General features: G+C 28.3%; 10 protein-coding genes and 1 long non-coding RNA gene across 13 annotated transcripts; 7 read left to right on the top strand and 4 right to left on the bottom strand.

The window, feature by feature from the left end:
• Window positions 1–27,176: 27,176 nt before the first annotated feature.
• Window positions 27,177–29,501, bottom strand: LOC119668767. Its single transcript, XM_038078393.1, has 3 exons — window positions 29,298–29,501; window positions 27,587–28,222; window positions 27,177–27,513 (listed from the first exon to the last, which is right to left on the bottom strand). The coding sequence occupies exons 1-3, from the start codon at window positions 29,431–29,433 to the stop codon at window positions 27,497–27,499; spliced, it is 789 nt and encodes a 262-aa protein (XP_037934321.1). The 5' UTR covers window positions 29,434–29,501; the 3' UTR covers window positions 27,177–27,496.
• A 1,622-nt stretch (window positions 29,502–31,123) lies between these two features.
• On the top strand, window positions 31,124–36,095 carry LOC119665823 (corepressor interacting with RBPJ 1). 2 transcript variants are annotated; one of them, XM_038075078.1, is made up of 4 exons: window positions 31,124–31,143; window positions 33,132–33,255; window positions 33,324–34,352; window positions 34,425–36,095. In XM_038075078.1, exons 2-4 carry the CDS (start codon window positions 33,184–33,186, stop codon window positions 35,931–35,933), a joined length of 2,610 nt encoding a protein of 869 aa, XP_037931006.1. In that variant the 5' UTR covers window positions 31,124–31,143; window positions 33,132–33,183; the 3' UTR covers window positions 35,934–36,095. The 2 variants fall into 2 exon arrangements, with proteins under 2 accessions (XP_037931006.1, XP_037931001.1); XM_038075073.1 differs by having other exon boundaries at window positions 31,127–31,143; window positions 33,128–33,255.
• Window positions 36,096–36,148: 53 nt separating this feature from the next.
• On the bottom strand, window positions 36,149–38,179 carry LOC119665818 (COP9 signalosome complex subunit 1b). Its single transcript, XM_038075067.1, has 4 exons — window positions 37,883–38,179; window positions 37,095–37,832; window positions 36,360–37,031; window positions 36,149–36,299 (listed from the first exon to the last, which is right to left on the bottom strand). Exons 1-4 carry the CDS (start codon window positions 38,003–38,005, stop codon window positions 36,216–36,218), a joined length of 1,617 nt encoding a protein of 538 aa, XP_037930995.1. The 5' UTR covers window positions 38,006–38,179; the 3' UTR covers window positions 36,149–36,215.
• Window positions 38,180–41,082: 2,903 nt separating this feature from the next.
• Window positions 41,083–42,434, bottom strand: LOC119665807 (protein ALP1-like). The gene is made up of 2 exons (XM_038075059.1): window positions 42,158–42,434; window positions 41,083–42,103 (listed from the first exon to the last, which is right to left on the bottom strand). The coding sequence occupies exons 1-2, from the start codon at window positions 42,272–42,274 to the stop codon at window positions 41,102–41,104; spliced, it is 1,119 nt and encodes a 372-aa protein (XP_037930987.1). The 5' UTR covers window positions 42,275–42,434; the 3' UTR covers window positions 41,083–41,101.
• A 651-nt stretch (window positions 42,435–43,085) lies between these two features.
• LOC119671773 (tRNA (uracil-5-)-methyltransferase homolog A) lies at window positions 43,086–45,418 on the top strand. The gene is made up of 4 exons (XM_038082546.1): window positions 43,086–43,377; window positions 43,429–43,596; window positions 43,654–44,776; window positions 44,837–45,418. Exons 1-4 carry the CDS (start codon window positions 43,198–43,200, stop codon window positions 45,325–45,327), a joined length of 1,962 nt encoding a protein of 653 aa, XP_037938474.1. The 5' UTR covers window positions 43,086–43,197; the 3' UTR covers window positions 45,328–45,418.
• A 12,486-nt stretch (window positions 45,419–57,904) lies between these two features.
• Window positions 57,905–70,860, top strand: LOC119665725 (glycerophosphocholine phosphodiesterase GPCPD1). Its single transcript, XM_038074961.1, has 2 exons — window positions 57,905–58,677; window positions 68,871–70,860. The coding sequence occupies exons 1-2, from the start codon at window positions 58,564–58,566 to the stop codon at window positions 70,791–70,793; spliced, it is 2,037 nt and encodes a 678-aa protein (XP_037930889.1). The 5' UTR covers window positions 57,905–58,563; the 3' UTR covers window positions 70,794–70,860.
• Window positions 70,861–73,644: 2,784 nt separating this feature from the next.
• On the top strand, window positions 73,645–82,204 carry LOC119665717 (glycerophosphocholine phosphodiesterase GPCPD1-like). Of its 2 annotated transcripts, none has more exons than XM_038074958.1 (4): window positions 73,645–73,780; window positions 76,258–76,375; window positions 77,502–77,744; window positions 80,145–82,204. In XM_038074958.1, exons 3-4 carry the CDS (start codon window positions 77,541–77,543, stop codon window positions 82,047–82,049), a joined length of 2,109 nt encoding a protein of 702 aa, XP_037930886.1. In that variant the 5' UTR covers window positions 73,645–73,780; window positions 76,258–76,375; window positions 77,502–77,540; the 3' UTR covers window positions 82,050–82,204. The 2 variants fall into 2 exon arrangements, with proteins under 2 accessions (XP_037930886.1, XP_037930882.1); XM_038074954.1 differs by having other exon boundaries at window positions 76,258–76,382.
• A 6,371-nt stretch (window positions 82,205–88,575) lies between these two features.
• LOC119685041 (glycerophosphocholine phosphodiesterase GPCPD1) lies at window positions 88,576–90,489 on the top strand. Its single transcript, XM_038099231.1, has one exon. The coding sequence runs from the start codon at window positions 88,576–88,578 to the stop codon at window positions 90,487–90,489; it is 1,914 nt and encodes a 637-aa protein (XP_037955159.1).
• Window positions 90,490–93,030: 2,541 nt separating this feature from the next.
• On the top strand, window positions 93,031–93,558 carry LOC119672843. The gene is made up of 3 exons (XR_005251959.1): window positions 93,031–93,195; window positions 93,252–93,334; window positions 93,418–93,558. It is a non-coding gene; the product is annotated as an uncharacterized LOC119672843 (long non-coding RNA).
• Window positions 93,559–120,693: 27,135 nt separating this feature from the next.
• On the top strand, window positions 120,694–121,714 carry LOC119670405. The gene is made up of 2 exons (XM_038080651.1): window positions 120,694–121,180; window positions 121,241–121,714. Exons 1-2 carry the CDS (start codon window positions 120,763–120,765, stop codon window positions 121,351–121,353), a joined length of 531 nt encoding a protein of 176 aa, XP_037936579.1. The 5' UTR covers window positions 120,694–120,762; the 3' UTR covers window positions 121,354–121,714.
• Window positions 121,715–132,544: 10,830 nt separating this feature from the next.
• LOC119673495 lies at window positions 132,545–134,296 on the bottom strand. Its single transcript, XM_038084784.1, has 3 exons — window positions 134,190–134,296; window positions 132,864–134,041; window positions 132,545–132,808 (listed from the first exon to the last, which is right to left on the bottom strand). The coding sequence occupies exons 2-3, from the start codon at window positions 134,028–134,030 to the stop codon at window positions 132,671–132,673; spliced, it is 1,305 nt and encodes a 434-aa protein (XP_037940712.1). The 5' UTR covers window positions 134,031–134,041; window positions 134,190–134,296; the 3' UTR covers window positions 132,545–132,670.
• Between the last annotated feature and the right edge of the window lie 9,883 nt (window positions 134,297–144,179).

Below are 144,179 nucleotides of genomic sequence, written 5' to 3'. Positions count from 1 at the left end.
TATATAGAACATAACACAATGGGTCATTATTTGAATTGAAGTGAGCTTCAGACACAAGACTGCCACTCCTACATGTGGATTATTAAGGGTTAATACCCTTCCATACAGATTCTCTAAATCGGTTGTCAATAGAGCTCAGTCTTTTGTTCTGTCCAAGTTAAGGTTAGAATAGAGTTACGTGTTAAATAGAAAAACAAATCACTTCTTCTCATAGTATCATTTCCATTTCCTTCTTAACATACAAATATTTAGAACAACTTCATATATCCTTTTTTTACAGCAATAATAACAAAACACTAACAACAACAAGTGGAGAACAGCAAGAATATAAAAAAATATATCAAATATATATATACATAGTGTAAAATAACTGTGTAAGAACCGCTATTGTTATTATTATTATTGACATGTTCAAAAATATAAATTCATAAACTTTAGTCTAATCACAAACGATTTCCAATTATTTCTATAACGCGCTATAGTTCTTAGTTCACTGAAAGATTTGCCCAAGTCTCTGTCGATTTTCTTGTAAGAACAGTTGAAAGAATGTAAAGAAATTTAAGAAGTATTTATTAACGAGTATATATGATATATAGTTAACTATATAATAACAACTGAACTAAAAGTATAGATGAATTAGTTGATTTTTTTAAAATATTAACTAACAAAGATATTTAAAATGTGACATACTGCATTTTTTTGCCAAAGATTGGGTAATCAAACGAGTATGCATTTACTCAAAATGTATTTTCTTATTGCCGCTTTAAAGGAATCGGTTATATTGTATAAATATTATATGGATAGCTACCACAGTTACTCGGCTCTTCCTTCTCGATTTTAAATTTACAAAAACTCCCTTAAAACTCTACAAATAATTCTACCTACCGCAGAGAATTTATAGAAAACATTACATTTATATTACAAACATTACTTACATTTACAGAATGGATGAACTCCAATTTTCACTTATAAGTCTAAATCAAACTTTTATACTTTTTAAACTTTTCAATAAGACTTCGCAAGACATATTTTTCATAAGGCCATATCCCATTATTGTTCCCATTATTTTTCATAAGTCCTACTGTTCAATCCTCACAGCAGAAGCACCAGCTATATCCAAAGCTTTAACCTATTTCTCTACAGTCAATGGCAAAAATTATAATATTATTTGCTCAGTTAATCTCTTTTTCATAAATGCAATTAAAAATTGTTCAAACAATAGTACTTTAATAGCAGACAGACGCAGCTTTATTATTAGATATATTTACAAAATTAAGCTCATGCGGGTGCCCAGTCATGCTAATATCGTACGTAATGAGGAAGTTGATAGAATTGCCGGGTATCCTGAACAAAAATTTTTAATTCAAGAAAAACAGGTTATTCTCCACCTTATGAACATATTCTGTACGAAGAATCTGCTGATCTATGTCGAAACCATTATCCTTCATCTATTATTCATATTCTAGTTAATTTAGAACCAAGTGTTTCACGATGATAACTTTTAAAAAGTTCAATAAGTTACCAGTTCCCAATATCTCCAACACTGGTGACTTATCGTGCACTATAAAAACATTAAAACATTGTAAGTGTGATTTCTATTTACTACTATTCTAGTCTGCCAATTCTATTTAACGTATTCTAGTTTATTTTACGTTTACAATTTATTTTAGTTATATACTTTTTTATCGCTTATCATTTGATATATGTTTTGTTTATAGTCATTAAGCACAACAAGCTTCCCCTTTCAAATATAATGAAGTAGTAACTATCATTGGCGTTGCTTACATTTGCATTTGGTTCCGTTTGACCACTATACATTTTGTTCTAATAAACAAAATTTAGATAAAAATAACAAGAGATAAAAACTAATATATATTATTTAATATTTAATTAATGGAATAAGTAAGTGAAGCAAGACTACAGTATTAATGTGGTTAAATGATACGGCATACCTATCGTTCAAAAAATTTCAAACCATATTTTGAATGAAAAATAGTACCATTTAATCGAAAATCGGCAGAAATACTACCATAGGTCCTCCTTCTACTCTAACTTTATTGTGTTTTGAGTATTTAATGTAGGTTCTTCAACCGATTAAAAAAATCATTTTGAAATTTTTGAATTAAAATAAAAATAAAGAATATAGTATTAAAAAGTTGAGTAATATATCCAAATATTTCTAACTATAAATTCGATATAAATCAAACGACAGCTATTGTCTTCTCACTTGCCTGATGACTTATGTGCCAAATATATGTTAGCTTGTCATGGAAAGAAAAGAGAACAACCCCACAGGAGTTAAATAGATAGAGTGAAGGAGTGTATGATCTGCAGGACCTACAAGTAAAAGGAAAAAATGAGCAAGAATGGGAAGCAGTTAGGTCCGTTAAAGACTGTTAGATTATAGAAGAAGAATATATCATATGTAAGATCGGATCGTATAAGAAGCCTACGAATCATCCTTCTATATACATTAAGACTGAAAAGTTTTCGGAAATTCTCATTTAAAATTCGTGCGCTGTATATTTTTCGATATTTTAAGTTTATGTAGTTTGGCAGCACTGTCCTTAATTACTATGCCAAAAATGAGCGCGATCTGTCAGACAGTTCGTTTTCGGCAGCTGTTGAAACCAGTTCACCTCAGTAGTGCGTTGCGAAATGTCTTCGACGGTCGTACGACCGTCCTGAAGGCTTTGTACCACTCATAAACTTGAGTTTTCGATAAAACTGATTCCCCATAAGCCTTTTGTAGCATTCGCAACGATTCTGCACACGAAATTTCGTTCGAAACACAAAATTTGATGCAAACTCTTTGTTCAATATTTTTTCCATTGTTTTTTTCGCAACGCACTACTGAGGTGAACTGGTTTCAACAGCTGCCGTAAACGAACTGTCTGACAGATCGCGCTCATTTTTGGCATAGTAATTGTCCTTAATTGCTGCCAAACTACATAAACTTAAAATATCGAAAAATATACAGCGCGCGAATTTTAAATGAGAATTTCCGAAAACTTTTCGGTCTTAATGTATGGTGCTTTCTTGATTGTTTCATTAGAGATCTCTTTATGATTTGTTTTTATTGAAACAAATATAAATCAGTCATTATCTTACACATTTTCTGCATATTATAGTTATGCAAGACTAGAAATTTTTGAAATTTTCTAATAGTTTTAGTATTTTAACCGCCGATATTTGCTTATAACATATTATATTCACACCTAGCAAACACTGAAAAAGTAGCTTTACCCCGCTATACAAACACGGCAATATCAACAGTGCAAATAATCAATATTCTTGTGGCTATGAAATATCTAGCTGGAGTTTCAACAACTGTTATAAGGATGGACTAGCTGAAATATCCACTACAATTTTTAATATAGTATTTGATTTAATTAGTATTTAATTTAATTACTGAACCTTCTAGTGATAAAATCTAAGCTTCTAAAAATAAATGCCTACATTTCAATTACTATTATGGCTTTTAAGTCAATTACTATTAAGATTATATATGCGGTAAGTCAAACTTTTTTCAAAAAGCTATATTACGTCAATGTAAGCGTCACATGACTTACATAGATCAATCTACTAAGTGAGTATAAAGTATTCTTTTTTTTATGTTTTGTAAGTTATTCAAATTGCCCACAATATTCTAGGTTTGGAAGATATTAGTGTGCGTAATTATAATGTGTAATGATGAGGTTTATATACAGCTTATCATTACTGATTCCGATCAGTGGATTTATAAATGTGATATCGAAACAAAGTTGCTTATTCTAATTAATATTTATATTACTATAAATAGAAAGAGAATTTCTAAGATAATGTATATATTATATTTGATTTAATAATACTCTTCAACTTTAATGGATTTGTAATTTAATTAATTAAATTTAAATTTTAAAGTACAACTTAGAAGATTGTTTATATTGTGACGATATTATATTCATATATGCTAGACTGAATAAATAAAACGTGTAGACATTTAGAACTACATATTATATGCATATATTTAATAAGAATGCATAATCGGAACTCATGTAAGACTTATATACGAGTATATAAATAGTGGCGCATCACAAACCCGGAGAGAAACTATTTATATTTAATAAGAATGTATAATCCAAACTTATGTAAGACTTAATATGTAAAAATAGTGACCCATCAAAAACTCGGAGAACTATTGACCCCGAATTATTTCACACTTCGAACTGTATTTCGAATATATGCTCCACTAAACTCCACTAATCGAACGCTAAGCTCATAATGATAGAAGATATTGTATTATTAAATTATCAAGTTAGCACAGAATAAAATATGTGAGACAAAAATATACTTATTGAAGTAAAATTAGCAATAATTTATACATACTATATTATTGTCATTTTATAGGAGCAAGCAAATTTAAAATTTTTCTTCACGGAATCCCTAACTCAATGAATGGTAGACAAGCACTTAGTTTTTTTTTTTTAATACAGCGATTATGACAGAAAACTTAGTTGAGACTTAGATTATCTTATAAGATCATTTATAGTTTTTCATAAAATGTATTTTTTCTTTAGTCAATACAAAGAAGAATCGTAATAAAGACAATAGTAGCGACAAAGTACTAAAGAAATAACTGGTTTTTAATTTAATACAATAGCAGATATCAGATGGAGTATCATTAAGCGGAAATTAAATATGAAACGCTGTACTTTTCTATACGAGAACGCCGAGACGTTTTACTCTTGATGCCTCTGAGCTGCATTTAAATGAAAACATGTTTACTGACAGGTTTTTAATATTTAATATTAGAAACATGTGTACGATTATAAAAGTGCCGGCCTTTAAATATAAATTAATTAAGTGTATTTTTAGATAGTCATTGTTTTGAATTATTGTGGCAGCATAAATAAATTAATGTATGTAAATGTATTCAGAAAAAAAAAGATTTCAAAAAAATGTCAATCATGGTCTCTGGGAAACTTTTTATAGACTACACCAGCAATTATCGCTATTTATAGATAAAAAATTAGCCAGACAATATATTATGAAAATTTATTTACATAATAAAGTATTTATCTCATTAATCAGATGGGAACTGAAGCAAGCACTATCGTTTAGTTAATTGTTAAAATTTATTCATATTATTTAAAAAAAATGGAATGAATTAAATTAATTATTAAATAGATGATCTTTAAAATATTAAATATAAATATTACTTCATTTATGTGTACTTAATTGGTAATTTAATTTTAATAGCAATATTTTTTAGTTTAAATTTCCAATGATACAAATTAGTTTTTAACATACGTTATTCATGGAGAGAAATTAAGTCATCGCTCTATTTCCCCACAAAAATAGAAAAAATAACCAAAAACCATGACATAATAGTATCGAATATAACGTGAATTAAGTTAATAATTGTTTCTTAATAATTGTTCATTAATATTAATGTATTAATGTTCGAAACCTCTCTATTAACATTAATGTGAATAACTTTATCAACTTTTTCTATAGAAGTAATGAGACGTTAGATTCAGTATGTATGTATGTAGCAGCAGTACCAACAACTTGGCAACCTTGTACTTGATATATATTGGCAAATCTGAAGAGGTAGAACAAGACATCTGCTGTATGGAGAAATAAGAAAAACGTATTTGTACTGTTTTGCCATAAATAAATAAATAATATTTAAAATAGTTACATTAAATAACTAAATATATATTATTTATCGCCTAGGCCTCCAAAATTAATTTTCAATCTAACATACAGAGATAACATGCTTTTTGAGACCAAATGATTAGTATGAAATCGTGTTTGCAAGATGTTCACATAAATATTCATCAACCATCTGTGTACATGGCAGAAAAACCAATCAAAAAAACCATTTAAATGAGGGTATAACCACCACTTGTTAAATAAAATAGACTATTTAAGCATAACAGTTAATCGCTATACCGGGACCTACAATCAATATTTATTTACACCACATTTTTACTGATTTAATCAACAACCATCAGTTTTAGGAAAATATGGTAGTCAGGAACATATAGTTTTATAAGAAGATAATAGTGCCTCAAGATTATAAAAGTTTTGTTTAATCGCTTGTTACAAATTTTCATAAATCAGTTGAAAATAATAAAACATATAAAACAGAAACAACCCAGTCCAGATCAGAAGTTAATAAACAATTCATCATTGTGTGTGAATGAGTTATTACTTATCAAAAACTAATCCATTCATCATATATATTCAAACTGCAGCTCTTCATTGTATGACATCACTCATCTAATCAATTGTCTCATAACACGCACAAATCTAAACTCTATTTAAGTGTAACTTCGTCTGAAACCGTAAAACAGAAAAATTATGAAAAAAAAATATCTAATGACCTTCTCTTCAAAAAAATTTCAAGCTATTGACCTGAAGGCAACTGCCCTAAGTCCCACTTACCATATAGTGTGTAATATGGAATTTCTCAGTGTAGCTCTATATATTTCTGTTCGACTTTCAAAGTAACTTATTATATATCACTAAGATAATGCATTAGTCGATTAGTTTAGATTCGATAGCTTGGCATAACTATAATTCTCGAGAGATCGAGATAAAATGAGCTTCACTATTCTCACCAACTCATTCCACTACATTATATTATATAACAATATTGTCAGATTCTTTAAATACCGAACATTACTATAATAATTATATAGAATACAGAAAAATAGTCACAATATCTTGATTAGGTTAGGTTGGAGTGGCGGCCTTATATACCAGGAAAACCTTGAGGTCAAAATAATGGCCCATTGTGGTACCGCAGGAATAGCGTTGGTTCGTATATAGACAAGGTGGTCAGTATACGTCCAAAGCCGAAAACGGCAACGACGACCCCATTTAGGTGAAGAAAAACCAACCCGACAATTCTATGAATCTGGACAGGTCCCTAACATTGCAGGATGACAGCTCAGTCAGATCGATCAGAAAAGGGGCCCCCAAGATTTTTGATCTTCTCTTAGCTAAAGATGAGCACTGACACATGAGATGGGAAACAGTTTTCTCCTCGTCTTCAGAGCCACAACCGCGACAAAGGTCATTATAAGGAATACCTAGTCTCATAGCATGCCTCCCTATTAAGCAGTGACTCGTCAGCACCGATATCGTTGTGCTGAACAGATTCTGTTTTAGTTGGAGTAACTGACTCGTACGTTTTTTGACCAAATTAGACCAGATCGACCTAGAAATCTGATAACTTCGCTCATTGGCCCATTTTTGCTTGACAATGTTTAGATATCTAACGGAAACTGGCAACTAGAATATCAAATTTATCGATTTATCTATGTATACATTACACATACTTTTCATGTACAAATTTTGCAACTTTAAAGTCCGATATCTCGAAAATAACTAAAGAACTAGGTATATCGATATGTAGCCAGTGAAAAAACTCTCGATGCTTCGGCAGTCGTTATTATGGAAGAAGATTAAACTCTCTACCATATACACAGTAGTCTCTTATTTGTGTTTAAGCTACATCAAGTAATAAAGACGGTAAATAATGTGTGTGCAAATACAGTATTCTTTTTTTACTAATTTCTTGTTGATATATAAGTAAGAAATCCGATTTTATTTATCTGATACTATATCTTAAAAGAATTACATAAAAAATATTAAATAATATATGTATTTGTAAAATAACTCTCTATATGAAGGGTGTTTAAGTTTCAACAAAGCCCAATCTTATGATTTTCTGACTATTTACTTAAATATTCTATAGACAAAAATATGTACATACATTTACGCCGATTGGTACAGAAATAGATAAGAAACTTATTTACATTTTATAGACATTTAAATATGAGAACATCACCTATTTTTAGGGCATATTTTTATATATTTAAGAATGTAAATATTTTTGCAAGAGTCTGGTTGAATATTAGTTTCAGTCTTTGACATTATTTTTTTTTTTTTTTGGTAATCCGATTACTAAAATTTCCAAACTAAACTTCAACAGATTAAACATTATTTTTTTTTTACTTTGTTTCAAAGCAACAGAATTTGTATCATTAATTATTATTCAAACATTTTTTTAGTGTCATAATAATTACAAAATACATCTAATTAATAGATACACTGGGAAATCTGTATGTTGTATTTTAATTGCAAATTATTTTTATATACAAAGGCTATTAAATAATGAAAAAGTTAGCTTTGGCAGTGTCGGATGATAATTTTACGCATCAAATTTTATTCAGTAATGAGGCTTATTTTTTGTTTGATCCATCTGTCAACAATCAAAAACAGAATTGTCACATCTGAGGCAATGAAAATACACAAGGAACTGTTGAAGGATCAAATATTCACAAACAGTCGCTCTATGATGTAGTACTAAATCAGTAGATCTGATGTCCTAGTACTACTTTGAAAATAAATCAGATATTAGTAGTTTTAACAGAACAGTGGCAAAAGCCATACAAGAAGTCCTTCTTTGGCTTTGTTGTGGAAGAAAATTTGTAGGGCTTTAATTAAAACCATGCGATTTATCACCACTAAAAGATCCTGTTCATCCTAAATCTCTCAAATTTACCAGCAATGTGTTGACAAGTAATCCAATGTGCTTTAAAAGAATTCCGTACTGCAAGACGTAGTCCACGAAACATTCAGTATCTCAAATCATTAAACTATGATCGAAATCTCAATTGCTAGTTTGATTTATTTATATTTACTTTCGAAACCACAAAATGGATTACCCTGTATAAATATTTCTAATGTTACCACAATTTTTTAAGTTTATTTAAATAGATTGTATATTCCTTAAGAAATATTATGACTTATTTTTATTCCGTATTGAAATTAATTTAATCGATGTTAATTCAATGGGGAAACTAAACAGCTTGACATCTCATCAGACAATCATTAAATACTGTGTAATAATATAAGGAGTTAAGTGCAATGTAGGGTTACCCTGAAGATTAAGGGATAGATGAAGGAAAGAGTCAAAAGTAAATTTGTATGGTAATAAACAGTAATTTAAATTAAAGAGTAAAATAATTAAATATTGGTAATAAAAAAAATATTATTTTAATATTAATATTTTAAAATATATATAAAAAAAATACTTAATGCGTTCTTGAGTCTTAATTACTTCAGGAAATAATATTAAAAGTTTTGGGAAATAAACGAAATAATGGTATTGACAGCACAGTTAGCTAGCATAAAATATATTAAATACTAATATAACTGGATCGTAACATGTATAACGAGGTATATAAGTATTTATATTTAAAACTCATCAAAATAAACTTAAATGTACTTTGTAAGGGATCTATCTAAACAAATTTATAAAATTCTACAAAAATTTAATAAAAGATGGACGTAAAACTAGGTTACCATCGTTAGAATATTGATTCTAAATTTAATAGGAGTCGGATAACCAAAAAGTTATAAACTAAACAGACTAAACAAAACCTAGAATAGAAAAAAATTATCTAGGAAAATTTAGCTGCTATAATGTAATAGATTTCTTATTCGTTTTTAATAAAAATGCACATATGCTTAAAATAATCAAACTTAAAATATACTATATATGACTATAAATTATAATATCTATAAGTTTTAACATATTTAATAAGTTTTACTATTAAAATAATGAACTAACAGAGCATAATAATGCGGGAATGGAACACTATTTTAATTACTGACTACTATATAAGGAACTAAAATCCGTTTGCAAATTGAATTCAAGATGTAGTATATTAATATAAAATACTTTGTGAGATATAGCGTTGTATGTCGACTGTCCCAGCCATCTAAATAATCATGAACAATTACAACTTAGATTATGAAGTTATTCGATTTTATTTTGAATTGTTTATACTAACAATAATAATGATTTTATAATATTAATATAATAAAATAAAATTATTACAATAATATAATAATAATAATTAGTAATATTAATATAATAATAATAATTAGTAATATTAATATAATAATATAAGACTGTTTGTACTAGCAATAATAAATAAATATTTTATAATATTTATGTAATAATAATAAAATAAAATTATTAAATTAATAAAATAATAATAATAATATTAATTTAATACTATATATTATAAAATATTTTAATGAGGTTTTTCGAACAGTAGTGGGCTACAACGAAAATTGATTTAATATTAAATAATATTATTACTATTATTAATATTATTTTTATTATAATATTATTATAATATTTATATAATTATAATAATAATAATATTATTATAATATTTTTACAATCATAATATGATGTAAATAACAATAATATCCATTGTGTTGAATTTTAGCTTTCTTGATAACCCTTCTGGTTTAATGATAAGATATAAATATAACAATAAAATAATAAAATTAATTAAATAATAATAATAAAAATAATAAAATAATAATTATACAATATTAATAATAATAAAACAATAAAAACATAAGAAAAAATAATAATAACAATAAAAAAATAATAATTATAAAATTATATTAAAAATTAAATAATAAGAATACAACAATTATAATGACCATACACAATAATCATAAAGTAATAATAAAAAAGTAAATAAATAATAAGAATATTGTAAAATAAAAACAATCTAATATAAAAAAATAATAAAATTAGAATAGTAATAAGAAAAAAAGTAATAATAACATATTAAAATAATTACAGTGTAACGTTAATAATAATAATATACAATATAAAAGATTAGTTAGAATATAATATTAATAACAAAATAATAATAATAATATATAATAATAATAAAATATAATAATAATAACATATAATAATAATATTTTAATAATAATAATATTTTAATAATAAATAAATAATAATAATAAAAGTAAAATTAAAATAATATACAATAAAATAATAATAATAATAATAAAAATAAAATAATAATAAAATAAAAATAATAAAATAGTAGTGATATTGATAATAAAATAATAATAATAATAAAATAGTAATGATAATATTAATAAAATAATAATAGTAATAATAAAATAATAATAATAACAAGAAAATAATAATAACAAGAAAATAATAATAAAAATAAAATAATAATAATAATAAAATAGTAATAATAATAAAATAATAATAGTACGAAAATAATAATAATGTAATAAAAAAAATAATAAGATTTAAATTATGTATAATGAAGTAATAACAAAAATATCAATAGCAAAGTAATAACAATTATAAAACATAATATAATAATAAAGTCCTCATCGTCAACGAGGATTAAACACCTCCCAAAAGGACTTCACAAGAGGTATGTGTTTGTTGAAAACGGGTTACAACAACAACAACATAAAATAGTAATAATAATAAAACAATAAAGAGAAAATATTAGTAAGACAATAAAGAAAAAATAATAATAATAAAATATAATCAAAAAATGATAAAAAATTATTAATATTTAAATCATAATCTTAATTTTAAAAAAATTTAAAGAATAATAAACTAAAAACCACTGAACTTTCACAAAAGATATCCCGAATAGGGGGAAAAGAATTTCCTATTCTTAATGAATAGATTCGTAACCTTTAATCGATTTTCTTCTATAAAAATAGACTAGAAAAGTATATGTATCTCTCAACATGCATATAATAAATATCTTAATACGTTTTAGATATTTTATCGAATACCTCTATTTTAATTATCTTCAACGATTTAACCGAATTATTTTCTAATATCTTTATTTTCGGTGACTCCTCTCTCTCGCGCTTAAGACAAATATTTATTTTTATTTAATTTAATTTTTTATATCCAAAAGCTTTCTACATTTTCGCTGGAATCTTAAAGATCTCGCAATCTCAAATTAATTAATCTTTTTTTTCAATTTTATTTATGTTACAAATTTTTTGTTTATGAAATTCGTGCCTATTTGTGTCGTTTTTTTCTTCTGTTTGTAAATATTCTATTTAATTTTTTTAGAAACTTTTTAGTTCTAAAAGCAAAGGAACCCAGAAAACAATCATATGCAAATTGTATCTGTTATTTTGGTACTCATCTACACCAGCGGAATGTATTTATAAAATTTCGTATTTTTATGTTTTTCCTATGGCTTTCAGCTATTTTTGTGGTACCTTTCGGAGACTGGCGTTGCTCTGGTCTCTTCTAGGTATTTTTCTAACTTTACTTAATTTTTTTAAAATGTTTATTGAAATATGCTTTCATGCGATTAAAATTATGAAATACATAGAAACTCTGATAAGCGCAACTAATCTTTATTGTGCCCGCAGCGCTACAAGAAAATATTTGTAGATTTTACACAAATTTAAATGACAACAAATGTTTGTACTCATTTTCGACAATAATTTAATTTTACACAAAAAAAAATTTAAGAAAAAATTATTTGACAACATTTGAGCCTATTTTGAGAACCTTCGAAAATGATTTTAAATAAATTGTTTGGAATAATGAAGCTTTCTGGAATCATGATATTGTTTTGTTTTTAATTTGAAAATATTTGTGTGGAAAAATGTAAACATTCAAATAATTTCGGATATTATTTCTTCCATATTTGACATAAAAATGCAAATTTTAATACTGAGTATACTAGTACAAGATATTTATATTACAAGCAAAAATGTATAAACAAAAGAAGTAATTTAAAACAAAATTCACAAAACTACATAAGCAAATTAAAAAAATGGACTTGCTTTCTTGTTGATAATAACATTAACGTAAAAAATAATGATGATAATCGTTAACTAATATAATAAAAATTTCAATTTATTATACATTTGCAATGAATAATTTACTATTTTACACTATTTACTTAAATAAATTCATGTAGCACACAAGACAACATCGATGTTGTTGCAAAATTGTTGTTACTTTTTTCTTCATAGTTTTTATATTTGGATAGTTGCAAGAAGAAACTATACAATTCTTTTTTTTAATATCATTAGCTTTCAATTCAATTAGCTTTTAATTCAATCAACTTAAACAAATTCCATTAACACACAAGATAACATTGATGTTGTTGCAAAATTGCTGTGTCTTCTTTGTACATAATTTTTGCATTTGCATGGTTACTAGAAGGAACAACACGATTCTTTCTTTTCAATCTCATCAGCGCTTAATTCAAACGATACTCAGTTTTAATCTTATCTTAATATTTAGCAGTAAAATAAGAAAAGGAAAACAATGAAATAAAATAAGAAGGGAATAACACTAAACTTAATGAGGACAATGCTAGCAAAACAAAATAATCAACAAATCAAATTACTTACAAGACCGCCATGGTCTTATGACAATATATACCTTGAAAACATATTCAAATATATTTGTGATGGTTTAGATGACTGTCGTGACAGTCGGTAATCGGGAATTCTCTGTGAGAATTCTTGGACTATGGCATCGAAGTTTATACGAATATATACTTTGAGAACATATTGAAAAGTATTTTGAAATCACGGCCAACCGTTTTATTGAGATTATATACTCTTAACAAAGTAACCACCAAATAACAGTGGTTGAGAGGCGAAACTGCAGACTTCATTTCGAATGCGCAGTGGGCGGCCTCTCCTCTTACAGGTCACTTCTAAGAACAATTTGGGCTGATGTAGTCAAAAAAATCTTTCTTCGTGAAGTATTCCAGTAGTAGTCAATCGTGAACACCCCACTCGTTTCTCAACCAATTCAGAAATATTATATTTGCAACATTCATGACATCAAAAATTCAATTTTTTTTTGTTAGTTGGATAGAATTCGGTTTTAAATACAAAAGGTATAACGTTGTAAAAATTTGCAGTTCAATTGAACTAACTTCATAGGTGGTTATAGGTTATCAGTTTTATAAAGCATTCATACAATGTTAGTTAATCTAAAATTTATTATAAAAATAATAAAGATGTAAATAGAATAAGATCCTATAAAGTAGTAAGTATTTTTCTTCCCACTTAATGAATAATCCAGATCTCTTCAGTTCTGAATAAATGGAACGCAATAGCATATATTAGGTATGACACATTATTGACTCACTGACAAAAAAAAAATACCACTAATAATGTAGCGTTGCCATATTCCTGATAGTTATAATAGCATAATTATTTTTTTTTATACCAAACTTTATATTTAAAGTATCGGAAACCCATTACGGTATTGTAACAAAGAGTATTCGTAATATTTTTTTAAAAGAATAACAAAAAAAAACTTAAATTTTTGGCACAACAACACAAAAAAAACTAAAAATATTAGTTTGTTTTTATTTAATGTACAACGAAATCACGAATTCGGAAAAAAAGTATCACTGACTTTACATTTATAAATAATTTTGCATTATTAAAAGCAGAGAACGACAATCGAAGAAGAAGAAGTCCCCCACAAAGCGCCACAATATAAAAATCATTTTTAGTTCTTTTTTTGTTTGTTTTTGTTGTTGTTTTTAAAACAACATTCAAAGTCTAAAAATGACGGAATTTCCGTTTTGCGGTGCGCATAAAATTACGATGCGCCCAAAATAAAAAATGTGTAGAATTAAATTCTTTCCTACAATTTGTTCTATTATGAAAGTTAGGATGATTTTTTATGCCTACTTTTAAATATTGTATAAATAACAAACAGAGCAAAGCAAAACAAACAACACAAACAACACAAAATACATCAAAACAAAAATCAAAAAGTAAAAGCAACCAAAAGTGATGCAGAAAGCATGCAACAAGACAATAACAACATCAGCAGTCACCACCAAACAGTATCAACAACTTGTTGAATCATCATTAATAAAAAAAGAGGCATTAAATAAAAAAAGAACAGAACTGATAAAAAATTGTCAGGGAATAAGAAAGACGGGATTTGCACAATAACAAAAAAGTCAGCATACAATAATGAATAAAAAATAATCTAGAAAATTTACCTACGCAAAGCTATGTTGCTGGCAAAGCGCGTAAGTTTTAAAGAAGCAACTTATTAAATCTAAACAATAACAATAACAAAAACAAAGGCAAGAGCCAACAACAATGTGTAAAAGCATTTACAACCAATACAAGAAATAAAATAAAACACAAGGAGAAGAAACAAATGGCGTAAAAGGTGCACTCCATAAAAAATATTATCAGTAATGTTTTTGTATTTTCTACTTAAAAAGAGTAAAAGAGAATATACTGACTGGCACGCCACAACAGTGAGAGTGAGAGCGAGAGTGATCATAGGCATTACAGCACTGCCAGCAGTGAGAAAAATCACAACATAAATGTTGTATTCCGCTGTTAATAAATTTGTAAATGCACTGCATGTTCATATTCTGTGTACACAAACACAAAGAAAAGCTATGTTAATTATTTACGCGCGCAAATAGAGCAATTGAGCTAAAAATAAGTTTGAGTGCATTAGCTTTTGTGAAGCTTCCATGAAAGCAAAAATTCTAATATATCTGTGGAAGAATAAAAACATGAAGTAATAAAAAATAAATGTGTTTATTTAAACATATATTTGTTATTACATAAAAAATAGGACATAAAAAATATATTTATAGGACATAAAAAATATTATGAAATAAAAAATTAATTAAATTAATTATGAAATAATGATTAATAAAAAAATAAATGAATTATCATAAAATTATAACAAATAATTGATTTATGAAACAAATAAATAAAAAACATATTAATGTCATGGAATATATATATAAGAAAAAACGTATATAAAAACAATATTATAAAATATAAAAAAAAATATATGTTTACATCACTATGTTTTATATAATACATTAATAATTTTATGAATTGTTAAAAAATATATATTTACATATTTATGTTTTTGTATAAGACATTAAATATATTATAAAAATAATTTTAATTGCTTGGATATAATAAATTAAAGAAGAAATAAATATTTATATATAAAATAAAATTAATATAAAATGTGTAAATGAAAAATAAATATTAACATAATTATGTTTTTATAGCAGAGATTAAAAATATTATGAAAAAATAAATAAATTAACTCAATTTTAAAATAATGCATAATAAATAAAAAAATGAATTATCATGAAATATATATGAGAAAAAAATTATGAAATATATAAATAATAAATATATGTTCACTTATTGTTTTATTTACGAGATTAAAAATATTAAATAAAATATTTTATTAAAAAAATTTTAATATTAATTTAGATATTATGAGTTATTATGAAATAAATAAATAAAAAATATATTATTATGATATACTAAAAATGATTTTCTTATTAATATCTTATTAATAATGTTATAAAATAATAAAAAATAAATGTTCACGTATTTATATTTTTATGTCGAATGTTAAAAATATAATGAAAATAAAAACTAAATCAATTGTTATAAAATAATAAATAAAAAATAGAAATAATATTGAAATAAATATATAACAAATAAATTACTATAAAATATATAAATTACTTTAAAATATATAAATTACTATAAAATATATATGACTATAGATTATAGTCGAAATATTGGACAATAAAAATCTTATAAAACTAAATAATAAAAATTTTTTTTAAAAAAAGGATCATTATTTACTAACTGACCAATTAGCCCGTGAAATAATTATTTTTAAAAAATTTCTTTTGGTCATTAAAACATTTAATTATTATAAAATATGTATATAAAAAATAAATATGGGACAATAAAAATGTTATGTATCTTTATATATAAAATAAATAAATAATTTAAAATGAATTAGTAAAAAATAAATAAATTATAAGGCAACAAATAAATAAAAATAAAATAAATTATTATGAAATAAATAGATATAAAAATATGAAATATAAAAAAAAATTAATATGAATAATAAATAAATAACAAATACTTCCTTCAATAACTTTGAAAAAAATAGTGTTTGTAGTACAGTGAGTGCATCACTAAAATGATTTTTAAATTTCAATTCTATTAATTATATCTAGATTTTCTAGAAAAAAATAATACATTTATTAAAATATATTAAAAATTAAAATTAGCCTTTATGCTAGCAGTTCAATTAAATATATTGCCTAATATTACTAGATTTATAAATAAGTTTATTATAAAATGTGATGAGACAATGCAAACTTTAACAGGTTCTTAGAAAGGAAAGCTATATTAGACCACTATCATTTAAGTCTAACTTTATTATGGAAATAGGCAACGATGTCTTTTTATGTATATTCTGCATTTCTTAACTAATATTCTTTTGCACTCTTTTTGGTCATGGATAGTGTCGAGTATCTTGTGGGCCTATGTAGTAAATGAAAAGCACCTCACTTATTAAGTTAAATTTCAGTTCGTTATGAGTATAGCCAACAATACGGCACACTTTAAATTTCTTAGCTTCCGTTGTATTATCCTTTTCTAAATAATGAATCATGCACTAGAACGTCAAAACTACGTGTACCGATCGAGCATATGGAGAGCCTTCTTGCATATATTCAAGAACCTGGCGGGCCTATCGAGCATACAAACGCAGAATTCAGATATCATTCTCAGACAAAAATATGTTGGATATAAATTAATAGTATTTATTTTTGAGTTGTTTTAAAAATACGATCAATAGAGCTTAAGTTACAATAGTTATCAAACATCAACAGTTAACTTCAATTCATAAACTGATCCAATAGATATACTTCTTTAATAAAAAAGGGGATTTAAGACAAACCTAGATGGAGCACATTCATTTACATTTTCATTTTTTGCGTATCTTCAACAATTACATATATTACTGAATTATTTATTAATTAAATTTTTAAATCTACTTTAGTTTTTTTACTAAATATCAACAAAGCGAAGATTGTAGGTGGGTCCACCTTTAAAATGAATAATAAATAAAATTGTCAGGCAGCTAATTCTCAAAGTCAGCTGTGTTCGCACTACTATAAAAAAATATGCTGATTGCTCTTTGTCAATCTTATCTGGAAGTATTTGGAAATTAATTCCTATAGTTGCCATTAATTACAATTCCGACAAGGAATAGTAGAATAAAATCTATTAAAATAATAATTATGATAACTGACAAATAATTGTGATCGTAATTCTCTTTTCTAAAGTTGGATCTAACAGCTGATTCTAAAATTCTAAAGATCAAATATTAAAATTATTAAATTATTAAAATGCTTCAATTATTAAAAGTATTAAATTATTAAAATTATCAAGTTATCTATCAAATATCTTGATCAGTCCGCTAGTGAGAAGTATGAAACAGACTGCTTAATTCACAATCTTTTAAAATAAGAACAGTGTATATAAACGATCCAACTTAGCAAAAAATAAAGTGACAATTTTAATCCCAAACAAAAAACAGAAGATACCCACACTTTATGAAAACTTTCATTGTTAAAATATTATAGAATAAAAAACGTACCAAACACTCTCTATAACTATCAAAGAAATATTGAGGTTTTATTGTAGGTTTCCTTACACATCGCCATCTTTTATTCCGTTCATTTCTAAAGTCATCCAAAATATTTTTCTAAAAACTGCACATTTATTTAATCGAACACTAAGGTTAGCTTAAGTTATATATGGCAAATTTAACAGTGATATATTGAATGAACGTCATTGACTAAAGCAATCATTACGATAATATTTTAAAGAAATCGAATACTTCCAAGGATGGAATAATTCTTTTATAGTATTTGGCAATTTCAATAAGTTATAGAATTATTAGGATATTGTAATCAAATTCTGTCAGGTGTGGAAAACAGTGATTGACGAGTGACTATTGGATATATTTTGGTGATAACCAAGTTATACTTTTATTCAATATTATCTAATATCTCGTCAACCTCAAGGAATCATATCTCTCTAACTCTACTTTGAATTTTCATTAAAATATTAGACACCTATTAACTGGTAAAAAAATTCTTCTTATTTTAAAAATTTATTTATAAATTCTAATTTTTTTAATAACGTATAGATTGTGGTAAAGGTCTTTTTAAATGTTTCAGGAAGTGGTTGCGTGAATTCACAGTGTTTACTTGAAAATCTGATCTTTGACTGTAATGGCATTTTCGATTGATAAATCTGGATTGAATCCAAATTATAATTTAGTATATATTCATATTTTTCATAAATCAACAGCTTTCAATTTTAGGATAATCTGGCAAAATATTTAGAGTATTATAAATTAATCTCGAATGTTATAAATTTCGCTCGATATTTATGGCGCTTTCGATTAGTAAATCTGGATTCAATCTAAATTTAAACTCGATTTGTCAAATTATGTTACCCAATCTAGCATTTTAATAGTAGTGTTAGTAGATATTTATGTTTTTCATATATACATATATTGAATCAAATCATACTTTATCCGTAAAATCATCTAAAACAACTGTTGATTTCAAGACAATCTTGCTACTCTGGCAAAATATCTACAGTGTTATAAATTACTCTCAAGTGTAACACATTTTACTCAAGATTTACCAATCAAAAATGAAAATTGCACTAAAAATTCATAAAAAGAGCATTTCGATTTAAAAAATTACCCTAGATTTACCAATCAGAAACGGCATAAGTTTCAACAGTAAATATACTAAACGCATGGACTTGTAACCACAGAAATGATTGGTTATACGCCCATTAAGGTGAGAGAGCTACAGATCTGAACACAAAATTATAAATAATATGATAAAATGATTGGGTGAATATACAAGCTAAGTTCCAGTTAAGAGATATTATGTAATGGAGCATGATGATGACAAAGCTCCACTATCGGTACTACAGTTTGTTAAGTAGAATTAGTAACCATAGGTCTGGACACAATATTAAGATTGATGTAATATAATGATAGTGGTAAAGGTATTATCTTTTTAGATTTAATATATTCTAAGTTGTAGTCAATAGGTATTGTGTAATGAATCATGCTGATGTCAAAGCTCCAGTTGCGGAACTACAGTTTCTTCAGTTTAATTAATGACCATAGATCTGGACAGAATATTATGAATAATATATTATAATGATAGTGATGAATGTATTAGCTTTTTAGTTCTAATATTTTCTAAATTCTAATTAAAAGATATGTTGTAATGGAGCATGATGATGATACAGCTCTAGTTTCGGAGCTCCAGTTTGTTGAGTTTAATTAGTGACCAAAGGTCTGGACACAAAATTGAGTTTAATGTAATATAATTAGAGTGGTAAAGGTATTATCTTTTTAAATCTAATATATTCCAAGTTTCAGTCAATAGGTATTGCGTAATGGAGCAAGCTGATGTCAAAGCTTCAGTTTCGGAACTACAGTTTTTTAGTTTAATTAGTGACTAAAAGTTTGTACACAAAAGTACGATTAATATAATATACTTATAGTGTCTTTATCATTGTAATTATATTTATTATGTTTTTAGATCTAATATATTCCAAATTCCAGTCAATACGTATATTGTAATGATTTTTGAGTTTTTTGGTTGAACGTTTTATTTTTGGAACCATTGCTTTGACGGTTTTAAAAGAAGTGTGGCCAATTGTAGTGGCAACACTCCTTATTTCCATTATATTTTTCCAGATTTTTATTCTTTTATTTATTAAGAGAATTTAAATTTATTCACTTGAACTTGTACTTTTACTTGATTTTTTTTTTCTGTGTAGGTTATTAGGTTAAAAAAAAAATTTTCTGCACTTGACATGCGGCTTCGCGGCAAAAATTTTGGCGGCAAAGAATTTTTATTATTTTTTTCCGGCAAATTTTAATTAATTTTTTTTTTTTGATGACAAAATCTCGAAAGCACGTTCAACTGAAAATAAAATGGCGGGTGAAGGTCAGAAAAAAGCTTAGAATTGAAATAGAACCGTTTTTCATGTAAAAAATTCAAGTAGACTGCAATTTTATTTCGTTCCACAAATTCCACTGCATTTAATTTATAAAAATTTTAGGCATTAAAAAATTAATTTAAATTAAATATGATTATTTTATATTAAAAAAATAATAATAAATACTTTTACTTACATTTTTGTTGTAAAAATTGGCGAAAACTTTCTCACTTTGCTGGCACGAAAAACAGTTCCGGGAAGTTGACGGGAAAATGCAAATTTAATTATTTTTGCGACAAAAAATTATAATTTCCGAAATAATTTAAATAATTTCACTTCAAAACTTTATTTAGGATTTGGGCACGTTTTAATTTTAGGCTGGAGGATCGCAAAATGAAATTTTGATTGGAGACAAGTGCAGCAGACAAACGGTCTTCGTGAATGCAAGCGAATTTTATCACAAATGAAAAGAAAAACGTTAACGTTATTTTCTTACTTTTGCGCTCAACTGTTAATTTTATTCTTGCTCTTCTTTTTAGTTAAAATCGTAAAGCTCTTTACGCTCACATGTACTCTGTACGATATTCGCGCTCAGAGCGTTTAGAGCAAACAAACACGATCAAAAAAACAAAATAAAAAAAAAGGAAACACAAAAAGAGGAAAAACACTAGTAAATATAAAACAAAAACCAATTTTTTTTTGTTTTGTGTGAGAGGAAAACTTTACGTGCACTGCAATTTCTTGCTTTTTAATAAATTCAATAAATTCTTGTGCGACAATTTATTTTGCTTTGCTTTTTTTCTTTTGCTATTATTGTAGTGTGTTTTTTATTTATTTATTTTTTGTTTTTTTATTAATTAATTTCAATTTTGCAATTCATAAATAATTCACAATGCTAAAAATACTTCAAGCACGGTTTGTACTATTAACAGCAATAAATTATATCAAAAATAATTCTGCACAAACGTTTAGTTAAAAGTTAAAGGAAACGTAATATTTTTTTGAATTTAAATTGTATATTATTTTGCTTTAATTAAATTTTGGATTTTTGGTTTATATAAATTAATTTAATTTTTTTTTGTTTTGTTATAAAACACTTCTTTTCTTGTTTTGCATGAGTTTCTTTCCTTTTCAAAAGAACTACTAAGCAAAGCAATTTAAAAACAACACATTTTTAATTGAACCGTAAATTCTGTACGACTGAACGTCACACAACATCAATCAAACATAAGCTAAGCAACAAGTTTGACTACAACTTCAGCTTCCGACTCAACGTTCCACTACGTCCGAGCATCAAAATTCAACTGAATTCAATGAATTCAGAAAGCAACTCACAACAGCAAAAAGCCGCGGCAAAGAGCAACAGCAGAAAACACACTTCCAAGTTTATGCTCGTGTGCATATCACTCAAGTGTGCGCTACACTTGGGGCTGTGCGGCTCACAGCCAGCCAGAACATCAGAACATCGGAGCATGGCAAGACTTTTCAGACTTTTCTGGTAGACGCTGTTGCGTTCGTTAGGCGATAATAGCAAATAAACGCGTTGGTGTGCTCATGTCGTATTCGTATAACCAACCAATGTGAATAGAACAACGTTTAGGACAGATTGTGTGGGAAAACCACATCCTTTCATTTGTTTTTATTAATGGAGCACACAAATTGTGTGAGTGCAGCGCTGTGCACAGATGCAGCTGCACTTTACAAATTTTTTAATTGCAAGAAATGTACACATATATTGAAATTCGATTTTTTACTTTGTCAAAGGAAAAACAACTTTCCTTTCCTTTACTGCAGTAATAAATAATACATAACTAGACGAATAACACAATAATAAACATAATAAATTTTTTGTTTTAAAACAAAATTGTTGTTGTGGTCCATACCCAAAACCAAATAAACCATATAAGAATAGGTCTCAATAAGTCCTGGTGGTCTTTGAAATATATCAAAATTAAAAACTTTAAACAGAAATAATTAATTTTGTTTATTCTTTATGTTGAGGTTAGTTGAGTCAGTGCACTTGAGCACTTTTACTCTCTATTAACTGCGAGGTTTCTTCATAACCCCTCTCTAACTCAGATCTGCATACCTCCCCGAGGAACCTGTAACCATTCTGAGATTCAATAACGCTGTGTTGGTAAGTCTGTCAGTTTTCGCAAATAATTTCAAGGCTCTATACTTTATGTATTTTTTGATCGGATCAATCTTGAGGTCCCTGATGTCATTCGTCCTAATGTACCATGATACTTTACAAAGTCTTCTCAGAGCCTGGCTTTGTGCAATTTCTAGCTGGCGAATAGTAGTGTTTGAGGCTTTGCCAAATGCTACACATCCATATAGAAGTGACGAACGAATTATTTGGTTATATATCAGTTTCCTGTTCTTAGCATTGAGATTTTCATTTCTGAATAGCGGTTGGAGGTGATGAAGAATTTTGTCACAGCTAATTATTTTCAATTGAACATGTTTAAGCCATGTGAATCGTTTGTCCAACGTGATGCCGAGATATTTAACGCTATCCTCCCAGTTTATTACCATATCACCCACTCTCACTCTCGACGGATTCTGTCTCCACTTACGCGTTATAAACAGACTCTTAGTTTTTTCATTATTAATTTTTATTTTCCATTTCTGTAAAATACTCCAGAATGAGGTTTATATGCTCTTGAAGTGTGATGATTATGTTGAGAGCACATTTATCTGAGTATAGCATACACGTATCGTCAGCATATAACGCCAAAGTCGAGGGACCTATCATTGGAATATAACAATAATAATTTTGAGAATTTTTTACTTAAAATATTATAATATATGTATACATATTTGAGTTTGCAGTAGTTATCCAGAGTTCAATATCTCAATGCAAAGTTCTCAGTGTCACTCTTTTAATCCGTTCAAGCTTGCATTTTAGGCAAATAATAGAAGTGTAACTATTTCTCAAAATGGGTGTTCAAGCCGACCCTTTGAATAATTGCTATAAACGTGGACGTGAAACTTGTGTTTTTTTTTTATATATACAATATATTTACAGTATTTTTTTAACAAAAAAAAAATACAACCTTGACTTTTAATGGAGATAAATGCAGTATTAAAGTAAATCTGTAACAATACTTATTACATTATAGCACTTATTACCATTCGTAATTTAATTAATACCATTTATTGGAATAAATACCATTAATTGCAGTTCATAGTGCAACTTGAAAGATCTTGGCCTACAGATTGGTGAATCATATATTTCGATGAGAACGTAGAACCTTCCTAAAAATGTGGAACGTAGTTAATGAAATGGCACCAAGACCTTAAGCAATCCTTTAATACATAAACCATAAACCATAAATAAACCATTCTACGAAGTTGACAAAAATAACTTAATTCGGTAATGAGTAGGAAAATACCGTTACTGACAGTTAGAAAATCTTAAAAAGCATACGTCTCCTCAACAGAAAAGATATATGATATTTACACCGAGTTAAAGACAGATCTCAGTTATCTTAAATACTATATAAAAAAATAGATAAGAATGATTGCAACAAATTCGGCTACGGGGATCGGGAAACTGCTCGTACTATGGACATATATTGCTGCGACTAGAAACGGAACTAAATAGGTATCTAGGAGCTAGTATCATACAAATCGAAGGTTGTACAAAAGATCGTAGTGTAAACATAACCTAAATGATAATTTTTTTAAATATTGGCATCGATTTCAATCGTTTTATGTCGTAACAGTGTGATCAATTTGGGTCTATTATTGTAATTGAGACCGAAAGAAAACGAAGGTGTATTAGCCATCAGTGTCATTCCCAGATACTCGCCAAAGGGCGCAAATCCATTCTGGGGTCTTCCTTTCTAAAATATCTGCCGAATATCAGTAAACATTAAAGATATTGACTGCATAATTATAGTAAAGTGTATACATAATTATATTATATAATTTATTTATTATTTTTCTTATGATCATTGGAACTGTTAGGACTTATGTAGACGTGTGGACCGTTGTGTTGAGGAATAGTTCTTTTCTTTTCAACAATCTCTTATCAACTGTCCGATTTTATGATAAAACTAAATGTAAGTCAATATAAATAGTAATCATAAAATAATTATAATAATTTATTAATAATAATAATTATTAAATAAAATTTTTTAATAATAAAATAAATTAATAACAAAATGTTAACAAAAACTTAATAATAATAATAGAACAATATTTATAGAATAATAATAATTAAAAATAATAATATTTCATAATAATAATGAAATAAAAGAATATAATAATATATTAATAATAAAGAAATAATAAAATAAAATAAGAATAGAATATAATTAATAATAAAATATATTTATTGATAATAATAGTTTATTGATAATAATAAAATAATAATGTAACAATTATAATTACACGATAATAGTAAAAAAGGAAACAATGATGATAAAATAATAATGATAACAATAATAATAATAATAATAATAATACGAAATGTAATAAAATAAATATAATAATGAAATAATAATAATAATAATAATAACAATAGTGAAATAACAATAATAATGATTAAATAATAATAATTTATGACTAATAAAACAATATACTGAAGTTTTAATAATAACAAAATAATAAAATAAAAATAAAATAAAATTAAAATAGAATACAATTAATAATGAAATAGTAATAACAGTTTATTGATGATAATAACATAATAATAATGTTATAATAATTACACGATAGTAATAATAATAAAACAATAATGATAAAATAATAATAAAACAATAGCAGAAAAAAATACAATAATAATAATAATAGATTAATAATAATAACAAAATTAAAATAATAATTATAAAATAATAATATAAAAATAATAATTAATAAAAAATCAGTAAACTTTTTTAAAACATTTCCCGAGGTATAATCTTAGGATTAAATTCCTAACCTCTAATCGATTTTTTCCATAAAAGTAGATTGAAAGTATATCATATTCTAATAAACATATTCTAATAAATTTCTTAATACGTCTTAGATATTTTATCGAATTTCTCTACTCTATCTTCATCCATTTAACCAACGGTGATTTTTTTCTCTCGCGGTAAAAACACATTTTTTTTATTTAATTTTATTTTCATTTTGCAAACCCAAATTATTTAATAATTATTTGGAAAATTTTAATTATCTTAGAGTTTTTTAGTTTTTGGAATTCTTACTGAATTCGTTATAAAATTAAATTTCGGATGAATCATGTCCTTTGGCTTTGATATTTCGGGAAGCTATTTCGTGACAATCTCAAACTTCCCATGAATTATAGAGCTGCTTAAACCGATATACATATGTAAATGAGTAGTCATCTGATAAATGGCCCTCTTCGGTTAAGAGAGCAGAAGTATGTAGACGTATAAGTTTAAAGGAGCATTACTACATAATTTAGTATAAAATCTTGTTACGATTATATATGCATAACTGATCCAGTAAATGTACTACCTCAGACTGCTAGATGTGTTGTATTTTAATATGAAATTATTTTTTAATATTTCCGGACACTAACCGCAAATTATTCACTCATTTGAATTGCTTATATATCATTAGTTCTGACAATAAGTCATAGACTATGTGATATACCTAAAGACTTTATCGGATCTTAATGTAAAGAATGTGATATTATCTTTTGGAACTTCTCACAGTTTAGAATGGCTATTTTGAATACACTTATTAGAAATGTTTGGATATTTATTTACTAATTTATATATATTACACTAGTTTACAAAAGAAACGAAAAATTTTTTACATTTAATGCCAATATCTATGGATGTTTGGGAAAAAATGGGTTACATCGCGATATTACACATTGGATATATACGTCCATTGTGCGTCTAATTGCAACATATTGCACTGTTGTTTGGTAACCAGCTCTGATTATGACCTATAACATTCGAAGACCCAGTAGAATTCAGAGGACAACATGCGTTGGCTTTTAGAACCACCCTTCGGACTCCGTAAACATAATACTACACCTGCTACTTGTCGATCCCCAAATTACTAATATCGTTTGCAACACCGCTGTTAGGCTAAAATCGGAAGACGTCTGAACAGAGCATATATATGATATAGTAGGATCCTAGGTACTGTTCCAAACTGTCTGTATAGTATGACACCGGATTATCTGAATCAAAGTTTTAAGGAAATTTTCCGGCGATATTACCTTTAAAAAACGAATGGAGAAAAAGAAACTTTCAAGCAAACCACGATATCTTAACCTATACGGATGGCTCGAAAATAAACTACGAGTTCGTTATATCGAAGAGAACCAGAAAGCTGACGGTTTTGTCCCCTTGGTGGCTTGATGCTAATTAACCTCAATTGTTATAAGTAATTGAATTAAAGTCCAATCTTCAAAATTTGCTCTATTTTAAAATTTTTTTAACAACATTATTAAACGCAGATATAAAACACGGTTAATTTTTTTTTTAATTTTATTTTAAAAATAAATAATAAATAGTTATAATGATGCCCCAAGTGTATGTTGATTCCGAAATATAAGCCAAACATATTTTGCGGAAATTCCTATGCTGTATTTGTAGCATCCAGTGCATTCGGAGGATACTACACCAGCTCTAAATTTAAATTGTCCGAAAATTAAAAACGCCGTTTTTTGAAGAAATTCTTCAAAATAATTTCAAATAATTTCCACTAGACCAAGACAATAAAAACCAAAGTTTAAAAAGGATTATAATTTCATACAAACATCTTAAAAATAAATTTTTTGTGGCATTTATACGGGTCATTAGTACGGGTTTTCTTATAACGTAACGAGCCCTATAGACAGAAATAACATAAGATATGTATTAATAATATAATTTTATATATAGTAATAAGTAAGAGAGCTTACCATGCATTTGATGGAGATCGGCTGTAGTGACAATTGGTACCGATGATGCGTCATTGAAATGTGGTCGCTCAAACTCCCCAAAGGCTCTCATAGAAATGTGGTGACTCGCTTGCAAATACTTCCCCCAATTCGTTTGCTGCTCCGGTTTATATCTACGATTAAGGCCATTCAAACCAATATTGTAGTCTCCATCATTCACATAGATTTGCCGATTAAAGTGAATATGACGATTGGAAATGTATATATTGGAGAGAGCTTTCTTCTTAGCAGCTGCAACAGAACCAATTATAGCGTCCTTTGTTAAATCCAAAGGTTCGTCACCTCTATTTTGCCTCATATCCAATAGTGCTGTTAGTATATGATTCTTTTGATTCAGATCTGCTACCAATTTCGAGTTCTCTACTTCTAAGTTGGAAATCTGTACTTGAAAATTTTGCTCAACTGGAATGCCCTCACGAACTTCAGTCTGTCGAACAGTGTTGTTATTCGGTTCATTATTTAAACGACTGGAAAAACATTGATCTAAGTATTGGATCAATTTGGCCAAAATAAAGAGACAACCGAATATGCAAAGAAAGTTGAAGAAAACTTCCAAATGATCTGACTTACAAGGCACATTTGCAATTTCCATGTTAACTGTCAGAAGCGTAAAATAATCAGAAAATAAAAAAATTGTATTATTTTAAAAATAAAAGCTATTCAAAAAAAGTTTGATATTTTATAAACAAATAGCGAATATTTTTTTTGCATAACAAAAAATTTATTTATGTACTATATTGAGTATTAATATTTTTAAAGACAATTTGTTTTAATTTTTTTTTAAATAGGTCTGGTAACTCTGTGTCAACGAAATTTTTTCCAAATACATTCCATAATACATTATAAAATTGAAGACCCCTTATTAGGAAAATATTTTCAAATTTTCTAATTATTATTAAAGTGGTAATATATATAAACAGAATATATATACGGAATATATAACTACTCAATTCTTGATTCTTCTTCTTCTTGAGTTCTTCTTGAGTGCTATTACGCACTTTTACTCTATAATGGCTGGGGGGCTTATCTCTACCCCACACTAGGCAAAATATATAATATATATAATTGGATTCTTAAAAGTCAATGACTACAAAAATATTAAAAACATTTAATATTTTTCAGAGCAAGGGATTCTCTGACCAATAAATATTTTAAAAAAAACTTATTAATTGACTTCATGGAATAAGTAGATCAAGCTGATGACAGATCAAGCTGACAGCTGTCAGCTGACAGATATAAAAAAAAATTTTTTTTATTAAAAAAAAAAAATTTTAATTTCTTTATTTTTAATTTCTTAAAGATTAAAAAATCGAAACACCCAGCAGCCAGCCAAGCGCTTTATTAGCGATGTTATTACGCTCTGCAGAACCAATAAAGTACATCGTTCTCTTTGCAGATAACGCATCTTCTTACATTAACCATGTTATTAAAAGAATAGTGCTCCGTTCTTGCTAACCCCAAAGCGCTTTAAATGCGATTCAGATTTACTTTCCTCTTATATTGTGTTATTAAAGAATAAATATAGCACATTTAAATGCCAATGAAGGGAACCGCTAACCGCTATTTATAGTAAGAAAGAAGTTTAAAAAATTTAATTTTTTATTTTTACCTGAAGACAACTACAGTACATATAATATAAATATAATTAATATATACAAATACTTTTACTTACCGAGATAGTTTTCTTTGAAAGACTCCATTCGCCTTTCTTCAAGATATTGAAAATAAACTAATATGACCCAAGCGATAACTGCCAATGAAACCAGGAATAATAGGTTTACAGAATTTCTAAGTTGGGCGAAATTCATTTTTAAATTTAGAAGCACTTCCCGTTTTCTATGGAATAATTTTTTTGAAAATAAAACGCCACAAATTTTTTGATAACTAATTTCAATTCATTCTAGTTGATAATAATTTTTTTTTAATTTTCTTTTCCATATCAAAAATTTATATTTGTCAAAGCCATCTTTTCCAATGTAGCCGTACAAAGTTTAAAACGAATTATTTTTTTTGAATTAGATATATTGTATATCTACAAATAGATATATATGTGACAAAGAGAGCAATTTCCAGTGATAAAACTCTAGAACTCTATGTAAATAGACCTTCACCATAGTTCAAATACATTTAAGTAGAACCATTTAACTGCTGTAGTCCATTGAGTAATTTAGTAGACATGAGGAAGCATAGAACTTTTCAATCGTAAAAAAAAATATATTGAACGATCTATAATTTTAATTGTTGAAAATTTCTGAAACCAGAGCGAATCAAACCCGTTAATAAAGTGTATGGTGACCTCATTGCTATTATAAATGGTGAGCTGTTTATATTTTGACTATAAAAAGTATTATTTTTTTATTGAAAATCCCCTATTTATTATTAAGGGCCCCTAACAAAATTAATGAGAACATCAAGTAAAACCTGAAAGTCTAAGTCTACCTTCTTCTTGGGTTCAAAATTAAAGCCAATAAAATTATGATCACCAATTTATTTGACAAAAAGTCGAGTTTTACACCATTCAGAAAAGCTAATCCTTAAAAGTAATTTCCACTATTTGGTAAAAAGCGTATAGAACAATTTTTATAAGAAAATAATAAGAAAATCGGTTAATATCTGTGGAAGGAAAGCATCGAGAATATCACAAAATCATGAAAAGGGAGTGTGTCTTTAGTTTTTACAAATTGACGACTACAACCGAATAAATCGAGTTTTATCACGACTTTGGCATTATTTATCGATTTAACATATAGCTTCTTCCCTGGCTTAGTCATATCAAGACGATGAAAGACAATGTCTCGAAGAAAGAATATCTAGGCTCAATTTTTTTTCTGGTGAAGTAAACAGAATCAGAGAGCATTACCAGAACTAGGTGTATAATAGGCTCAAGCATCCTCTGTGGCTATGCTATGTCTTGGTGGTGAAAGATGAAGCATCAGTAAGAATACTTAGGGAAAGCTTACCTCCGGTTAAGTCATCGAAATAAGAGAGCATTAATCGCACTTGAAATAAGTGTCTAAAGAGGCTCGCAAAAAGATAAACCAAAATCAAACCTAAGGTAGTAACGCTTCCTTTCTTCAAACGAAAGTCACGCTTCCTGTTTACACTATTTCAAGTGCATTGAAGCTAACTTACTTTTTATGCTGATTTAAATATGATCACTGTAGTCAAGCTGTAGTAGTTATGAACAATATTGTGCTTATGGTTCCTCCTATAGGAATCAACTTAGATACCACAAACACCACCACACTTATCTTAAAAATGCAAATCTCAGCATAATTGGCTTGGTTTGGTTAGCTTTTGCTTGATCCTTTAAATTCAGTTCAAGTCAAGCCTATAACAGACCTATAATTTTAATGTAAATGACAAAATTCTTTTTTTGTTTTATTTTTTCATTTAAATCATTTTTATTTTCAAATATGGCAACACTGTGAATATAGTGTCTAGCAAATAGAGTTTTATATTAATTGAAAAATTTGAAGTTGTCATTAGTTGATTTTTCAATATTCTCGATAATATTGGTAAGTAATATTTTGTGCGTACAATTTGCAAATTTGGGATTAACAATTTATTAATAAAACATCTGTGAGTAAGATAAATATTGATGTGGATTCTTAAGGTAATATTACGGATTTTGTGTATATACATATGTATATAATATTTGATATTTAATTAAATTTTTATGCTATAATAATGCTTACTTATTAGCGTGCTGTCGACAGTTGACAGCAGTGCCTTCATATTGCTGGTCATCTGGTCCTTATATCAGAGATACGGACATCCTGTACCCTGTTTTCAATCAGCATTTTCATTCATTCACTAGTTCCACAACTAAACAAAGTCGCTTACAACTTTAAAATAATAGCTGTCACGTAACTTGGCTCCTAAGACACTCAGGAAATTTAATTATTGTCGAAAAAGTACTCTTATCCTCCACTATAATAATGTTGTTGTTGTTGGTGTACGCAAATCTACTACTCAGATTATCGTTTTCAACGTTTGACTGCAGAAATCAAATGATAAGGACTCACACTGTCTGAAACCTCGTGTTATATCAGACCGTTCAGATATATTCTCATTAATTTGGATATACTCGTATAAGTTTTGCTGGAGTACCAAATTCAGACAAGGAGGTATAAAGAAAATTTCTAACCGTAGTATCAAAAGCAGCTTTAAAATCGAGAAACAGATGTTGTGTTTCAATATATTTTTCTTGGATCCCCTGCAGGATACGACGCGCGGTGAATATTTGACCTTAGTGAACTTGTCAAGTCTAAAGGCACACCGATATGATAGAGAGATATGTATAAGACTAAATACTGCTTAAAAAAAGAAATGAAAAAACGCAAACACCACACACCGCCTTAATAGAAAAATATAAACATAAATATGAAGATATATAATGGATACTGCCTTTACAAAGGAAATGCGCGGACATAAATACCCCTTTTAGAAAGAAAATATATATAAGACGTAAACGCCTTAGCAGAGAAAAGTAATAAAACGTAAATACCGCCTTAACGGAGAAAAATGATTTAAGCGATGTAGAAACCATCTTCACCGGATTTAGAAAACAATACCTACGTGTAGCATTATGGACTTGTGATATTACGACCAGTCTAGACACAAGAGTTTGTTATCAAACAAACTCTCTCTAAACATTTACCTTTTCATTCCACCATTGGCAGTAGCCAGGTTTGGAAAGTAATAATTTTAGGGGAATTAAATATTTCCACAACTTAAGTAAACATATTCCTTTCATATATTCCATAACTCTACTAGTAAGAAATCTATGTCGACATCTTAACATGTTCCTTTCATATAACCTGTCTTATCGGAATAAGACAAATAAACTAAAATACATACTAGACATACATAAACTAAAAATACATAAATAAAATCACTAATACATACAATTAATATATTTTTATTGGTATATACATATATATAGTTGGTATATTGTTATATATTTTGTATTATTAGCGCTTATATTTATTGTATTATTTAATTTCTGTAATTTATAAATAAAAACACGTATTATATACGTTTATTTTAACATTTATAACATGTACATATATAATATAATTCAACATCTACTTTAATTTATGTATTTTAATATATTAATAAATATTTACTAATATATATGAAATTAATATATATATATATATAAATAATATGTATATAATATATATATTTTTATATATTGTGTGCATTATTAGCGCTTATATTTATTGTATTATTTATTTTTAAATAAAAAACATATAGTTAATAATTACAAAACTTTTACAGTCTTATAATAATAAGTTATAAATAAATATTTAAATATTTATTTAAAATAATTATTGTGTGATTACTTGAATTTTCTGAGCTAACGTTTTTCTTGACTTGGCAACACTTTTCTGTTGTTTTTGTTTTGTTGTTGCTGTCACAATTGACAGTTCAAAGAAAAATAGTTTTATGTAGAATATGTGAAGAAATTAATACATCAACTTCTTTTCTTTCAAGAAAGAAGTTTCAAAAATCTACTGATTAAGAAAAGTGAATAAATTTCAAACGTCAAGATGGGTAAAGGGTTTAACAATTACATGTGCAAAAAATTCTTCCATCCCGCTTCTAGAGACAATCTAAAACGGGTAAGTAAAATGCACTACTCAATAAATACGAAGGATTGTACAAATATGGAATGGTTTATTTTTTCTAGGTTTGGATGGCTGAGCAGCAGGCTGAGGCGTATAAGAAAAAACAAGAGGAATTACGCCAACAATATGAGAAGGAACAAAATCTACACGAAAATAAGGCAATGTTAAGCAAGGAAAGCAAAGATAAGCTCAGTGTTAATTTCATGTATGAACCACCGCCGGGCGTACGTAAGGAGAACGATCGGAAAGACGAAAACGAGCCAGAATACAAGTTTGAATGGCAGCGTCAGTACAATGCGCCACGTGAGTCGTACTGTAAGGGGGACACAGAGATACGTGACCAACCGTTTGGCATACAAGTACGCAATGTGCGCTGTATAAAATGCCACAAGTGGGGTCACATTAACACGGATAAAGAGTGCACGATGTACAGCGTATCGATGAGTGAAGCGCGTAAGATACATTCAGAAGCTGAAGCTAATAATATAATGTCTAAGAATGCGTTGGAAGAGCAAATGAGAGAGGATGGCTTAATAATGAGACGCACTGCAAAGGAGCTACAAAATATTCCCCAAATGAACTCCCATCACAACTTGGTGCCAAGTAGCGATGACGATATCAATGAAAATGAGGAGGGAGCTGCCGAGGTTGCGTTCTTGAAATCTCTGACAAAAAAGCAAAAAATAAAGTTATTAAAAAAGTTGGAGAAAATTGAAAAATTAAAAAATAAACACAAACGCGGTTTAAACAAGAAGAAAACCCGAAAATCAAAGAAGCGTAAAAATAATAAATCTTCAGGATCTGATAGTGACTCAACTGAGTATAGCGATAGGCTCAAAAGCAAAAAGAAAGCAAAAAAGTCTAAGAAAGCCAAGCGTAAGCGAAGAGCGTCTACAAGTCCGTCATCTGCAACATCAGAAGAATCATGTACCTCAACTGATTCTGATAGTGATGCGGAAGAGAACGATGATAGTATGGAGAAAGTAAATGGTCACAGCAATAAACAAAAACATTCATTATCTGCAGATAAAAATGGGCTCGAATGTGAGAGAACTGAACGTAGAAATGAATTAAGAAATGATTACGGAAAAGTATGTAAATTACTTAATTATAATAATTAATTATATTATATTTAATAAAAAACTAAATTTTAACAATTACAGCGCTCTACTTTAAATAATGTGGGCCAAAGTTCAACCGCTAAAGATATCAAGGCACACGATAGAGAAAGTGAACATAGATTCAAATCATTCGAGAGAAACACAACACAGAGAAGAAATGAAAACGAACGAGGTTGGAAAAATAGATCACGGAATCCCAATTTTGACGATGATTTGCGAAAAACAATTGAACGATGTGAACAAAATATAAGGCAAAGACATATGGAGCTTGAGAGGCAGCAAGGTTTTGCAAATGATAAGTTCAGAAATTACAATAACTCCACTGATTTGGTAAGAAGGGATACTAAGTCCACACGTTCGCCATCCAATTCTCGTGAAAGAAATGTTGAAAGATCCAAATTGCAACAAAGATCTAGATCCCGTTCCCACCAAAGCCGTGTTAATGAACACAAAGTGTATGAAAAAAAGTCGCGCTCTCGTTCTCGTGAAAGAAATTCAAATAGAAATAAAATGCTTCAACAATTCCAATCAAATGACAGGATTGTGAACAGAAACATAATGCAGGGAAGAAAATCGCCGGCACGTTCTTATGAGAATCAAGCAGAGAGATACAAAATTAATGAAACAATAACTCGATCACGTTCTCGCGAAAAACAGGAATACAGATTTAGACAGAATGCAAGAAAATCACGTTCTCGTGAAAAGCAAGCAAGTTCATATGCACGGATTCAAAGGAAGTCTCGATCACGTTCTGGCGAGAAACAAGCGGATAGAATTAAAATGAATGAAAAAAAAACCTTATCACGTGAGCGACAAACAGATGGAGTTAAAACGAATCAAAGAAAATCTTCTCGTTCTCTTGAGAGACAAGTAGATAGATTCAAGGTGGATCAAAGAAAGTCATCACGTTCTCGTGAGAGACAAGCAGACAAACACAAAGTTAATCAAAGAAAATCACGTTCACGTTCTCGCGAGAAACAAGCTAATTCATGTACACGTGATCAAAGAAATTCCGGATCACGTTCTCGTGAGGCACAACGGGATACATTGAAGCAAAGAAAATCACAATCACGTACTCGTGATAGAATTGCTGTTAAGAATGTAACTAATTCACAGGAAAAAAGTCGCGATAAGCATGAGATACCCATTAAAAGACAAGCAAATGGCGTAGATGGACATGGTGCATCGCCATCTCCTACAAAACGTAAACGTTCTAAGTCGATAGAACGTAAACCTTCTGTTAATGCAGCCGATCGTCTGGACACTCGCGCTGCTAGGTTTGAAGAAAGAAAAATTAAAAATCCTTTCAGTAGCGAAAATAATACTAAAAATCAAGAGAAAAAAATGCTACAAGTAAACAATAGAAGCCGCCGCTCCAATTCAAGAGAGAGAAAACCTCGTTTAAAGTCAGCGGATCGTCAAAGTCGTACTCAATCCAAGGAAAATGCAGAAAGTAACACTCGCAGTAGCAATGATAACAAGCGCCATAACGATACCAAACGCACCACGGTTGAGATGAAAAAGCAGTCTTCAGCCTCACATGAAAAGTAAAGCACTGAGAAGAAATACTAGGTCACATACAACACACCTCGGTTCCTGTCATTGTTTGGAAGATGGAAGATACATCATTTCACTTTACTATTGTTTTACACATAAAATTATTTTTTTAATTTAATTAAAATTAATAAATTTTATAACAAAACATCAATTCCTTCCCCAATTTAATAAAAAATTAATAATTAAATTTTCTATTATTTATTTTTTTGCAAAATTCTCATGTTTTGTTTTTCTTAAAAATGTTTTTAACGTGAAATTTTAATGTTAAACGAACTCTCAGTTTCTAACGGTGGTTGTGCTGCTGGAACCTGCGGCTACACACAAATCCGTTGCATGATTGACTGGCTCTCTTGGCAGATTCTACAAAAACATAAAAAACAATTTAATTTCCATACAATAAGTTTTAGAATCAAGTTTTACCTTCACATGGATCTGGCTCTTAATGATAGCTGAGCGTAGCACAAGCATTCGTGAACGCCGCTGGTACTCTTTGCCTATACTCATGGCATACTCAAAGGACCTGGAACGCTCGTCTCTATCCTCAGCATACAATATTTTCTTGTGAGAGTCAATGCGTGCCTTGATTTGACCATCCAAAATTAACTGTATGAGTTCATTTTCCAATGCGGCAACTGAACGATTAAAAGCCGCAGCCATTTTATGCATATCGGCTGATTGGTACGGACTGAAGTATTGTATTAAAGCACGATTTCTGATTTTGGTATATAGCGTGTTAACATGTTGTGCTAAATACATGTCCAGTAATAAATTGTCACGTATATCATCTAATAACTTGAGGCAAGCAGCATATTTTGAATCATAGAATTTTATGATGATATCGCGTATTTGTGGTTCAAGCTCAAGGAAAAGCTTGAATGAGTTGGAACTTATCACGAGTTTGTTGAGCTCTTGACGATTGAATGTAGCCAGCGCACAGAGACCGCCATAGTAAGCAACATTATTAGTCGAGATCATCTCTGGAAAATCACAATGATCGAAATTCGCTGCTAGAAAATACTCAGCTGCAGCTTTGTATTTCTTAGACTGCAGCTCGGCCAAACCAGCAGCACATTTGAGACGAGTTAACACAGCCTAGAAATTGCAAATTTCATATTAAAAAATAACTTAAAACTTTTTAAAAATTTATTTACTAACGTGATTAGTGTCCTTGCCGCTTTCTGCAAAATCAGGTGTTCCTTCTGCTTTGGAAACATAGCTTAAGACATGCGACCAATTCTGTAAGTAAAGCGAAACTTTTATGACGTTCAGACACATTTGCACCACATGCTTGCCGCTGGTGCAATAATCACGTGCACGTGAATAACATTTCAATGCGTTTGATAAATCACCACAACTGAGGTAATGATCACCCAAATCGTCATGACCTCGTCGTATGCTCTCCTTTATTGAGTTCGATTTGTAGTTTTTCAGATCAGAATCCAGTTTCTCTAGTTTGAGCGCTGCTTGTTTCGTTTTAGTTTCCACCCAACTGGGATCAAATACTGGCAAATCTTGTCCATTGCCTGTGACTACTGGTTGCACTGCTGCCGGTGCTGCTACATCAGGTAAACCTGCAGCAGCACCCCCACCAGCACCACCACCCTGCCCATTACCCGTTTGTAAATCTTTCAATTTTTTGTGTAACAGTTGGTACAGTGTAACGTTGAAAGTGTTTGTCACATAGCTGATGGCCATTTTAAGTGCTTCCAAACGCAAAGTTGGACAGACATCCGCAACAAAAGTTAAACGATATAAACGCGCTAAACCCTCATATGAATTTGCATAAACTTCCAAGTCTATGTTTGGATTTTCAACAATAAGCTGCTGCTCTTCATTGTTGTCGTTATCTTCAAGCGGTGCATCAATTTGCATCGGTTCAATGGCATTCTGCAGCTGTGAAAAAAAATGTATATTAAATTTTTGCATGTGCACAATTGCCTTACCAGCGCCAGTGGTGTTGATATAAGTGGCATTTCCTCTCCGTTGCTGGTTTTTGTGTTCTTATTTAAATTTTCACTTTTTACAAAGTCTTTAATTATATTTTTCTTTACTTTAACTTTCCGCATCTAACATTTCTTCGTATCGTTCCAATTTGCTTCGAAGATGTCTCAAAACCTAAGTGATGCCATATCGCTTGATCTTCTTTAACACAGTCAAGATTTAAATTCACAATAGTGGAACTACAGAGATTTATATGAAATACTTAAATGAGAAGCTGTGCGCAAAAAACTTTTTTATAGCCGAAAATTTCAATTTAGGAGTTAACATAGTTATAAATAATTACAGCATTATGCCGTGATTTTTATATGTTATCACACATTATATTATCAGAAATTTTTATTTAGTATTAAGCGTAATCTTTTGAAAGCAGATTTCAAACAAAAAACCGGTTACTTATGGCGTTTTTGATTAGTAAATTTGGGGCAACTTTTTTAATCAAGATTCACTTATAGTGCAATTTTTATTTTCGTAAGGTTAATCTATATAACATTTGCGATTAATGTATAACACTACAGATTTTGGCAGAGTAGCAAGATTACTCTGCAATTAGCAGCTGTTTTATATGATTTAACAGATAAAAAAGTGTGATTTGTTTCTAAATGTGTCAAATTTGTTTGTTTATATATATGGCTGTCTTTTTAAAATAAGGCATAAAATCAAAATAATAGCACATTTGACTGCAAACGCAGATGAAGATATAATTTTCAACCTGTTACTATTTGCAAAAATGGAGAAAAGTGAAGGTGAAGATTTGGTGGTGAATGTTGTGTGCAACTTCACAGAAAAAGACGTTAGTGTGAACATTTTAATTTACCTGGTTTATTTACTAACACAACCACAAAAATTTTAGATATCAATTGAAACAAGAACATTGTAGGCTTTTTTTCCGGAAAGTGAAAAGCATCGAAAAGATTTGAATCCAATAAAACCATATGGTAACAAGTTGATACCATATAACTTTATTTGATCATTCGTTGTCACAGGACAATGCATTTGCAGCTAAATGAACTATTATAGTATTTTTATTTTATTTCATATTTTCAAAATCACATGTAAAATCACACTTTTTTATCAATCACATCATATAAAACAGCTGTTAACTTCAGGGTAATCTTTCTACTCTAACAAAACTAGAGTGTTATAAATCAATCTCGAGTGTTATACAAAATTACGAATCGAAAAGGAAAATTGCACTTAAAGTGAATCTCGATTAAAAAAGTTACCCCAAATTTATCAATCGAAAACGCCATTAGTCATACCGAAGTAAACAATAACTTAAATGAAAAATAAGTTAAAAAGCGTCGGACAGTTACATAAAAATGGTGATCTTTGATATAAATGAGCTCATTATCATGCACCCGAATGCACCCCTTAAAATTAAATTTCCCACAAGAGAAATTAACAAAATTTAAAAAAGGTGTTATATGTTTTATATGTAAAATGTAAATAAACAGCTGAACTGGCAACAAAGACACTGAGGAATTAAGTATTTAATGATTTGAGTATTTAATAAAATTTTTGCTTTTATTAATTGCATATGTAATTGGTGTATAAAATGTATATAAATGATTGAATATATCAATTATATATTTTGGCCATGTGCGAGTTTGACTAAATTAAGGCAAAGCAAATTGAAATTTCCTAGGGATTTTTTGCACTGCACTTATGTAAATATTTATTTATTTATTGCACTTATATATTATTATTGGTTAAAAGTTTTCAAATTTATTTATTTATTTATTAAACATTTTATATAATTTTTGCAATGGTAACACATAATTAATTTAATTTTTAACTAATTTACCCTGCTCGAAATTCTGATAAATACCAACAATCGCTGCCATACCGACATATTTTACTATTTCCCTCTATTTACTCGAAGTTTTACACATTTTTTTATGTGATATGCTATTCAGTGAAGTTTAAAAAAGTTATATCAACTGCATAAACGAGCTGATTATAATGTGAACGTTCACTCATTAATATAAATTAGCAAGTGCTTTCCAAACTAAATTGGAAAAATCGTCAGGGCTGCCATTTTAATATTTTCATAAGATGTTTAATATATAAAAAAATGAGTGAAAATATAAAAAAATGACAAAAAAGAATAAAACGTTTAGTTTTATTTTTATTAAAAAAAATTTGCTGTTTTTATTTTCTTTTAATTTAAATTTAATTTAAATTATGTGCCACTAAATACAGTAATCCCCCCTATAACGCGTTTTTATTTTACTCGATTTCAATCGCCGCATTCGTCCATATAACGCTGGGATTTGAACAGTTCATAATTAGCTTCGCGTACCTTCGCACGTGTGTATACAGGGTATACGGGAATACCCCTATAAAGCGGAAAAAATCTAACGCTTTATAGGGGGGTTACTGTATATATTAAAAATTACGTTTTTATTTTACAGACTGGTTGGTGTGCAATGTGGTGCGAACGATGACCGGACTACACTTGAAAAACGGTGGTTCAATTTGTTGAAAAAATACAAGGTAAAAGGAATTTGTTCTCAATACAACAGAATAATAATACTTTATTTTTTAGCGTCTCAAAAATCTACCAATAGGTAGAGGCGGCGAAGGCGCTGACACGGCAATAAATTGGTCCATTTATGTCCAACTTAATGAATATTGCAATCAGATTCACAATTTCAATTCGCCATTAGTAATTAATAGTGAAGAGGGTAGTCTAGGACTTGATACTGCATCCACATCATGGAATGCATTATCAGTTAGTTCCTCCAGCCGGAGAACAACATGGCAAGATTTCATTGCCTCGATTTTAAAGACGGACGAGGAGGAGAGTAGCACGGGCTGCTTTTACTCAGTATATTACGTTTTCCTTACAAGTACCATTGTCCGACTCTAAATAATAGACCGTTTAGTTGAAAGATAGCTTTAATTAATAATAAGATAGCTTGCAAGTTATTTTAACAACTTTTATACATTTATACATAGCTTTAATTAATAATAAGATAGCTTGTAATTTATTTTGGTAAATAATTTTAAATAAATTTTTTGATTTTAATTTGAATTTTAAAATATCTTTTTAAATCTTATATTTATATATATATAAAACAAAAAATTTTAATTTACAAACTATTTAAACTATTTAATAAAATAGGAATTTTTAAAAAAATTTGAAGTCTAAACTTCAATTACATCTGAATGTTGTTTGCAATTTCATCGCGCATAACTGCAGCAGCAATGTCTTCGTCTTCAATCAGAACTTCCTCATATTTCAAGTCCTCTAAGACTTCATCAATTTCAAATCCATCATTCAGACATATATTATGCATTACGCATGCTACAGCTACTGTTTGAACACAGTGTTCAAGATTTAACCTAAGAACCTTGTCAAAAATTGAGCGCCAACGCATTTTCAATGCAGCAAATGTAGATTCAATAACAGTACGAGCCTTACTATGAAGCTCGTTAAATTTCTTTTGTCTTGCTGTTAACGGCTGCAATCTTTTATATGGAGTGAGAATTGCAATCGGATTAGTCCGGCAACAATATGCACTATCGCCTAACAGGTAGTAGCCTGGTGGAGGAAAATTTCGCAAATTAAATAATTCACTGCTTTTTAAAACCTGCTCATCATGCATCGATCCTGGGAAACCAACACAAATTGATAAAAATTCCTTACTACTGGAACATACAGCTTGTAAATTGATGGATGTAAAGGACATTCGGTTCATGTATTGGTCACGAAGTAGTGTGGGTACATCTATTGGTATATGTGTTCCATCTATGGCACCTAATGCACGATTGAAAATTGTAGTGCCGGCTCGTTGGTTAAATTTTGTGCAAATGCCTTCAAACTCACTTTCAGCTGGATATTTTATTACCGATGATTTTAGGGAAAGGAACCCTTTCAAGCATTTGTGCACAATATCTCTAACAGTGTATCTGGAAATTCCAAATGAAGCTCCCGTTACACGATAGCTTGCACCGCAACCAAGCCAATACAAAAATACAGTAATAATAAACCGGTCACTCCATCCTTTTTCAGTATTTATAAACCTTGCACCGTAATTGAAAACTCTTTCTAATGCTATTACTGTAAGTCTTAAATGTTTTCTTATGATTACATTATCTTTTTTCACAACAGCTCGAAATATTTCGGAAGAATATCCACTTTGGCATAAGAGCCCGTGCTAAATAGTCAAACTGATCATTTATATTATTAACTGAAATTACTTTGTAATTACCTCTGGATATTCTTCCAAGAATCTGTTTATCATTATCTTACGACGATTATTTAATTGAATTAATTCGAAAAATCGCTTAAATAAAAATGCTTCGTCGACTTGTATGTTCTCCGCCATCGTAAAATATGTAAACAAAGTAATGAAAACAAAATGTATTCACAGCTGATATTAACTGTCAGAATGCAGCTCGCATACTTTTTTGAACAATGTTGCTAAAACAATGTTGTTGCAGTGCAAAAAAAAACCCAAATAAAATCCCTTTTAGTTTAGCATGAAATTAGAACAACTCACTCTAATGAGGGAATGAGGGAAATTCTAAGTTGTGCCGATAATGTAGTGATGTGTCGATACGTGTTGATAAATGGCTAAATGTGTGGAGTGCAAAAAATCCCAAAAAATCTCCCATTTGGTTTAGCATCACCTTAGCCTAACTCGCACACGACCTAATTTTAATAATAAATTGAATTATGATGATTAATTTATTGTAATAAATGAAAATAATCATAATACAAGCTACATCTTAAAACAATTCTCTTCTTAACAATTAATATTACTTTTAAATTTATATTAAAATATTGTAAGGGAGTGTGCGAGTTGGAGTAAATTAAGGTAAAGTAATTCAAATAAATATATATTTTTTTACTTATTGCAGTTATTTTTTATTTTTGGTTAAAAGTTTTAAAATTTATTTATTTATATATTCAACATCTTAAAAAATTGTCACAATGGTTATACCCAATTTACCTGATTTTTATTTAATTTACCCTACACGAAGTTCTGGTTAATACCAACATTCCCTGCCTTACCCATATATTTTACTATTTCCCTCAATTTACCTCAATTTAACTCGCACACGGCTTAAATACATTTGTACCATATGTTGCAAAAAATTTTATTCATACTGTACAATGCATATGATTTTGACATTTAAGCGCACGTGAATTATTCCCTTGAATGCCGGCAACTGTTGCTGTTGTTGCAAAGCAATTTATTGCGAAAATTATTTAAATAAAGTTTCATTAATAATATTGTTTTAAATAATGGAAACTGAAACAGAGAAACCACAGGAAATTAATATACCAGATGAAAACCCGAGTGAAGAAGCGCATAAAGACACAGAAGCGCAAAGCTTTGATGAGTTTTCGTACTTGCAACGCAATGAATTCACCTCAGAAATCTATAAGATTGAAGTCAGAAATTTGGGTTATTTCGGCATTGGAGTAAGTTAACATATTTCAATAAAAAAATTAATTATTAACATTTAAATACAGGAATTCAAAAAGTTGATTAAGACGAAATTGCAGTTGGACATGACAAAAATAAAATCGCCCAAAAGAAAAGATTTTGCTTTTGTTTGCTTCCGCAGTGAAGAGCAACAAAAACGTGCCATTGAATTGCTTAACGGCTACAGGTGGAAAGGTAAAGAGCTACAAGCAATCGTAAGTACTATGAGAAATATAAATAAATGTTATTCATTATTATTGCTATGAGTTTAGATAGCCAAAGCATCTGCAGATCCTTTGATGAAACGCCGTAATATGGAACAAAAAGATGGCAACATCAAACGTGTACGCACATCAGCAGATGCAATTTGTCCATTAGCTTCATTAACCTATGAGGAACAGCTGAAGCATAAACATAATGAAATGGATGAGCTATTACAGAAGTTTCTTAATAAACTAAAATACACAAATTCTCAATTTAGACAGCATTCCGAAGCATTTGAATTTAAAGGCGTACAGCCTTCGCCACAAACCACTGGCTATCGTAATAAAAATGAGTTCACTGTTGGCAAAAATGCTGATGGTGAAATTGTTGTTGGTTTTCGTTTGGGTAGTTACGCTGATGGCTCCACTGAAGTGTCAGAAGTGCACAATTTGCCGCACATACCAGAAACTGCAAAGTGGGCGGCAAATAGTTTTCAAGATTTTGTTAGGAAATCAAAATTTTTGCCATTTAAACCAGAAACAAATTCAGGACACTTCCGACAAGTTATGGTGCGCACTTCAACTAAAACGGATGAAATTATGATTGTGCCAGGACTGTATACGTCAAACTTAACGGAAGAGGAGTTAAATGAACTGAAAATGGAACTTAAAAATTTCTATGAGAGTGCACAGAATGAAAAGGGTTACAAATGTACTTCACTTTATTATCAAGATGTCAAACATAGACAGGCTGGACAATATGTGTCACCTGTTGAATATATTTCAGGCACTAAATTCATAACAGATGAAATACATAACTTAAAATTTCAAATAAGTCCTTTGGCATTCTTTCAAATTAATACCGAAGGTGCTAATGTTTTATATCAGCAAGCGATAGATTTAGCGGCACCAACCCCACAAACAACTGTTCTGGATATTTGTTGTGGTACGGGTACCATAGCTTTGGCATTTGCAAAACATTGTAAGCAAGTTTTGGGAGTTGAAATTATTGAAGATGCTATACGCGATGCAGAAACGAATGCCAAAAATAATGGCATTGGAAACTGTAAATTTTATGTGGGAAATGCTGATGACTATATACAGTCTATGGTGCGAGAGGTCGTTTATGGTAATGCGCCCGGTGATAAATTGGATCTTGTAGCCGTAGTTGATCCACCTAGAGCTGGTTTACGTATGTCTTATTAATTAGATTATTTATATATTGTTTCATTAATTCATTTATATTATTTAGATAATCGTTCTATTGCTGCCCTCAGAGCCGCATCGACTATAAACCGCATTGTGTACATATCTTGTAACCCCATGCACGCTCAAAAGAACTGGATTGAACTTGGTCGACCGCAGTCGAAACAATATAAAAGCAATCCATTCTTCCCTAAAACTGCAATAGCTGTTGATATGTTCCCCCACACTACACACACTGAATTAATCATACTTTTCGAAAGAGTAAAAGGTGAAGAGGTAACAGAGAGTAAAAGTGAAATTGATAGTTCTGAAAAAACTGAAAATAAACAAACTGAGAGTGTTGATGCAGCAGTTTCCGATGTCTCCAATGCAGCCCCAACAACCATAAATATTGATAAAGCAGATGCTATTGAAGATACCGCAGTTTCCAATGTCTCCAATGCGGCCCCATCAACCATAAATATTGATAAAGCGGATGCTATTGAAAATACAGTAGAAGAGAATAAAGTTGAAGAAAAATCTATGTTAGTTGAATGAGTTTGTCACAAATATTTGGAAATGTTACGTATTTAGATCCATATTTTATACTCTTTTTTTTTGTTTTTATTTTAAATACTTGTGAATTTTTTTATACTATTTCTAATGTTAAGATTCGTGTTTAAATATTAATATTGAAGTGATGCCTTTATATATATTAAAAATTTTTTCTTATAATTATATACACAGATCTTTTAGATAGATTTTTTTCTATTTCTAATATTGCTTAGCTATTTAATGTTATTTCAAATACTGTTATTTTTATGTAAATTTGTTTTAGATCACAAAGTAAAACCTTTATATATTTATTGAAAAAATGTTCCTTTAAATTAAACTATTATTTCCATTTGATACAAAATGTGCTTAAAGCCTATTGATTAAGTAATTTTAGAATCTACTCATTTGTATAAATTTTTTTTAAATTGAATAAAATTTTGTAAAACTCTTTCATTGATTGTTTATTTGAAATTAACTTTTGTGGATTAAAATTTCTTTCAATATTAACAACATTGGCGGTTACAATAACTCCGCCCTACAGATTTCTATTGATTGAATTTGTAGGTTGCTTAATTTAATTAAAGAATTTAAAATACTAATTGTAAATTAGCATAATCAACGTCTATTCATTCAAGTTTTCCTTATGTACCACAAAGAATGACGTTCCAATACTTTAATATACGTTATAGGGCCCTCACTTCGTTGCTGTTGTCCTTCTCCCCAAAATTGAAATGGCAAGCAGGCATATATAAGAATGAAAAAATTTCCAGTATCGGATTCAACGGTAAACATGAGAAGGTATAAGATAGGAATAAAGAAAGAAACTGGTGGAAATGTTGAAGGATCAATAAGTCAGAGCCATAAATTAATAGAGTATTCATCAATTTACAATATTATGTCTGAAACATAAATAACTGTGAGTTATTTAGTATTGGGTTTCATCATCATCATCATTGTGGCCCCATGCTTCTCCTAGGAGTTAAAGGATTAATCAATATATCATCATCATTAGTGGCGCAACAATCTTAGTTGAATGTTGGCTTCTCTATTATTTGTGGTATTTCTGTGCTGTCTTTATGTAGTCTAAAAAGAGGGGGTTCAGTTCTAAACTGTGCAGTTCAATGGTATTAGTTCTGAGATAGCTTCTGATTATAATGACATAAGTTTTCATGGTACAACTATATAAATCAGGATTGGCATTTATAGTGATTTGAGTTTTTTTTGGGCGGATATAAGATGCATCCTATCATCATAACTTACGAATATAGATACATATGTATATCTAAGAATGGTTCACACAATTACGATACAGTCACAATTACAGGTACCTTTCAGTCAAAACGGGACTATTAAGTGCAATTATACTGTACTCAAATATCAATACGCGTGGTAGTCTTAACAGTTCTATCTATAATATGGATTAATGGCATGGTTATTTGCGAGGGGATAAATTGCATGAGCTTGGCATTTTACTTCGCTAGAAAATTTGAAGTCCACATTCCCGATCGGAACCAAATGTTGTCGTGTAGTACACTTACGAAGATCAATTAAAGAGTTAATCAAAAAGTTTACAATTTATTCCTCTTAATAGATATTTTTGGAACTTATGTACGGAGTAAAACTTTCCAAAACTCTTAAAAGTTTTATCATTAACCGCACGGGGTGGTATGCAGATCTTAGATCAGTCATTGAATAATCACGAAGCTTATGTGTAAAACACAAACTAATCAGTGAGATGGGTGGGACACTGCAGATTTATAGAAAATGCGAGTACTTATATGACAGAGATACATGACACCTCGTTGAATCGTCAATCAGTGAAAGTCAATCTGTTTGGGTAGGTATTTCTGAATCTCACTTGCGATAATTTTGCAATCGTACCAGTCTGCATGTCTCCTATTATTTAAATTAAACTGAGCTGGAAATTATTTGTACGTAATGGACTCACCCAACATGTCGTCTGCATGGTTCATTGTCTCAATCACTTTCAATTAAATTAAATATTTTATTTGCCTCCATGCAGTTAGTTCCCCTTATAAAGATTATTTTTTCATGACTTAAATAAATTATTTGTGTTGACTTTTACAATCATTGCACTTTTCTTCACCCTCCAAGGAATGGTGACTAAGTGCTCTTCTTTTTGTGGGATTTGTAGTTGAGACTTTGAGGGACTTACGTATTATTAACATATGACTGCTGTATTTGACTGAACAACTTTTTTAATCACATTAATTCCTAAATAAAATAAAATAAATAATTTTTAAATATTTTTTTATATTTAATTTCTTGATTTTGTATTTCGAACAACAAAGAAGGTCTATTCTATCTAAATTTAGATGGTCTATTTTTGCTAATTAAATAAATGAGTATTTATTTATATTAATATACATAATGCCATATTTCTGTTATTCTTTTATATTGGGCTTTCTTTTGAAATTGATAAAAAAACCGATAACGTAATTTACAATAAACAATAAAATTTTTATTAAAACCCCATCGGGTCTTTGAGATATGGGTGTACTGTAAGTACGCGACACTTGTGATAGATTAATTTTAATCGTTTTGTTTTGTTTTTATTGAAAAGTGGGGATTTTAAGTGTTTAGATTCGAGAAGAAAATATGTGATAAGCCGGTACTTGACCAATTTATATTTTTTAAAATCTATAAAAAATATTTTTTATTATACTATTACAAGTGTTTATAGAGAGGTATTTTATAGAAATTTTTATAATTCTTAAAGTACTTGTAGTTTATTCTATTATTTTTTATAGAAAATAAGTATTTTGTCGCTGTTAATGTTGTCATTATTGAATTTTTTTATCCTCACATTAATTAATAATAGTTAAGTTAATAAAACTAACTGTGGTTTATGCGTTAACTCTCAAAATACCACAACTAGTGATACTGATAAAATAAATGAACTGTTCAGACTAACAGAGCGTGTGCTTCTCAGGTGTTAGTATTTCCATTGTTGTTATTATTGTGTGCTAATCCACGCACTACATAAGTTGGAATATGGATAGGTGCTGCTAGTGTGAGTAAGTATGAATTGACAGTGGTGCGATTTTAATTGAAGTCAACCTGGGTAAAGGTGGAAAAACTTCACTCCAATAAGAAGGAGTCCAAGATCGATTGGACTCAAGTTAATGTTTGCAAGAGCCATGAAAACAGATTAGGGGTTAGAGCTGCAGTTAGGGTACATATTGAGAATTGATGCATTTATGCATGACAAGTTACAGTTTAGTACATATATACCTATATCATGATCTTAATTAAGCTAGGATAATTTTTGCTGCACATGGAAAACGTCGTTCGTTTCAGAAGATATTAGATGTAGAGCTATTGAGAACTTTGCCAGCGTATTCTCAAAGAGTGTATTTATATGAAGGGCTGTTAGTTCACATTTATCGACGAGTGACATCCTGGTGTCGAGTTCAACAACCAAGTGCCATTACACATTCCCAAAAGGAACTATACCAGCATTTCCTTTTGGGGATATCTGTTCCCAATTGTGAGATTGAAATATTTAAATTATTAAAAAAAAATCTATCAAGAAATGGTTTGGCAATAGGCTAGGGCCATGGTGTCATGGACAACATATGTTTGTATGTGTGTGCGTATTATACTCATACATTGGCATGTATCTATGGGGGATTTAGGCTTTCCGAAATAAATTTATTTTCTACATTATGTATTTACATATAATTCATTATTAAGGGATCATGACTGTTTAATGAGATTAACATTTTTTTAAATTGCTGAAGTTATTAGAAAACTCCATCCGAAGTCAAGTTCTTGATATGGGCTTTCAAAAATACTTACATACATAGACAACAATGTATATATATATGCATATAATATATAATATATATGCTATGTAGCATATAATAATATATGCTATGTATATATATACATGTAATGTTATCATTAGTGTAATTATTCAATAATAAAAAAAGCCATAAATTTGATTTCTTATAAATCATTTTTCATATCAACCGGGAATGGCCAAATTTAATATAATTTTATAAAATTTTCACTTAGCAACAGAATTTTAAAATTTCCTCGTTTATCAGTAAGCAAAAATTACAAAAAAAAATTATATTATAAATTATATTAAAAAAAATGAATTTATTTAAAAAAAATTTATTTTGTTTTGAATAACATAATTATCTAAATTTACTTGTTTACATTTTCATTAAAATTTTAAATTGTGAAAATATTCCTAAAAAACATTTATTTAAATAAAATTAAAAAATTAATTTATTTACAATTTTTTACATACAAAATCGAATTACAAGTTCATATTTTTCTTCAAAACAACTTTCAGCGATAAAACAAAAACAACGCAAAATATTTTGTTTTTGTTTACATTTTCCGCAACTGTAAACAGAAATAGCAAAGCTCAACGGACTTACATAGTAACAAAGGCTTTTTCATTTAAAAGCAAAAACAAAATGCGCTACATTACAAAAAATACAACATGAAACGTGACTGACAACAACAACATATGTATGTATGTATTTTCCAATAAGTTACAACGTACAAATTGTAAACAAGATAAGCACAGCTAAGTAAAAGCATTGAGTAAAAATATTATAGAGTCACAATGCCATAGAAATTAATTTTTGTTCTAGGTATCTATTAATGGGTACCTAAATCACTCAAATCTCTGCCGACGTCGCTTCAGTCGTTTTTGCTTCATACCAAAGAAGATTTTGCAATATTCTCTGCTTCATAGGTTCAAGAAATTTTTATATTTCTTTTTTGTGTTTTTTTCTCCTTTTGCTCTTTGAGGTGTTGTTATTGCTTCCTTGAATTATAATGTAAGTAGTAAAAAGAATTATTCGCTATTTTATATTCATTCATGCCTACTTGCTTTGTGTTTAAATATGAACATATGGACATTGATATTTTTGTATGTAATTTCGGGGGCAAGAGATATCAAAATTTTATTTGCAGCATTGAAACAATTTTTCATTATGATGGCATTTGAAGAAAGAATTATAATTTTTTTCGTAATTAATTATCGCATTTACATAATATTTATACATATTAAATCTTAGCAAGAATACATATGTATATCATATGTAAATCATAAGAATACATATGTATATAAATTCTTTATTTAAAATAATTAGATATATTGAATTCAAATAACTAAATATAAATATTTATGTTAATATATATGAAAGTTTATTTAAATTTTAATAATAAGTTATATCAGAAAAAGAACACAACGAGATCGTAAGCACAAAACAATTGATTTACTATTTCGTTATTATTTAGTTATTGCATTTTCATATTTTGTATTATTACTCTTCTAAAAGAGTAATTAATACTTTATTCTCATTAATTCCCATAAAAGGCCGTGTACGAGTTGGAGTAAATTAACGTAAAGTAAACTGAAATTTCCTAGGGATTTTTTGCGCTGCACTTATTTTAAAAGTTTTCAAATTTATTTATTTTTTTATTATACATTTTATAAAAAGTTATCTTAAAGAAAGTAACACCTAATTTACCTAATTTACCCTACTCGAAATTCTGGTAAATACCAACATTCGCTGCCATACGGACATAATTTACTATTTTCCTCAATTTACCATCAATTACTTGAACTCGCACATGGTCAATTACATACAATTATCTTATTTTAGCTAATACTAATATAACATACATATAACTGTTATTACACCTGATTAAAACAAAAAATTGAAATTGGTTTCATTCGCTTTAAATGTTTCTAAAATAAGATCAAAAAATATTCATATTCTTCCAAATAAAAGTACATATGTTTATAAATATACATTTATACACATACATATATATATGTAGGTCAGTAAACTTCCAAACAAGTAGGGATGATTGTCTTATTTGCATTATGAAGTGATATTAAATGCATGCAATTTTACGTGCTGCTTGCTGGTGCCAAGCATTAATTGCAAAAACAAATAATTACACCAAAAACTAATTTGTCTCTTTTCTTGTACTGCCTGCCTTCGTAAACAAGCAAATCTGTTTTTTGTTTTCATTTTTGTCCTTCATTCATCAATAGTAAAATTTTAAGAAAGAACAAGCATAAGCGCGGCCGATCTAGCAGCAGCGCAAAAAGAAGTAATATCTTCACTCCGCCCTCCCGTGCCTGTTGCTGAAAATTTAAAAATTGAGTCATTGTGACTCTATAATATTTTTACTCAATGGTAAAAGCAAAGAATCTATAGTACAAAGAAGTGCCACGCTCATACAAACGAAATACCCACTTTATTTTGCTGGTGGATTTATAATAAATCCACCCAACCTCATGCAACAATGTTTGATCGAGGCACAACTGGTATGATGTTCAGTTCAAACTCATTGCAACCCACAATTGTTTTTATACGCCTGTTTCTTTTTCCTTTCTTGTTTTTATTTGTCTATTTTATTAATATACATTGATTAGTAGCGAAGTGAATGGTAAAGAAATCCCTGAAACAATTTTACCATATACTTTGTTGCTTTATTTTCTTGTACTGAAAAGGCTCATATCATAGGAGTAAAGAGTAATAGAATATAATTTTTTTTTATTGCAAAAAATGATGCACTACAAAAACTATTATGTATGTACAAATGTGATATTGGAGACATTAAGTCTGCAGTACATAAATATGTATGTTTTTATTGCACATTTGTGTGTGTGCATATATTTTACCTCAAAAGGAACTACTTCTTAATAGTTTGAATTTTTGGTGACTTATTATTATTTTAAAAAATATTTGGAGGATTCATATAAAAGTGTTTGAAAAGTATTTTAAAAAAAATAAAAATATTAGAAATGTAAGAAAAATTATGATGAAAACTTGTGTAGAAGTCACTAAAACCACTAATAATGCCTCCTGGTTTGAGGAAACGCATGAATGCTATTTATACCGGATTGAAATTTTAAAATTGGTGATTTCGATATTGCTTCGGAAACATAGCGCATGGACAACATTTAAATATAAAACTTCATAGAATGGAAGAAATCAGATGTGAGACATTAATAAATTTGTAATGTGTTTTTACACTACAATTCATAACAATATCAAACAGGTAATTTTGTTTCACATGCTATTAAATTTAAAAACTTATCAAATGTACACAATTTTGACTTCGTCACTGAAATGCTGTTTGATCGCTTGAACATTTTACAGCGAACAAACATACAAACATGCGGATACAGAGGGTTGCATGTATGATTGAATACGTATGCAGTCGGGCTTTTGTCAGCCTCCTTGACTCACGTATAGGTTTGAACTGAACATCATACCAGTTGTGACTCGATCGAACATTGTTGCATGAGGTTGGGTGGATTTATTATAAATCCACCAGCAAAATAAAGTGGGTATTTCGTTTGTATGAGCGTGGCACTTCTTTGTACTATAGATTCTTTGGTAAAAGCTTTGTTTTTGTAATAGTTTTATTTTTATTTTCTAAACTTATCAACACATGATTATGGCAACAACAACAACAACAACAACAACAACAACAACAACAACAACAGAAACGATTTACAATTCAACACGTGCGTAAGAAAGCATAAGAAAGCTTTTTGTTTTTGTTATGAATATTGAATAAAGAGCACGCAACTGTCGGGCAGAGTGCAGCAGACAGAAATATTTTTATAAAAATATTGAAGGATTGATTGAAAGGCAATTAAAACAAAAAAATAATACGTATAAACAAACATTATTAAGTGGAAATGAGAGCGCGAAATAAGCAAAGCAATTCAATGCTGTGCATTGTTATTGTTTTGTTTATATTTTGTTTAGTTGTTTATGAACATTAAGAAGTGCATAAAAGATAATTTAATAATTATTGCTTTTTACGAGCTTGTTTTGATATGCGTCAATAAATACAATATGAAAATAAATAAAAAAGCATTTGCAATATAATAAAATGAATTTATTTATTGTTAAAATTATTTTTTCTTATTTTTTGGTTTTCTATTAAAACTTAATATGAATTCTGTCAAATAATTTTGTGTCATTTTACAATTTTTTTGATAAATAAGACTTAAGTTATGATAATTTACAATTTAGGTAATTCACACAATCTATAGAGAGCTACCTTTTTTTAAATTAATACTTTATTTATTATTAAAAGGCCTTTAATATAAAAAGAAATATTTTTTTTATTTAAATTAATTAAAAAGATATTATAACCGATTGCAAGTTTGAGTAAATTAATGGTAAATTGAGGGAAATAGTAAATTATGTCGGTATAGCAGCGAATGTTGGTATTTATCAGAATTTCGAGTAGGGTAAAAATTGGATAAAAATTAGGTAAATTAGATGTTACCATTGTGAAAATTTTATAAGATGTTTAATAAATAAATAAATCAATTTGAAAACTTTTAACCAAAAATAATAAATAAGTAAAATAAACAAATAAATACGTAAGTGCAGTGGAAAAAATTCCAATAAAATTTTAATTTACTTTACCTCAATTTACTCGATCTCGCACAGGGCCTATATAAATAGATTATTTTTTTATTTATATTTACGTACATATACATATATATATGTACATACACGTATTTATAGGAGTTAATACATCATGACTATTTCATAAGAAAAATTTTTTTTTAAATTAATGAAATTATTTGATAATATAAAATAAATTTTTGTTGTTGTAGTTTACAACTGTTCGAAAAAAAAGCCCCAAAAAAAATAAAATAAAATTCAACATGAGTCACATACTAAAAGATGTCATATTAAACTGAATCCATTTTGAATATGGAGTAAGCCTTACTCTCCTTAACCTCCATAAACCACTTGCTTCACGCAAGCAGTCAGTGCACGATCTACTACAAATATACATGCATACGTATACATATATGTATGTATTGGGCTAATTAATAGTCAAAATATTGGCAGTATAAACCTGGAAAATCAAAATAAAATATGTTAAAGGCAGTCAAAATCAACCGGCTTAAGTCAGCTCTGAAAAAATTTTTACTAAGCATTTGTATATAACAGAATATCTGAGATTGAGAAACGTTACATTCTTTAAAAATATTTAATTTTGGAATCTACTTTTCTTATTAATTAATAAATAATATTTAAATTTTTAACGAATAAAATAGACTTTATTTGTATATTAAAAACAATTAATTAAAATATAAATAAATAAATAATATATTTTACTATTTTTTTTTGAAATTCGCAATCTTTTGTACCTGTCTTCACCCCCTTTCCACAGCACGTACGATGGAAATGACAACTTGCCTCATTAAAAACTAAGCACATAACGAACGCTTTTGTATCAAACAAAAATAAAAACAAACACAAAAATATTAAAACAAAAAAAAAACAACACCAAAAGTTGTACTTTGAACCACACATAAGCTTATCTGGCTACATTCGTGTGTATGCGTGTGTGTGTGTACACAAAGAAATTAATAAACTATAATGCAAATTCAAAGAAGAGAAAAAAAACGTTAATTAGAAAACTAGTTCATTTTATGTTTATTGTAAAACTGGAAGAAAAATAAATCAAAGCGAAGCAAAACATTAAATAGCAATAATTTGAACTGATACTCTTGCGAAAAAGGCATGACGTTTGGGAAAAAAATATATTAGAGCTTTTTTATTTGCATGTAAACTTCATTGGTGATTTGTTTTTGCTTGCATTTTTATTTGTATTTGATTTATTGCACTGTCACTTAAGTAGTCGAAATGTGTGTGTGTGTTAAAGGTTTTTGTGTTTAGAACCTTGACCTCTCAAAAAATTTTTTTGCTCTTTTTATTGAAAAAATTATCTCTCATTTTCTTTTAATTATATTTCAATAATATAATCTGGCTTGTAATATATTTTTGATGCATACACTGTAAAAAGTTTTATATTGAAAATTAAAATTTCAAAATTTAAATTAAATATTTGGAAATAATCACTAACATATTTACTTGGCCCTTACGAACGTGAGTGGTCCGTGGCCGCATCCAGTAACCTCCATCAGCTAACCTCCATAACTGCTCTCGCCAGTTGGTAGTACCAAGTATGTACCTTCAGATCGTTGGTCACCTGGTTTCTTGCACTGAAGCTGCATGTCATGTTGTCTGATTAGATTCTCGTTTTCAAAGCGTAAGGGACCATAGATATTCCGAAGGATTTTTCTTTTGAATGTTTTTAAGCCTTCTCACTATTAGTTTCTGTCGAAGTTTGTGCATTATACAGCGGGAAAGGCATGATAATACTCTCGTAGAACTTGATTTTTGTTTGTCAAATGGCGATTTTTTCTCTCATGTGCCTACTTAGCCGGAAATAACATCTCTAGTGAATCTCTCGGCTGATGTCAGATGAATTACAGTGAGCTAAAAAAAACGTCGTTGAATTAAAAGAAAATTTTTAAATATTTTGTGTTAGAAAAATAATTATTTAAAAAGCTTCAGAGTTTGTAAAATCCTTTTCATTGCATACGTTTATCTCTATCTTCATATCAATTATACATCGATATCTATCATTTTCTTTCCATCTGCGTAGGATACTGCCTTTTCGAGTCCATGGTTATTTCACAAATAAAAAATTTTCAAGAAACCCTTGCCGTTAATCTCTGAAAATGAAAGAGTCTTGTCGTTCAATTAGAGCTGTCATGACTCAACAGAACTTTCGATATAGTAACCTAGTAAACAGTTGTGATGTATAAATACGTTTTTCCCCAATCTGCACCCAAACTTTCGTTTTATTTCTTTTAACGTTGACCACCTGTTTCCATCTTCCGTCCTTTGTTATCTTAAGGTTTCTTCATTTGAATTGAATCTAGATTTAATATTACTTCTTATTTCTTTCTTTTTATGATATTGTCCAACTGTTTTCATCTTCCCTCTGTTCAAGAACAAGATTCCTTTATTTGGACCTAGACTTAATATTCCTTCTTATTTTAGCCAATTCCAAGCTCGTATCTAAAAATTTGCTATAGGTAGTATTTTGGAAGGCATTTATTGATGAAATTCTTTCAGTAATTTTAAAACATTTTTCATTTTATATACTTACGGTGTGAAAATAATAAGTAAGTTCATCGATAAATTTCGGGAACTATCGGTCTTGAGCCTTTCACACGTTCTTTGGCTACGTATTTATTTGCCCATCACTTTTTCGATGCTATTCCTCCTTGAAAATTACGTTAGCCTTATATGTGCCCCCCTTCTAGTCGGCATTGGTTATAAAAACAGATATGATTTTTTTATTTAGTTTATCAAGTTATTCCGCTTAAACGAGGGTCATTATTTATAATTTAACCTATTTTAATTGTTTTATTGATAGTGATTTGTAAATTAAGGACGTGTGCGATTTAGGATAAATTGATGCTAAACCAAATGGGAGATACTTTGGGATTTTTTGCACTGCACATCATTTAGCCATTTATCAACACGTATTGACACATCACTATATTATCGGCACAACTTAGAATTTCCTTCATTTAGAACGCAACTTATCCTAACTCGCACACGTCCTAAGTACAACAGATTCTAAGTTGTTCTGTAACAGAAAAAATCAATTGAGCCGTTCTAGTTTATGGAAAACTACGTATTTCATTATTTGTGCCGACGTAAAAATAAGGGGAAATAAGGTGATTAGAGACTTCATAACTAGTATTTTAAATAGGAGAGTAGTGTTGTTGTTTTGCGTACATATTAGAGACTTTAGCAAGAGACTTGTTGTTTTTTGCAACTCTACGAAGCGACCAGATACACCCATTATTAATCATATATCCAATTTCGACATTAAATAATTTGAATATTTGTATACGAATAACACTACTATTAAATAAAAGTAAAATAGATAACGAAAAATTAAAATAAATTTTTTATCTGTCACTACTTAAATTTCTCAAACATATAAAGCAATGGACACACCCCTTTTTTACAAATCCAGATGTGGAAATAATCAAATAAGATATTCTCTGGGAAATAATAATTTTTGCTCTCTCAAACGAATATATTTTATTAATTTATTATTAATTTTATCTCTCATATTTTATTTTTGTGTTTTCACTGCTTGAAACCAGTTCACGTCAAAGAGCAAAAATAAAGCAAACACAAAAGAGGAAGAGGTGTGTGGCAGCATGTTTGACTAACATAAATTTCAGTTTTGTTTCGTTTTATTGTGTTGTGTTGTGTAGCATTGGCGTTGCTCACGTGAGCTCGCACTCCACTGTACAAAAAAAGCTTGATTTTGTTGTTACATGTGTGATTGGTTTTGTATTGTTGTTGTCGTACAGTTTCCAACACATGGCACGCATTGACTTTGTGCTTGTGTTTTTGTTTTGGAATTGTTTTCCACTTTGTTTTTGCTGCTTTTTGTTTACAATTCGAAATGAATGCTCGCCTATCACGCAAAAACATTTTGTATGTTTGTGTGTGTGTGTGTAACAACGTAGTGGTGTGTTGAGAATTTCTAAGAAATACACAAGCAGTACACAAGAAATAACAATAAATAAAATAGTAAACAAAATGATTCTATAAAATTTATTGCGGCATATGAAAATAAGAGAAAAGCTGCTCACAACTACACATTCGGCCTGCATTTGCTATAAAAAGCTGTTCTATCGACAGCAAAGCAACATAACAAAGTGAATTTTTGCAAATAAAAGATCAAAAGTATTTATTGTTAGAAGTCACTGACTGCAATAGTAAGAAGTATACATTTTTGGAAGTTAGATTTTTTTCAGTGTACTTTCAAGAGTTGTGACGTAGACAAAGAGACAAAAAGTAAAGAAAAAAAGCTTTATTTTTCGCATATGTCGTCCGTACAAGAAGAAATACGTTAAAATTGCAAAACATTGATTGAATCGCGCAAAATGTTTTGGAAGTTGTGGTGAAGCAGACGTAAAATCCAAGCAAGTGAAAACAGTTAAGAAAAATTTACTTTCAAATTTAATTTTGAATTTTCATTTTAATTTTTGGATAAAAAATTTTTACTCAGTCAAAATTACAAAGAAGCAGATTTTGTTTCTCGAACTGCCAGCAAATAATGTGAAAAATATTTCTGAATTAAAAGGAGAAACAAATGAAACATTAATAATGCAAAAAAGTAACTGAAAAAATTGCTTAATGCCTTCAATTTCCGTTTTGATATTTTTTCAATAAATTATAAATACTGTGATAAATAGAAAAAAAAACATTTTTGTTCAAATTTGACAAAAGTGCGTGTGCTGCGATTACAAAAAAAAAAAATTATAACGTTAATTTTGTTCTGAAAGTTTTCAACGAAAGCAGTTTCAACATGTCAGTTCCTGTGCTTTTAACCGTTTTGGACTCGAACGCAGCTGCTACGCAAGCAGCAACGCCTGCTGCTACGCCAACGTCCAACTTGCTGCTTGATGACCACAACAAAAGTGTAAATATTTTCTTTTAATTTTGAAAAAAAAAAATAGTTTTATTTATCATGTGTTCGATTTTGACCTTTGACATTTTATCAAAGGTTTCTTTTATTTGTTTTTATACGTGTAAATATTTTTAACAGCCTTAGGCCTTTTTTTGCGCTTAATAAGTTTCTTTAAAATGAGTTGTCGATTTTCTTTATTTTGCCAACATTTCCTTGTTAGCTGCTTTGTGCTGCTTTGCTTTGTTGTTGCTGGCTTTTACTTTTTTGTATTTTTCTTCACTTACTTTTTGTTTCATATTTTTTTGTTAATCAATATTTATATGAGTTGTAAAAGCTTTCATTTCTCACCACGCACATGTTGCAAGAATTCTTATGACGTCAGCAGTTGTGTTGTATGTTGAAAGTTTTTGATGGCGACTGTACAGTGTGACAAAAATTTATGAGTAATTTATGTTTTTTTTTAAATTGAATTTAATTAACATTCTTTTCTTCCAAATATGTTTTAACATTTTATTGTTATACTATTAATGACGCAAAATATAAATATAAGAAATGGAAAATATTTTTTTAAAGTAGTACTTATAATTACATAAAATGTATAGTACTTATTAAAAATGGCTAAATGACCTATTTGAATGAAAGTGGTTTTAATATTTAGAATTAAGCGAAACTAGAAAATTAAATCGATTATTTTTTTTAAAAAGAAAAATATATATATTTTAATTAATTAAATTTAGCGTATTTTCCCTGTTAATATATGCAATATTTTCTGGTTGTAACAGACCCTAGAAACAACAATACAAATATCAGAAGCTATTTATAATTATAATTTAGGATTTTAAAAATTTTAAATAATAACCCACAAAATAAGCTAAAGAAGTCTGAAAGCTTTCTGAGAAAAAAGGGTTTAAACCCTTTTATCGACCTTATCTGTTAGTCTTCTACAATTCCTAAATCAAAATAAAAGAGGTTTCAAATGTTTTGAACTCAACGGTTCGATAGTCAATTGGATATGTAGGCAACAGATATATTTAAACTAATAAAGAAAGGTTTAATGGTACACAACAAAGGTTCATAAGTATACTATCAAACGACGGTACTGTCAAACAGACTGTCGTCAAAATTTTGGTATATGGACTAAAACAGGCTTTCTTTGGAGAGACTTTTCATTTCCAAAATGTTTTCGCATTATTATAATCCTTAATGAAATAAACACATTCTGATATAACGATTCTTTACAGCTACATAAATACTTATTTATAAATATTTACTTATCTGATATATATTTTTTTTCTAAGCAAATATTTTTTTAACATCAAGGAATAAGTTAGTCAAGTTAGAATAAGTTAATCTCTAAGTGGATTCTGTGGTTGATATTCTTGTCAATTGAGAAGGGGTCTGAAACTGTATTTCTGTGTTTGCAGACCAAATTTCAGTGCGACTTGCACCTAGACCCTGTGCGCTGTAGTTCTAGAGAATATACATCGCGTCAAAAAAGCACGCTCAGAGGGATAAGACTTAAATTAATTTTTGAATCATTTTACTTGATATCATTGGATAAAGTTAGTTACTAACTACAATTATGATAGCTTAAACATTACATCATTTATTTGCAGTCAGTACAGTAGCTAAAATTGTACTAAAGAAACATATACTACAAAAGCTGTAGATTGTATTGTTAGAGGTATCTAATTCCAAAACACCTTTTACCTCCATTTAATACGGCACTGCTTCCTGTTTAAAATGCATAGTCCAGTTACTAAATTTTTATTTGATCTTGTTTTTCCCTGCTCTATAATATCTGAGATCATTAAACCTACGTTCATATGCAGATATATGTATTGCTTGTTTAAGTTACTCCTCTCAAGTATGTCAGTCATATTACTGAAGCAACATAGATCAACTTTGATAATAATTACATTATAGAATGAATACATTATTCTTTGTAGATTATGTTGGAATTAATAACTACAGTTGTGGTAATTACTATCTTCACAGAAAGGAGTTAGTACCACTACTGGTACTAAGCGGTACATTTTAATGGCATCATAACCAGCAAAGGTCTATGTCTAAATTGCAACAGTTGAAATCTTTTCTTCGTATAATGACTAATGACTTTTATAGCAGCAGAGTTATCAATAACTTCAGGAGGGCTAATCTCTCCAATCGAGGCGGTAGATTCGAGATCATGCTTGCATCATAATAAGGTTCTCAAAAGACATACATTGGCTGTATGCTTTAATATTGTTACGTACTGAGCAGTCACTTGTGCCTCTAAAATACAAAAAACTATAATCTGGGATTAGAAGCATAGTGTAGTGTGCAAAAATAAAGGATGTAGGACATTATTTAAGTCTTCCCTCTTTTATAAACATCTGGTCACCTTAAACGTCACAGTCTTTGGATATTTTTTGTTTTATTTTTTTTCTTTTTTAAAATAAATTGTGTTTTGACCTAGTTTTGAATGTCGTCATATCTCATTAAATAGTTTAAAGAATACTATACTAATAAATATATAAATGGGTTTTTGATTATTTTGCATCCTTCAAAATTATCGAACAGCTGTAAAAGCTTTCGATAAAAAAGCTCTATATTTAGTCCTGTAATAATATTTATTAGGTACATTCATCCTAGAATATTATAGAACAGCTGTAAAAGCTATCGATAGCTCTATATAACATCCTGGAAAAGATTGGTGACATCAGGTTAATTCTCTGTTTAAGTGCCAGAAGTGCTTAAATAAATTGTGAAATATTTGCAAATTTTTTTTCGCTAATATTTAATAAGAAAAATTGGTAAAAATTTAATAACAATGAAAAGAGAAGAAGAATGACAAGTCAATTTAGTGGCTTAAATTAGCGTGTATATCTGAAATGAAAGAAGCCGACAAAAATAATTTTAAATAAAAACGGAAATAGACTAGAAATGAATTAAGTACTACGGAACAATTAGTTTAACAGCGAAAATTTTAAACGTAAATAATTTTTTTTATCTGTGCCAAGTGCACATCAAGCAAGAATTCGTAAATAAAATACATTTTTTTATTATTGGCATGGGTGCAAAAAACAGTAGCGAGGTTGTGAGGCTTCCCCAAATATAAAATAAAAAATATAAGAATAAAAAAATATATAACAAAATAAAAAAAAAAATAGAATAAAATGGAATATAAGAAAACTGTTATATCAAAATAAAATATATTCCTCGGCTAAAATGTAGACGACATGTCTAACAAAATGGACTTCTTAATAAAAAACTTGGAAGCATGAATTTAGTTAGAAAAGTGTTGCCACATGTGTGAACAATCATGAGAAAATGACTTAAAATATTTTAGGGACACCAATCGGACAGTTCAAAAAATTAAAATATATATATGGTATATATATAGATCCTTAAGTTTTGTTTATTAAGAAGTGTATGTTTTAGACACGTATTCTGCATTTTAGTCGATGAACATTATATATTATATATATAATATTTAATATGTATTATATAAATATTATCTATTATATATTATATATATATATATATATATATATAATATATATATATATAATATATATATATTATATTTTTATAATATATATATATATATATATATATATAAATAATGTTAAAAAAATGATAATGTGATTTTTTTAAACGAACTGCTGGTTTGCTCAAACCTCTTTCAGGCCTCTGCGATCTGATACTATTCACGATTAGTCCATAGGTCATTTGTTGTTGCAATATTGATTTCTTAGATATTTCTAAACAGTTTATACATGGGGGTTATGTGATTTTCGGAGCCTATTTTAGATATTTTATCTGTTACATTGTTCTCTTCAATATTCCTATATTCAAGTACCTAATAACGAAGGATTTTGTGATATTCGATGATTAATAGCAAGGTGTGATAATTCATTACAGTAGATTTTACAGTTCTAATTCAATTGCTTTTATTGCTGCTAAACTGCCTATAGAGATAAAGATCAAGGTTGTATAATTGAATACCATTATAGAGTTTTGATTTCTGAGTTATCAAAAATAATTAAATATTATAAAAAAATAATAAAATATTTATATATACGGCTATTGGTTTTAATAATATTTATATGAACAATTTGTTTAATAAGAGAATTGCACTTCACATTTTTCACACAGTCATCATTAAGTTCTTTATGAGTATATCAGATTTATATATATCCAACAAAAAAGTTTTCTCTGAGTCCGCTACTGTTTGGATAACTGCCAGAAATTAGATTTAGTTTAGTTTATTTTTTTTTTGTAAATGCGAAAAATCACATTAGCGTTAAATTATTCGAATCTATTCAGTTTAGTTTTGGCAAAAATTGTTATCGTGAACACGTTTTATCGTATTTGATTCATTGCCTTATATTTTATAGTATAGTTACGTCTGATCACGTTGTCTATAATAGAAATAGAAATAGAAATGTTATATATATAAAAACTAAATTTACCTGGCTTGCAATAAAGATAAACAGGAACTTAAAAATTATTTCTGTTGTGTTTTTGCATTAAAATTGTAAATAAATGCGCAATTTATTTCAAAGTCACTTTGTGACAACCTATAAATTATGTAAAGTGCACTTCTGTTTGTCTGGGTCTAAACGGACAATCAGAGAAAGTCTGGGAGCAGCATGTCTGCTGAGTACCGAGTACTCGTATTCTACTGTCAACCACCAAAGAAGCAGTTTGAAATGTAAAAAGGTGAATATAAAGCAACAAATTGTGTTATCTATATGGCATGACGTACCATTTTTACGCATAATTAGTATTTAAAATTTTTTTCTTTTTAAATATTAAATAGATTTTTAAAATTCAAATTTTATATAATTAAATTTTATAAGAAATTATGCAATAGAATAATAGGAAACAAATTATTTTTAAATATTATTTAATATTTTTGTACTTCAAATAAATTTTTTTATGGTATATGTGCATTGGACGTGTCAAATAGTTTTTAATATATCACTTAAAGGTTTGGTGATAGTAGAAAAAAAACCGAGATAAGTCACAATTTATGTTTTAAATAATTTTTTTTTCATATACATCCATAATATATCAGAAATAAATAATGCAGTATAAATTCACAAATATATTTGCTTCCACATAAAGCTTGATAAGTCACTATTTCGATATTTACATCACCATATGATGCAGCTCCATTGTGAGAGTTCCAATAGATATGTAAGTGCTATAGGCCAAAAGATTATTCGTAATGTACAAATTTTATTTTTTTCTGTCCGGTTAGCCAATTGCCATTTTGATTCCACTGAAGTCAGCTCTAGTGTAAGTAATTCAAAATTTACGGACTATAAGATAAAGGTCAAAATGTGGGGCTTTAGTCGTTTTAATTTAAGACTATAAGCTAGTGGCTAGAATGTAGATATTGAGTCGAAAGATAACTGCCAAAACCTGATTATACTTTTGTCAGCTCTAGTGTAAGTAGTCCCAAACCTTTGTCAGCTCTAGTGTAGTCTCAAATATGAAATATGCAAGTCACTGGTTAAAATTTAGGTTTTTAGTTACATTTTACAAGCTTCATTGACTTTTCTCGATTAAGTTAATTGATGTTTTGCTTCCACTTTGTCAGTTCTAGTATAACTAATTTAAAATATTAGGGCTTAAAGCTACTGACCAAAATGTATATTCTTAGTGCTTTTAACAAATAAAATATAGAACGACTTCCCTTCATTTAGATAATCGCTGCGTTGATTCTACTTTTGTCAGCTCTAGTGCAAGTAGTCCCAAATAAGAAAGGAAGTAAGTCACTGGTCAAATTGTGGGTTTTTAGTTGCTTTTGCAAACTTCATTGACTTTCCTCGATTAAACTAATAGCCGTTTTGGTTCTACTATCTAATGTAGGCTCTAGTGTAATTAGTCCTAACTGTAACGGCTTTAAGGTACTGACCAAAATTTTGTTCCTGATCCAAATACATACAAAATAATGTTTACACTGCTTTCTGATATGTTCGATATTCCTTAACTTCAGTTCATTGTTCTTCACAACAATTTTGTGACTGTTTTTTGACATTTTCGGAAATAACTCCGATTTCGGAATTCATGTGTCTATATCACTGTTTCTCAGCTTAAAATGAGATTTGGACTGTAAAAATATTCAATATACTCTATAAAGGCCAGTAGTATCATTATATGCCAAAAAAGTAATATGATTAGAGGCAAAAATAAAATAAATTACGGTCCGGTGGTACTAATGGTGGGGAGGAAGTGATCCTCTATTAGTAAACAAACAAGAAGAACACTGTTACAAATAATTTATAATTAAAAAGTCAGCTATAAAATATAAACAAAAAACATTTGAAAATAATTGAATATTTTTTCTGTTTAAATATAAAGAAACTGAAATACGTCAACTGTGAAATTATAAATTATAAACTGAAAATGATATTTTTTATGTGGTTTGAATACTACACACATACATTACTATTACATTACTATATACATTATTATTACTTTACATTACTAATTATAAATATTTCTTGATTGCTTTAGCAGCTTACATTTTATTATTTAAAAATCATATTATTTTTATATTATTATATTATTACTATATTATTATTTCTTATTTGTTAAAACAGCTTATATTTTATTACTCAAAAATTATATGGGAATATTTGTATAAATTTATACAACGATGAAATAAATTTGCAAGTTTTTATAATTTAATAATTAATGTAATCATATAATTAATATAATCATCTATTTACTGCTTGATAACAAAAATTAAAAGTTTCAATTAAATATTTTTGAAGTAAATTAAACCATTATAAATTTAAATTTGTACTGATTAAGTAATTGCTTATCGGTCTATGAATTCTTGAAACAATATAATTCGAATAAATCATAAATTCAGTACAGTGTTAAGTCCGTATTATTGATAGTATTTTACCTCTCTGGGTAAAATATAATAATTGTTATTTTTATTTCTTCAAAAAATATTTTAATATATTAATTTTCTATATTTTCCTTGTTTCTGACTCAAAATCTATTTTATTATAATTTTTATTATAATTATTGTAATTTATTTCTATTTATTTTAATTTATTTCTACGTATTTGTTTTAATTAATTAATTTATTTATTTTCATTTATTTATTTTTATTAAAATATTTTTATTTATTTATTTATTTTTATTTATTTATTATTATTTAATTATTTTTATTTTCTTATTGATATTCATTTATTAATATTTATTTATTTATGTATTTATTTATGTTTACTCATTTTAATTTATTTATTCTTATATACCAATTGTAATTAATTAATTTTTATTTATTTATTTATATTTATTGATTTTATTTATATTTATTTAGTTTTATTTTTTAATTTTTATATATGTTTTTTTGTTTATTGATTTTAATTGATTTATTTTAATATATCAATATTAATTAATTTATTTTTATTTATTTGTTTTATTTATTTATTTTTATTTACTGATTTTAATTATTTATTTTATTTATTTATTTATATTTATATTATTTATTTTTATTTATTTTTCTATTTTATGTATTTTTGTTTATTCATTTAAATGATTTATTTTTATATATCAATATTAATTATTTTATTTTATTTATTTGCTTTTATTTATTTATTTTATTTATTGATTTTATTTAATTATTTTTATTTATTTATTTATATTTATTAATTTTAATAAATTTATTTATATTTATTTGTTTCTATATATATATTTTTATTTATTGATTTAAATTTATTTATTTTTATTTGTTAATTTTTATTTATTGATTTAAATTTAATTATTTTTATCTATTTGGTTTTACTTATTCATTTTCTTATTTGTTTTTATTTATTTATTAATTTTTATTTGTTTGTATTTATTTATATTCATACGAAAGAAACGATCTTCGAAAAGAGTTTACCGTGTCAAGTATTTAAAAATTTTTAAGGCTTATAATTTATTAATAATTGACATTAACAAATTCCATATTTATTCCTATATAATTAATTTATTTTCGTATAATTTTATTTTACTGAAAATGTACATTAATAGATCTGAACAAATGCACACATAAAACTAAAACTATAAAATTTATAAATATTAATTATTTTTATTCTCAGTTTGTATAAATGTGAGTACTTCATACTTTATCACGTTTAAAATGGGTGTTTTTAGTAATATTTTTATTTTAATATAATCTATTATTTATATACATTAGCACGTGAAGTAATAATAATAAATTAGTTTATTTTAATTTATTCAACAATAAATCGTAAACCCCCTCAGCAAAACGTGATATATTCGAAATTAAATTGTTGAGTTTTTAGCTAGCTATAATTTTATATATGTTCTTTTATTTTATTTTATTTTATTATTTTATTTAATTATAGAAATATTTCCTAATAATGTGTTATTATTTTTGTTTTATTATATTTTTAAATTATTTTTTTAATAGTTTTTAAATGTGATTGAGTGCGTTAATGATAATGTCACGCACACCTACTAAAATTGATAGAAATATGATCATGGAACATATATGTGTCAAATATTTTAATTCTATAGTTTTTAGTATATATATATAATAAATATTTATCTTATATATAAATATTTATACAATTATTTTATATATTTTATATTTAGTTATACATAAAATAAATATTTATATATATAATTTTCATTTTTTTATAAACTGAAGTGTTGGCGGGGCAAAAATCTGTACATTTTTGAAGATTTGCATGGGCATTTGATATAGCCATTTTATACATTTATATTTATAAATATAGTTCTATAAGAAATTGATCATTTTTCTGATTTGAAAATTAATTATGGTCTGCAATTTTAAATTCTGAAGACTAGTATGAAATTAAATCCACGAAGGTGGTTACTTGCAATATTTTAAACAATGAAATATTTTAAACAGTTAATTGAACATGAACCTGGGCCTAGACGGAAAAACCTGGCCACTTCAATGAAGTGTGTCCAAAGGTTGGTGTTAGACGGAGGTCTGTTGAGAACCTTGTTGTGTGACAACATTGGAATACTGCATCTGTGTATAGGGCTATAAGTCTACGTTTTTTTATTGTTGTTTTGTAACAGTGATCGTCTCTACTTTGTTTAAGGCGTCCTATTTTATCGCTGGGGTCTTCTTGTAATTCTATGTTACCTACAGTATTCGATATTTAGACAACATGTGGCTAATCTTATCAAATTCTGACGTTGACATCTAAAACGTTAGGTTTTCTCTGTATTTGGTATATATAATGGTCAATTGATTTTCTGAAGGGATTTTGCAAAGATATAGATTAAAGAAGATTCGATGATTTTTATGTTCTGTTGCGAACCAGCTTTTGTATATATACAAAAGAACAGATGGTAATTAAAAATTAAAGATATATTTTATCTCAGTTTCAATACTATATGTAGTCAGATAAAGGAATCGATGCACTTTCTCCTTTTTAACTCTATATCATGTTTTATATTTATATTTATATTTATATTTAAATACTGTAATTTCTATTCTTTTTATAAATTTTTTATATTGAAATTTGTATAATGCTTTTTAGAAAAAATTTAAATAATCGTTTATATACTCATATCATATAATATACTTATATCCGATAATAATTATTCACTTCATATATACACATACAAAATCGCAAAAGAAATGGCAAAATAAAAAGAAAATCTAAAGTATTTAGATAATTAATATTAGTATATTATATTATTTATAATATATGCAATGTTCTGAAAATACTCTGAAAGTATATAACATTATAATAAAATTTGTTTTTAATTTTTTTATTATACAGGAACTCAGTCTATGTGACTAACAAGCTTTATTTGAAAACAAAATTATTCTCACTAATTGTAATTAGAGAGATTAAATTCTTGATTATAATTGAATTTCATTAATTCAAAATACAAATTTTATTAAACTTAAACTAAATGCTAAATTACTTTCGATTAGAACGCTTAGAACTTAAGGGGCTTCTAAGTCAATCGGACGGTCTGGTCTAATCGCTTAAAACCTTTTTTGAAAAAATTATTTTAAGCGTCTAAAAAATACATACACATAAACCTAAAAACAAACTTATTCGTAAATAATATATTAAATTATGCTAAAGTGCTAAAAACTTACTAAAAATCCAAACTTACAATACAAAAAAACCAAACTAAAAATGTTTGAAAGTTTCTTACTAAAAGTGTTTTCAATTTTTTTTCTACTACAGTGTGCTTCCTATGTGGATACAACCGCACTAACGCCAACTAACCTCATCTCATCCAATTTGGATGACACAGTAGCGCTCAAATCGTGTGTGCCCACTTTGCGGAAGTTTGCTGTGAAAATGGACAGGCAGTTGAGGGACAATGAACGTGTAGGTTTGACTGGTAATTCAAAAGCTTTGGGGCAGTGGCAATTAGAACGCTGTGTCACTTTGAGTACTGAAGACAATGTGCACTGGAATGCTACCGTGTTGCTGCAATCTTGCCAAAATGTCAACTATCGCTACTTCGTATATGTTAAAGATACACAAGGACGTAAGCATATCAGATACTGGGAAACACAATTCGAGCCACGTAAATTGCAAACTAATAACACCAACGTGAACCAAGTGGACCGCTTCGGTGAGATGTCTAATGAAAAACCGCAAATTAATCGAGGTTGGCTAACAAATGATTCCATCGTGCAATTTAAGTTCGAACGTGAGACATTGTTCCAAGTCAAAGATATCAATAAATTCGATCCTGATAATGTCTTAATACGTATTGTGCCACTGCAAGCTGATATGGAGACAGCGTTGGAAGAGTCATTGGAAACAGGTCTTAATATTGAAGTGGCAAAGCTGAAGTATGGCGAGAGCAGATTGCAACCGCAACAAACCTTTGGTATACCTTATGAACGTGGTGATACTATTATTTTCCACATACATGTACCATATGCACATGAAAAAGCTTTTGCGTTAGTATTTCATAATTCGGAGAAGGAACCTATTGGAAAAGCTTTAATAACGCCGAGTAGTTTGGCTGGCAGTGAAGGCGTTTTGGAGCTCAACATTACTGAAGCAAATCCTCAAGCAGAAAACATAATTGCTCACTTAACCCTACCGTATTTGATTGTCAATCCATTCACAGATACAGCTTTAGATTTTCGCACAACCTATGCACATTTTTGGCCTAAAACTTGGCCTAATTTGGATGTGGGTCATCGTGGTAATGGTCGCAGCTATATTGCTAGTCCACCTGACGAACGTGAGAATACTATTGCCTCCTTTATGCGGTCGTATGAGAGCTTTGCAGATATGGTAGAACTTGATGTACATCTCACTGCTGATGGCGTACCAATAATTTATCACGACTTTGGCGTTAAAACAGCACCGCTGGGCAAAAAAATAACAAGTAAAGATCAATTACAATTTGTGCTTATCAAGGATATCACTTATGAAGCACTGAAGCAGCTGCGTGTTTTTGCTGTGATTAATAATGAACCTAAAGAATTTCCAGCACATAATGTTGAACCACGTGCAGACCATCGCATATTTCCTACATTAGCTGAAGTACTTGAAGCATTACCGAAACCTTTAGGTATTGATGTTGAAATTAAATGGCCTCAGCGTACTGCCGGTGGTGGTGTAGAAGCTAAACAAACTATTGACAAAAACTTTTTTGTGGATCGAGTGTTGAACACAGTCATAACTTTGGGTTGCGGTCGTCCTTTGCTCTTCTCAAGTTTCGATGCCGACATTTGTACGATGTTACGTTTCAAACAAAATCTCTTCCCTGTTTTGTTTTTGAGCATAGGAAAAACTAGCAAATGGTCTTCTTATATGGATTTGCGTACGCGTTCCTTTGAGCAGGCTATAAATAATGCACAAGCCTTTGAATTGGCTGGCACTGCGCCACATGCTGAAGATTTCTTGGAGGAGAATGGCGCAGAATTGATGCAAAAAGCTATACTATTGGAACAAATTACGCTAGTCTGGGGTGATGATTGTAATTCTAATGAGCGGGTCAAGTATTTTCGTGATATTGGTGCTACTGCCATATGTTACGATCGCACTGATCTTTATGTGCCAAAAACTAAGACAACCGCCTTCTTCAATTCCACGAGTTTAATGAATGTCTTCGAGGAACGTTGCATGCGTCAAAATTAGTTACTTTTTTAATTATAATTTTTATTTTTAAAATTAAACAATTAAGAACAGAAATTTTAAATATAAGAAATATATTTTTATAAAAATAACCTTTCGTTTTTTAAACACTTAAAGAGCAATAATTCAACGATATTTTACTAGAAAAATAATTTTTTTAAAATATATTTAATTAAAATTTATATTAAATATTATATATGTATATTGAAAATTGTTGAAATTCTGCAAGCAGTGATGGCTTGAAATCATACTACCATAAATGTTGTAATTAGTTTTAAGTTATAGATAGATATATATTTTTATTTTTTTTTTTTCATTTAAAAAATGGATGGTGCAGGTTATATGTTAAAGAATGCTAACAGTTAAAGATATAGAATCTATATAGGTAAATTTGCCTATATACCTATATTGATACGTATATTAGTAACTATAAAGATTCAGGTACTACAATTGTGAACAAATATTTTTTATATATTATCATAAAATATAAAATATCATTTTGTATAATATATTTATTTTTTTTTTTCAATTTGTGTAAATAAATTTTTATAAATTATAATAGTTAAATTTTTGTAAACGCAATAATTTATTATTAGCATTAATTAAATACATTATTTTTTTATATTAAAAAAATTTGTAAAACTAAAAAATAATTTTTTATGCAGAAAAACGACAAATTATGCCACTGTTTTGTAGATACTTTTATTCCTTTTTAAAAATAAGATTGTTAATAACAATAGTTAAATTTTACTGAGATTCAAGCACTAAAATTCGCTGGCGAATTTAATTACAATTTTTAAATATTATAAATTAAAATGGAAAATGTTTTTAAATGAACTATTTTATTGTAAATTTTAACAAAAGAGTATTATGTCCACTACAAATCACTTTTAAATGATTTAAAATAAATATTTTAGTACAAAGCAATCAACTTAATTGTTTTATTGTTAATAGTATTTGAAGAAAACAGGACTTTTTTTCTGAATTTAAATTATTGTTCTAATACTAATTAAATTGATTTCGTCAGAATTGGTAGTGTTAAAAAGTATTTTTTAATTAAAACATGCCATAATACAATATGTTTTTTTAAATATTTTCAAACAATTTGTTAGAATATTTGACTCTATTATTTATATATTTTGATATAAATATTTTAATATATTTTATATATTATATATATTATATATTACTTTTTTATGTTGTATATTATTTTTATATATTATATATTATTTTAATTTATTTCTATATTTTATATATTTTATTTATTTTATATATTTTATAATATTTAAAATATTTTAATATTTTAATATATAATATATAATTTAATATTTTAATATATTTTATATACTATATATTACTTTTTTATGTTGTGTATTATTTTTGTATATTATATATTATTTTTATATATTTCTATATGTTTTTATATATTTTACATATTTTCTTTATTTTATATATTTTATATATTTCATGTATTTCATATATTATGTATCTATATTATATTATAGATTATGTATTATATATTTTTTTATTATATAACTATATACATATTATCAGCTTAAACGTTATAAATAGCTAAGTTTTGAGCTTGTGTAATATTATAGTTTGGAGTAATTTTGCTCCTTTGGCTTACTTCCGAAAAACCTGTTCACACAGCAAATCATAATTGTATCTTAAGTTTGGTTTTGCGCTCGTAAATGAAAGTGTCAAAAGTTGTAATAATATTTGGTTTTGTTTTACTTTAGTTTATAAAAATTATTTACAATATCGTTATAAAATTAAATTATTGCAAATTACTAATTAAATTTTAATTTGATTTTGCACACATGACAGGATTTTGTGTAGGATTGGATTGTAATTTTAACTTAAATGAATCAAACGAGCAAAAATAGAATTAAAATTAAAATTACTTTTGCTATGTAAATAGGTTCTAAAAGACCATAAATAATTTAGTTATAAGTTAATTAAGGTAACATAACTTGTAGTTCAAGAAACACAATTTTATTTCTTCAAATCGAGTTATTATGTGAGAACTTAATTTTTTAACATAAAAATATGTAGACAATAATCCGAATAATATATTGAGAAATAATACTTCTATGTATAAAGTGTCCGGAATTAATTAATAAGCACACAAGAAATTATCAGTCATTCGAAGTTATTTTGTAAATTTCAAATAAGGCACTATCAAGTGTAAAAGAGCCATGACATTGTTCGACGTATACTTTTATAACTTTTATATATAGCCTTGTATTATTTCTTAAACGTAGTCTTAACCTTTTAAAACGTAGTCTTGACCTTCTTTAACAAATGTTTTTTTAAAACCATTATCTATTCTAAACACGTTCTACAATATTATATTTTTTACTTTTATAACAGAAAAATTCACACCCGATCATGCCAGGTAAAAAAGAGATTCGAAAGAATTCTTTGCGAAATATGGTGTTCTGACCATACGTTTTGAAGACTATAAATTCCGGATACTTTGTCATGGTCATGTCAAATGTTAAATTGGTGTTGTTTTCAATATGAAATGAAAAAAATTTAGTTTTTAAAATTAAAGAAAATTAGAGAAAGTTTAAAATTTAGTGACGGCCTTCTGAGCCTCGTCACATTGGTCAAAACAGTGTTGTATAACGTATCTTTTTGGTCATGACCACAAGTAGAGTGCAAAATTGCAGTGATCATTTGTGATTTGGCTGTCTGTAAAACATGACGCATAATCTTACGATTTATGAAATTTTTAATTAGAAAAAAATTTAACAAAGTTAACCTTATTTTATGTTTCAACTTTTCTTTCAAATATCAAATTTCAATAAGAAATAAAAATTAGTTCTAAACATTATTTAGAAATTTTTCAGTAGTGTTTGAAATTTTCGCTCCGATAAAATTTTAACTTCACTTAAATTTGGAATTTTCTTCAAAATTTCTGAGTCAAGAATGACGCATATTCAAAACTGATGTCGATTTAAAGAACTTTTCAAAAAATACTGGTAATTAATTTCAAAATTCTTATATGGCATTAAGTTTTATTTGTATAAACTTACTATTACCAAGGATTTTTAATATAAGTAATAAGCTGGTATTGCTATAGATTCTTCTGTTATTACTATATCCATAAGTAGGATGTATAATTTTAGTTTATCTACAAAATTTAAATGCTAATTATTATCTACATAACAATTAGTATATATTTAGAGCAACAATTTTTTTTTTAAAAACATTTCAGGAGTTCATTAAATATTTTAATTTTTTTAAATTTATTTGTAGTAATATACATACATCGATATTTTAAAACTGTATAATTTTTAACATATAAAAATATTTTTTAATATAATCTCATTCATATATTGATATAAATACGTTTATAGCAGTACTAAATTATGCTATAGTCAATGTTTATAAATATTTTTCTCTGATATGTTTTATCTAGTTATTTCATTCATATTATTACTACAATATTTGTCCTATCATATGTGTATAATTGTTAATAAGGAATTAATTTAAGCTTAGACTATTTAGCAATGTAAACGAAATACTAAATACTAAGTAACTTTGTCAGAAGGTAAAACAGATGTGTAGTTTTAATGTATTCAGACTATCTGACTACAATATCTGACACTCTTTGACATGTCATAAGACATGTCTTATGGTGTAATATTAGCTTTTTACAATTTTTGCAGTTACAATCGGTTTTGTATAGCTGTTATTTGGATTTTATTTGAAATATTAAACTTCATTATTTTGAATCACAAATATGCTGAAATAAAGATATATCAGCTTATTTGTTAGAGTTAATAATTTAGGTTTGCAATGATAGGTAGAATACCGATCATAGATAGTTAGGTAGATAGGTATATCATGAAGAATACCAATTATTTTGTAAACATACATCTGCATGTTATCTAATTTCTGGTTTGAAGTAAAGTTTAATCATTTCTATATAGAAATGTTAGCACAATTGACTATCGGTTTAGTGGTTTATAGAATTCTCCCTTTAATAAATGATAAAAATAACAGATTCAGATACGTTTACTAAAAAGTTGCCTATTGGGTTGATTCACTACCTGTTCATATTTAACATATAGGTATGGTTAGGTCTGCATTCAAAAATTCATCAGATAATTTCATACACTTTAATAATGAATAATATTCCTATAATTTTATTTATAATTTTATGCATAAAAATTATAAGGACATTGCTATAAAAAGAATTTTTCAGAAAAACTTTTATAACAGTTTCATTAGAAAACTTTATGTGCATAAAAGTTTATTTTAGAGAAGCTTTATTTTTCTTAAAATTTTAACCGCTGTGAGAAAAGCTTTTTAACTGATATATAAAAATTGATAGTTATAGATATATGTATGTATATATCTTTTATATAGGGATATATAATTTTTGAAAAAATTTTAAATAAATATTACAAATATTTATTATTATATTATTTAAATAATATTATTTATATATTCATGTAGATAGGCAGGTTTTGGAAAATATTGTTTAATATAAATTTGGTTTTTTGTAAAACGAAATTTTTTTATGAAAAAAATATATAGATATATGTATGTATATATCTTTTATATAGGATATATATAACTTTTGAAAAATATTTAAATAAATATTACAAATATTTATTATTATTATATTATTTATATAATATTATTTATATATTCATATAGATAGGGAGGTATATAAAAATTTTGGAAAATATTGTTTAATATAAATTTGGTTTTTTGTAAAACGAAATTTTTTTATGATTAAATTATGTATAATATAGCATAAAACTATAAGTATTTCTGTATAAATATTATTTTATTTATTATGTTGAAGCTGTATTATGTTGAAACTATAAGTATTTCTGTATAAATATTATTTTATTTATTATGTTAAAGCTGTTTTGAGCTAGTGTAATTAAGCACTTATACTCTTTTTTAACTCGAGGTTTATTCAAAACCCCTCTCTACACCTTGACTAGATTATTGTTTATCACTTCATTAGACTAAGCAATAATTGACCTCAGATCTGCAAACCTTCCCGACGAGCCTGTAACCATTCTGAGATTTGATAACGCGGGGTTGGTAAGTCTGCAAGATTTCGCAAATAATTTCAGGGCTCTGTCGTTTATGTATTTTAAGATGGGATCAATCTTGATGGCCCTGAGGATGTAATTCAAATTTTATTTAGTAAATAGGAAAATTTTGGAATCGTTTTGCTTATTATTTGTTTAGTTATCGTGAGTACTTCATTAGTATTAAATATAAATATAAGCTCAATATTTTTGAAATAGTTTATATATTTTTAAAAAACAACTATTACTAAAAAATCATATAATTAGAATAAAGATCTGATAAACAATATAACTATGTTATATAGTTATATACCATATATGTATAGCTTACTAATTTATATATTTATATTTGATTTATTATTATTAAATTATTTATTTTTAATTGAAAATAATATTTTCAGTGAAGTGTCTGTACCTTACGCCTGTAAATTTCTAGTGTTTCAATATTTGGAGTTCATTTGCAAAATTTTTTTGCAAGATTTGCATTGGAAAAGTGGAATTTTAAGAAGTTCTGAATCTGTGTGTGGTAAATATATAATAAAATCGGGTATTTTGTCAGAGGAAATATAACGCAGTGCTTTTTTCTTTTCTATATTATAATGAATTTGCCGATGGCAATTAAAAAATTTTAAAGAATACAAGAATATACATTTTGTGAATATATTTTAAATAAATTAAGGGTATTCACGATCTGAAGTAATGAGATTGGTAATCGAGTAACATGGTGACACAGTTTCGTGACAACAACAAAATATAAGTATTCATGATGTAATATCTTGTTGTTGCTTTGCACTGTTACTATATTACACGGTTGTGGAGCTGGTTAGGAGAGATCGTGATTAGATAGGAAAGATCTATTGTTTAGATATGAAAAATATTTTTAAAACTCGTTTTCTTGGCAAAGTGGGTGGTCCCTTAAGAATTAATTTCATATAAAGCATTTATAATTTGCAAAGCTATACATAAAATCTGAGGATTTGCAAAGCTTTTAAGCTTCTTATAGTCAGGTCCATTTTCGTTACCAACATTTTTTTATTAAGAGCGTTCCCAGTTTACAGGAAAATGATTAGGAGTTTAATCCTTGCATTCATAAGATAATTTTGTATTTTATATACTTTTCTTCTCTTAAGTTCATATGTAGTTCTGGTGATCAGAGTTTAAGTGTCTTTAATTAGTTTGCAAGTTTTTACTTGCGGTAGTTTTTGAACTCAAAAATTAATAATACATTTTTGGTGTAGTCTTCTAATAGTACAATTAATTAGCATGTGTCTATCTCTCCTTATATATTATAGATCTTTTATGTAATAGTTATACCTCCGTTAAAAAATATCCATAAGATTGCTGATAAAATTGTAAGTTTCAATGTTAGACAATAGCTAACTTCTGTCTTTAGTAATTCTTGTAATTTAATAGAGAATGCAATAGAGAATTTTATTCACTTTGTTTATATTTAAAATTGAAATCAATAGAACTGAGTATTCGCTCACATTTATACTATAGTTTCTTGCTTCAGTAGTTAATATGAGAAGTAAGTTTTGGTTGATTAAGTTTCCGTAATACTGACAAAATGCTCATTTCTTGATGATAAATTATAAAATTGATTTGAATTTGATTATTTTCATTTTATTTTATTTATTATCAAAAGTGTCAAGAGTTTGTATGAAGAATTAAGAAAATAACAAATATGTTTAAACTAAATCAAGTTAAAAATTTTGCAAGAAATTTGCTTTCAGTAAATAAAAAATTGGAAAGAAGTCCAACTTTGACTCGCCGTCCAAGACAAGAAAGAGCCTTGACACGTTCCTGGTTAGTGAACAATGAGAGAGAACGCCAAATGAATTTTAGTGGTGTTAAATATGCTTCAAGTTTCAGAAACAATGTACTAGAGGTAAATCATAATAAAAATATTTTACTTATTTTCACAAAAATGTATCCAAATGAATAATTTATATAATTGTAAACTATTTTAATAGCACTGTTTTGAAATGCGTATATGATGTTTGCTCATTAACACAGATATAAACTTTTATAAGTTATAAAAATCGGGTTACATACATACTATTAAAAAAAAGAGTCTGTTGAATTTTTATATTATTGTGGATATTGAGGTAGGTGTGGTTACAAACTGTATAGAAAGTAAAGTCTACTCTATTAGTGATTATGGAGTAATGAGTTAGGAACCCTTCTGTAATAGATATTCGGACAGAGTAGCAAAAAAGAACAACATAGTCACAATAGTTACTAAAACTTCTATGGTATTATCGGCGTAAATGAGAATAATTTTTTAATCTTTCATTTATTCACATAATAAAGTTTTCTTTTTAAAGATATCTTTTAATACAACAACAACAATAGATAACTAATCATTTAAAACCATTCTTTATATAAGTAATGCAAATGTTCGTTAGGTATTTATATATAATTGATGTACAGTATATACCATATAAATATATATATGGAAATAAAAATTAAAAGTGAGAATATAAGCAAAAAATATTTTCAAAGTCTGATTAGTGTAGACACTGGGTGGTTGTAGTGATTTCTGTGCCATGTAGGTCAACCCATCTGATTCATTTGGTTTCCCTAATAGATATTTCCTAATAATATCAAAAAATCAACTTTTATTCTTATTTGATATCGTTGTGCAACCTTATATTATATATATTTATATATATTGTATATATTTTATATTAATATATATTAAATATATTATATTATAATATATTTCAAATATGATTGATATAAGTCCATATGGTTGAAATACTGTGCTCAATATTATTCAACTCTAGTAGTCCATATAATTGACTTAAACTAGTCCATATAATTGAATTACAGTAGTCGATATAACTGAACTACTGTAGTCGATATAATTAAATTACTGTACACCATATAATTGAACTACAATAGTAGTGCACATAATTGAACTACTATAGTAGTGCATATAATTGAACTACAATAGTAGTGCACATAATTGAACTACTATAGTAGTGCATATAATTGAACTACAATAGTAGTGCACATAATTGAACTACTATAGTAGTGCATATAATTGAATTACTATAGTAGTGCATATAATTGAACTACTATATAAGTGTATATAATTGAACTACTATAGTAGTGCATATAATTGAATTACTAAAGCAGTGCATATAATTGAACTACTGTAGTCCATATAATAAAACTATAGTAGTACATATAAATAAACTATAGTAGACCAAATAAGTAACCATGCATTAGGCATAATGCTTAATGTCTGAATACTACATATTATATGTTAGTATATTTTTTCCCAACTAAAAACTGTTTTATTTCTTTAAGTGAACTTTTATCACTACATATATTATTATTATATTTGTATAAAATATTATAAAAAAAATTATTTTATTTTTAAATATTTACTTAAATTGTTATATTTTCAATTTAGCAGAATTCATTAGTTTTTACTGTATTTAGATTATCCATAGATTACATTGCTGCCATCAAAGTCTATAAAATTAAAACGAAAGCTTCACTTTAATCTTTGTTTATTTATAAATAGAATTCAATAAAATTTAATTATTTATGAAACACGTGATTCAGATTTAATAACTAAACGAGATAAGCTGAAGCCATTTACTATTGAGAGTAGCCGCTATTATTGAATGAGATTTCACATATAAGACTACATGAGACCCATAGCTTGTGTTTTCAACATAAATAAGCATTATATTATAAAATCTAGTATTTAATAGCGCAATCTGATGTTTCAAAGTTCAAAGCTAGAAATCAGTTCTTAGAAAACAGATTTTTTAAGGGTTTGAACATTTTTTTCTCAGTTTAGAAATTATGTTTTCATTTAATATATTTTTTTAATACTGATAAACACCATATGTGTTTATATATATCCAAGTGTATGATGCGTACTTCTAAATACAATTGTTGATTAATAAAAAAAAATTCTCTTTTGTCTGGAATCCCAATAGGCACGTCTATGGACTCAAACATAGTCATAAGTCTGCATAAATCACAGCTGTAAAAATAAAATAAAAAACAAAATCATAAATATACGCATCACATAGTAAGTTTGACCTCTAATAAATCTTATCAAGAATAGAGAGAAAGATTTCTTTGCGAATCATAAAAATCGAAAACAAACTAAGATCAGTTGTAACAGCAGAATTGATCAGAACAGAGCTTCTGATCGTTTTTCTCTGAATTAAATTTTCAACATAAAATAACAACTCATTTAAAAATGTTGAATTTTCTTTTAACTAATAACTTCATTTTTTTTCTGCTTCTCTTAATTCAGAGCCAACAATTTGGTGAATCTGTAGCCGACTATAGCGATAATGAATATGTACGTGCAAACGATGAGCCGACTACCTCCGCTACTATATTTTGGAAGTTCACAGTTCGCTTAGATATCGATTTACAGCCCAACGAGCGCGTTGGTTTAACGGGTGAAACACCTAACCTTGGAGAGTGGCAAATGGACCGCGCTGTTTTATTATTTAAGCGGGATAGATTCACTTGGAGCACTAATGCAACACTGCCGTGTTGTACAGGTGTACAATACAGATATTTTATTTACGTTCAAGACGACGATGGTAATAAGCAAATTAGGCGTTGGGAAACACACAGAAAGCCACGCATGGTTAAGCCAAAGAGATCAGCTTCAGTGTTGATAGATCGTTTTGGTGAGCAGGCAGCTAATGAAACTGAGGTTAGTCGTGGTTGGTTGACAAACGAAACGATTGTTCAGTTCAAATTCGATCGTGAGGCCATGTTTCGCATAAGCGGTGACACTGATTTTAATCCAGAAAACATTTTCATCAAGGTTGTGCCTTTGAATAAGAAACTGGAACCAGTATTTGATGATAATCTGCTTAGTGTTGAAGTTGTGAAAATGAAGTATGGCGACAGTGTACTTCAGATGCAAAACACTCATGGAATTATGTACAAAAGTGGTGACATCATTATTTTTCACATAACTTTGCAAAATGTGATGTGTTATAGTTTTGCAATACAGTTTCTTTCATCGAATAAGCGTTTACTTGCAAAGGCATTTATATCCCCGGAGCAATTGATCGGCAGTGAAGGTGTTTTATCGCTTACCATAACGAAACCTGAATTTAATTCCATTGACCGCATTGGCAAATTGTATTTACCATATTTGATTGTGAAACCTTTCACCGATTTGACGCTTCATTTTGCTACTACCTTTTCGCAATCCTGGCCTCAGAGTTGGCCGAAATTAGACGTTGGTCATCGTGGTAATGGAAGAAGTTATGTTACAGATCCGCCGCCAGAAAGAGAGAATACTATTGCATCATTTCTGCGAGCTTATGAAGAAAATGCTGACCTGATAGAGCTTGACGTGCATCTGACATCAGATGGTGTGCCAGTAGTTTATCATGATTTTGGTGTGCGTACAGCACCAGCTGGTGTTACTATAACCGATGCCGAACAATTAAGTTTAGTGTTAATTAAAGATATTTCTTACGAAGAGTTGAAGGAACTTCGTGTGTTTTCTTTGATTAAAGATGAACCCGTGGAATATCTTTCGCATAACGCTGAACAACGTCGTACTCACCGTGTTTTTCCAAAATTAAATGAAGTGCTGGAAGAGATGCCAAAGTCTTTGGGTATTGACGTTGAAATAAAATGGCCACAGCATACTGCAAATGGAGGAAGACAAGCTAGACAAAGTATTGATAAAAATTTTTTTGTTGATAAGGTCATAAATATTGTGCTATCCCATGGCTGTGACCGTGTTTTAATATTTTCGAGTTTTGATGCTGACCTCTGCACCATGTTGAGGTTTAAGCAAAACCTTTTTCCAATATTATTTTTAACAAATGGTGAAACTAGAAAATGGCCTCTATATATGGATCTCCGTACACGTACCTTCGAGCAGGCTATTAATCACGCTCAAGCTTTTGAATTGGCTGGTACGGCTCCGCATGCTGAAGATTTTCTGGGCTCTGATGGTATGGAACTTATGTCCAAAGCAAATAACCTCGGTCAGACAACTTTAGTTTGGGGTGATGATATTAACTCAAAGGAACGTGTTAAATACTTCTATCATATTGGAGCGAATGCCATATGCTATGATCGAACTGACCTCTATCTGCCTGATGGTAAAAAACAGTCTTTCTTTAAGTCCATTGTATTGCATGAAACCTATAAACCGAAATGTGTGAAATCCAAATAGAGTGGGAATAAAATTTGAATGCTTGAGTTGTGTGCTTGTAAACTAATTTTAAAATTTAATTAAGAAAAAAAGCTTTTGGATTATTAAATATTTAAATTTGAACCGTGAGTTTTAGGATATAATTTAAGGAGCAAGAAATTTGTATTTATAATTAAATTATTCAATTAAAAAAAATTAAATGTTTTTTATTTTTTGCTTAGAATAAATATACAATAGTACACTTTTATTTACATGTGTACTCATATACATATATCATATAAAATATTTGCAAATATACCATGAATATTGTCATAAGTTGTTCTAGATTAAATAAATTGCTTTTTTACAGGTATTATTTGGCGTTAATAAATTCTTAATTTTTAAAATCATAATATAAATGAAGTAAACATTTAATAAAATAAAATAAAAACAAAAATAGTACAAGCATTAAATAAAATTTAAAATTACTCAATTGTCGAGAAATATCGCATTGGGAACGAAGGGTTATATGTATTATATATATGGGTATAGTGGGTTGTAAAATTAAAGTAATGATGAAAATCAAACTAACATATTTGATATATTTGTATAATATAAATAGAAATAGAATATATAATTAAGATTTATACAAAAATAAAGGGCAAGCAATTATCTATACAATAATGTTTATTAAAATCTTGCACGCTTATTCTTATCTTTTATTCAAAATGTAGCTTAAGAAACAAAGTACAAACCTTTTTTGTAGCTTCTCGGTATATATCCTTGAAATCATAAATAACTTTTATTAGGATTCCATCGTAATACCTGGTGTGATTAACTATTATTTAAGTTTTATAATGTAGAATCATCCAATGTCACATATGGGTCTTAACTTAACTTCATATATGGGTCTTAATTAGATTATTTTTTTGCACAAGTTGGGGCCTACAACATCTTTTGGGAAAAAGATTCCCGATGTTTTCAGCTTTCAAATCTGTATGACAGAACTATTGTTTATAGCTTGGCTTTAATAACATTTGTAAGTATTTAAATATTTGTTGCTCTATGACCAAAAATTTTTAAATATAATGTATTAGACTAATTAGTCAAATACTACAAATTATTGTTAAAAATAAAAATCAAGAAAAACAACAAATTATTTCGTTAAAATTCTTGTTTTATTTTCAATATCATGTTAGCTAGGTATTATGTTAGTTATGGAGTTAGTGTTTCTTTAGGATTGATCATACAGTTTGCTGCTTCATCTGATTCTGATGACTCTACTGTTAATAGTGCAATTTAATATTGATTTAAGATATATTTACATTAAATAATTGACTAATTTGAGCTTGTATTTCACTAAAAGCATATTGCACTGATCAAGTCATATATCCTATTGGAGACGGGGTATAGTATTATATTCTTTCTTTACTCTATATTCTTTCCTTTTCAATAAACCAGTTTTATTTGTAAAAAGATAAACCTCTCTGTAAGATTCTAAAAAGATTCTTTGGTCCAGATGTTTTGTAAAACAGTAAGCTATATATTTGCTGATATATGTACAATATATAACTTAGATTCATATTGATCGCATTTAGTACAGATATACGCTGTAAAAGATGTTTAGAGCAATTATTCTACTAATATATACGTATGTCATAGAGTATTATGGAAAAAAAGTACTTTTTTAAAGAGGTACTTTTTTTAAAAAGGTAAGTTGGATATCTCTACAGGGCATCACAATGAGAGAATTGGATTTTCTGCTGTGAGATTACTTTTGGAATTTGTTGTTCAAATGCGAATAAATACCTGGCAGATCACAATCTGAAGAATCTGGAGATTTTGGTAAAGAATACTGGTAATAAAGTAATAAGTAATTAATGATTAATAAGTAACTAGTAATAAAGCTATCTAAATAAATTTGAATAATTTTTTTATTCGTTTTTTTTTGTGGCCAAAATAATACTCGTAATTATCATAATATTAATAACTATTCAAAGAGTTAATGCTATTGATGATATGGATTAAGTTCTCCAGTGATTTCAGTTTAATTGATAAAAATTCGTTCAAATAGGTGAAATAAATGTGACAAAAAGTGCGGTAACTTACGATAATTTTGCAAGAAAAAACTGATGTAAATATATTTTGTCATTAATATTGTCAGTTATAGAAAAAAAATCTAATGTGATATATTTAAAATACGTTGTTTAATGTTTCATGGCTGGTTATTTGTTTTCGGTGTGAATAAATAAATAATCATAAAAAACAAAATTTAATGTATTAAATCAGAATATCTTATTAGAAGAGATGCTTTGTATATCGTCTCTGTAGAAGCTTTCCTACAGTCATTAAGGGACAACCATTAAGAATATGGGGACAATCTGTTTTGCACTATAAATCTGAAATAAAACTGTATCTTGCATTTTTAGCATTTAAACTCGTTTTATTTCTTTTAATGAAAGTAACTAGTTTACGAAACGCGTTAAGTTCATTAATTAACTAGTTTACATTTGACTCGTTAAGTTCATTAATTCGATAAATTCATATTGGTTTATATAAAGTCATTTATTATAAAGTTACTTAATTTAGCAGAGCCGTCTATATTACTATATACATACTTATACCGATAAAAATTAGCCGTTAAGAAACCGCTTAGTTAAACTGATAATTATATATGTTATTTTATTTAAAAAAATTGGTTAATTTTTACTTTCATGTGCTGATTCTTGTGTTTTTTATGGACTCGCCATAGGTAATTAATCCAATTACAAAAATTATTGTCCAATTTTTGGATTAAGAACATTAATATTTATAAATAATGTTGTCAAGTTTAAGTATTGCCATGAATATAAGAGATGAAATAGTTTTAAATTTCACTTTTATGTGTTTATTTCAAAAGATAGAATGAAATTTTTTCTTTAAAAGTCTTCTCTTGACTATTCACAGTTTCACTAGAAGAAAATCTGGCTTTAAGAAGACTAATTAAGATTTCTTGGTATATTAGCACAACAGGCATGCATAAAGATCTAAGGATCGACTCAGTGAAAAAATATATCAAGGATAGAGCCCTAAAATTATTCACAAAAGTTGATAAGTTGCCCAACCCCACTCTAACAAACCTTAAGTCCACCTCAGGACGCACAGGAAGATATGCTGATCTACGGTCCGTCATCAGTTAAAAGATTAATAAATGATAATAATTCTAGTATAGTTAAAGCTTAGTGTGGGGCAGGGATAAGCCCCCCAGATACAAAAGAGTAAAAGTGCGCAATAGCACTAACTCAAATCCCAACTACAACAACAACAACTATAAAACTATTACCAATAGTTAACATTTTAAATAAATAAAAATTGAGTATAACTGTGATTTTATGATTTTTTTAAATAAAAAAAGTATCTTTGTAATAAATCGTAAAACAATTGCCTTGTTTTAACTTAATACAATAACACAAAAAAAAAATAATTGCATTATTTTTTTATTTTTAATTCCGACTTGTATTAAAACTAGTATTATTTATTTAAATTTTTTTTTTTTCGGCAAAACTTCTTGGAATTTCTGTTCATTAGACCGAATTGTCTTAAATATGTCCAAAAATATTGAGTAATCTTTATCTTTTTGGCTAATGAACCACAGCGAAAGTTCAAGTTGTGATTCACCTTAACGAACAATCAAACTATTTGTTAAACTTGTTTCTGAATAAATATTAAAAAAATATTTTTTGTTTTTTTTTTTAATTTAAATTTTATAAATTTTTATCTTGTACATGAAGCTCGTCTTTAATTTATAGACGCGATGAGCATTAAGAAACTATTTTACTAATGATAATCTTTTGCTCTTTGAAGCAGTTCTTACAGTTAACCTCTGATAAAAATCTAATATTCGCAGTTGGTGTCAACAAAAAAATAATATAATTGATAGAAGAAAAAAATTTTAATGGATTAAAATATTTAAATCTACAAGTATACATAAATACATACATATATCTATGCTACTTATATTTATAGAGTCTTAATTAATTCAGTTTAAAAGCAATATATTCTGTGTAATCAATTTGTTTATAAGTTATTTTTAAAATATTGTTTTGACTTCAAAAATTGAAGGAATTTATTAAAAATAATGATAAAAAATATTTGTAATTATTAGAAATTTCAATCATTTGATTTTATTAATAATATATCAGATATATAGTATGCTCTCGATAAACTGGAAACTGCATAATCTGGATGTCTATATTGAAAAAAATTTGAAAAAGATATATCGCTAAAGATTCGGGTACATATATTTTTTTTTTGCCTTAATTTTTTTTTTAATTTTTCTGATTTAGTACATAAACAGATTTTTCTTAATTTACCTGCTAATATAGTGTTTAGCTGTATTTACCTATAGAATGAAAAATAACGTGATGTCTCTTCACGAATAGCTTTTGAAAATGTTTCTCTTAATATAATATATATTCTAATATATATTCTATATATTTAGTATATATTCTATTCAATAATGTTGTGACCTTCTACAATGTTTTGATAAATATGATTTAAAACCTGCTAATTTAGGTCTTAGTTCCCTCTTTTTAGATTAAGATTTTATTATAACAGCTGAAGCGGCGTTTTCTTTTAATAACATAAAATAATTACATATAACATATAAATTTTTACAGTTTTGCTAAACTAAAAAAATTGTGGTAATTTGAACATTTTGGTAATCCGAATAAACTTTGCTTTGAGACATTCTCCGGATTAAGAAGACCCTACTGTATTTTTCTTTCTTATTATATACATATTATTATATATATTATCAGATTTTCATACATATTATCTAAATATGTATTTAGTAATTTGATAATGCTGTAACTCATTCTTATAAATCAGAACAGAATTGAGGACAGAGTGAAAAAATATATGTTAGTTTTCTACAACTAGTGGCCCTATCCCAAAGGAAAAAGTTTGAGATGAGAAGTTTAGTTCCAATTATTGTTACTAGCCAGGTTTGCGGAGAAATTCTTATATGTTGGACCATAAGTCACATTTTTTGTAATAATAGGGATTTGTTCTTTATCATGACTAGAGATCTAGGAAAGAAATTCTTACCTTGTGGGAAGGAGAAGGGATCTTCTCATCCTCATTTGTAAGGTGCGATATGAGACTGTTGTAAAGAAAAAGAACTAATGATTACTCCAATTCGATACAAAGACAACTTGATATGATACATATTTATTATGTTAATTATATGAACACATCACTATAATAATTCTATATAAAATCTAGGTGTAAATAAAAACGTAGTTATTTTTAACGCTGTTATATGTATCTTAACGAACCTATTCTGTAAACTTCACAAATTTGTTAATTATTCACCTTCTTCCTTATTTGTCAAGGTTGACAATTTGTCAAGGTTTTGGTGTTCTGCGCTATATATATTAAATAAAATAAATAATTAATAAATTGTCAAGATGATAAATGTTGTTGAAAAATAAAATATATACTCTTTAAAAAACAGCATAACTACTGATTTTATAGTTATTTATTAAAGTAATAAAATAAAATTTTACAAACTTTATAAAAATAATTATAATAAAATTCTAGATGGCATTATTAGCGATTTTATGATGATTTATTATAGTATTGTAAAAATATAATAATAGTTTTGAAATTATCTATATTCATTATAAAATTCTAAATAGAAAATAACGAATTAAATAAAATAAAAGTAATGATGCATAATATGTGTATAATAATTAGTTGAGACACTGCTTTTGATTTTTCTATAAAAAACACTTTTCACCATACTGTGGTGAAAAGCACAACGTACTTGATTGAGGTATAAAATTTGTCAAGATTTGCTTGATAAAAATTTTACCTAATTGTCAATATTTGACAAATTTGTCAAGTTCACAGAATAGGCGGGTAAATATGCTACACATGGAGTATATTAAATGTTACGAGTAGGTAGTATTGAAAAATGGACTTCCGAAATAGACGTTCGCATAAGACCATTTTAATACTTTTGTATTAAAAGTTAATTAAAATAAAAGATAATTTTCTTATAAAAATACTAAATAAGGTAATTAACATAATTAAGTAAAAGGTTTTATGCTTTGAAATCAACAAAAATAAATAAATGAATAATAAATAAATAAATGATTAAATGAATTAATGACTACATAATTAAAATAAAGATTGTAATAAATTAATAAGTTATAATAATTTGATATAAATAATTAATTGCTTATATAAATACTTTAATTCCATTATAAATTATTAATATTTCGTAAATATTTTCGTAGCCGTGGAATAGAAATTTTTTTAAACTTATAATAACTACTTTTATTATTAAGCTAGTTTTATTGAGAGTTCACTGTATTGCAGAGTTTCATGTGGAGGCATGTAGCGTTGAGTTTATGAGTAAGTTATTCATTTTACATCCAAATGGCCAACAAAGCGTATGGCTCAAACGCGTTCGCGAATACGAACCCGAAGAACGCGTTTAAAGCAAAAAACTGTTGTAAATTTCGCATGTCTTTTACTGATTTGCATAATTTTAAAGACTGATATACTTAAGGGCCAAATGATGTCAGGCCCGTTGAGTATTGCGGAAATGGATGAACTCGAAAATCGGGAAAGTGCACGAAACTATTTATGTATGCCCCTATTAAGGGTCTTTAAAGTGAAATTCGATAAGGCCCTAAAAGGCGATGAACATGTGGCGGTTGTGGGCGATCATAAAACTCTCGGTGAATGGCGTATCGAAAAAAGTCTGAAACTGAAGACTAGAAACCGTATACGCTGGTATTTGAAGAAATATATTTGTGCTAATGAACGTATGCATTATCGGTATTTTGTGTATAAAACTAACAAAAACGGTAAAAAGCGCGTAATCGCTTGGGAAGGTCAACAACATGCGCGCGTCTTGGAGTATTATCAGATTTTTAGTCAAGCTGACGGTGATAAATTTGGCGAGGTGTACGGTGTGGTGGAAACTGAACGTGGTTGGTTGCGGCATGAATACGTAATTCAGTTTCAGTTTATATGGGCGCGACATATCAAATTCAATAAAAATGCTAAAATGAAACGACTTCGGCAATTTGTGCTTAAATTAAATGTTCTCAATGAAAACGGCAGATTTTTACATAGCCGACATGCTAAAGCTGAAATTGAGGTCGTGAAATATGCCTACAAGAATGCAGAGTTCACCAAACAACCAAGTAATGGCATTGCGTTTATTGAAGGTGCAGATGTTGCTATTTTTCGCGTTACAGAGACAATTGAGACGAGCAGCACATACGAGTTGATATTGAAGACATTGGATGGTGTGCCAATTGGTAGTGCGCGAATAACATTGGAAGATATACACAGATTTGAGGGAGTGCTTAACTTGCCTATACACACAATTTCCGATGGTCATCAAATCGGTGTCTTAAAACTGCCTTATTTGTTATTGGCGCCTTTGCCGAATGCTACGGAGTTGACTATGCGCAGCAGTTTTCATCACTACTGGCCACGCAATTGGCCCATAATGGATGTAGGCAATCGCGGCATAGGTAAAAGTTTTTTTCACTTTAATGCACCAGTAATGGAAAATACTTTGAGAAGTTTTATATATGCTTATGAGTTGAAAGCAGATATGGCTAAATTAGAAATTTACTCGACCAAAGACTACATGCCCGTTGTTTGGAATAGCTTCGGGTTTTACACGGCTGCAGATAATGCTGTGATTGAAAGTTTATATGACTTAGAATATGTTCTATTGAGCGAGTTGAATTTTGCAGAATTGAGAGAACGAAGAGTGTTTATACCCAAAGACACATATATCTATGAATACACCGATTTATTGAACGAAACTATTGAAAATAAAATTTTCTTAACTCTCGCTGAACTTTATCAAAATTTGCCACAGGACCTTGGCTTAATTATTGAACTGCAATGGCCACAAGCTTTGCAAAATGATGAATGTGATTTCATACAAAATTTGAATAAAAATCATTTTATTGACGTCACTTTGCAGTTAACCACATACTTCGGTTGTGGGCGTGCCCTAATTTTTACCAGTATGGATGCGAATATCTGTGCAATGTTACGCTATAAGCAAACCGCCTTTCCTGTCATGTTTATGACAACTGGTGAATCGACTTTGTGGCCGTCATTTAAGGACCTCAGAACTCGTACGTTTTTTGATGCCATAAATTTGGCACAGTCCGAAAATCTTTTGGGCACAGCACCGCATGCAGACAATTTTGTCGGCGGCCATGTGGACATTAAATCAGGATTTGCACTGAGACAAGTCGTTTTTCTTTGGGGCGATTGTTTGAACAGCACTGAAAATTTGGAAACATATAGGACACTACATGCAACGGGATTGATTTATGATCGTATCGATTTGAATGGTCCGAAACGTAAACGGGCCAATTTTTTTGCAGCTTCCGAGTTGAATGAAATATTTAAACGTCAATGTATCTCAATGGGTAGAATTAGTAGTGAAAGATGAATGCGGAAATTCCGGTGGAATGGATTTCAACTATAAATTTTAATATTTCTGATTTGGTTAATTTATGCAAAACTCAATTTTCTGAGTTTTCTGAATTGTTTTGTGTAAATATGAGTTTAAAAAACTATTTTTTTGATGAGAGTTTTTATTTTTGTTTAAAAGAAGTCATGTGTTCTCATAATAAACAATTAATTATAAATAAATAAAATATTAGTTAAATTTTTAAAATAAATTATTGAAGCACGATTAGATGAAATATATTTCATATTAAAATATATATAACAAAATCGTTGAAATATAAATTATATGTAAATAATTTTATATTGATATAAATTTTCTTAATATCAATTTTTACTAATTACATCGTATATTAGGTTTACAAAACTATTTGAGACCAAAGTTCTTATAGTTATGTTAATGTTACTTGTTTTAGAATCCAATATAAAAAAATTTAAATTAGATAAAATAAAACAAGATAAAATAAAATATAATAATATAAAGTATAAATAAAAAGAAGTATATATAGGTAAATAAATATAAAGTAAAATGAAATAAAATAAAATTAAATAAAAAAGTGAAAAAAAAATATAAAAATAATGTGTAATTAAAATAAAATAAAATTAAATTGAATAAAATAAAATACAAAAATTAAGTCAAATAAAAAAATACAATGAAATAAAATAAAATGATATGAAATAAAATAAAACAAAAAAAAATAAATAAAAATAGAATAAAATAAGATCAAATAAAAAAATAAAATAAAATGATATGAAATAACAAAAAAAAATATATAAATAAAAATGAAATAAAATAAAATAAAAAAAAAAATTAAAATAAGATAAAATATAAAAATTATGAAATATAATGTAATAAAATCAAAACGAAAAAAAAAGAAGAAGAAAAAGAGTAATAAATAAAATAAAATAAAATGATATAATATATAATAAAATGAAGTAAAATTAAAAAAAAATAGTTATATATAAAAAATATTGTTGTAAAAAATTGTATATAAAACTAATTTCATGCTATTAATGATGTAAATATTATTAAATTTATATATAAAATATTTTAAATAAAAAAATTTTTGATAAAATGTATACATAATTATTTTGGTCATTATTTCAAAAATTTTGGTTCTTTGATTTTTAAAAAAAAATGACGAATGTATACATAATTATTTTAGTCATTATTTCAAAAATTTTGGTCCTTTGATTTTTAAAAAAAAAAATGTTGACAAATGTATACATAATTATTTTGGTCATTATTTCAAAAATTTTAGTCCTTTGATTTTTACGTGACCTATTAATTTCATGTAACCAATAACCAAAATAAATAACCAAAAAACCAATATTAAGTACCTAAATTTCAAATCTAATCTACAGCATATTGAGACTTCTATTATGTTTATATAAACGGAGTGAAAGTACTGGTTGAAATATAATGTATTCAACTATAAGGTACAATTTTATTGTCACATGTTAAATATAATAATAGGATCTTCGTTATAGGATGAAAATAATGTTGGACACTACATAAACCACATGAGATTGTTCAAAAACTATCACAAATTTGGAATTTCATCACTTCATATTGTGTTTATTAAGTCGGTACTTTTTTGTGTATTGATTGCACTGTTAGTCATGTACGTGTTAACTATTATACAACTGCGATACTTGTGTTTGCTGTGTGAATGACCGAGATGTATATAAGTATGTTAAGAAATTTTTCAAAATGTTAAGAAACGTAAGAATGGTACTATTCGGGGAGATCGATAAGACATTCAAGTTGATGTCAGATTTTGACCTCCTAACGCGATAATTATAAAGGGAAACAAGAAAACTATGAGACAGATTATCCTTGTCAACATACAGCTTATACGAAATGATCTTGACTGTTGTTTTGAAAATGAAAGGACTGATTGCTAATTTGTTCTCAAACTATTGATTTTTACCTACAACAGTATCTAATTGATGTTGTTATCGATTTAGACTTTCTGAGACGTGATGTAATTGTTATAGTATATATTTATATATATATAATATATATTTTGAGCGGATCCATAGCCAGAATTTTACTGTGGAAGGCAGTTGTGTTTCAAGTCATCCATCTATTACCTCTTATTAGCTATTACCTATATGTAATAAAATTTCGTTATTTTCGTTATCTTAAATATTGTAAATAACATAGATTTAACCGTTATAATCATAGTTTCTTTGAGTTCAAAAAAAATAAATTGAATTGAATCAAATTTTTTTTCAAATCCACTCGAAAGTTTTATAAATAAATTCAACTTTCGATTCAGAATTTTTTTTATTTTTTGAGACAGAATTCTGCTTATCAAAAATTCAAGGAAGCAAAATTTTCAAAATGTCTGAACAATTCGTCTTACCTATGTGTTTTCCTAAGAGCCGTCCTATAATGTCACCTGAAAGAATGGATGAGATGATATTCTTAGTGACACGACGCGCTCCGTTAATTCCAATTATCAAAGATAATATTTAAATTTGTTCTTTTGCGAATATAATCTAAGAGAAGCTTTAGAGTTGTTGGTTGAAATTTGGGCTGCTTTTGTGATGGAACCTTTGGGAAAAGTCGGACACTATCTTTATAAGCAAATTGTGTCGCCAGTCCTATGTGGTATAAGTGCTCTTGTTGGTAGTTTAAACTTGGTATTCAATTCAGAAGAATACCATGATGAGTAGTAACGTATAACGTTAGTAAAGTAGTATTTATATATTATTTTAATTTTAATTAAATTTTAGATATACGATACTAAGAGGTGGTGTTTGTAGTATAAAGCACAACAACAAAAACAATAAAATTGGTTTTAAGGAATATTGAAGAGGTAAATTAAATAATATTAAAACAACTATAAGATTTTTTTCTTAACAAAATTTTGTTCAAAAAAATATAAATATTTTTTAACAGATAGGAACTATTAAAACGCTCTTTGTGCCTTTGGATTCAGGATGATGTATGCATATTTACGACACATATACGATATTAAAAAAATTATTGATTAAAAAAAATTATAAAAATTCTATGTAAAAGAAGGTAAATTAAAAAATAGATTATGTACGTATAAATAAAAACTATTGAACAAGTTTTATATTATATATAATTTTTGAATAATAATCACAAGTCCTGATGTTTGATTAATTCTGGAGATTTAGCTGCTATCCGATTAATCGAATAATCGATTAAATTTGGTGTTTAGAACATCTGAATAATATGAACAGCATCAATTTTGATCATTGATCATATAATGTTGACAACATTTAAATACTTTCTTAATGCTGTCTTTCTTAAAAAGTTGTTTTTCTTTCAAGGAGTGCGTCCGGTACTATATTCTGTGACGACTGCTGGTTGTTGCAGATAATTCTGAAGACTAGGTTATGAAAGGCACTTGAATTAATTATTACTATTGCCTTTAAATTTACCAGTTTCTGACATTGAAGGGCATTAACTATTCTTCGAAGCACTTTATTTTTACTTTATTTGATTATAGCATATGTCTACATGGGTTTTAAAATTTCTTTATAAAGTAATTTCTTATAAGTTGACCATTTGCATTACTAATTTTCTTTAATTTTAAAACAAATTTTATTTAAAATTTTCCCAAATGTTCAATTTTGTTTTAAGCGTAATACGAATATATTTTGTAAGTATAATAGATGTTTGTTGTATTTATAATATATATATATAAGCTTATATGATACATTTTTTAAACCAAAATCAATATACATGAATTGATTCGATATAGTTAAGCTCAATGCACTGCTTTTTGCCTCATGATATCACAGAAGTTACCACCGATTGTAAGGAAGCTGTTGCTTTTTCGATTGTTCTGCTAAAAAAACGGTATTATCAGTATTACGAGCGGTGATTATTGACGAAGCCGGTAAGTTAGATGCATATAGATTGCATAGAAGTGATCTAATAATAATGCCTTGTGAAACTATGTTGACCAATTGAACTATGAGTATTTTGAGTTTGCTATCATTGTCCATAAAATTTTTCAAAAGATCTGCTATTTGTTGTTTTTAAAACCCACATTTTCAGTATATAGATTAAACATATAATTCTTTAATCTAATTAATTTATTAATTAATAGTTTGTATTATATATGCTAATTTTTATAATAATTAATATTTGGTAATTTACAGCTATATTGAATACTATATAAATAAAATTCAATTATATATTCATATCATTCTGATTTTATAGAAAATAATTAAATTAAAATTAATTTTTTTAAATTCGAGCATTTTTAAATTAAAAGTAAATACTTCGTGCTTCAATTCTAAAGTTAAGTTCTTCATTTCACATTTAAAACACGGAATAAAAATAATAAAAACCTTAGTAGAGCACCAAGTATTGAAGAAGAATAGAAGGGAATAATGAGAATCTGAAATGGTCTTTTATAAATTACGCTTATGGGAATAATCAATTTCGTTCTCATCATCAGAATTAAGCAAGAATGAATCAAAATAGAGAAAATATATGCAAGAAAAAAGGAATATCTTAAATTAGGAAAGAAGAGATTGCAGTGAGATGATATAAAAGACGAAATAAAAAACGTAGTTCTTCGTAGTTTGGAATGGAATAAATCAAACGAATTTTTAGATTATCTACATAAAGTGTTTAAATTCCTTTGTTAAATTATTAAAAATTTAAATAAATCTTTTTGCACATCTTATGCACAATTATAATTAGAAAAAAAATGGATAGAACCAAAATATTTTGTTTGAATTTGCTCGCTCTTTAATCAGCAGCATCCAAATAGAATCATTTTTCCTAGTTTAATATTTAAATAAACTCTTTATAGTTTAAAACTCTTTCAAAGTTATGTTATGCATATAGTTTTAATAAATTCTTTAATTGATTTGTAGATAGAAGAAGTTTCCTTACAATAAACCGAAAATTGGATTTTATTGTTAGGAATGAGGAAGTGTCCAATATAGATTATCCACATTTGAGTTAAACGACATAATAAAAATTCCATTGTTTTATTTATAATAAATAGTTATATTTTTCCAGTAGAAATAATTTTGCTGAAAGTATATGTTATAGGTATATACTAGGCAAAGGAACTCTATCTATACTTTTGAATGGTGCAGAGGGAAAAGAAAGACAATTATATTGGTAAAATCTACAAAGACTATTGCAATCTAAAATGCTTTTAGCGACTTATAACCTCAAATGCTTCAAGGATTGCATAGAACAAACAAAGAATAACCTAAAAATTATTATGGGATTACTAACCGGTCACTGTAAATTGAATAATGACCTAACAAAGTTAGGAATTCAATCCAGCTCAGATTTCAGATACTGTAGAGAAGAGAGAGAAAACGCATATTATGTACCTGGAGAGTGACCGGTACTTAAGCACAAGCGGAAGAAACACCTTGGTATTTCATGGAACATAAGGATTCAAGACTAGGAAAGATAGCGTCTATACTATCTTTCGTTAAAGAAATCGGACTTGGAGAAACACTCTTCTCCGAATAAGAGGCTCAATGGATCTTTCAGGTCGCAGTGCACTATCTTTTTTTCCATAATAATATATTATAAATACTTACTATTGGGTTGGGCAAAAATTATTCGGCGGTTTTTTGTTCATTTCATTTTTAAGTATAACTTTTGAAAAGGTTAACACTATCTGGCAATTCTTTTTTCTTATTTTGTTGTAGGTAGCATATAAGTTGGTTATTTGTGAAAATATTTGATCAATATAAAGAAAATTATAATTATATGGACTATTATTATTTTGATTTGAACAAAATAAGTTATATGGACTTTAAGATGTCCATATAACTTAAGAGTTCCACTAGTTTCTTTAATCTTTTAATATCTTATCCTCTTCTTTCTTTTTTCCTTTCATTCTCTTGTCATCCAAGAATCGTCTTTAGATTAAGAGTAGAAAGTTATTTTAAAGAACAAAGCAATTACAGGAATTGTAGAATACCCACAATACATCAGACTTGAGAAAATTCATAAAGTTTTTAATAACATGAAGTTAATCAAAGACCCTAAAAATTTAAAAATAATTTTTTAAAAATCTAAATGCATATGTTAACCCTTTAGCTAGGAAGAACGTTTTTATGATATGAAACTTTTGTGTAAAAACCAGACTCCCAGTCTTAAAGCCAAATTAAATCTTCCTTGAGTTATTTTAAATAATTATTACTTCTTTTTTCTTTTCTTTTGCGAGTTTTTTCTGCTTGGTAAGAACATGTGATCTCTAAACCAATTTATACTCAATTTCTGTACTTATTGGGTCAATTTCATTTTAGTAGAGGTCCGTAGACTCAGAACAATAATTTTTACTTCACCTGTAATTGTTACAATTGATAGCAGTATTACATATGATAGCAGTATTGAGTTTGACGACAACGAACCTATTTGGAAGGTTTTGCAACAATGCTACCTTTTATAGGTAGGTCGCTATAACATAGAATAGCCTGTAAATTTTTTATATGTTGAAATCAATTGAGGAATGTTATCAGAAAATGAGATGATACTTTCCGGCCACCGTTTCTACAATTATACCAACAAAACTTTAGTTTACGTAAGCGAAGTAACAAACGAAAATCAGTTGATAAATTTTTCGTCTACGGTAAAAAATATAATTTGTTTAGTGTGCAAATGAAGTAAAGGTTGACGAATTTCTCGTATTTCTCGATATAGTTCTGTTGAAGCAGAAGAGAAGCTGTCTCAAAGTAGCTATCATTCACTTCAATCTCTTTACAAATCAGTTTGCCCGAAAAATTAGAATAGCATCAAAGCATTAGCTTCTAAAAGCTTCTAATATAATATTTTTTAATATTTTTTTTTTATTTATTTAAACTTTATTTAAGCTTTAGGAGTTTAATTCCTATTCGAAGTACAAAAAATTTTCTGTTCGTTTCCTGTTCTTATTTTAACTAGGATTTATGATTGCTGGTGTAGTAATTTTGAGTAAATCGCCAACACTAACAATTGCGAAGTCACACTTCGTAAACTTAATGACTCTCTACTTAACATATAAAGCCACTTTAAAATGTGTTGAGCTTTTGGCAGTTTTGTGTTTTTAATAACAGTGTTCTTTTGTGTAATTATACATTTGTTGTTGCTGTTATTGTTTTATTGCTGTAAGCACACATTAACAGAGTCCGTTGCATATATGCGCGGATGTAGGAGGGTGTAATTACACACAAATGTAGTTGCAGTTTTGTTAAGTCACTTGAAAACAAGTTACTGTAAGAAGGTAAGAGGAACTTGTACTATTCACACGTTAAGAAGAAACAAGTAGGATGCAGAGAATTAACCTAGAAATTTAATATTTAACTCAATTTTTAAATTAACTTTAATTACAATCATTGCCCAACTCTGTACACCTCAAACTATTGTATTTATGAAAAGGCTGACTTGAAAAAAATAAAAGCTTGTAGATAAGTTTTTATTTATGTTTTTATTGTTATATAGTAGTCCATATAACTATCGCTGACGTTTCGAAATTTATAAACATATTTTATTTATAATTGTTTATAAATTGTGAGTAAATTGACTTCTGTAAAGTACTTCTCATTGAAATTGAAATCACTATTTCAGATATATACCTATTATCTTGTGAACAATTAGTATAACAATATTAAGATGTGTTGGAAATATATAATTATAAATATTTATAGATACAGTATGTAGTTTAAAAGCTTGTAAGTTTATTATGTAGTCAGAAGAGAATATTAAGAGATATGTGTTACCATAGATCAGGAATGTCCAAAGCAGGGGCTGCGGGTTTCATGGGCCCATGACATGTTTCTAATCTACCACAATTAGACAAATTTTTCTTTGTTATATTTTAGTAACATTACATTATTTTAGTCTTATGGTATCCCAAATAAATGAATTAAAATGTTTTAAATAATTTATTACATTTTACTACAATTTACTTAACTATCGAGACTTTAGCATATATTCCTTTGTACAATTGGTTCAAAATACTCGAACCCAGTACAGTAAGTTATTATATTAAAAAAAAATATTTTTCGTATGGCAACAACTAATATTAATAATGCTGATATTGATAGAATTATAAAAGATAAATTAATGAAGAATTAATAAAATTAAATTTAACATTATTGTGCATTTTTATTTTTCACTGGAAAAATTTGGAACGTATGTATTTATTTCTGCGGGCCTCTAACCTTTCCAGTTTGCGGTCTTCTCTGGTCTGGATAGCTCTGCCATAGATAATAGATAAAGAAATTTATAGGAAATATTAGGAAATTTTTATATACAAAAGCAATTTTTAATCAAGTGAATATCCATTATCCGTATAAAACTTTTGGGCTGTAAGTGCAAAGAATTGAACCCTTTAGAATTAAAATTGTGGACTCACAATAGCATACAAGATCACTTTATTTGTATTAATTTTGTTAATTTTTGTCATTAATCAAAATCGGTAGTATTCTGCAACCATGTTTAATAAGTTTTCAATGTACTCGAATTCAGAGGTCGCTTTCTGTAAGTCAAAGACGAAAAAAAATGACTTTTTTGTTTATTTTCGATATTTCCAAGTACTGTTACAATCCGGCAAGTAGATATCACGAAAAATAATTAGGGTCTTATGAAGTTAAATATGACTAACAGGGCAATTCTGGTAACAATAATTCAGATTACTATACTCGAAAATTTTGCGAAAGATCATTTGAAAGATCTTTCGTATTCTGGTCGCGGTCTTTCGACAGACTGAGAGATCTTTTTGGTATTTCTAAACATTAAAGAAAGATCTGCTATTGCTCAGATCTTTCGATTGTCAGCTGAGATTTTGTTTTCTTTTACTAATTACAAATGATAACACTTTTTTTGAAAGACTTTTGTGCCTCAATAAATTAAATAGATTAAACGGAATAGATTAAACTGTCTTCTAATCGATTTTATAAATAACATACGAAAGACTTGTAACGATCTTTGCCAGAATTGCTCTGTAAGTATAATTGTCTCATGACTAAGTGTTCGGACGAGTGTTATTGTATAAGTACTATAACCGGATTAGATAGAGTACTTTTGCAGGTTTGGACTAACTTGATTTCTGTTGATTAAGATTGCAGAAATCTTATACCTCTCTGATTGTGCGAATATATGACAATGTTGGCGCTTAGGTATAATTTTTGAGATATTATTTTGGAAATACTCCAAGGAAAAAATTTTTCCATGGAGTACTGTAGCATATTGTTAGTCGACGCTTTATTAATGGAAATAAGTATTTTATTAATTAGTTAATACTTTATTAGTTTATTTAAAGTAAACAAGTTAATTAACAACAACTATTTATACATTTTTGTACTATTTATTAATACCAAATATAAATGAATAATATATATAATATAAAATTTGTGCAAATATCATTTAATTAATAATAATTGTTTAACAAAATATTTGATATATTTTACAAATGTTCAAGTTAATATTTGCAAAAAACTTCTCGGTTAACTTTCGAGTCAGTATCACTTCTTTGCTTTAAGAGCCAACCAAATGTGTTATTTAACCTTAAAGGATTTAAACTTTTGATTTTTGTTGTGTATTTTTAACAATTTGAATATGAGTTCAATTGTGAATAAGAGGATTTATTTCTGTCACAATAGCAAATGAAAAAAAAGTTTTAAACACGGAAATTCGAAATTGTTTAGGTGAAAGCATGACTTTTCCCTTTCGGCAAAAGTAACAAAAAATTTCTACTTTCTTTTTTTAACCGCAACAAATGCACAATTGTTGGATTAAAGCGACGCTTTACATGCAATTCTCATTAAAAGCATCCACATAATCGCCGGAAACGCAACCGCTGCCAATTGGTGGCATTGGCTGGCAAACACCAGGAATTTGCTTTGTTACCTCAATGAAGCACGGACGTAGCTTATGATGATTCAAACGATGTGGATGACGATGTGGATGCTTATACTTGTGTACTAATTTGCCAAAGGCCACATTGTTGCTATTACCGGCACCGTTACCGTTGCCGTTGCCAGAGTGTTGTTTTCTAAAATTATCCTCATGTTCCTCAAAATCGGTTTCATCATTTTCATTATCCACATCTTGTTCCAGATTGGGGCGCATTTCAGCGTTCATATCCGCAGTTGACGGAAATTGCGCGTGACGAGCGAATTCAGTTGATTTCATTAAATTTGCGCTTTCACGCATCAAATCCGCAGGCATTTCTATGGCAGCTATCGAACCAAAGAGTGTCAATGCCAGCCAAAGTATCAAAGCAAAAAAGTGTCCACAGAAGGTGTCAGTAATGCGTGTTGTCAGCATTGTTTTCCGCCGAAATCTACTCAGAGTCACACTGCTTAAATACGTTTGGGCTCGTATTGGTATTTATTGGAAGTATAGAGTTTCCGAAGTCGTTGACTTAATGTAGGTGAGGAACGTGATTGTGGTTGTATTTCTTTGCAGTCCTTAAATCGTTGGCCTGGCACTGTACCTATGAAGCTGGTGTATTTGATTAAATTTTTTTCGTTTATGTTGTATTTTGCTTGGTAATCTTTTGACTTTCGTTATTGCTTTTTCTGTGCAATGAATCCGTTTCGAACGTTTAACTTTTGATGAATGATATTTACTTAGCTCTTACAAAGCCTTTTATAGTGTTGCATACTGTAAGGCGCACGAGCCAGTCAAATCGAAAGAAAAAAAATTCCTTTTGATAAAATAAGATTGGAAGAGACTCAGCAGGAAATTGAAAAGTTAATGCATGTGAAAAGTTGTATCTTTTGCTTTAAAGTAAGCAAAAAATGCAATCTTTTTCTTAAGATGTAAGCTACTGTATGAAATTTAGTATAGAAAATGTTTTATTAATTTTCAAATTTTGTGTGCGGATGCATCTTTATGTCGTAAATTTATTTTAAAAATGAATTATGTCTGCAATTTCCTACAAGACATTGAATTACGTCAATCTTTTATAATAAATCTTATACGATTTCAATTTGGAAAAGTACCAGTCGCATCATAACCTTACTAGCCTCTTGGGTTCCAGTAAGGAAGTGGGATGACAATATAAATTGTATAATGATAATAGAAATCGAAATGAAACCATAAAATTACTGTTTTGCAGCTAAATCATTAGAATTATCAGTTGTTTCCTTTTTCTCATTATGTGATAAATTAAATGTTTCCAACTCATACACTCGTTATGGCATAAAAGCAATAAATTTGATAATAATTGAAGAAATTTAAGTATCTTGAATTACCTTAGTTATCTGCTGTAAGCTGTTGTCATAATCACTTACAGGTTGTATATTGTATGTTGCAGATATTAAAATTTTATTCAATTGTAATCTTATGTAAATAATTATAAATAGCTTTGGTATCTTTTATATCATATGTAAAAACATGAACTTAGTTTTAACTAGTCTAAATGAATGTCAAATATTTGATGGTATAATGAATATCTTTTAGGCCCAATGCTTTACTTGGAGAGAAGGACAGCAGTACGTGATTAGTAATGAATTACTGTCTTATATTTGAAAGTATTGTGTAAGTACTTAAATTGATCTGTAATTTCTATACAGTCTTTTTTAATGAATAACCGTGAAGGTTTGAAAAACTTTTTTTTGAAACTGGATTTAGTTCATTCAACAGATATATTTTTCAAGCATAGTATTTACTGAAATATTATATATTGCCTCACAGTCATCAAAGTCTTTTATGGAAAGTTTTTAAAAAGCTGTGGATTTATGCAGATTTAGGCAGTAATACTGCCTGGTTCTTTGTAATACTTGACTGACTCGATTCTATTGACCTATTAATGTTAGATATTCTCAAAGAAGAACTGCCAAATTGCTTTAATACATTTTAATATATTATCAAAATATCTATACAGCTAGTTGCATTTACTCTTGACTCTGCATGTTTATTTTGAGTAATCACTAACGGCTTATTCCTTGAAAACTGATAGACTTATAAAAACTATAGATTGTAAGAACCACCCATACTCTATATTTTGAATACTTTTAATTATCTTCTAACTATATTTAAGTTTAATTTAATTTATTGCAATTTATTTTAACTTTTCATATATTTTTAAAGCATTAAATAATACACTTTAAATAATATTCAATCAAAATGTAGCCAAAGAAGTACATTCGTTGCTAAAGTTGGAGTTTGTTTCCCGATATGCATATATCAAAAAATATATTCTAAAGCCATACTTTCGAATCTAACTTGAACTTTAAATGGAAAAAAGACATGCATAGTTAACAGTTTAGTACAAGAATATATCAAGAAGCTCATGGAATGTGCTCATGGAAATGAGATAACAGTCATGTGGGTGAAAGGACATATCGGTACTGAGCAAAACGAAAAGGCAGATGAACTTGTAAAGCAAGGATCAAGCAATAACTTCTGCGGCCCAGAGCCCAGAATAACTTTGGGCTACAACATGACTACAGCCTATGTCGATAAGTGGATAACTAAAGAAAAGATAAGCTAAAGAAATAAAAAATTCTTATTATCTACCAAAATGTTGGTATTTAAAATTTAAAATAATTATTTTTTCGTTACTTCTTTTTGACCTCCATAATAATATTCAGACATTTATGCATCGCTTTTGTTTGCGCTGGTTTGCTTAGGCCAATTACTGGACATGGAAACTTAAAGTATCACCTCAAAAAGATAACTCTTGCTGACGAAGACACTTGCAGACTATGTCTAGAAGAAAAGGAGATAGTGCATATAGTGTGCTAATGTCCAGCATTGGCAAATAGGAGAAAAACTGTCTTGGGACATCATTGGGTTGGTGATGACTTGGAAGGCAACCTCAAGGTAAATGAACTGTATGCATTAAAAAGAGATGTAGTTATGCGAACGGAAGCCACTCCAGTTTTAACTCAATAACGACATATGATAATCGAAGGACGAAAAAGGACCCAAGTAGTTTCGTGGTCTACTTTGGTTAATCCTTCATTTCATTGGGGCCACTTGTTGGACTGTGCGTTGTCCCAATGTTTCACAATATATATAGGGGATTTAGCACTACGATCGTCGGGTTAATTGTGCCCCTTTCTGGGTTTAGAGTAGGGCTCTAAGCCCTGTTGCGTCAATTAAAAGTAGTATAAAACCTACTTTACATACTTTAATTGCCTATTCCGTAAAAATATACATTCGTCTATTTCGTAAGAATATATATTCGCCTATTCCGTTTGTGCATTAGCGCATGCCATTCTAACAGCACATGTGTGACCGACTCCTTATTTTCTTCATAGAATCTACAGTTTGCATCCGTAAATATACCCAGTCATGCTCAGTTATATGTAAAATAAATACAAAAGCAGAGAGTCTAATGTACCATGAAAATGACTACAGACTACATTTTAAATATTGGTAAGAAAATAATTTTTTTTTTAATTGATTTAAAAAATTGTGTGTTTTTTTAAACAATTAATCAATTTGCCCTTCCAACGATATATAGGCCGTGTGCGTGTTCAAGTAAATTGATAGCAAATTGAAGAAATAGTAAATTATGTCGGTATGGCAGCGAAGGGTAAATTAGGTAATTTAGGTGTTACCATTGTGAAAATTTTATAAAATGTTTAATAAATAAATATATAATTTTAAAAACTTTTAACAGAAAAATAATAAATAAGAGTAAATAAGTGCAGTGCAAAAAATTTCTAGGAAATTTCAATTTACTTTACCTCAATTTACTCGGACTTGCACACGGTCATAATAGTAAATACGGCAATATTGTTTTAGGCTGTACCGTCACTTTCTTAGTTAAAAACATATTCTCTTTATTTAATACAAGTAAAATGTTAAATCGAAAATCTTTCTCATATGACACTCACTTTAAATTCCTCCATCCCACTGTTCCATTTATCAGTTCAACACATATTCCCCAATAGAAAATCAATAAAATTGATTATTATGTCATTGATATGCAAATTAAGTACGATAATCGTCTGCTATTGAATTTCAATGAGTGCAGATTTGAATTACTTAAATTAAAACATATTTTTCTTTTATATTAAAAATTGAAAATTTTCCCCACTTCACACACACATGAAATTAAATTTTTTTGAACCAAGTCGTTTTCAAGATCCTATTTAAGATTATATAGAGTGAGCAAGCAAACAAAAACAAAAAAAAATTAATTTATGCACATGATTAGCATTGTTCATGCATGTTTAAGAGCCTAAAAACCTACAACAATAAAATCAATTTAAACGTTTATATACAAATCACATACAAGACCGTTTAAATTAATTTTTGCGCTTCTTTGCGAATGACAACGGGAAAACGAGAAAATAAAAAACGTATAAAAAGAAAAAAAAGAAAAAAAAGAAAAAAATTAAATAAGGAAGAGAAATGAAATAGCAAAGGAATACTTAGAAATGTACAAAATGTACTGACTTGTAAAATGTGACCGACCAAACATGCAAGGAAAAATAAATAAAATAAAATGGAGCTCGCACTTGCACGCACCTAAAGTGAGATCACACCAACTGAAGGCATCCGATGTATGTCAGAATGCCTAAAGGGCATATTTTCTAAATTCCTAAGCCTCCACACTACCGTCTGCTACGCTTTATTTGATTTTAGATGGCGCAATTATGCACACGAATTTCTTGGCATATTTGTCGTTAAGGCTTCATCTCGTCTCAATGTTTGACTTGAACTTCGCAGAGCAACTCAAATGCTTTACACGTGCACAGGAAGCTCTTATGACAATGTCACAAAATTTGTTGTTGTCTCTACACATTGTGACTACCTGCGACGTAGTTGTCAATTCACAACAAATCAAACAAACACACAAGTGCCAAAGCAGTATGTTAGGTACAAAATAAAGGCAGTTTACCTGTCAACGAAGTGCTTTAGTGTCATCGCCTAAGTTGTTATTGTTGTCGGTTGTTGGGGCGAGGATTGTTGGGGGTATTGTTGTTGTTGTTTGTTGCTGGTGCCATTTGTTGTACATAAACTTCCCAGTTGCAATTTGCAGGAATCTCAATCTGCAAAATGAGTTAAAGTAATGGGGCGCATAAAGTATGTGTGTTGTTTGCTTATGGTGCGCCTAATTATATGCAATTATTTTTGATGTGTAAATTTCCTGGATTATGAAATACAATTTTCAGTTTATAAAAAAAAAGAACACGAAAATTCACATCGTCGATATGTAACATTATAGTCAAGAAGGTACTAACTGCAATTTTTATCTTTAAATTTTTTTCTCTTAAACTTTGCTGTACGTGATGAGAGGAATTTTATTAAAATAATAATAAGACTAACGTGTAAATTACACTACGTGCTATTCATGTATATCTATTTAATTATATATCTGAGTGTTGTATTGTCTGCAGCAATTCCTGTGTACTAACAACCGAAATTCCTTTTACTTCAAAAGTTTTTCCTTCATAAAACTGAAAGTATTCTTATTGGTAATACAAAAAAAAAAAAATGAAACACAATTCAAGAAAACCAATATAATTTGCTGAATTTGTATTTTTCAAGTTCGTAGAACTCAGGTTCATGAGTCAACTTTTTTACTTACTCAAGTACATTACAAAAATAAGAGATAATTCCATTTTCATAGAATTCAGTTTTTTTGAACATTCCTAATAAATAAATTTTGTCTTTTCATAAGCGACGTGATGTTCATTGGCAACGGAATTTTCTGCAAAAGTCGACAATTGACAAAAAACGATTCTGGAAAGCATTAATTGAAAAGGAGAGAGGAAGGAAGATTTTTGCACTTTTGGCTTAATTAAAGCAGATATTAAGCGTTTTCGGTGGCGTTTGATGAAATAATGAGATTAGGATTTGGGTTTTGTGATATCATGTAAACGTTTTTAATAACTCAAAATATGCGCAGAAATTTTTGATTATTTAAATGAACTTGGCACCATTAAAGAATATTTGATAAGCTATGAACATGATATATTGCATTAAAATAATATTTATGCTTATAGCACTTTAAAAATCAATAAAATTGCATTAAAAATTATAAACTCATTCAGTAATTATTTCGTTTTAATGAGTTGTCATTACTAAATTTGGTTTAACTTGTTCATAATTACTATTAACTAAGTAATTGTTCTTAAGTTACTCCATAAAAAATAAAGTAAATTAATTATTAATATTTTGTAAAATGAAAAACCTTAATAAATAGACTTTTCATTAATTATTAATTAATGAAAAATTATCTTTTGAAATTTTACTTTGTTAATTTTTTTATGTATGCACTATGTCTTTTAAAATTGAGGTGCAGAATACGGTTTTATTCTGACGTCACTGGATTATTGGATAACTATTGATTAATATTAAAAAATAAAGGCTATTTGAGACAAAAATTGAGCAATATAACAAAACCATTAACATCTCTTATGAAATATGTTTCTTGGAATAAATTGAAAGTTCGATCAATCTGTTGTTCAATATACTCGATGGATTAATAATTACCTAACTTTACAACAGGTGGCAACGCCAGATTAAAATCAATTATATTTTATATAACTGGAAAATTTTAAAACTATAGCTATAAAGTTCAACTTCATCAGATGTTTGGTTAGTTTTTTCCAAATAATTAAAATAGTGTTACTTGGTGACATAAAATAAAAAAAATTGAATATCGTTCATTAATAAAATTCCTGCATTTGAAAGGAATAACCAATATTGGAAATTGGAAATGTATACTGTTTACACCAACCTGGCACTATCTTTTACAATAATAAATTATTGGATTTTTTGGAGCTCGGGGTAGCAATGCTCTCAAACGACTACAAGATTAACAATCCGCTGGAAAAGTTTTGGCTTCCGTATTTTAAGATTCAAGTGGAATAATTTTTTTAGACTATTTAGAAAAATTATAAATAATAACAACAGACAAGAGAATCAAGAAAAAATGCCCGCATTTGTCGAAGAAAAAAAATTTGTTTTTGCAGAATAACACATCACCTCATAAGTCAATGAAAACTAATGCAAAATTAAATTAATAACGGTACGAATTGCTTCCTCACCCAGCATATTCTACAGATTTGGCTCACAGTGACCTGAGAAAGAGATTTACATCAAATGATGAAGTGGAATGGGAAACTGCGGTATATTTTGAAGGACTTGATAAATCTTATTATTTAAAAGGTATCCAAACGTTGAGAGATCGTTGGATTCGGTGTGTCGATCTAAAAGGGGACTATATTGAAGCATAGAATATAGTCCTAGTCATAGAATATATTTTCAAAATTGTATTATTTATTTATATTATTATATATATTTAACAATCCACCTAGTATATAATTGCAGGAAGATACATCATAAAAAACTCAACTGAGACACTAAAGAAACTAAACTAAACTTAAAATCTACAACACCATAGTCAAGCCAGTTCTACTGTATGGAGTAGAGTACTGGCTAGCAACCGATAAAGACGTATTAACAAGTATATAAAATATTGGAAATGTTAAATGTACTTATATTTAATTTTTAATAAAACCAACACTAGTTTCAAGAACTAGAATGAGGAGAATGATATGTGATGGGAAGACTGTAGCGATAACTTCCATAAAAAATGTTGTGACTATTTTTTAGTTAGAAGATAGCTTTATTCTTAGCATCTTGAAAAATATATATGTTTTTTTTTTGTTATTTTTTTTTGAAATTAATAAAATCATATTTTTAAAATTATTAGGTAGTAATTAATCTGCTGCAAACTACCTAATAAATGTAGACTATGTCAAGAAAGTGAAGTAAAATTCATAATTATTCACATCTCTCAGTTTCTTACAAAACATTGATGTGATTTGCATAGTCCTTGATTAACGTATAAGTGCTCATCAACCTATAGGCTTCATCTCTAATTTTTAACGACGTTTGCAATTTTAGGTGGCTTTTAACATTACTGCAACTCATACTCGATATTGTATGCAGTATCTTTTGAAATTTGAAAACAAAACCACGTCTACTTAATAAGATTGCAACCAACTTTCTGTATAACCACATCTGTCTGATTTAATGTGCAAAATTTCATTCAAAATTTCACAAACATGAAGAAATGTCGGAAATTCTTTGGAATTTATCTCATTAAATTCTCAGCTCATTTTAATGTCTATTAAAACTTATTCGAAAACGTTGGTAGGCCACATACAGTGAGTAGGAGTTCAACTGTGGAATATATTGGAAAAGTTTTAAACCGAAATTTGTCTTGCTGGAAGCCTGAAAGGTAAACATTTCAAGGATAAAGCAAGGATCAAACCAAAAGGCAGTGAAAATTGAATTAAGCGCGAACTCATTGCAATTAAATATACTTAAATATACTTTTTGTGTTTGTTTAAATTTAATCCTTTCCATCCTGTTTTTTTCCAAATTAACGAATTTGAATAAATTTAAACGTATTACTCGTCGTATTTGTAAACACTTTGTGGAAGTTTCACTTCATCCGTCAAAGTGCAATTCAGTCAATGCTTCCCTCTAATTAAACTTGGCAAGTCGTACAAATATTTTTCGTTTGTTCAGTTGTGAATGTCTTTCCGAAAACTTTTTGACTTTAGTTTATGGCATTTGAAAATGTTTTTGGCGGTTTTACTGCTTTCCGCTCATCTTATAATTTTTTGCTCTAATTCAATTATTTGCCACAAAATCGCTTTCGGCTTGTTTTTGTTTTTGTTGCCATTTTAGAATGTTTCAAAAGTTGACAAAGCTAACTTGTAAGTCAACAACTTAAACAAACTTTTCAAATGCAAAAGGTAAGCAAGGAAGGATTTTACAAGAGTTGATACTGCCAAACGATAGGTGAACTGGAAATGACAGTTGCTGTAATTAAATTTGTCATAGAAATGACATGAAAATTAATTGAAATGTGAAATAAATAACTTATCCTGATTAAATATCTTCTATTTTTTTGCGAAACTCACTTAATACTTCCAAATATTGGTGAATCGAAACACTAACTCACCAATCACAATTTTTAAGCCACAGATTTCCGTTAATATTTTTTACTTTACTAAAATAAAGAACTATCTATATCGTGGTACTAATTGCCGACCTAACTGCACTCTTGCAATGACATATCACAAACAAAATTGTCATTTAAGGCATCACATGTTCGAATGTGCGAGAGTTGCCATTTTGGGTAATGGTACATGCAATGCGTAGAATGTACATGGTTCTGATTTGGCAATACTGTTGCAGAGACATCTGCCAAACAAAACTGTCATTCACGGCATCCGCTTTTAGTTTAAGGTTTACCATTTCGCAATATGGATCAAGTAATGCGTAGAATATTCGAAGTATTGAGTTTTAAACAAACAAAATTGTCATCCAGAGCATCCCTTTATCCTTTAGTCCAATGCTTACCCATTTGCAATATGGATCAAGCAAATAGTTTCAGACCGAATCATTCTTGTATCGATATTATTATTACCAACAGCATTATTTAGCAATGTAATGAATTTAACGCCATCTTATATAAAATTTTCGTTGATAACGTAAAGGCATTTGACTCGATTAATAGAGAGTGCATTTGGATTGTGTTACGAAGACTTAGTGTCCCACAGAAGATAGTAAACATCATTCAAAAGAGTTATGAAAGAACAAAGTGTGAAGTATTGCATAATGAGAAGCTAAGCAAACCATTCACTAGAACAACAGGTCTGAGACAAAGCTGTATACTATCGCCGCTCTTATTTATAGTCCCTCTGGATTGATTGTTGGAAATCTTTGACACACAAAACAAAGGTATTCAATGGAGTTTGAGTTCAACCCTCGAGGATCTAGAATATACAAATGATGTTGTTCTGCTCTCTCACTCTTATGAGCACCTGCAATCAAACCTCAACCAACTGCATCACGAATTGTGCAACATTGGCTTAAAAATAAACATACGAAAAACAGAATCCTTGCGTCTTAAAACCGATGACTCTAACTGCTTTTTAGTTCACGGAGTAGCAATTGCAGATACTAGATTTACTTATTTAGAAAGTATATGTTACTTTCAACAGATGGGGGTGCTAGAAAAGACGTTGGTTTTCGAATTTGGAAAGCGAGTGGAACATTCGGAAGACTGCGAAATATATGGCGAGCTAAAAATCTCCAAATATATTCCAAGATAAACATTTTTAATGCCTGCGTAAAATCGGTTCTATTGTATGGCTCTGAGTCATGATTGGTGACTGTAGCAACGATTTCAAAATTGCAAGCAAGTGTTAATCGTCGTTTATGGAATATGATGCAAATGTGGTGGCTTCAAATTATGACGCATGAGGAACAGTAGAAACCAACTAACCAAAGTACGTTTGCAGGCAAATTCAAAAAGCGAAAGTATTACTGGATAGCTTATACATTACGTAAACCTTATGAAGAAATCTTACACGTAGCAATGAACTGGACAATATATATATTTATATATAAATATAGGTATAACCATCCGTTTCCAGAAAAAAAGAGAGCCTAAAGGAGCTCATCTGCAGAATCTTATATTAAATATTAGTAGTTCAGTATTCAGTTTCCAGTATTCGTATTTGCTCTAATTTATAGTATGGAATTGAAATTATCGTGTAATATACTATAGATCAAAAGAGCTATATAGAAACACTATTTTAATAATATTCAGTTTTTATAGTGTCATGGTGTTCAGCAGTTTATCAATTTTAACAGCAGTTCCATACCAATTTTCATTGATGTGGAACTACTTATGTTTTAAATATTTAATGGAGAATTGAAGTTTTAATCTTTTTTGTACTAGTGAAATTTACTTTTAGAAAGGAAAAGTTTTATACATATGTATAAAAAGTTAGTTCCATTGTCAAAGTATAGATTCTTGACAAATCCAAAATGCTAATTCATTTGTGAGTACAAATTTTACCACAAATATGAATCTTTTTATAAACTGGAAAGCAATAAGCATGAAGTTTAGATCCTTCATTCATTAATATATCCAAAGCTAGAATTAAAAATCGACAGAAAATTATTTTTGTACTGAGCTGCCTTAAAATCAATCTGGACTTACGATATGCATTACGGGGCCTTGAAATAGCAACAAATATAAATACGTATATTATAGAAATTCCAATCAAGAACATTAAGAATGATTTTTGGCTAAGCGTGAACTCAAGCTTCACATAGTGTGATAAAAAAAAAGTTGTTGGTTAAGTTTGACACTATTGGATTATAAATCGAACCCAAACATCTTTACTTTACTTTAGAGATAAAATTGACAAGTCTCTTTCGCTGGTAAATGACTAATAATTTTTTTTTTAGTTACACATTGACAAATTAAATACAAAAAATTGTTTGCTGTATTTTCCAATAATTACTGTTCATATATTTTGCAATTTATAATATTAACATTCAGCTATATTTCGAATCATTTAATTTATACTAATAAGAATGGAATATTATTATCCACAGCAGAGTTCAGAAATTAGAGAGATACCGAAGAAACTAATATGTAATATATTATATTATCAGTTTATTTGGGATACATGAAAAAATCAGCACGAACACTCAAAATTTAGGTGAAGATGAAATAGGTGATTATAAATTTTGCTCGAAGACCATCCATAAAGAAAGGTAACATTTGATGGTATAGAAATAACAGAAGTCTACACAAAAGTAATGATATCAATAATGACTGTACCACTCTTAAACTTGTAGTTGTTATTTCTATTAAGATTGGACAGACGATAACTGTTAAATGGTATACTTAATTCTGCCCATCACAAGTTTTTGAAATTTTTTTTGGAAAAGCAATAAAAAGAACTCATTTTTATTGTCGAAGAACTTTCCTCTTAAATACTTTCTCAATTTTGGATACAATCAGAAATCACACAACAATAGATCCGTAATATATAACGTTGAATAAATTTCTCGGATCTAATATTGTATGAAGAAGAATTTAGGAGATATGTTTTTGGGCAATAATAAGAAGGTAAATTACAAACCCTATAAATCCGACATTGTTGACTATTTTCGAAGATGAATCTTCTTTCTTTTTTTCTCCGATAGGTAGAAACATTGAAAGTCACAGTGTGAGACTTGAATCTACTAAAATCGCCTTTTAGGAATGAATTAAGGAAAAGCAATGAGAATTTCCACAGCAATTTGGAAACTTCATTCTAGTAATCAGGGGAGAGAGATGTGATCGAGAGGCTTAATACATATCGTACTACGTTTATTTAAGCCAGAAAGCATAGGCGTAACGAAGGTTGGATTGGTGTAGTGGAGAAAGCGCAGTTATGTTAAAAGAAATGAAAATTGATGAAGATTTACTTAAGATATTAAAAATGTTTTTGTCAATTTCGCTCATAATGAACTAAGCGAACTTTTACTTGACACTTTATAACTATTTTGTTGTTTTGAATGTAACTTACTTAACAATATCACTTCTATACTAATATAATCAATTTTTAATTTTGTTCTAAATAAAAAAGAAAACTAATACATATTTCATTTTGTATTAAAATTTGTGTATCCAATTCGTTAATGTACATATATCATTAACTGCACTTCAAATTAATATGTATGTTACTCTTTACAAAGCAACAAAATATTACAGTCTAGAAATTCTCTATCAAATATTCTATATATAGATACAATTTATGTTAAAAAGTAGCTTAAATGTTGTATAAAAATTTATATATGCGACTACTTTCTTGTATTTCTTGGACAAAGAAGAGCTATTATTATTGTGGATATAGGCTGTGGTTGTACTGCGACCTGAAGAAGAGTTATAGAGCTATATATAAGTTAGTTTGTCAAGGTTTTGGTACTGCAGTTAACTAGGCGTTGGTGCCAAATAGTTTAAACGTATTGATAATCAGTATGACAAATTAGTATGATTAAGCAATGATAAGTTTATGATTAAGATATCATCAAAATAAGTCAACTAGTATTTAGTACGCTAATCAAGAGATATGTTGCATATACATAAGTATATATTTCACATGTGCAATCTAGCCAAATGGCATAGCTTCTGTAATGACAATATCGAGAAAATATGATAGAAAGCAGTAAGATAAATTTTATTCAGAGCAGTTAAATTCTCGATTTGCTTATAACCAAATTCAAAACTAGAACACTTAAAGATAAATATTTTGTTAAATAAAACTATTTTTCGTAAACGAGATTTATTCCACAAGTCAAGAACTTTAATTTAAATTAAAAACGAAAACTTGACGTGCTTTATAATAAAACTGAAAACTCATTCATTAAATGCATGACTATCTCAGACTCTTTCAAATTTTTTGTGTTCACTTCAAAAAGTTAAACACTTTCTCTTCGTTTGAACGCAAGTGTTTGGCAGCAAAACAATTTATAAAAATGAAAAGAACTAAAACAATGAAGTCCACCCGAGCCAGCAAACTGCAAAAATGAATAGATGAAAGCACACCATTTGGGGAATGTTTAGAGAAATTCTGTGCTATTTTCCTCAAATGGCGACTAGCCAAATGTCACAGATGTCGGTCTTTACTATAATTTCTTTTTATTTTATTCACTTTTCATATTCTGTAATGCTTTTTGATATTAAGCGTTACCCAACCCAAACTATCACTACTAACTCTATCACTACCAGTTTGTATCACTTCCACACCTTTCAGCTGTTAAGGCACTCGAGCAAGTGGCAGGAAGCGAACATTGAGCAATTTAAGTCCACTTAAGTGTGACATTTTCATCTTGTTTTTGCATCTTTTAGTTCAGAGTTTTAGTTCAGAGTCTCCATAATTTCTACAATTTATAATTTAAAAGCGGCAATTTGTATTTTTTTTTTAATTTTGCGCTAATATAAAGAAATTTTTTTTATGGAAATTATTAAATTATGTTTTAGGTTTTATGTAAGTTTCTTATAATTTAGATCCAGAATCATTTATATCTAAATTATATTTCATAAGTCTAAAGCAACTCATCTGTAGAATCTTATATTAAATCCGACTAATTAGCCCATCAATCATCTATAATAAAGTTTAAAAAAAGTCAGCACAAATAAAATGGATTAAATACCAGTAGATCAGTATTTAGTTTTCAGTATTCGTATTTGCTGTTATTTGTAGCTTGGAATTGAAATTAACCTGTAATATACTATAGCACAAAAAAGCTACATAGAAACACTATTTTTATAATATTCATTGTTCTTATAGTGTGTCTGAAATGGGATATACCTATGACCTATGACAGGAAGAAGGTTGGTTAATGATTTTCTGCCCAGTGCAAAATGACATACTGTTATATTTCAGCCGATTTGCTTAAAATTTGGAAAAAAAACACACTAAATATTTATAAAGTAACAAATGTCATTGTATGATTAATTATTGGATTTGTTGTTAAAAAAATAAATATATTGAATATCATATTTTGCGTAATTTTTCAGTGATTTCTAAATAGGTATAAAATATAAAATGCGAAGACTTTTAGCTTTCTCATTTGGCTATTAGAAGGAAAAATTTTACGGAAAACTTGGATTTATTTTTGGGTATTACAGATAGAAATGATAAAGATCATAAAGAAATGTTTGACTTTTTGTGCATTTTTAAGTTAACTTTTTTTAATTTTTTTTTAATGTTTACTTGCATGTGATAGCGATTAGCAGTTGTTTTAGATTCCACCACGAAAGATATAGAACAAAACAGCTTTCTACCAGGAATTACAAATTAAACATTAAACATACACTTTTGTGCCAGAATAGCTAAAATCTTACAAACGCTCTTTCGGTCGATCCTACAAATATCTCTCGAAAGACTTATAACGATCTTTGCCAGAATTGTCCTATTATTGTAATGTAAGGTAATGGTAAACCAAAAAGTTGTGGAGCATAAATAAGCTTATGCTTGTGGGAACGACTAAATCTAAATTTCGTTAACAGAAGTAGTTTTAGCTACTATAATATTATAATTTATTATAATTACTATTATACTATAACATTAGTTCGGTCGTCTTGTTTTCGTGCAATGACAGCAATCAATTTTGTTTCATATTCACATGTAAATCATTTCATTCATGTAAAAAAAATAATTGTATTGCTTTTATTATACCCATCTGTCATAATAATTCTCATTGAGTTTAAATATAATTTTGAGTAGAATCTTTAGAAAGTGCGTTTTGTGTTTGCTATTTTAATGTAAAATTTTTTAAGAGCCTTGGATTCATAAATTTTTTTTTTCGTTTTGAAAAATATTGAAAAACTTTGGTCAATATATATAAGTAATTTTTGTGTAAAACTTCTTTATTTTATTTTAAAGAGACGCAAACTGCCATAATAATTCTTATTGAGTTTAAAAACACTTTTCCATAAAATCTTCTGAAACTGCGTTGTGTGTTTGCTGTTTTGATGTAAAATTTTTCAAGTACTTTGGATTTATAAATTTCTTTTTTTATTTTGAAAAATATTGAAAACCTTTTGAACCTTATAAGTTTAACGTTGATCAATAAATATATGTGACTTTTATGTAAATTTTTTTTATTTTATTTTAAAGATCTACAAACTAAACAAAATAAGTGGTTGTATTGCTTTTAGTAAAGTCATTTGCCATAATAATTCTCATTAAGTTTAAATAATATTTGGGTAAAATCTTCAAAAATTATGACGTATGTTGTTATATATTTTAATATAAAATTTCTTAAATTCTTTACATGAATTAAATTCTTTTTAAGTATTTTCTTGTTTTGGTTTTTTGCAAAACCTTTGAATTTTATAAGTTGAATCCTCTAATTAATAAAATGTCGAAATTTTGAGTTTTCGAGAGTCATCAACTAAACAAAGTTATTTGGTTTTATTAATAATTTTTTATAATAATAATTCTCATTAAGTTTAAATTATATTTTAAATAAAATCCTTCGAAAGTATGATATCATATATGTTGTTAGTTATTTTAATACAGAATTTTTTAAGTACGTGCTTTGGATTCATCAGATTTGTTTTGGTTTTTGAAAACCTTTCAATATATATATTTGAATTATGAGCAAAACTTGTTTTTTTTTTTTTTATTTTCAAGAGCCACAAGAAAGGAATTGTATTGCTTTTTAAATAAAAGCTAAAAGATAAATGTCATAATAATAATAATTGTAATTGAGTTTGAATAAAATGTTTATAATGTATGGTGTATTGTCTATTATGCGATATTTAATGTGCTTTGGATTTAGTTCAAACCTTGAACTGTAGGATATGAATAAATTTGATAAATTAATTTGATTTTTGAGGGGAAATTTTCTTAATGACTGCATTTTTTTTAAGCGTCACTAGCAAATTATTTTATTAATACGAAATAAATAATTGTAATACTGTTCTTCACACAATCTGTCTTGTACTATATGAATATACCTATATATTATTCAATATAAAATTGTTATGTTTTAATTAATTTTTTTTTGTGAGTGATTGATGTAGCTTGTTATGTGCCATGGACTGATCTCCCATATAATTTATTTTTAGATAATTAATATTATTTTGGTAATATTGATATGATGAGTTACGTCCCCTTCACATACACAATATAATATAATGGGCAACAATGAATAAATATTCTTTTGCCTAAACAAATAATTTAAACATCTTGTGCCGAAGAATTAAAATTGTCATTTGAATTCCATTCCTGTGCTATAGAGATATTTAAAAGACAAACGTAAACATAAATATAAGTATTGTAACTTTTCAATAAGATAAGAAACAACGGGGTACTAGCTCCCATTGGAGGAGAGCACTGCGATTATGATTGATCTCTTGTGCTACAACAGACCTTAACTGAACAGCAGACATTCCGCCTTCCGGATGAAGGCTAAAATGTCGGCCGTTAAGGACCTCCTAATGTCGGAAGGGGAGAGCAATTCCAGACCTAGTAACCTCCTCCTGGCCCAGATCAAGGCTGGGCAGTCATATAGAGTGTGGGTGGTTGTCTCCTCTCCTACGATCTATCTCTTCGGACAGGCCCATTTTGTTGGGATGGTAACGTAGGGACTCGTGGTGACCCATTAGATATCGCACCAGCAACCTCAACTCTGTTCTGCTGAAGAAGGATATCTTATTGTAACTATAGGCACGGTTGCCACTTATGGTACTTTAGTACCAAAATTGGTACTTTTTTTCCCGTTTGGTACTCTGGTACTCATGTTCAAAAAATGGTACATTTTCGGCGACCCAACTTTATTGTGGATATTGTATTGTTTTATACTTTTTGTACATTTTATATAAATTGTATTTTCTTATAAAAAGACAATAGAAAAATTTTGGACCTCTTTTTACAGAAATGGTACCTTTTTAAACCAATTTTGGCACAGAAAAAAATTTTCAAGTGGCAACCGTGACTATAGGGGTGAACCAATCTTTTCAATACAATAGTACATTATCAAAGTAATGCAATATGTAGTTATACCAAAAGTGTATTTTTCTGCTGTTATTTTATTAAACAACTTATAAAATCAGAATAGCATTTTACAAATATTTAATCTATAAATATATAATAAGTGATGCATCCAAAAACTGTGGAAAACCGGGATGTTAAGTACTTTTTTCATAGTTGTCACTATTACATAAATGTTACCAGGTTATCAATATTTCTTGGTATATCTTTACATATATAGGTAATATATAGGTTTATATTTAGGTACACGTAAATTATTAATAAAAAAAGAACCATAGTTGATGGCAGTTTATTTGAAGGGATCTCTTGACCTGCACTAGGTGGAAGGGATTGAGAATTAAAGAAACAATCTATTTGACTGTATGGATTACAATTAGAAGAAATGTATTAAGTCGTCTCATATTCTGTTCCCTTATTGTCATATTCTGTTAGGAGCTCCAAATAGGAGGACAATCTAGCCTTTATTAAAATAGTAAGTTTAAATGGCATCTATTCGTTTGTTAATATCAATAGTAACAAAAGAAGAAAACTAAGGTCGTGGTGTTCTGTTACACCGGGAGACTATTTCTCCATTATATTCTGATTTAAAATAAGTAATACATAATTTTTATAAAAAATAGTTAAGTAAATATTTTAACTTTTCCTTGTGGATATGAATAATAATAAATATATATATACATTGTGACCGAAAAGCTTCCGGAAATTTTAAATAAAACGCAAAATTCTTAATCTTCATCAATATTTATTTTATCTCCTTCAAAATATGCTCCATTAGAAGCGATACACAAATGCAACGTTTCTTCCAATCATCAAAACATTTTTTATAGGCGCTTTCCGGTATGGCTTTGAGTTCCCTCTGCGAATTCTGTTTTACGTCTTCTATGGATTCAAAACGCGTTCCTCTGAGTGGTAATTTGAGGTTGGGAAACAGGAAAAAGTCACACGGTGCAAGATCAGGTGAATACGGTGGCTGTTCGATGGTATTTATTGAATGTTTGGCCTTAAAATCGTTGATAATGTTGAACAAATTGAGGTGAATCGGAACAAGCCGGGCGTTGACACGTCGCATACACAAATTGTCCACCAAAATCAAACGAGCCATCTCACGACCGATGCCTAGCTCTCGTGCTATCTCTCTAACACTCACATGAGGATTTTTGAACACGATTTCCTTTGCCTTTTCAATGTTTTCGTCGGTGGTAGAGGTCGAAGGTCGTCCAGAACGCGGCATGTCTTCGACGGTCGTACGACAGTCCTGAAAGGCTTTGTACCACTCATAAACTTGAGTTTTCGATAAAACTGATTCCCCATAAGCCTTTTGTAGCATTCGCAACGATTCTGCACACGAAATTTCGTTCGAAAAACAAAATTTGATGCAAACTCTTTGTTCAATATTTTTTTCCATTGTTTTTTTCGCAACGCACTACTGAGGTGAACTGGTTTCAACAGCTGCCGTAAACGAACTGTCCGACAGATCGCGCTCATTTTGGCAAGTAATTAAGGCAGTGCTGCCAAACTACATAAACTTAAAATATCGAAAAATATACAGCGCGCGAATTTTAAATGAGAACCTCCGAAAACTTTTCGGTATGTGGTTAATCCAAAAACCTACGCAATATTTCTTAATGGTTTGTATCATTTATTCAAGTTTATATTTAATTTTTAACTTATTGGAGCTTTATTTTATAAACATTTTTATTATATACAATTAAACTCTTTATTGTCTTCCCACAAAAAAAAAAACTCTTAGCTCAACTTAGCTTAGCTTATTCTTCTCTTACTTTTTCCTTCTCTAATCTTTGCTTTCTTTTCATTGCCTTATCTACCCTATTAAGCTACTTTATCTACACTAGTTCATCCGACTCGTTGTCCGTCGTCTGTCTCAGACGACTCAGCTCCACTCTCACCGTAATCACTCCAAGCTTTCATTTGCTCAGTGATGGTTAGTTAGTTTTGGTCCTTCGTGTGAATCTAACTTTTTCATTCATAATAATCGTTTTTATTTTCTTTAGTGACTTTATAAGGGCTCAAGTAAAATAATAAGCTGAGATCCAAACTGCGTTCCAAGTATAGCAAATGAGTCTCAAACGTGATAACGGATAGCTTCCTTAAGTTTTTTGTCAAATTGCGTTTTGTTTTCTAGTTAAACCTTTAGAATTTCTTCTTTGGCTTCCTGGCGCATCCAACGTCGGTATTTCTCGAAGTTGTTTAATATTTCTTCTTCGAAGTATTGTCAAATATTGTGACATTCGGTGTTAAACACAGGGAAACACAGGATTTCTGGAAACACTGGAGTTTATCGCCATCTGTATATGGCTAACATAAGTGTACCACCTTAAAGGATTTTCAAGCGACAGTTTGGTTAGCAAATCTATTATTACCTTATTCATAAGCTCTTCTTTTCCGTTTCTTCTAGGGACACCCGTTGTTATCAGGTGGTGCTAAAAGTTCTGCATTATACAATACGTTTTAAAGCTATTTGGAGTGAGGACAGTGCCCTTATTGGTTATGAACTAGTGAGGGTTTCCGAACATCTCGCTTTGCTGCTGCAGTTTTTTTAAGAACTTCTTCTGCTAAGCTGGTTTTTACGGGATATATGACTAAGTGAAAGCGGCTGTTACCACAAAAAGATATTTGTAAGTTTTTGCAGTTGAAGGCAGTGGTCCTAAATGATCTAGATGAAATGTATACATATAACCAAAATATATTTACAATACTATGTTTATACTTACCGTTATTCTCTTCAGCATATTGTTAAATGAATTTTTCATGAAAAATGGATATTTACCAAGATGCAGTACTTAAATAAAATGATCGATTTACCTTAGATTATGTTTAAATCATCATTTATGTCAAGTAAAAAAATATTATATAAACAATATAAATAGAAAAAGTTGCAAAATTCTTCAAAATTTAAAGGTCTTATTTAAAAAAAATCTAAATTAGTAGTTAAAAAATCAAAATGTCTCACGAATGCGAGACCTGTACACCACAAGATTTTCTTTTGGAAAACTTATCTAAAGGCGATGAAAAGGAATTGTTAGAAATATTGGAGAAATTGGAAACTATAAAGCCAATAGAAACTTTTAAACCAGTGCAACAGCATGAAATAATTATTGTGGAAGATGAACCTAAAATAAACTCTAATCATATTGAATGTCAAGAAATTATTCTTTTAGAAGAAAAATCTGGAGAAAATTTGATCAAGGGTCAGCATTGTGAAACTATTATTATAGAAAGTGAATCAACAGAAAATTCTATTCAGGTTGAAGACAATGACACTATCTTTTCCATAGATGATTCTTTATCACCTGAGAGAGCTAGAGCAAATACTGAAGCTAGAAACTTTAATATATGGCCATTCTTTATCAAATCCAAAGGTTCGAATTTTAAAATTATTATCAAATATTAATATTAATGTATAAGGAAATTATTTTCAGATTGTGTTTGTAATATTTGGCAAAATTATATTGTAAACCCTATTGTGTATATAATATGTGATGATAGTGATGACAGTGATGAGAGCGAAGAAACGGATGATGAACTTTGTTAACATAATATGATTAGAAAAAGCAGTGAGAGAGAGAAATCTATTGCAAGTTAAGTTCTTAGAAATGTTCTTAGAAAGTTCTTAGAATGAAAAAGAGAAGTGAGAGAGAGAAATCTATTGCAAGTCAAGTTCTTAGAAATGAAGTTGTTCTCTTTATTAAAACCCGAAAAAGAAATGCATACAAATACATGAAGTTATAAGAAACTGCCCAGAATTTAATATTATGACTTAGTTGCAATACGCTGGCATATGTTATAGCTACATATAACATTAAACCTAGAGATATTTGGATTTGTGATTGAAAATTGGGAGGAGAGATATTAAAAATAAAACGAAAGTCTGTTGTGAAATATATTTAAAACTACTTTTAATTTTATTATTTCTTTAAAACTAGCAATAATAATATGCAATGAAATGGTTCTATAATACCATTACAATATCTGTAATAATTGTAATTATAATAAACAGTAATGAACCACAGTAAAATTTTATTTAATTAACAGAGATTATTTATGAACATATAGCTATTTCGGGTAATGCCAAAGAATCTTTATATAGGAAGTACATGTTTTGGATTTAGTTTACGCTTAATTATTTTAACATAGCAGTATTCTTGAAGTTCTTTATTTCTTTTATTCGATACACTTCACCAGTATGCATGGCACCACGATTTCTCTAACAATATTGCGCTACAATATTTTTAATGTCTTCTTAACACTATTGGTTACTGTGCAAGTTTCTACATTGTACAGCAGGACAGACATGATAAAGAACTTATAGAATAAAATTTTCGTTTATCGAGAGAGGTCTTTGTTTATCAATTGTCTACATAACTTAAAGTAATAACTATTGGAAAGCATGATTCTTCATGGAATCTCTATGCTGAAGTGAAACAAATCGTTTCACAACTTCGATATAACATATGTCTACTATCACCCAACCAAGTCGCTTAGGACTTTATGTGTTTGTTTACATAAAATTTTGTAAACAACATTTTAGGTTGTGAGGGTCATAAATGTATATAAAGTACTCGCACTGTACGCTATATAAGGTTTAGAGTGAATTCCTAATAGGAACTTGCAGAATGTGGGCCTATCTCTATAATAGACTTATGTACATTTTTTTGCTATGACTACACGTTTTAATGCTTTTTACAATTTTCATCATATAAATGACTACACTCAGAAAAATATGATCTAACCACATACTAGTTAAATTGACCTGATCATTTAGTTAGAAAAATTTCAGCTTATGTAGTATAGAAGATGTGAAAACCAACACGTGATATGGTTCAACTAATATGATGCGTCAAGTAAAAGAATATTTTGACCTGAAATCAACCAAATTATTTTTCAGAGAGTATATAGTTTTTTTTGTTAAATTATTTTTTTATTTTGTAAAATACAGATGGATTTTTAAACTCTCATTTGGAAAAGAAAAACAAAATTTTAAATTATTTTTAGACTGATATCAATTAATACGAGTGGAGCTGGGTTCTCATCACTAATTAAGAACATAATATATTTCCAGGATAATTTGGTATAATTATTGTCCAAATTGATTGTCCCAATGTTGAATTGAGATAATTTGCGATGCGACTTGAAAAGTGCATTACTTTAACTGAGTATAAGTTATAATAATGCCATTATCGGATGTGGTGAAACATATTGGATAAGTTCCATAACAGATCAAATAACGCAAAACGATGGTTAATTGACGTAGGTAAACGAGTTCGATGGTCCAAGTTCCATAACAGATCAAATAACGTAGAACGATGGTGAATTGACTTATGTAGACGATTTCGATCTGAATGTCGTTATCATTCATAAAAATTGGATTGTATGATCACAGATGAAATGTCAAGAAATGTGGTCAGTATTGAAAAGAATAACATATGTTTATTGTTTAAATTGCTTTGAAGGAGTGATTTCTAAGTTTAAGAAATCAAAATATCTTATAGGTATTGACTAGAATATCATATGATTATACGCTCTTATTACATATTTTCTTAAGGATTAGTATATTACTTCACATGTTTCATTTTAAAGTGCTTGAAAATGATGAAAAAAAAATTGTTGTGTGGAGGGTCCATATTCAATACTCACCCAAAACACAGAGTATCAAAAAAGTATTTATAATAAACTATAAATATTTTAAAGAGGTTTCGAAAATTAGTGAACTACATTCACTACATTGTTTCAAATAAAGTCAGTCATATCAAAATACTCACTCGGTGCACTTTAAAAATTTAATAGCACAACCTTAGTTACTTGGAAAAAACACGATTAGTCAGCACTTCTAATTTGATAGGCACGAGTTTAAAGCTGAGCACTTGCAGCCCAAACATTAATCCATATATAATTATATACGGACTATAAACTAATTAAAAATTTTGAATATTTCCTAAGACCACTGATGATAAGCATTACATGGTCACCTAAATTTCAATAAATCAATTACCATTTTTGTTGTTGTCTTTTCTTTGCTATTCGAACCCTTCTAATTCTTAATAAATATTTATGTTAAATCATTTTTAAGACCTTTGAAGATATGATTTTGAAAACTTGAAATGCTGCATTGCATAAATTTAAACTTGAGCTTTCTTTCTTATCAAACCCATTCAAAACTATTTAAAAATTCATGACCGTAAGTTTTTCCTATTTTTCAATTAAATTTTACCTTGACGTGGTGGTACAGTTTTTTCTTGGAATTTACAAATTTTACTGTAAAACTTGCAGAAAAAAATTAGAACTATAAGAAATTTTTGCATGCATCCGCTTGTGAAATTTTTATTATATTTCTCGGATCCTTTGAAATGCTCACAAAAAGTGTTGACATGAGCAAAAAACATCGACCAAAATACGTTTTTGCGCTAAACTAAGTAAACACAGTTTAAAGAAATTTTAAAAACTCAAACAAACGTATGAATCCATACGTTCATATAGCACATATATACATATAGCATATATATAGCCATATAGCCATATATGTTATATAGTTAAAAACATGTGCTGGATTCTGTTGAAAAGTGGATAAAAACAAACGTGCCTTGAAATTTTAAGCTTCAATTTCACACGTGGATAATTTTTTAGTGCTTGCATTTTCACACCGCAAACGCGTGGGAATTCTGCTTTGGTTTCTCGTTTTGAGTGATGCTTTAAAGATTGAATTGTAGTTTTTAAAATAAGTGGAAAAAATTATAAAATATTTTTGCACCGCGAAAATTTAAATGCGGTTAAATTTCGCATGAAAAGCATTTTTATTGACACATATGGCAGCCACAATTTTTAATTTTTTAATTCACATTTTCTGCTTCATTGTTTTTAAAACTCAAAAAAAAAAACATTTTCTACAGAATGTTTTAAAATGTATTTCATTTATTTATAAACCATAACCATAAAGGCATTTTTAAGATACATTAACATAAATTATGGTATTTTCCTTTGCTGTTCATAGCACTTTTTATGCAATTAACATTGAAATTTCTACAGCTGGTTTATGATGGAGGCGAATCCTGTCTCCACTTTTGTTCAATATTTATTCAGAAGCAATCTTCAAGTATTCCATAAACGATCTGGACATAAGCATAAAGGTAAATGGTATATTTATAAACAACATTAGGTACGCAGACGACACAACACTTATAGGTGATAGTATAGACGATCTTAAACTTCTTCTTGAAAAAGTTAATGAGAAGAGTACAGATTTTGGCCTATACTTGAATATCAAAAAAAACCAAGTATATAATCATCAGTAAAAAACGACTACCATACAACTATACTACCATTAAAATGGAAACTGAAGCTATTGAACAAGTTACCTCAGTTTAAATATCTTTGGTTGCTGGCTAAATGAAGAGTGGACATCAGATCAAGAAATCAAATGTCGAATAGAGATGGCTAGAAATTCTTTCCGCAAATTCAAAAAAGTGCTATGCAATAGCAACATCAGCATCAACTTACGTATTCGCTACGTTAAATGTTATGTCTGGTCCATTCTATTCTATAGCTTGGAATCTTGGACTTTAAAAATTCTAACAATGAACAAAATCGAAGTGTTTGAAATGTAGTGCTACAGACGTATTCTGAAGATTCCTTGGACGGACAAAGTTTCAAATGGAGAAGTTCTAACAAGATTAAGAAAAGATAGAGCACTCTTAAAAACTATCAAAATAAGAAAAACGAGGTATTTTGATGATATCATCTGAGGTTCAAAATATGAATTGTTGCAACTGATTGTGGAAGGCAGAATTGAAGGTAAACGCAACATAGGAAGAAAACAAATATCTTGGTTGAGAAACATCCAACATTGGACTGAGTTAAGAACGATTAGAGATTTGGTATATACTGCTAGAGACAGAGAGAACTCCAAAAACATTATTTCTAACATATTGTAATTTATATGATTGTATAACATTCAATTTTTGAATAAACAATTAAAGAAGAAGAAGAAGTGAATTTGTTAATAAAACTTTCAAAGCAAATTAACAAAACTCCAGAAAAATGTGCAAATATAAAATTCAAGTACGCCTTTAAATTAGTTGGTTAAGAAGTGCTGACTCTGAGTTTCAAATTTGATAGGGAACGAGTTCGATAATTGATACTTGCAGTCTCAAAAAAAAAAAATTATTTACGAATAATTAAATACAAGAACTTTTTCCAAGACCACTGATGATGGGCAATACTCGAAACAGTTGTATGGTCAGCCAAAAATTTAATTAATTAAAATAATATAAAAAAAAATTTTTTGTTGTTTTAGTTCACTACTTTTCGAAAACTTCTTTTATTATATTAAATAAAATTTTAATGATATATTTTATGTATTTATATAGATTATTAAGTTTTATTTAAATAAATATTCTAATTTTATTAAATAGTAGTATTATCTTCTTCTAAAATTGAAATGGGAATATTAGATCATTACCCTTAAAAAAATACAAAAAATACAAAATTGTGAGGCAATGCAAATTTGACTTTGAAATAAAAAAATTTAGAATAAATTATTATGCCATAGGACTTAAAAATTTAAATAAACTACATTAACAAATTACATTTTTATAAAAGATGACCAATTGCTTAAAATTTCTTTTTTATTTTTTAAATATATTCATCTTTCAAATAATTTTGTTTTTAAACGGACTAATTGGTTAATACTTAACACACTTCAAAAAATTGTTTTTGTTTTTTAAAAAATCTTATTTCAAACAAGATCACCCTGAAGATGATATTCCATAATCATCTTCAGGGTACTATAATGTTCTTATAATCAGTAATATAATTCTTATAATAAAGATAGTCGAAATATTAATTCAAATAAAAAAAAGTAAAAAATTAAAAATTATTTTTATTTTTAATAAAATTAAATGATTTCTAAATAATAATAGAAATTAATTTTAAAAAATTTTTTAAAAAACTTTCATACTAAAAAATTCACACTAAAAAACAAAAAATATTTTTTAAAATTGTATTATTTAACTATTGACAAATTAGCTCGTTTAGAAACAAAATTATAAGTAAAAGTTTTTTGGTGATTAAAAAAATGAATTATTAAAAAAGTTTTATAAAATAAAAATCAAAAAGAATAAATACAAATATATATCATGAAAAAAGGACAATAACATAAAATAACATAAAAAAATATTAAAACATGTTTAATATAAAATATAATGATATAAGTTACAATAATATTTAATTAAAAAAATAAAAATAAAATTGTATAAGATTATTAAAAATATTGAAAATAATAAATGTAATAAACTCAAAATAAATAAGATTTGATTGAAAAACAAAAATAAAATAGAAGAACATTAAATGAAATGAAATATTGTATATAGAAATTAGATATAACAAAAAATCAAATATAAAGTAACATAAAATAATATTCGCAACATAAATAAAATAATATTTACTAAAAAAAAAAAATATATCAAAACAAAACAAAAATAGCAATAATAATAAAATAAAATAAAATTTTATTAAAATATGTTTAAAATAATATATAATGTAACGAAGTTACAATAATATTTAATTGAAAAACTGAAATTAAAATTATTTAAGATTATATAAAAATATTTTAAATAAAATAAAATAGAATGTAATGTAGTTAATTATTATTAAATAAAATAAAATATAGTAATTCAAAATTCAATGTAACAATAAATGATTTATAAAATAATATAATAATAAATAAAGTATAATTGACTGATAAAAAATAAATTAAATACAAAGATGTGTATATAAAAAAAATAACAAAAATAAAATACAACAATATTAAAATCTGTTTAAAATAAAATATAATGAATGTAACGAAGTTTAAAATAATATTTAATTGAAAAACTGAAAATAAAAGACTGCAAATAAAATTAAGTTACATTATATAAAAATGTTTTAAACTATATAAAATATAATATAATGAGTGTATTGAAGTTAAAAAAATTGAAAAACAATTTGGTAAGTAAAATAAAATATAGTAAATTAAAGTTAGATATAGCAAAAAATAAATATGAAGAAATATAAAAACAAACTAAACTTAAATTAACTAAAAAATTAAACTTTAATTAAAAAAATTAATTAAATGCAAAGATATATCAAAAACATAAAAGATACAATAAAATACAGTTACATTAAAAACTGTTTAAAATAAAATGTAATGAAATAAAATTACAATAATATATATTTGAAAAAACAAAAATAAAATTTTACAGGATTATATATAAATATTCGAACTAGAATAAAATATGATCTAATGAAATTAAAAAAAAAAATAGAATATTATTAAATAAAATAAAATAAAATAAAATAAAATATAATTTTTGCAAAGTAGATATAACACAAAATGAAGTATGAAATTATATAAAACTAAATAATATATAAATTACTGAAGAAAAGTCAAATAAGAACAAAGATGTGCCAAAAAGAAAAAAATATAATTAATACAATTAAATATGATTGTACTGAAAAATGCTTAAAATAAAATATGAAATAAATGAAATAAAATTAAATAATATTATATTAATATTATAATTTTGTTTTTTTTTTTACGAGGTAATTGGTCAATAGTAAATAATTAACTTTCTAAATTTTTTATAAAAATGTAGTATTTAACTATTGACCAATTAGTCCGTAAAAAAAAATAAGATTATTATTAATAATATTTGGTCACTAAAATAATAAAATATTAGTAAATTATAAATAAGATAAAATAAGATTACATAAAAATATTTTAAATAAAATAATATATAATAAACTTAAACTAAATAAAATTTAATTGAAAAAACAAAAATAAAAGTAAAATAGAATAAAAAAAAAATAATATCAAAAAATAATTTCAATGAAAAATAATAATATAAAATTCATAGTAGCTAAATTAAAAATAAATGTTATAGTTTTAATTGCTTTTTAATGTACTTTTAAATTAAATCATTTGGAATTATACAAACATTTAAAGGCATTTAATATTCTGCACGTTCAGGATACGTGCAACCGTAAATTGTCTTAATATTCACAAACCGGTGAATGCATAATGGGCAAATTGCTGCAGCCCCTACGTCCTTCGGATTGCATGGCTTATATTCGCATTAATTATCCTTGTGTGTCACTTGATAAATGACGATTTTGCAGTTCAGACCGCATATTTGTGTTGCCATTAACATGCATGGACAGCACAGCATTTTAGTAGAGAACTGACAAGCAGCTTCAAGTCAATAGGGAATATAGGAGATGCGAATTAAGATCTGTTAAGTGCCATTCAGTTGCTGAGTTCTCGAACTGTTGAGTTTCAATATATCCTCTACATAAGCAATTCTGGGACATTAAAATGTACTTTAAGACAAATATTTACTTGTTTATATGGGTTAAATTGGTGCTGCACTACCCACCCACCTTGGATTTACCCACCTTAAAGTTTTAAACTCTGATGTTAATAGCATGAAATCTTCATTAAAAAATCTTAAGACTTTATTTAATTTATTGATTCAGTTTTAAATAATCTTATTAATTATGTTAAATTGCCACTTATTAAATTATTTAAGAAAATCTTTAAATTTCTTTATAAATTTTTGGTAATTTTATTTAATGATTTGCAGTAAAAGTTTTGAAGTTTAATGAAGCCGAAGTCGTCAATGAATTTACAATCACCATGAAAACGGTCAAATCCATAATATTTTTTCTGTTACTGGCCGGGACAATTGCCGGAGAAGTGCAGTTGTCGTTTTTTTTTTTCATTTTCATTTACAGTTTCGAACTTTTGGAGTTTATTCGTATGTTTGTGGGTGTGTTTGTCCAAATGTTTTGTCTGTTCTTGTTGTTTTGCTTGACAAGCTTATCAAGAACAGAAAAATTGTCTTTAGATACTTTTTACATTTTTTTTTTATTTTCTGTTAAATTTGCCGACACACAGGAAAACTTTTTCAATTCGATTGAATTCGAAGATTGTCGAGAAAGTTTTACTCCTACGTCTTCCTTTGGGAAGCAAGACTGTTAGCAAAATTTATTGTGGAAATTTATTATTTTTATGATTAAAATTTAACAAAATGGTTATTTATGTTTAAAGAGAATATAAATAGATAAATTGTGGTTTCTAATTAATACGAATATTATTATTGATCGTTTAAGTGATAAACTTTGTAATATCAAATCGTCTGTAAATTATATTATATAAATAATTATTATATATTTAAATATTTTTAAACAGCTTACACTGAATAGAATATTTTTCTTTTTGAAAAAAATTATATTTTCGAAATGTATTTGATATAAAAAGCATATAATTGCTTTATCAAAACATTCGTTAAACTCTATTTAATTTTGAAAACCTATAGAAAACTCATTGGAGCAAATATACATACTTTCTGCTCAAAAAGTATCCGGATTTTGTTGTTTGTTAACTATACCTTAAGTAATAAACCTTTCTCTAAAGTAATTTTTTTTTGTTATGTTGATACACTCTTTCTTGACATATGGTACAAATTTGAGCGCCATCTGTCAATAAGTTTGTTTACAGCAGCTGATAATGTGAGACTACCTCAAGTGCATTTAGCGATTTTTACTATGGAAAATTCTTGTTGTACGCGAATTTTTGATCAAACACGGCACCACTGTCATCGCTCAGGCACCATATTCGCAAGATCTGGATTCGCGCGACTTTTTCCTGTGGTAAGCGTTTTGAGTCAATTGAATCGGTAAAAGAGAATTCGCTGAAGGAACTAAAAGCCATACGTGCACGGGCCTACGAAAAGTGTATGGAAGATTGGGTTAAGCGTTGGCATATGTGTATCGCTTCAGAAGGAGCATATTTTGAAGGAGATAAAATAAATTTAGATTAAAATTTAAATTTGTGTATTTTATTTACAAAATCCGAGTACTTTTTGAGCTGGAGGTATGCTATTGATATTTTAAATTAATTGAAATTACATCACATTTTTGCGTTCTCTATCACAATAAATTTTAAAGCATTTACGATATGATTTTATCTTATTGAAGCCTAAAATAATCCCCTTCTGACCCCATTCTACAGGATTCATAGTTTTTTAACATGTTTACCTGTTGTTTAGGCTCGTCATCTAGGTGCTTTTAACAAACGTATCACTATAATACGACGTTAAATGCCATCATTGGAATTCCGTACAATTTCGCTGTTACCAGTTGATGCTAAATGTTTGGATATAGTTTCCTCCTTAGGACCGGGCGATGTTCATTTAGTATCTCTGCTGTTCTTTTGGTTACTGCATCTGTTTGGAAAACATAACTTCACATCGAATAAAAGTGGATGCATATGGTCTTTCAACCCACATAAGTTCATGCTTTAGTTACTAATGTTAATTGTTCAGGACAGCCGATAGGCCCTAACTTTCATGGCTTATGCCTCCCAAAAGCTGCATAAGTGAAACTAAGACTCATTACCATTTGTATTGCAAGTAGTAATCAGGTGGTGCCTATTGGGTTTTAGTCGCTTTTAACGACAAGTATGTCACCTTAAAAATGATTTAAACCCTTTTCTCTCTTCTCGTATGGTACTCTTATTCAACAATCGAGGTCAATACGACTCAAAATGAGGATCTATAAATATTTAAAATAAATAACAGTTTTCAACCTACTGCATCCTTGTCATCAATCATAATCTTCTCATTTGGGGCTCATTTGTTTTACTTGTTGTACCTGTTTTCTTTCTGAGCTGACTATTGCTTGGTATATATTAATTCCCTTTTCTCGGCAGTTGATTATTCGTATGGAATTTTTGAAAGTAGTACTTTACCAACTTTTTGGTAAAAGCCTTTTTACAATTTATTTTCAATAGTTCGTATTAGTAGATTACTATTACCATCAACTTTAAAAAACATTATTTTTGTTTATATGTAGGTATATAAGTCTGTAAGTGTAATTCTACGGGTCGTACTATAAACAGAACTTTATTATAATAAACTTAAAAATTTCTTTCTAGAAATTATTAGGATAATATCTTAGAAAGTAGATTAGGATACTCGTTATTTGAGCACTTTAATGACAAGACATGTATTTCGTAATAAAAAAGATTAATAGTAAAAAACAACAATTAACCATGAATGATTAAATCAATTTATGTAGCTTTGGTTTATGCATTCATTTTAATCAATAACACTGTGCAGAATTTGTTTGGTAATAAAATATAGAAAATTATCAAAACTCTAAATTTAAAGAACGCAAATTAGTTTGAGATTTGACAGGATTCAATTTTTGATACTCATAGTCCAAACATATATAGACAGACGACAGTTAAACCAATAGATGTTTCCAAAAGAACACTGATAATGATTATTTAGCGATATTCAAAATAGTTGCATGGCTATCTTAAGGAATCAGTTGATTCGGGTGTTCGACATCAGAACTATCAATATCGATTACTATGGTTTGACAGCTGAGAATATCAAGCTATGTTGCTGTTTCTATTCAGTAAGGTTTAGCAATTAACTATGAAACGTTTAACGCATGAACAACGCTACGTCAATAAGCAAAAATGATGTATATGAAGCGAAGATATTAAATGTTCATAAAATCCTATCTGCAAAATTTTTATATAATATATAGCATGAATCTGACTTTCTGGGAGCCGCTAAATAAATGGCTACGCTAAATACTAATCTTAATAATAAGGTTATAGTTTATGGTTGGTTTTTTATATGGAAATAACGTAAAGAGGTCTAGTTTGTATGAACCGAAAAACAGTTGTCAATTTTTATTGTTAAATGAAACCATGAATTTCAAAATATATAAATTTTAATAACTCTATAACAATTTTTGCTTTCAAACTATTTACTACAAAACATTGTACGATTCATCAAGATATCTTAAATGAACTCAGTAACTACGATACATGCGTATAATATTCTTTCGAACCATGTTGCTGTTGGAGTTTCTTCACTTTTCAAAAACATTTTGTCCATTAAAGTTTTTCCTTTGGAATGTAGCTCTTCCTCGTGCACCTCCTTAAAAAAATTCTTCAAATATATACACAATAACAATTATAATGGGTTGTATTACCTGAATTTGTGATTCTCTGCTGTGTTTTTCACTTTTCTCATGTACCAATTTCGGAGAATTCCAGTTGAATTCTTTATCAGAAAGATTTGAAAAGGATTTGTTCGAATAAAAATCTGAGCTTATAGTATAGATGAAGTAAGTCGCAATAAAGATAAATCCTGCGATTAAACTAATTGAAAACCATTTAACGAACATTTTGCCCCAATATGGTTTTACTATCTTAACTGAATTTTGTGTTTTCAGTTCACCTATTTCCTGCTGTTCAGCTATAACACATTGAATTAAATTGTCATTACCACAGAAATCTTCATCCTGGACACTGTCAGTGCAATTATCTGTAGTTATTTGTTGAAGAGATTCCTTTGATTCAGTTTCGGTAGATGAAACATCCTGAAAACTATCGTCATCAGATTCAGAACCACTTTTTTTTGAGTTTCTGGGAGTGTCATTGCTCTCACAATGCATTCGAGTTCGATGTTCAGTTTTTATATACAAAATTGATGTTTTTTTTACTATTTGGTAAGATGCAACATCCTCTTCAAATTCTGTGTCAGTATCAATTGACATATCGCTTATAGAAATTTCGCTGCAGTTGTCATCTGTTTCTGAAATACAAATGTAACCAGGATCTTCTTTATAATCTTCTTTGTTATAATATACCATATCTGCTTGATTAGAATCTTTTAGAGTTAGCATATTGTTTAAATGGTTAGATATATTATTAAAGTATTGTACAACTCTGGTAGCACATTTTTCACATTCTACAACTGATCCACATGTTCCAACTATCACGTCTAGTTCATGTTGAAAAGCGTTATCTCGCAGGTCTAAGAAATGTAAGTCTTTGAGTTTTCCAATACTGGCTGGTAGATCCAACAAATTATTACTATATAGACTAAGTGAAGTTAAATTAATCAAATCGCCGAAGTTATGAGGCAAGTAAGTCAATGCGTTATGGCTTAAGTCTAATTTCTTAATATTGTAAAGGCTTGCAAAGTCCTCTCCAAGTTTTACCAAACGGTTTTTGTGCAGGTCTAGCATTGTTATATATGTAATTTGCTTAATGGCTTGCACTGGAACACTAGACAACTCCAAACAACTTAAATCACATAGATTCTCACTTAAATATTGTTTGACCAACTTATTGTTAAATTTTTCTGAAGCCATTTTCTATTAACCTTTCGTTTTAATATGAGAAAGAAAATTTTTATTTTATTTTGAAACAAAAAAAAATTAATGTATGTATTTATATATTTCATATGAAAATTTTTAATTTATTTTTTATTAAAAAATATATATAATTTTTATATATATTTTTTTTATTACCACTCAATAACTGAATTTGATAAAGTACAACAGTTGAATTCAAATTTTTTTTAGTTAGATTTGCAACAGGTCCACTTGAAAACTAAATATGTTATAACTAAATTTAGTAAAATTAATATTGATATTAGCTAATATGATTCTAAACTTAATGTCAAAGCTTAAAAAAATTTATGAACTGTATATCAAAGAAATGTTATAAAAGTTGTAGCATAATTTTTGGTCCAGTAAAAATCACTTATTCCAAAATACAAATTATTCACAATAAGTACCAAATAAAAATAAATGTCATTTTCTTATATGTATGTAGAAATTCGTATGAAAGGCACTCCTAAGAGATTATTGCTTTTAGTGCCCAAACAATATTACATAAAATGAATAGATTAGCTATCTCATCCACCATATTGTTATCATTAGGAAAGCAAAATTTTAGTAATTCGTTGGTAGAAGAAAAGTTTCTGGGTACCATCAAATAATCTGCTATCAACATAACCTCAACAACTAGTTGAAGAACTGCTTCTCGTATCATATTTTTAAAGTAACTCTACGATATCATATAGAATTGTAGTCTTAAATAAGATATATAATAGAATCTAGAGAAACCTATATGAGCGGCAAGAGAATTAAAGAATTAAAAACCAAATTTCAAGTAAATCGTATATTTTGTCAAATATATTTGATAAAAAAATTATAGTTTCTAGAAAAGGATACAAAGTTACTCACTCAAATTTACTCACGCACTAAGATTTGCTATTTTAAAAATTGAATATATGGATTGCTACAACTATCTTGGTAACATCCTTAGAGTGAACGATGAACCAATTGAATATATTTTATTTCGCATAAATAAAGTCAAAACCACTTTCGTTATATTGTGCAATATTTGATAGTCTCAATATGTCCACACTTTCACAAATATTAGCAATATTTGTTCTCTCCCCAGAACACTTTTTCAATTTCTGCGAACAGGTAGTAATCGCTGAAGACCTTATCTGGCCAATAAGAAATACAATTATGAAGTGCTTCTTTTTCATATTGGGTCTTTGTTCAGTGATTTACTTCCTCAAACGCACCAGTTGGTCTATGCGATCGCTATTGATGGTTTGCCCTTTTTGAAGAAAGTCGAGTAACAAAACTCCACGCGCATCTAAAAATACGAGCGCTAATTCTGGAAGAATGTGGTGAATCCGACTTTCATCCATTGTTATATACCGATGCAGATAGGTATTTTTATCTAGTTTTAATATTAACATAACATATTTGCTGTTTTTATTTTAGTGTCATCAAAGTCCCACCCACTTCGAAAAAATCTTTCTCATAGATAAATGTCTATACAAAATGAACCCGACAAGTTCCATTAAGATCTTTAAGGTTTCACCTGTCTCCGGCAACTTCAATTTTTGAAACGTCTTCTCACCACTTTTTTCTTTGGGCGACCAGTGTGTTCGGTCGAAACAAAGTCTACTGCTATTGTGATTCTATGAACTTATTAGGCAATATGTTATCTATAGGAGTGAAATTTTAATATTAGGAATTTTTTGTTTTATGATCGAATAAAATCCCATAATCTCAGTTTTGACGGTTCATTTTCCATACATTTATTTTCATTAAGATATTTTATTAAAGACTGAATTTAAAAAAAAATCACTCATACGTCACATGTATCATATTTTCTGAATATGCAATATTATTAAAATGATTTGAAATAGATAAAAGAATTTAAGATTTGCTTTGCATATTAAAAGCGAAATTAAATTTATTTATTTTGCTTAAATTTATTTTCGTCAAAATCAAATAAATTTAGAATTAAGAAAAAATGCTCCTTAAATAAAAAGGGAAAAGAACTGTCAAATTAAAGTGACCCTTTTTAATTTACTTAATAGAAAATAAAATTCAGCAGACTGTGAGGGAGAGTTTAATGATAGAAAGAAAAATAAAAATAAAAATAAAAATAATTTTAATAAAATAATAATACTTTTGTCAATATTTCAGAGGACTTTCCTACATAAAACAAAATATTAAATATTTTCATTAAAAGCGAAAAAAGAGAATAAATGCAATTTCCGATTTTTCCAGACAGTTTTGTTAAATTTGTTAACTGAAATGACAATTTTTGCTGAAAGGTGTTTTTTTTTTTATTAAATTTTTGTTTTTGTGAGAAATATTTTTTTTATTTAACATATTTTTCTGTTTGATTTATGAAGTCACCCTCGTCAATCAAGTGAAGGTTAAACGTTTATCGAACAATGTATGTATTTTAAGAACTCCACATTTATTAAGTTTGCAACACCATTTTTCAAACAGCCAAAATTAAAATGAATAGGAATAAATTAAATAAAATTAAAAAGAATTAATTTAAAGAAAATAAAAAATCTTAACATATTAAAAATCAAATGACAAGAAAAGGCGTCGTTAAACCAACCTCAACTATTTTGCTTTGCTGTTTGCTGTTTGACATTGTCATTAACAGCTTTACTTTATTATTTTCTGATAGAGTTGTTGTGTATGTATATGTGCAGTTTGGCACACACACACACACAAAACACTATAATGTGTGTTTGTGTTTTACATGTCGAACATTTTTGCTACATGATTTACTCACAAAATCAGAAATAATCAGTGTTGTATGTACTTTAATGTATTGTGAGTTTTAGCCTGTGACATTTTATTGCCTTCCCTGCACTCCGAGAGCTTAAGAGCAATTGAAAATGCTTGTCACGTTTCAATTGTTTCGGAATAGTCGCACGTGTCTACACATATAATGATGCCATAAATGTGTGTGTAAGCAAGTAATTTACAACAGCAGCAGACAACTACGACACAAAATACAACAACATTAGCACTAATAAATACCAACAACAATAATAACAATAATAGTTCTTAGTAAAAATGTATGCTTGAAAAATGAAATTTTTTATGCGCCTGAAAATGTGAAGCAACAACAACAACAATAATAAGTATTACCGTAAATCTAATAAGAAATAAAGTACTTCGTACTGTAGGCGGCAAATGACCTTGAAATTTTTTGTTTATCAAATATTAAAGTTCCTTTGCGTGTACCATATTTGTGTTAGTGTGTTTGAGCGATTGAGTGTTTGTATTACAAGCCATTAGCGTTTATGCCTACCGTATTTTATGTATATTTTTAATGATTTATTTTAAAGGAAAAAATCTTTTAAATCCGTTCTGATCCAAGAAATTTTAGCTGGCAAATATGTACCCAACTTAAATTTGTTTAATATTTTTTCTTTTTTAATAAACTTGATAAACAAACAGTGAATTCCTTTAAATCTGTTAAAATGAAATAAGAAACAAATGTCACAATATTCAAGGAGAAAATCCTTTTTTAACTTTAGGCTGGGGCTTACGCACAACTCAGCAGGACAGCAGGACAGCAAAACTAAATCTAAAGCAAAAACACAAAAGTGACCACAAAATTGTCTAAAGAATGGTTTCAACACTGTAACTTTATTTTTTGTTTTTGTTTGTCTTTTATTTGCGATTTGTTCTGTTTTTGTTTTTTTTTTTGGTTTACTTTTGGTTTTGGCTTAGTTGTTATTAAGTTGTTTATTTTTTGGTCTTTGTTACGTACTTTGCTTTAATTGCAACAAAGTTTTTGCTCTAAATTTGAGGATATCCGATACAAGCAAGCAAAGAAAGTTGCGCTATAAAAACTATGTCGCCATTTAAAGTTTCAACAAATGTTCAGATTTGTTAGAGTTTGCAGTATCGTCAGAAGATATTAAACATATAAGTAAATATTTTATGCTGAAAACATAAGTTTATTAATTTAAGTGGGTTTAGCTGCATTCTGTCGTTTTTTTAGATTATCTACTGTAAGCAAAAATAAATTTAAGACACAAACATATTTAGGTAGGAAGTCTAATGTGAATAATTATTCAGAAAAACTAGGTTACGAATTTGCACACTTAAATGCAATACTTGCATACGAAAATACACACTGTGCATTAAAATAGGTACACACACATGCGCAGTGAGCGGCAATAGCTCATAAACATGTTCTAAAGAAGTTGGGTCACACTCTTGTGCAAATGAACATTATCTTTGAAACTGACTGCCTATATTTACTGTAATAAAATGAGTAGAACAATCTTAAGAGTGAGTAGAGCAAGTCAAGAAATCTAGCGCTTGAAGCAACTACAGTGGTGGTGGATAGTCTAGTGAGTAACATAGACTTTACCTCAATCTATAGGTCACCGAATATACAAGCTTACCTATGAGATCTTGAAGAGCAATTTAATAACAATTCGATGTTTTTCCTGGCCGGCTCGGGTGACAGTGGCACAAATAGTGCAGGCGGGGTGATCGCCCAATTTGCTATTGACCACTTACTACAGCTACACGCGCCTAATGAACCAACATACTATGGTAATTATCTTGACTTTACTGTGCTTAATAAAGTCTTAGACGAGCTGGACTCGGACCATAAGCCAGTATTATTATTTTAGAAAACTGCCTCACTAACATTACGACTACTACATTTACTACCATGGACTGGGCCGTCTTTAAGAATTTGTTAGATGTTGGAGGTGTGTTGAACCAACCTGAAACTTTAGTGGACATGGAGGAGTGTAGCCGCAACTTTACTTATCAAATTAAGAAAGCTTTGGATAACAGCTCTATCAAAAATAGAAAACCCAGCAACTATTTCAACTTCCCCAGCATATTGAACACATGATCAGGCACCGAAATAGAGTCTGTAAATTTGCACAGATTACTGGAGATCCGGAAAGAAAGATTGGCATCTTCAAAAATAAAAACAGGGGTGAATACCTGTTGGGGCTAGAAACCGGTAATAAATCCTTCTGGACCATTAAAAAATACTTCAGGCAAACAAAAACTTCTCTATTGTTTAACAGATAAGTGAAATACTGTAATTAAAAGGTTACTCAATGTAGTTTTTTCAAGTAATGAGACTTATGGCTTGATAATCATATAATAAAGTCATAACTGATTTATTTTATTTATTATTTCATATTTTTTTTTAAAGCATGCAACTTAATTATTTATCATTTATTTATTCTTTAACTCAGTTTTTATGCAAAATTATAATTCTGTAGCAAGAATGTTAGTATATTAAGAGATCACTTAAATAAATTACCTGTTCTATTAAATTCTACTTAAAAAAATAATCAAATATGTCTATTAAAAAAATTTTAAATTTGCTTGGACTTTAAGAAGTTAGCGTAAAGTATTTGCTTTCTCTCCGTCGACGAAACTCACATAAAAAGTGTTTAGAAACTGAAGCTGTGATATTGTTTGGCTACCGTGTAAAGAAAAATCAAGATGAAAGAGTTGGGAAACAGTTGGTCCGGACTAAAAGCAATTTATTTTTATTGCACCTTAAATGCTTGCGGCTGGAACTTAATTATTAAGCAAGGTACCAACGCATCCAAACGTGTAAATTTAGTTCGCAATATTTTTACCACGGGCTGTAAATATGTTTCGTTTCTTAATTTTAAACGGGCTCAGGTGGCTCAACTTGCGAAAAATTATTTATTCTTGGGCGTTGTGTCGTATTAAAAATGTAAATTAAAAAAGTTTGTCCAAAATAAGAAAATAAAATTTATTCATGGGTCTAAACGGTTAATTATTTGTCAGGAAAAGGACATGAAAGAGATTTTGTGTGATTCAATTGCAAAAGCGACCAAGTCAATTAATTAAAGAAAATTTTTATTGACAAACTTAATAATTATATAGAAAGTATTTTAACTTTATTGAATCATAATTTTAAATTATTTAAAAAGTTTTTAAAATTTTAAATATAATTCTTTTGAAAATAAAATATACAAAATAATTATTTAGTTCTTAATGATGTTATGTTTATTAAGTATTGTGTTAATTACTAATATTGTATTAGTAATAATAATTTTATCATATTATTATAAATCAGATTAAATTTTTTGAAAATAAAAAAACTAACTTAATTATTTAGTTATAAATGACTTTATTTTTTATTTGTATTTTATTAAACCATTATTACTAACAATAATTTTATTTTCGAACACTTAAAAGAAATTATTAGACATTTATTATTAATCCAGAAATATAATATAATTTAAAAATATTTATGAATTCATTTATGTCGCATATAAATTATGAGACCAAATAAAATAAAATTGTTAATCCTTACATTAAATAAATTCCAATAATTGTCCAAAATACTATCACAAAATTCATTTGAATTGCTTTGGACATGGAATTGTTTTCGGTTTTGGACATTTGCGGTCATCGGAGGCTGACAGTCTCAACCACTTTCGTTAGCACTTCATATTGCTATTTTCATTAAATATAATTTATAAATGAGAACATTTTTATTTAATTGCTTTTAAAATTTAGACCTTGTTTCTACTTTAAGTGAATTAGTAAAATTTGTGACTAAAAATGTTTAATGTGAAATTCCATTATTTTTATAAATATTTTCTGCAATTGAATAATTAAATATATATATAAATTAAATTACATTAAATAAAAAAATAAATTAATTGCCTTCATTAAATCGAGAACTTCGTTTCTATTAATTAAATATAATATTTTCGTAATAAGAATTTAATTAGTAAAAAGGAAGAGTGGAGATGATATACCCGGCAGAAAAAAGAGACAAAAAATGTATGTAAGAAAGTAAAATTTCAGAAGGTGCGCACTATAAAAATAGTGTTAAATTTTTTTCAATAATTTTGATACTGCGAAGTAAGTATCATTTTGATTGTGTGATGAATAATTTTTGAAGAGATCTCTTTTCGAATCTGCTAGATTAGATTAGGTTAGGTTATACCGTCGATCTCAAGCAATCCACTTAGGTCTACAGGCCCATTGTGTTACTGTATAATTAAGAACTTTAAAGTGGTTAGAATCACTTGGTATCCTTTGCAAAGCTCATAACGCTATGCAAAGGGAGTTCTTGCAGTTCATTAAGATCTTCAAAAAAGAAAGCTCCTAAAGTGATAAGGTTGCGCATGTGCTGGACATAAACAAAGCAGATGGGAGTCACTTTCATCGTTCTCTCCACAGTTGCGGTAGGTATGATTGAAAGAAAAATTTCGTCTTCTAGTATGGCGACTACAAGTCTGACATCACTACGGGGAATCTCAATCAAAGAGATTAAGATAAAGAGCTCCTTTTATTGGAGCGTGGCCAAATAGCATACAGATGTCTGCATATCCTTGAGTGTTCCCAATTTTTATTATAAAGTTCGGTATAGGAAGAACTCAGTGACAGTTTGCATGTTAACAACGATATGCCCAGATTGTTTAGGTGTTCCGAGTGGTTTCCTGAAGCCATTGTATTTAAGTAATAAATCTTAGATTTTAAGTTAACAATACATTATTCAAGATCTGAGCTGACATTACACATGCTCGTACGACTTCATAATAACCATGATTCCATCCTAACAAACCAACAATCCAATACTCTACATCAATTATCGCTGGATTGATGTCATTAAAATTAAATGTATGTTTCACTTACATATACTGTGTGAAAGATAGATTTCAATACGATTATCTTTGCGACAATTCGGACTACTTAGTCATGGTATGAAAAATCCTTTCGAAGATTTAAGTGAAATTATATTGATATATAATGTTTTTTTTTTAATTTAAAGGCATCCGCAAATTGTTTACGTTTATATAGCATGACGTTAAATACCATATTAACTAGTTCTGACTGAAGCAGAACTTATAAAAATTTTTAGTTTGAAACGATATTTCCTGCAGCATAAACACTTATCGATCGATGTCTGTAGTTTAATATAGGTTTTGTACAACTGTGTGAAGGATGCGCTCAGTAATTACTAGGTTAAAATATCAGATATAATCTTATGTACTTATAAATGAAGTTCTACCAAACCATTTATTCGAATTTCAATGATTCAAAATATGATTTTGATTCAATTAATTTTGTCAAAATGAACAATAGCTAAAGTTTGAGTGATAATTTTTTACGATAATTTCACAAGAGTTCAAAGTAATTTCAGTGAGATTTTAAGAATTCGAATGGAAAGATGAGATTCAGATTTAATGAATATAATGGAAAGTATTATCGAATTTCTCTCTCTTGCTGTATTAGTCTTTAATAGATTAGAACTTTCTTAAAAATATATGAAATGTATGAAGTCACTTTACTTCATTCACATAGAAATCACGTCATCTTATCATTTGCACATGTCGAACAATACTTAAACCGAAACTGTTTGCATTAACGAGAGCATACTGTACTATAAATATTTTCGCATATGCCTCATGTCTAATCAATATTTTTTTATTGATATTATTTGGTTATAACATTTTTAGTGCAGTTGTCAATAGCACCAATTACTTCGAATATTAAAATAATTAGTCCTTAATACGTTGCCGAAATTTCTGAATCGATACTTTAGTATTTAGTTATTAGGGCACCGGCATTGATACTTGACTATTTGTGGAATCTAAATATATTTCAAAATGTTAGAAAATATTACTGAAAAATTTAGTGTTGAAGGAGCATTTGAAGTTTATTTAAAGTTCTTTGATATAGCAACTTTTGTTTTAGGCGTAAAATCGCTGGAAAGGCAACAGAAGAGATTCAATACCGCTTTTTGCCAAATATACCGTCTTTACAATACCTGCTTGTGTGTAGGATATCGCTGTTTTTTAATTATATGGTTCATTGCAATTTTTTTGATGTTTTTTAAAAATCTTGCACATTCGACTTTTGTGGGTCAACAAGACGCATTTATGATGGTATTGCGCTTTACTGCAGTACTTATATCTACATATATCTTAATTAATACGGTCAACTCCAAGCTTTCAAAGAGAAATGGTACTTTAATTTTTGGGCAGCTCATAACTGTTTTGAAAATAATGGGTCTCGAGTACAACTGCAAGCAGAAAACACCAAAAAAATACATCTTTTACGTAACCATGCGATTACTATTAACCTCTTTAGCTGTTTTGAGTCAATTACCAGCCACGTATGAATCGCCACTTTTCAAAATATTGCTTACTTATCATGCTATAATGTATGAACTATTGTTTAATTTAATATTTTTCTGCTTTACTTCAATTTTGGCGTTCTACAAAAATTTAAACCATGTTTTGCAGAAAGATAATTTATATACGATTAAAGTTACGAAGTTTTTGTACTTACTGACTATTGAGAAGCAAATGCGAAAGTTATATAAACGCTTCTGGAATAAAGTGATGCAAATGTTCCAATTTTGCACTTTACTACGTCTGGTAACGTGTACTTATGACATCTATATCGACTTCACTTGTTTCTATGCTGCAACTCACGGCACAAGTAGTCGAAGTGTCATACATTTTTGGTTTTCAGCACCGTTTCTTCTGAATCAATCAATAGAAATGATTACTATCGCAATGTGGAAGGATATTCTCGAACAAGAATATGCACTTTTCGACAATAGTTTATTGTTAATGAACGGAATCAATCAGGAAAGTGACAACCGCAACAATCTCCAAGAACTGGTAAAAAATCTTTATCATCCATTAAAATTTAATTAAATGCTTGATAGTTTTAATTAGAAAAACTGACGCAATGAAATAGGAACTCACTTAATTCTATATTCACAGTGGTGTAGAGTATTGCGACTAACTGACTTTAATGAGACAAAAGACATTTAGCTTTTGAATGATGGCCAGAATATCACTTGTTAAGATCGCACGGAGTTCTGATTTAATTAAAAGTCAGGAAATAATAAAAAAATGTGACTAGAAGTTTAACCCCTGTCTTAGCAGAAACGAAATTCTGTCTGGTGATTTGTCTGGTACATTGCTAGTCATTTTAAGTTCAACCTACTAAAATATACTTATAAAATGATATTATTATGATAGTTAATTATTATTATGTTGAGGAAAGTTGAGTCAGTGCACCTGAGCACTTTTACTCTATATTAACTGCGAGATTTCTTTAAAACTCCTCTTTGCGCCTTGACTGGATTATTATTTATCACATCATCAGACTAAGTAATAATTG

This window comes from Teleopsis dalmanni, chromosome 1 (assembly GCF_002237135.1).
Source record: "Teleopsis dalmanni isolate 2A chromosome 1, ASM223713v2, whole genome shotgun sequence".
In the NCBI taxonomy this organism is placed as follows: domain Eukaryota; kingdom Metazoa; phylum Arthropoda; class Insecta; order Diptera; family Diopsidae; genus Teleopsis; species Teleopsis dalmanni.
The sequence above is the reverse complement of the archived record's forward strand: the minus strand, read 5'-3'. Positions and strand labels throughout refer to the sequence as shown.

Excerpts from the sequence above, each read along its gene's own strand:
- LOC119668767 (XM_038078393.1), bottom strand. The coding sequence starts at position 29,433 with ATGAATTTCGCCCAACTTAGAAATTCTGTAAACCTATTATTCCTGGTT. Across the intron at positions 28,223-29,297 it reads TTTCAAAGAAAACTATCTCG|TTAACATGGAAATTGCAAAT; the intron begins GTAAGTAAAAGT and ends CGCTTCTGACAG.
- LOC119665823 (XM_038075078.1), top strand. The coding sequence starts at position 33,184 with ATGGGTAAAGGGTTTAACAATTACATGTGCAAAAAATTCTTCCATCCC. Across the intron at positions 33,256-33,323 it reads CTAGAGACAATCTAAAACGG|GTTTGGATGGCTGAGCAGCA; the intron begins GTAAGTAAAATG and ends TATTTTTTCTAG. Across the intron at positions 34,353-34,424 it reads TAAGAAATGATTACGGAAAA|CGCTCTACTTTAAATAATGT; the intron begins GTATGTAAATTA and ends TAACAATTACAG.
- LOC119665818 (XM_038075067.1), bottom strand. The coding sequence starts at position 38,005 with ATGCGGAAAGTTAAAGTAAAGAAAAATATAATTAAAGACTTTGTAAAA. Across the intron at positions 37,032-37,094 it reads GCGGCAAGGACACTAATCAC|GCTGTGTTAACTCGTCTCAA; the intron begins GTTAGTAAATAA and ends TGCAATTTCTAG. Across the intron at positions 36,300-36,359 it reads AGAGCCAGATCCATGTGAAG|AATCTGCCAAGAGAGCCAGT; the intron begins GTAAAACTTGAT and ends ATGTTTTTGTAG.
- LOC119665807 (XM_038075059.1), bottom strand. The coding sequence starts at position 42,274 with ATGGCGGAGAACATACAAGTCGACGAAGCATTTTTATTTAAGCGATTT. Across the intron at positions 42,104-42,157 it reads TCTTGGAAGAATATCCAGAG|CACGGGCTCTTATGCCAAAG; the intron begins GTAATTACAAAG and ends TTGACTATTTAG.
- LOC119671773 (XM_038082546.1), top strand. The coding sequence starts at position 43,198 with ATGGAAACTGAAACAGAGAAACCACAGGAAATTAATATACCAGATGAA. Across the intron at positions 43,378-43,428 it reads TGGGTTATTTCGGCATTGGA|GAATTCAAAAAGTTGATTAA; the intron begins GTAAGTTAACAT and ends ATTTAAATACAG. Across the intron at positions 44,777-44,836 it reads TCCACCTAGAGCTGGTTTAC|ATAATCGTTCTATTGCTGCC; the intron begins GTATGTCTTATT and ends TATATTATTTAG.
- LOC119665725 (XM_038074961.1), top strand. The coding sequence starts at position 58,564 with ATGTCAGTTCCTGTGCTTTTAACCGTTTTGGACTCGAACGCAGCTGCT. Across the intron at positions 58,678-68,870 it reads TTGATGACCACAACAAAAGT|TGTGCTTCCTATGTGGATAC; the intron begins GTAAATATTTTC and ends TTTCTACTACAG.
- LOC119665717 (XM_038074958.1), top strand. The coding sequence starts at position 77,541 with ATGTTTAAACTAAATCAAGTTAAAAATTTTGCAAGAAATTTGCTTTCA. Across the intron at positions 77,745-80,144 it reads TCAGAAACAATGTACTAGAG|AGCCAACAATTTGGTGAATC; the intron begins GTAAATCATAAT and ends CTCTTAATTCAG.
- LOC119685041 (XM_038099231.1), top strand. The coding sequence starts at position 88,576 with ATGTCAGGCCCGTTGAGTATTGCGGAAATGGATGAACTCGAAAATCGG.
- LOC119670405 (XM_038080651.1), top strand. The coding sequence starts at position 120,763 with ATGTCTCACGAATGCGAGACCTGTACACCACAAGATTTTCTTTTGGAA. Across the intron at positions 121,181-121,240 it reads ATTCTTTATCAAATCCAAAG|ATTGTGTTTGTAATATTTGG; the intron begins GTTCGAATTTTA and ends AATTATTTTCAG.
- LOC119673495 (XM_038084784.1), bottom strand. The coding sequence starts at position 134,030 with ATGGCTTCAGAAAAATTTAACAATAAGTTGGTCAAACAATATTTAAGT. Across the intron at positions 132,809-132,863 it reads GCAGAGAATCACAAATTCAG|GAGGTGCACGAGGAAGAGCT; the intron begins GTAATACAACCC and ends AATTTTTTTAAG.